Raw genomic sequence first — 141,890 nt, 5'->3', positions numbered from 1 at the left:
TCGGTTGTGTACCACACCACCACACTAAGAAGGTGGGTTGTGTTATACCCGACTACGCATCAGGATCCATCTTTATTTTAAAAGAATAGAAAACGCCAGAGTCACAGTTTTTGCTTGTGTGTGTGTGTGTGTGTGTGTGTGTGTGTGTGTGTGTGTGTACAGGTTGGAACAATGCGGGTGATTTGTGGGTTAGCACAGTCCATTACTAGGGTCCTGCTATGTAGCTAGGCTTGTGTTACAGTTCTCCTTCTTCTTGCCTCAGCTTTCTAATGTTGGCTCAACTATCATTCCTGCCTACAGGCAATAAATAGTTATTTACAGCCTTGTCAACCACAGAACAAAACAACAACAACAACAACAACAACAACAACAGCCCAGAAAATGGAAGGAATCAAAACCAAACCAACCAACCACTCTTAAGTAAAAGGCGACCTTGTATATTAAGGAAGAAGAAAGACGTCAAGCTGGCTATTGGTCTTTCCACTCAAGGTCTTACTTGTTTCTGATGTAAAGACAGGGGGAAAAGCCTTCCTACAAATCCACTCCTTCATTTCGCGTGGATTTCGTCTTTTTTTTCCTGTGAAAATAAAGAGCTACTGTTTTAGAACTTGCCACAGGGCAGTCCTGTGATGGTGTCAGAAGCTGGACACTTAGTAGGGCTGATAAAGGGAAACAGGCTGTGCTTCATCAGCCCGCCGACCCCTGCCTCCCCGCTCGACCCTTTTTCCTATGTAGATGATGTGAAGAAGACGGACTGTTTCGGAAATCCCGCTGTGACCGGCAGACCCCACAGGTGGTTTGGACTCGGGTTAGGCACCAGCTTTTGCCTTTTTTTTTTTAAATCAGTTCATCCATTGAATCCATGTTTGACTCCATGAGAGGAGTGAGCAATCAACAGCATACAATCACATTAATGGCTGACATCCATTCAGCCACACAGACTTATTGAGCATCTTCTACATGCCAGGGAATGGCACTCACTCCACGGCAGCAGAGTTTAATTATCTCTATCAGACTGTTTCCCTAGAATAGCATTCTTGGGAGACAATGCTGGCACCGTGCTTTATGCACAGGAGACCTTCAGTAACCTTTAATAACTGGAGAAGACTGGAGACGAGAATGGCAGGGAGAGGGCGAGGCACAGTGCTGAGGAGCCTGGGGCGCTTCCAACACGCTGACAGTGTCTGACGGTGGTCTTTGCCCGTTGCTGGGATTGTCCCATGTGGCTAATTGATCGGCCATCGAAACCCACACACCTCCTCCCTGGAGATCACTGGCTGACTCAGATTCCTGGTCCAGGAAGAAAGCTTTCCCTGTGGAGGGCTGGGATGCAGCTCAGGCCCCACAGTGCCTTCCTGGGTTCCACAGTGCTCCTGGCCCCCATCTTTCTTAGTTTCCTGGTCCCGAGATGGAACCCAGAGCCCTGCGCAGGCATTTTGCCACTGAGCCATAGCCCCGGCCCTACGTTGATTAATGCTTGATTCTTTTTCTTTTCAGACGGGCAGAAGAGGAACATCATCACGGACGTCTCGTGGGTTCTTATTTGTTAGAATACGAGATGGCTGAGCAGAACACATTCTGCCTCGCACAAGGGTTGGGGGTGATGTGGGCTTCGAGCTTCTAGGTGCTGCCTTTGCATCCTGGTTGGGAGGAAGCCATTCCAGGTCACTTTCACAGTGTTGATGGTCACCTCATGCTACACCTACAGGGCTACAGCTGTGTCAGAGACCATATGACTCACAGGGCTGGAAGTGATTCTCATCTGACCCTTTTTAGAGAGTGTGCTATTCTTGGAGAGTAGGAGCCACATCTTAGAGAGTAGGAGCCACACTGCCCGCAGCAGAGGTCAGACATAGGCGTGAGAGGAGCTGGTCGGCTACAATGGGCATGGGAGTTCCCAGACAGAACCCTTGCTTTGACAGAAGGTCACAGTAATCAGTGAAGAGGGGAGACACCTACAGGCAAAGTCAGGTTCTTCTATGAGAAGTTCTTGAGTCTGTCAGTGTCTTAACAAGTGCTCAGACATTTAAATTTCTTACCCACTTTCAAGGCCTGTAAAGGGGATCAGGGATTGGGAGTGGGAAACATAACCAATAAGGAAAGTGGGGTGTCTCAGAAGTAAGGACTCTTGCTAAACTAGCGAGTCTCCATGGTAGGAGCTGGACACACCAAAAGACACGGGAAAGCTACAGCATCTTGCTTTACTGGGAATGAAGCAACCTACCTTGTTTTTGACTCTGCAAAGCTTTACAGTTTTAAAATTGTATTTTACATTACATTAAAATGAAGATCAGGGGTTGGGGATTTAGCTCAGTGGTAGAGCGCTTGCCTAGCAAGCGCAAGGCCCTGGGTTCGGTCCCCAGCTCCAAAAAAAAAAGAAAAAAAAAAAAAAGATCAATTTTGACACAATCTAAGTGGAAAAAAAAAAGTGGTGGCCTTTAATCCCAGCACTCGAGGGGCAGAAGCAGGCAGATCTCTTGAGTTTGAGGCTAGTGAGTTCCAGGACAGCCAGGGCTACACAGAGAAATCTTGCCTCAAACAAGAAAGAAAGAAAGAAAGAAAGAAAGAAAGAGAGAGAGAGAGAGAGAGAGAGAGAGAGAGAGAGAGAGAGAGAGAAAGAAAGAAAGAAAGAAAGAAAGAAAGAGAGAGGGGGGGAGGGAGGAAGAAAGAAAGAAAGGAAGGAAGGAAGGAAGGAGGAAAGGAGGGAGGGAGGAAAAAAAGAAACAAATAACTAAAGCCAGCCAGCCAGCTCCTGGGTCCAAGAGGTGGCCCAGCAGTGAAGAGCACTGGCAGCTCCGCAGAGGACCCAGGCTCAGTTCCCAGCACCCACGTGGAGGCTCACAACCATGTGAAACTCCAGTCCAAGGGGATCTGAAAAACTTCTGTGAACTCCATGGGTACTTAGCAATACACACACACACACACACACACACACACACACACACACGCATGCAGGGTAAACACCTGTGGACATTAAATTAAATGAGAATTACCTCATTAGTGCAGGTCTGCACCATTGTCATTGTCAATGCTATATTGTCATTCTCTAGCTACTTAACTTGTCACTCGAATTTAGATGCTTCACCTTGAGCCGTCTTTACTGTCCCACAGAATATCCAGACCTATCTCTCTCCATAGAAACCCAATGACACCCTCCTTGACTAAACCCTTCAGTAAATTTTCATTTTGAAAAAATAAACCCCAAACAAATCCAATACCCCTCCCTAAATCCCAGGCCTTAGGCATGACCCATCAGCATGCCCTGAGCCCTTCTCTCATGCTATTCCTGGACAACTGTCCCAGCCATACCAGCCCCCTACTCTCCTGTGACCTGACAAATGCTCCTTTGCCTGGGGACCTCTGCACTTGTTCTCTCTAACGTGAACCCTTTCCATCCAGGCCAAAGGTTACCCCAAGTGCTTCTGGCGTTATCCTGGCACTCAGATATGGTTCACAGGACTTTTCAGTAACAGAAGTGGCCTCCATGGGTCTTGTGGCCTCCCCTTCAGCTCCTACCCTGAACACTCTCTTTTCACTGTGTGTTTCAGACCTCGGAAGGTGCCTGGACTGGAGACACTCAAGGAATGCATTTGCCGACTCGCTCTGCCACGTTTCATGTACCTGTGTAATTAAGTACTGACGTTTCTACGGGCATTTACTATTTTAATAAAATATTTCTATTTTGGAAAGCTTTTTATCAACTGGATAGCTTCTAAAAATGTTTCCAACACAGACAAGTTTCTCTGGCAACAGGTATTGGTAAACAGAGCAAACGCTCCCACAAGTAAAAGGCAATGTATTGTTGGAAGTTTAAATCCAGTCTCTCCTTATCTTAAACTCATTTAGTTTTACTTCATGTGCATTGGTGTTTGCCTGCATGTATGTGTATAGAGGGTGTCGATTCTCCTAGAACTGGAGTTACAGATGACTATGAATGCCATGTGAGTGCTGGGAACTGAACGTGGGTGCTCTGGGAGAGCATGCACCATTCCACTCCAGCCCCAGAGGCAAATGCTGTGCTGGGTCTCTCCAACCTTCCCACGCCTCTCCCCTCTGTGCAAGAGCAGAGCCTCTCACAGCTGCCTCCTCATCCACTTACCTTCAGAGCCTGCTCCAACCCAACACCAGCTCTCAGCAGTCTCCCTCTAACACTGCTTTTATGACGCTCAGCAGGGACATCTGTGCTGCCAAATCCAGAGGCTGATTCCTGTCACCTCAGTCAAATCACAGAAGCTAACCCATGTGCTTTGTGATTTCCTCCCAGAAACATGTAATTTTTCAGAGCCCCTAAATCTGAGGCCAGCTCTTGTGTGGATCTCCACGTGGTAAGAATGTTAACAGGAGCTGAGTTCAGTTCCTCCCCTATCTTGTAATGCTCTTGGGGCAGAAACAGGGCAGTTCTGCCTATTTTAAACGAGAGCTGTCCTTTGTGACCCACTTATGCTTATTTCTTTGTAAAAACAATAAACCAAATCGGTATTAGTATCCAGGAAACCACAGCCCTGTGACCTTGATAATATAATGATTAACAAGGGATTTTCCCATCTTACATTGTAACATTTTTATCTGGGTCATGGCTGCCGAGAACAGACGTTTAGCTGAGCCACTAAGTTCTGACTAAGGACAGCAGTTGAAATACCATGTGATACCTTCCCCCAAGCCTGTCTCTATCCAGGTACCTGAAATGCAAATCCTACCATCTCTAGAAAGAGCTTGAAGCCAAGGGCAGTGTAGCAAGCAGTAAGACAGAAAGGTCCCTGACATTATGGGATACAGTAACAAGCTTATATCACACCAAACCCAGTCTTATGTGATCAAAGAAACAAATGTCCAGCTTGGTAAGCCAATGGGAGCTACGATTTTCTGCCATCCAGAACTGAATCCATTTCTAAACACTACCTACCTTCCGTGCTCCACTGTGGCAGGTATGTCACAGATGTTTAACAACCACATCAAAGCAGTGTACTTTCATGGGATGAACCACTGTCCAGACAGGCAGGCAGGCAGGCAGGCAGGCAGGCAGGCAGGCAGGCAGGCAGGCAGGCAGGCAGGCAGGCAGACAAGATCAAGTGGCTCCAGTGAGAGGAGAGTTACTAGCACTTAGGTTTTAAATGGTGCCATGTCACGGTATCTGGCCCCAGCCCTGGTTACCTTTTATTTTGAGTGCGGGAAGCTGAACCTGTGGTCTCAGGATGTGAGCCCACCTGTGCTCTCCCAGTGAGTTACATCTCCAGCCCACTCGTGGTTCACAATGACCAGGGAGATATGCTCCAGAAATGTGGTTGAAACCAAGCCTCTATTTCTAGTACACACTCCGCACCACCTTAGACTTCAACCCATCCCCTCTGTCTGGCACTGCCCCATCTTCCCTCTTTCCTTGTTTTGCGTTTGTTGTTTCTAACTAGGATATCATGCTCCATTGCCCAAGTTTGCTCCAACTTTCCCAGGCTGGCCTTGAACCCACGATTCAGCCCAGCAAGTGGTAGATTACACGCATGGGCCACCACAGCCAGTTCCTTCCTTCTTTTCATTTATACTGAGGTGGAATGGGGAGAGTACCCTTTATTTATGCTCCTGTTATGCAACACACACCTCTAGGACACCACGGCCATTATTTTAGCCTCAATACAAAATAACTAGTTTTTAATTAAAAATTCTTAGATTTAGGGTCAAGAGTTCAAACTGAGAAACCCTCCCTTTGGTGGTGGTGGTGGTGGTGGTGGTGGTGGTGGTGGTGGTGGTGGTGGTGGTGGTTGTTGTTTTGAGACAGGGTTTCTCTGTGTAGCCTTGGCCATCTGGAACTCACTCTGTAGAGGGGCTAGCCTTGAACTCAGAGATCGGCCTGCCTCTGCCTTCCAAGTGCTGGTACTAACGGTGTGTGCCACCACTGCCCAGCAAAACCTGTTCTTTTATTTATAGCTTAACAGGTTTTAGAGAAGGTTAAATTTTCTGAATCTCCATTTCCTCATTGCTAAGATAGGGATAAAGTAAGGCCAGAAGACCATCCCAGCCGCATGGTAACACTGTTTACCTTGTACACACTGCAGTGGTTCAGACAGCTATGAGCTCATCACCCAAGCCAAAGTTGTGAATTAGAACCATCCAGCTTTCTAGATTGAATTGTTTAATTAACTAATTATTATTGGATGCATGTGGGTGATGTGTGTGTTAGGGCATGCACATTCCCTGGCTTATATGTAGAGATCAGGGTAGAGTTCTGTGGGGTCAGTTCTCTCCTCTTTTATGTGAGTTCTAAGATTGAACTCAAGTTGCCACTCTTGAGCAGCAGGCTCTTTTACCCCTCTGGGATGGTTGAAAATTGCTCGGCCCAGGGAGTGGCATTTTTTAGGAGGTGTGGCCTTGTTGGAGTAGGTGTGGCCCTGTTGGAGTAGGTGTGGCCTTGTTGGAGTAGGTGTGTCACTGTGGGCATGGACTTTAAGACCCTCATCCTGGCTGCCTGGAAGCCAGTCTTCTCCTAAGTGCCTTTAGAACAAGAGGTAGAACTCTCAGCTCCTCCAGCCCCAAGTCTGCCTGGACACTGCCATGCTCCCACCTTGATGATAATGGACCGAACCTCTGAACCTGTAAGCCAGCCCCAATTAAATGTTGCCCTTTGTAAGACTTGCCTTGGTCATGGTGTCTGCTCACAGCAATGGAAACCCTAAGACACCCTCTCAGTCCTCTTGCTGGCCCAGCCTTCTAATTTCTTATTATATCAGACTGTTGGAATCCTTAAATAAATTCACACTGTTCTTAGTCATTTATTAAATCAGTGGACTTATAGCTCCCAGAACGTTCTTTGGGATGTAGGTAAATCTTTGCCATCTTCTTTTTTTTTTTTTTTTTTTTTCGGAGCTGGGGACCGAACCCAGGGCCTTGTGCTTGCTAGGCAAGCGCTCTGCCACTGAGCTAAATCCCCAGCCCCGTTTGCCATCTTCTAATAGAGTTAATTATAATGTTGATACTAGTAGGCTCTAAACAGACCGGGGAAAAACACTCCAAGACAAAAACCCCAAACCTCTATTTATCATATAGAGCTATTAAAGTATCAGCTCTTACATCACTCTGCCAAAGAATGAAAGGACTTCCTTTTATCTTGAAGAGTGTAGAGAAATACTAACAGAAAGACATTTCTGAGGAAAAAACTGATGAGCGCTATCGAGAGCCCAGTAGGACAGGAAGGATGACTAATCTCTCGGAAAGCAAGAGTGAGAAAATGTGAGGTTAGTCCCAGACCAGGCAAAGCAAACCAACCGGCAGAGATTACCAGCTCTGAGCAAACAAAAGGCCCCCGAAAATCACCATCATGTGCTACCATGTGTGTCTGCCATTCTAGCCGTTATAAATATTATTTAACAAACAAATACTCATTAAATGTTTCTCATGTTCTCAGCACTGGCACAAAAAAGAGGAAACTTTGTATGATGTCTATTATTACAAGGTAACAACACTAATTACAAAATGGACAGTAAGAGACTTATTTAAAACACACAACAGGGGTTGGGGATTTAGCTCAGTGGTAGAGCAACAAGGCCCTGGGTTCGGTCCCCAGCTCCAAAAAAAAAGAAAAGAAAAAAAAAAAAAACCCACAACAACACAAAGCATAACTTCAGACGCGTATTCAAGCGAAGGCTGTATAATTCATAAATTATGAGGAATGGAGAAGCGAGAGCTAATAAAATCATATAATTTATTTATCACCATCGTCACTGTTACTGTCCGCACTACTGCAGCGCTGGGGACCAATCCTGTGGCCTTGCGCTTGCCGGGGAGTGCTCTACCACTGAGCGATGGCTCCACACCAGGCTCAGGCTCTGAGGGTCTGGAAGGCAAAACATCCCTCAGAGAAGAAAGGAAGACAGGCCTGGTGGTGTAAGCCTGCAATCCCAGTAATGGGAGCTGTGGCAGGAGAATGTGAGGTCAACCTGGGCTACATAGCAAGGCCCTGTCTCGAAATACAGGAAAGGGATGCAGCGTAAGGACTAAGACCCAGGAGGCAGGACTGACTGAAAGAGCATGGCAGTAAACAGCACAAAAAAGATGGAAGGCACATGGCTAACAAAACAAACAGGTTAGAGCCGGGACGCAGTGAGGTGTGCTACAAAGCCTTTAGTCCCATAACTCAAGAGGCAGAGGCCAGCTGGTCTTTGTGTCCAGCCTGTTCTGCACATCGAGTTCCTGGCCAGCCACAGCTACATTGTGAGACCCTGTCTGTCAGACAACACCATGGCCTGCAGAGCGAAGGGGAGCACTGATGTAAGAACTAGGCACTGAGTGACAAAGACTTTGAGCATGGCTCCAGCTGTTGAGGAAGAAACACCTTGGGGAGCAGGGGATGGGGCAGTGGGCATCTAGACAAATGACCACAGTGTGCGGCTGTGAGGATGACCATGCAGCTATGAAGTCCGAGTGTGCTATGAATACATCCTGATATCCTTTCCCATTGCAAACAGGATGCTCTCTGGCCTCTAAATTCCAAGAGTTTCAATGAAACTCAAAGAACTGAGAAGGGAGGGGTTGGGGATTTAGCTCAGTGGTAGAGCGCTTGCCTAGGAAGCGCAAGGCCCTGGGTTCGGTCCCCAGCTCCGAAAAAAAAGAACCAAAAAAAAAAAAAAAAAAAGAACTGAGAAGGGAGAGCTATCAGCCCACGCCTGTAATCCCAGGCTTCAGGTGGCTGGGGCAGGAGGATCGGAGTCCATCTCAGGCCACACAGCAAGAGCTGTCTCAACAAACAAAAGTCACTCCATACTGGGAGCAAAGGAAGGTGCTGACTTTGAGGTATCATTTGAGTTCACATCTACAATCCCAGAACTGGAGAGGCTGAGTCGGAGGAGCAAGGGTTTAAGGCCACCCAGAGCTATAAGGCAGCACCTGTCTCAAAAACACCAAAGAAACTGAGAACTAATCTATTGTGTGTGTGTGTGTGTGTGTGTGTGTGTGTGTGTGTGTGAATGTGGGTACCGCAGCATACGTGTGCAGGTCACAGGGTGCTTTCAGGGGTTAGTGTTGCCTGTCCACTGTGGGTTCTAGGAACTGAACTCTGGTCAACAGGCTTGTGTGCCAAGTGCTTTTATCTATTGAGCCATCCCACTGACGCATATTAGTTCAATATGGACGTATTAGTTCAATAAATCAGGAGGAAAAAAAATGGTCTTATCCTTATGCATTTCCCCCCGTTTGCTGCCTGTTTTGTCCTTCGTGTCTGTCACTTGTGTACAGAGGTCAGAGGTCGAGTTAGATGTCTTCCTCTACTGTTCTCAACACCGTTTTCTGGCTAGCCACTGAGTTCTTAGGATCTTTCTGTCTTTGCTCCCAGTGTTGTGACTACAGGGTCATGCAGCCATATCCAGCTTTTCGTGGGTGCCAGGGACATGGACTCAGATCCTCATTCTCACACAGCAAGCACTTTAGCCACCGAGTCTTCTCCCCAGCTCCCAACTCATAGCTTTGAAAAATTATTGTTCGCTGATAATTACAGGAATCTGACCAGTGACACATCAGGAAACTAAGGCTTACCAGCACTAAGGCTGTCTGGAGTGACAAACACAGTAAGAGGAAAGACCAGAACTTAAACTATTCTTGGATCCTTTTTGTTTGACTGTGTCAGGGTCTGACAGGGTCTCTCTCTATACCACAGACCGGCCTAAAACTTGCTATGTAGACCAGGCTGGCTAGGAACTCCCAGAGATCCACCTGCCTCTGCTTCTTAAGTGCTGGTACTAAAAATGTATGTCACCATGCTGGGTCTGTATTTTTGAATCTTCAGTTTGTCCTATTTCTTTTATATCTAGAGGAAAGTGGATGGCAGAAGGTAGCAGAAAGTGTCCTGTCTCAAAGTTAGACAGATGTCGACCTGAATCTTCACATAGGATCAATAATGAAAGTACAAGTCCAGGCACTGGATCCAGAAAGTGGGCATGAACAGGGCTGTCTAGAACCACTGCTTAGCTTAATTAACACCTGATATACAAATCTGTAATAATAAGTTGGTCTTAAACAGGTAAGAAAGAACAGAAAGTTATGGTAGGCACAGAGAGGTAACAGGACAAAGGCTCTAAGTCAACATGTAGACTTTCTATCATAGCAGTTCTCAACCTGTGGGTCGCAGGGGCTGCCTAAGGCCATCAGAGAATGCAGACATTTGCATTATAACTTATAAGTAGCAAAATTAGTTATGAAGTAGGGATGTAAGTAATTTTATGGTTGGGGTCCCCACAACATGAGGAACTGTATTAAACATGAGGGTGGCAGCATTAGGAAGGTTGAGAACCACTGCCCTGTGATGACACACATACACTGCCGATCTACACCGCCTCTCACTGCTGGTCACATCTGGCTTCTGACTACTTGAAATGCGGCTAGTACAGCTGAGAAATGAGGGTCAAAGTAACACCAGGCCCTGGAGTAGCACAGGAATGGAGACGGCGCTGTGCACGCATCCAGCCCCGAGCTCTATCCTAGCCCTACACAGGAACAGGGCCTTCCTGTGAGGGCCAAGCTGGCCTAGAACTCATGGCCCGGCTGCCTCAGCCTTCTGAGTGCTGGGATTACAGGTGTGCACTGCCATTGGCACACAGGTGGAGGTCAGAGAACTTTTGGAAACCAGTTCTCTTCTCCACCCTGAGGGCACCAGAGACTGAGCTCAGGTCTTTAGGCTCTGTGGGGAGCACCTTCCCCCGCTGAGCAATCTCACAGGGTTAAACTTAAGCAGAGGAAACTAAATGTGAGAGAGTGAATTATGAACAATTCCGGATTAGAGGGTGAAGCTCAAGACTGCAATGGTTAGGGGGTTTGTGTTCCCCAAGTTCCTGGGTTGAATTCCTCACCGTTGACGGTACTGGGCCCGCATCAGGGGGGTGGCCCGCACAAGAGACTGGTTTGTCCTTTCTACCACAGGGTTTGGTAGCATCAGAAGCAGAAGAGGCCTCACAGGGCTCCAAATCTGCTGGTGTTTTTGTTTGTTTGTTTTTCTGACACAGGGTTTCTCTGAGAAGCAATGGCTACCCTGGAACTCAATCTGTAGACCAGGCTGGCCTGAAAGTCACAGAGACCCAGCTGCTTCTGCCTCCTGAGTGTAGGGGCTAAGGTATGTGCTACCCCTCCCCAGCTAAAATACATACTTTTGGGGTTTTTTTTAAAGAAATATTTCGGGGTGGGGTGAGCACTCTCTCAGAGGCAAAGGGGGTTGAGGGGGAAGAACTCTGGGAGGGGGCGCCGGGAAGGGGACAATGTTTGGAAGGTAAATAAAATAATTTAATAAAAAAAGAAAAGAAACTCTTTGGTTGCCAACAATAAAACGGATTTATATCTAGTGACTTAACAATACAGACATTTCCTATCTTTGATTAAATTCATGGTTCCTTTTAAATTCCTTTCAGGCACCTCGGAGCCTTTTAAACTCCTAGTTCTGAGAACATAAAGCCACAGCTGCGCGCGGGCCTGCCTAGCGCGTGGAAAGCTTGCGATCAATCTCTAACACTATTTTTAAAGCTCAAAGCTGATTTGTTCAGGTGATGTGTTTAGATTTAGTTACCGTGTTAGGAGCAGAGTAAACATCTTTTAACCCCAGCACTTAGTGCGGCAGAGGCAGGGGGAGCTCCATGAGGTTGAGCTCAGCCTGGTCTACAGAGCACGGTTCCAGGCCAGGCAGGGATTCACTGTAAGAGCCCATCTTCAAAAACTAAAATACACAGTGTAAGTTACACAGGTAACTATTACACTTCCTTTATTCTTATACTGAGAATGCCATGAAACAGATCAATCTTTCTGGCCAATACAGTTTTCTTTGAAGGCTAACTAGATAGGCACTGTACACTCATTTGGCGATGCTGTTTTCAGGAGCAAATCGACTTCAGTTGTAGTCTTCTTGGCATGCTATTAGCATCTTAACCCCAGCCTAAGTTGTAGTATTTTCAGAAGCCATGATATTTTCCTGACTCATGAAGGAGTGGAGGAGGCCTTAGTCTGTGGATGAGATGAACTCTGTAAGATCCCACCACATGGAAGAGTCTAGAACAAAGTCTGCGTCATCGGAGGTTGCCGGATGGCTGGAGAGGTGGCCAGAGCTTAAGAGCTTCTGCTGCTCTTGCAGAGGCCCAGGACTTAGTTGCTGGCATCACCATGGTGACTCGGGACCATCATACTGCATATGTACACATTTGCAGGCAAAAACTCATTCACACAGAATAAGTGAATCTTCAAATTGGGTCTCTTTCTTTTTTCAAAGTTGCCTAGTACTCAGATTTACCTTTTTTCCTAGACCAGAGAGATAGCTCAGTGTCTGCCACCGAGCCTGACAACTTGAGTTTGATTGCCAACTCCTGCAGGATGTCCACACACAAAATAATAAAAAATGCAATTCAAAACTGTTTCCTATCTTCAAATAATATTTACACACTAATCCAGGATACTGTTGGGGAAGACGAATAAGTGGACAATCTCAAATTCACCGGCGCTATTTCTCTTTAAAGAGTAAATCCCTGCAGATCACATTGTGTAAGATAAGAGTAAAAGCTCAAACCTTCACGAACACGGAGGAATCCATCGCATGCAGCATCTCGGGGAGAGACTGCCACCCCACAGAGTACTCGGTGTGGGTTAGTCGTTTTGAATGCACCAGACCAGGAAAAATGCCAAGTCTACATTTTTCTTACAGATGGATGTTCCTCTCATAGCAACCACGGGGACAGCCTTCTTTGGCTGGAAAGGCATTTAGGCCATTTCCCCAACAGCAGAGCTACAGAGCATCCCCAGGGGAAACCTGTGTTCCCGGGCACGTCCGCCACTCTGACTGCCACTTACTGTATACTGTGGACTACAGAGTCTGTTGTATTTTCCTCTGTGGTCCCAGTGCCCACCCCAGTGTCTGGCTGATAATACGGATGTTTGTTTGTTGGCTATGTTCAGCAAAAGTTGGGAGAAAACCGCTACTGTTTTCTTAGGAAGGTACTAACGGCTTTCTGGGAAGAAGGGTTCATGATGGAGCTAAATAGAACCAGAATGCCAAGAATTTTTGTGATTTTTTTTTTAAGTTCTGGTGCTGAATCAAACATCTATAGTAATTAGAAAGAGTGAAAAATCACTGCATTCTAAATATTTTCTTAGAAGTTGATCTACAGCACATTTTTATTTCTCATTTCAACTTGTACTAATTTTCTCAACTTTGCTTGACCTGAATTTTATTTAAATTGGTTTTATAGATAGGATACTATTTTCACATTTTTAGAACATTTAGAGGAAGTTTTTAGACCATATAATTCTAACCTAGTTGCAAGGAAACAAACCCAAATTATATTTAAAAGGGAGAAGAAGTATGCCCTTGTTCTTCTAAGAATAGCAGGACTGTGGAAGCCAGAGAGAGGCTGTGGACATAGTCTAGAGCATCTTAGGGAAATGAGCCCATACAGGAGCCTATGCTAGAAGAAGGAAGATTATCGGGTTTGCAGGCCAAGTCAGATAAGAAAAAGTGAAGGTTCAGTACTGAACACCGAGGTTGTCAACCATGGCGCACCCGAGAAGTTAGGGGTATGAGGGTATAATATATTGACTTATGCCCAGATGACTGAAGGTCTTACATATAGCCATATATTACAGGTATATATGCATGCACTGAAGGAACGAGCCTACTTGCTGCATAAGGCGACCAGCACAAAACCTGAATGATGTGGGGATCTGGGTAGACGGTGCATGGTGTGGTTTGCATGTTTTTCCTCAGTTTTTGAAATTTATTTGTATTTTATGTCCATTTCATTTTGCCTCCATGTGTGTCCATGTGAAGGTGTCAGATGTCCTGGAATTGGAGTTATAGACAGGTGTGAGCTCCCATGTAGGACCTGGGAATTGAACTCAGTTCCTCTGGAAAAGCAGCCAGTGCTCTTAACCACTGAACCATCTCTCCAGCAGCCCCTCAATATGATTTTTAGGAAATTTCTTTTTTTTTTTAAAGATTTATTTATTTATTTTGTATATGAGTACACTGTAGCTGTCTTCAGACACACCAGAAGGGGACATCAGATCCCATTACGGATGGTTGTGAGCCACCATGTGGTTGCTGGGAATTGAACTCAGGACCTCTGGAAGAGCAGTCGGTGCTCTTAACCACTGAGCCATCTCTCCAGCCCAGGAAATTTCTAAGTAAAACAAAAAATAAGCAAATAAAACTTGTCCAATACATCTGTTAAGATTCATAATAATTTTTGTTTCATTTACATACTTCAAATATTCAAATTTATTTTTAATGAAAGTCACTAAAACTTCTGAGTCTCCTGGTTCCTCTGCAGATGGTGCCTTAAACACAAAGTTGTCCTATGGCCTCTGTGTGTGTGCAGCCAAGCACACACCAGAACATGTCTTAGGCTGCTTGACCTATAGGAAGTCTTTTCACAGACGCTTACATAATTCCTTAAAAACACAAAAGTCAGCGCTTGCCTAGCAAGCGCAAGGCCCTGGGTTCAGTCCCCAGCTCTGAAAAAAAGAAAAGGAAAAAAACAAACAAACAAACAAACAAAAAAACCCCACAAAAGCCATTTGTAGCCCTGGGGACACGTGAACACAGACATTCCTCCACATCCAACTCTTGGACTCATGCTTAGAGTTTAATCAGCCTTCAGGCTCTTTCCTCAGCATTCCAATCCAAGGACCTCGCCTGGCAAGCTCCTAAAGGCCAGCAGTTACCTCCAGTCTGCAAGTTAGCAACTTTCCCAGGCTTCCTTTACACTCTTCCTCCAGAGGCACAGCAAATGAGCCCCTGCACTCCATGCTGCTCCTAGAACCTCTCTGATAGACACAGGCCTCTTCCCGTCTCAGGTGATTAACACCCAGACGTTTAAGTCATCTACTAGCAGGGTAAGTATAGAGAAAGGCCACAGCCAGAGACTGAAAGTTCTGAGGCAGGGCTGCAGGCCTAAAGGACCTCCTTTGTACAGCATTGTTGTGAGGTGTAAGGAGTAAACCTGGAATCACCATAGTGCAGTGGAATACAGCAGAACTGATGTTACGGACGGACAAGGCTCTGAGGCCTTGGAGCCTTTACCTTTGCCCTCTTAGAACATTCATTCCTGCTGCCATGTTTGAAAGCCCTGGGAGGGGCTGCAAATCTGGCTCAGAAATGGAATGTTTACCTAGAGCATGAGGCCTTAGGTTCAATTCCAAGCACCACAAACAACCCAAAATAAAACCCAACCCAATCCAGGAGAGCATGAACCATGGGTGCTGGGGAGAGGCAGCGTGGGAGAAACCTGCTGACTGACACCCTGTAGGTTCACACAGCCTCATCCGGTTCACTCTGGCTCAGGCAGAGAGCCCACTGAGATGGGTTTCACGAACAACTTGCCAGTCTCCCACAGGGCCATGACAAAGCATGTTTTTAGACACAGAAGTTTGGGGAGGTTTGTTGCACTACAGATGGCTACCACAGTTAGCTACAAGCCCATTCATACACAACCCCAAATTAAGAGCAAAGAATGAGGGAAAACACTTCCTGGTCCTTAGTAAGTTTTTTCTCCAAGGACCTCCAATTATGAAAACTATTTTTTCCTACAGCATAGAAACTGAAACAGCTTTAGGACATAACTGAGTACGCGTAGCTGGCAGCCTCATTTGTTTGGTATAACCAACAATTTAATAACCCCTAAGGGAGAATAGTTACTTAGCATAAAACAGACTAGCATAAGGGAGTCTTTAGTACTTTAGCACAGGTGACCAAGTGACTTCATGTGTTCTCTCTCTCTCTCTCTCTCTCTCTCTCTCTCTCTCTCTCTCTCTCTCCCAAATATTATTTTATGTGTATGACTGTTCTGTCTACATGTATGTATATATATCAAATGTGTGCCTAACCCACAGAGGCCAGAAGAGGGCATTGGATCTCCTGGAACTGGAGTTATAGGTGGTTGTGAGCCACCATGTAGGTCCTGGGAAAGGGACCCAAGCCCTCTGCAAGAGCCTGCAGTGTGCCAACTGCCGAGCCCCCTCCTCAGCCCTCTTAGGATTTCTTGCCTTAGAGAAACAACCAGCAGGCTCCCATGTTTTTAATTTCCGTATACTCTTCTCTCTTGGACCTGTGTAGCATATGGAGTCCCAGGGGTTCCTTTAAGTTCTGACACACAAAGTGTTCTCCTGCTTCTGCGTATTTAACGAGTATTCTCACATCTGCATTTACTGTCCATATGCCCAACCTCTCAGGGCTACTTGGCAGGAGACTTCCCCCCAGAAGGACTGGAGAGTCAGTTCCAAAGCAAATCTATTGCCCGTCTTCTCTTTGCTTGGTTAATACCCCTCCTCGCCTTCTGCACTCTCAGACTGATTGTGTGCAGGTAATCCTTCCCTCTGCGGACTCCTACAGAATGCAGGAGATGGGTGCTAAGCCTTTGACACAGTCCCAGGCTGGGCTAGGATCACTGCAGTCACTAGAAACTATCAGTACTTCTTGCTGTAGCCTGAGGCATCCTAATGTTTAAGGAGGAGACCAGGAGGACAAAAGGAGAAGCTGAGAAGAAGGGCGCTCACTGGAGAATGGTAAACCATGCTAATGCCGCTCAGAGGTCAAGCAAACTGAGGACTGGAAAATCACTACTTGCCCTAGCAACGGGGAAGCCAATGTTGATAAAGAAAATGGCTGTCCGGATTGAACTGGGTCCAAATCACCTGACAGCAGAAGGGGCCTCAGGGACTCTAAACAACGCTCGCTATATTATCTTAAAGCCTTTTCTTTATAGCTACAAAACAAGCTTTTTTTTTCTCCCCAAATTTTAATATATTCAATTTTACAGAAAAGCTGAAGGATGACATAACCACCCTTACAGAAGTCCAGTGCTTAGCTGAATGTCATGTTTATTGTTCCATGCATACTTAGGTGCATGTGTACACTGTTTGAAGGTAACTTTTCCTGGAAGCACACTTTGGATAGCCTAAATCTAGTCCACTATTACAAAACCATAACCGCCATTAATACATCTATAAAAATTAAAGTGTATTCTGTGTTGTAACTGAGGCATACTCAAGTTTTCCTACCATGTTTTACTTTGCCTTTTTTTTCTTTCTGGCTCTGAGACAGGGTTTCTCTATGGAGTTCTGTAGACCAGGTTGGCCTCAAACTCACAGAGATCCATCTGCCTCTGCCTCCCAAGTGCTGGGATTAAAGGTGTGTGCCACCGCCTCCCTGCTTCCTAATATGGTTTGCAAACCAGGGTGTAATCAAAGTCCCTACAGTGCATTTACCTGTCAGGTCTTTTCCTTTGGTCTCTTAAAATGTTGAAAAGATTTTTCCTATAGAATGGAATCAGACCAATTCATTGTTACACAAACAACTGAACTTCCTCTACTCTGGACAGTTTTTGAAGGTAGTGAATAGATTTGCTGCTTTTGTTACAATATTCTAAAGTTGCAATTTCCCAACTTTTCTGTATCACTTCACCCTTTTGCTTTCAGAGAAACCTTAACTTATTCTGCTTGTTTTGTTTCATTTTGTTTCTTAAATGTAACCACTATCTAGTAGCTCAGAAGACTCCAGTGAGGAAACCCTAGGGCTCATAGGCTCTGGATTCACCTTGTACGTGCTACCACCTCTCATTAACCATAGAGATGTCATCTTAAATCCAATCAGCATGGAACCAAGCAACATTTTATTGATTAACCACAACAAATCACACTTAGAAAGTAAAATGAATTTCCTAAAAGTTCTTTCTTGATTAGCAAACTAGGCCTTCCTAATACGTGCAGGTGAAGCCGGGCTGTCAGAAGTGCCTGTGTGACTGGAAATTAGCATATCTAAGTGGGCTAAGTCAGCCGTCTACTCTGCATTCTACTGTGCAGTGAGCAGACTGCATGCAGATGCAAACACTCACTACAGTAAGTGAGTTTCTATTACTGCTCGTTCACAGTCTTGCCCTTGCCTTGCTCTAGGGATCCTCTTACCTCTGTCTACAGAGTGCTGGAGCACAGGCCTGCACTCGGCCTCTAGAAGCAATGCCAGTAGGATCAGCAATGCTTATTTATGGTCACAGGAACATTTTGTCACTGTTAGTTGTTCTTAGGCTACAAAAATGGAGGATAAATGAAGGCTTCAAGATTGTTCTCACATGGGTTGGGGATTTAGCTCAGTGGTAGAGCGCTTGCCTAGCAAGCGCAAGGCCCTGGGTTAGGTCCTCAGCTCCGGGGGGGGGGGGGGGGGGGGGGAAGAAAAGAAAAAAAGAAAGATTGTTCTCACATTATATGTTTTTTTTTTTTTTGCTATATTACAAAACTTAAAATTATTTAACGTGCTATATCAAAGTGAGTTATGTTCTTACCTATTTTATTTCACTAACTTGGACTTCTGTTTTTTGGTTTTTTTTTGGTTCTTTTTTTTCGGAGCTGGGGACTGAACCCAGGGCCTTGCGCTTCCTAGGCAAGCGCTCTACCACTGAGCTAAATCCCCAATCCCTAACTTGGACTTCTTTAATGGTCTTTTAATTTTAATCAAACCACAGACCCTGATGAGAGATCACTTTCAACTTCTTTTGGCCTAAGGACAATCTGAATAAGGTATAAGGACCTCTACTAGCCAGCTATACTCATACACCTCATTCTGATCACTATGGAAAAACACATAAAAAAACAACCAACAAAACAAAAGGTCCTTAACCTGAATAAATTGGAGCCCAGGACTCAAACTCTATGGGGAAACTTTTGGGAGACCACAATTATTAATTTGCACTAAAAATACTGTAGCTATCCTCACTTTATAACATAGATCACCTGAACTTCCACACCTGTCAAGAAGACCATGCAAACTGAGTAAGATACTGGTCGAACGTATGCTACAGATTTAGACACTCAGCTAGACAAGATGTCCTGTAGTCAGACACTGTCAACTTACTTCTCAACTACATTACCATATGTGATATATACAAAATACAATTATTTCAGGAAACTTCCATTAATATTTTAATAAGCTTCTAATGAGATATTGAATTACTTGCTCTTTCAAGTATAAAACATGCAGTATAATCGTGGCTGCCAGCCCACACTGAATGCTGCCTCCTGGTATTCGTACCTTAAGAGGTCCCTCCCACACTCTAGCAGGGGAGGGTGGTGTAATTGACAGAATACAGCAAGGGATGATGTACTACTTCTGAGGCAAGGTTTCAAAAGGAGCTATGGCTTCTGCCTGTCTCTCAGATCATTTGCTCTCTAGAGGGACTTCAGGTGCCTTGTTGGAAGGACACAAAGGTAGCCTTCTGATGTCTAGATCAACACAAGATTGAACCAGGACTATGCATTTCCAGATGCCTATCAGACACTGTGTAAAGTAATCAGTGGCTTTTTGTTTTAGGCTACTTGGAAGTCAACTGTTACCTGGCGTGGATATACTGGGATATGCTTCACTTAACTCAAGTTGTATAACTTTTTGAAAACCAGTAAGATATCTTTTTATTTTATGGCTCTGGGTGTTTTGTCTGCATGTGTGTCTGTGCATCATTGGCATGCTGTGTCTGCAGAGGCCTGGAAACGGGCGTCAGGTCTGCTGGAACTGGAGCTGCAGAGGGTTGTGAGAAACTAAGGGGGCCTTCTGCAAGACTGGCCAATGCTCTTGACTATTGAGCCATTTCTTCAGCCCCAGCTATCTAACTCTTAATGTAGGTGTTTTAAAAATTATAATATCCTTGATGTAAAACCCATTACCAGGAGTAGTGAAGAGAGAGGGATGATTTCTCATGCTATATAGCCTAGGATAACTGACTGACCACAAATAAAAACTTCCTAACAGCCAGCAGACAGGATGGTAGGAAACATGTATGAGGTAACAGTCACAGGTTACCTTGATCTGAACTATACATGCATTAGAATGTGCTGCTGTACTGTGTATGCAAAGGTCTGAGGGCAGGAAAAAGCCTTTCATACTGCACATGGTAACATCCATGCTGACATGAACTTTTTTCACCTGAACTTCCCTAGAGGACAAGGGTGAACTGTCTTAGGCAAGTTTGGTAGAAGAATTCAGTGGCTCAGCTCTTTATTCTGTTTTCTTAGATCTGGAAGACTGAAGGGAGTCATATTGAGGGCTGCTCTCTAGCATCCTGGAACTGTAGGAATAAGCCAGGTTCTTGGAGTCCCCTTGAGAATGACTGAAATCTGCCTGTTTCTGAAGTGTGGTGTCAATCAACTCATTGCTCTCGCAAACCTCAGCCACATTTTCAAAAAAAAAAAAAAGTTTTCGGGAGGGGGTGTGTGTGTGTGTCAACTTACATTTTATCTTAACTAATGTAATTGGATCCAAATGTATGCAGGGGAAGAAAAAGAAAAGTAGTCTTTTTTTTTTTCTTTTTTTTTTCTTTTTCAGAGCTGGGGACCAAACCAAGGGCCTTGCACTTGCTAGGCGAGCGTTCTACCACTGAGCTAAATCCCCAACCCCAAGAGAAGTAGTCTTAAGCAGCAGCTTCTTCAATGAGTATTTGTTGAGAGCTGCTCTCTGGCCATCCTGCAACTGTGGGGATAAGCCATGTTCTTGCCGCATGGAATTTATAGTATCTCTGGGGCAAAACTCAACCATTTGAAGGGACATACATGAGAGTCACACGACAAACAGTAAGAACACATGTTTATTAACAGACAGGTTAATAATCAGGACCTTTAGCAAGCGTTAGGAAACATGAAGGGGAAAACACACACAGATGCTCAGAACCCATTCAAACCCTGGGGTCGGGAGAAGACTATGAAATTACGATTTTAACAAGTCCCCAATAGAAAGCTGACCCACAATACTCTAAGGACCCATTCAGTGTACCTGGGCAAGTGAACCGTGGGCAGGAGACTGCAGACCTCGCCGAGGAAGGTTCAATGATAGAAGTAGAACAATCCTTAAAGGGCCTGTGGAGTGTGAGGGAAGAGGAAAGACTGCTATGTGTCCTGAGGGCTTCCCAACTGCCAGCCACTTTTTTGCATATTACCTTATTTAAGATAACTTTATTTCTTATATGGGAAACTTGGGCTCAGAGATGTGAAATAATTTTCCTGAGGTCAGAAAACTACTTAAATGTCAGAACTGGGATTAGCAGATATTTTCATTTTCTAGATGAAATTGAGCCACAGAAAAGTTTAATATTTGGTCTGGAGTAAGTGGCCCGGGCGGATGCATCCCTGCCTCTCTGCTATTCTAGGAGCAGTAGTAGTCACATTGCTTAGGAAAAGAGGTGGCACAGCATGATAAAGAGATTGGAGGACACCACTGAAAAGCAGACCAGGTTTGAAATTTAAGATTTTTTAAAGTCATCTTTCCAGCCCCCACAGTCCAGTTTCTGACTTGTGATACAGTTCAGGGACTCACACAGTAAAGACAGTAATGACTTAAATTTAATGATTTAAAATTACTTTCTATAAAAAAAAAAGAGATAATTTTTTCTATTTCATTTTTGTTTTAATTCATTTATTAAACAATTACTAGGCCACAAACCATAGTAAGTTAGAATCCAGTCATAAGAATAAACTGTGCTCTTGCTATTTGTCGACTACCAACCTAGTTAAAATAGTCAAATTGATTTTATGGTAAGTTTCAATTTTATTTGTTTGTTTGTTTATTTATTTACTGTTCCATATTTTTTCTTAGCGACTTCTTGTTTTAAATTTCCTGGCTAAACCAAATGACAGCATGAACTCTTGGAAAGTAAGGCTATTTATCTACTTCTAAATAGCCCTAAACTCAGACCAGTGCTTCTGATTGATAAATTCATCTTGAAGTGACAACTATGTCCCAATTAGGAAAGTGTTTCTCTATACGAGTTTATTTATTTTTAATGTAGAGAACTCTTGATTGCTAATCAGCAGGCTGCGTGATTACTTTCAGTAAGGATCTGTGAATGCTGTTTTCTCACTGGAAGTACACAGGCTCATTTCTGAAGCCCAGGCTGGACCAGTCTAAGCTTTTCAGTCCTCCTACAATGGAGGCTACATGCTCAGCTCTGCGGTGGGGGTGGGTAGTAGTCTGAATAAAGCTCCAGATTTGTAGTTAAGAGGATACAGTCTTTAGTCTCAGGTCTGACAGTTTAATATGCAAACTTAGGTAAACTGTCCTTCTGGCTTAGCTTTCTGTCTTAAAGGGGGAATACTCAGGAGAGGTGGCTCAGTGGTTAAGAACATGTACTGCTCTGGGCGAGGACAACAGTTCAGTTCCTAACACCCCTGTGAGCTGCTGTACAACTCCCTGTAACTCCCTGAAATGGCTCCAGCTCCAGGGAATCCAAACCTCTCCAATCCTCAGGCATCTGCATTCTCAGCTCTGCCCCTCCCCCCTGCACCAACACACGTAATTAAAATAATAAAAATAAATCAGTAATAAAGCGGCAAGATGAAGAAGTTGCATTCTAAATCCAACTACATGCATGGAGTAAAACTGTTAAGAGAAAAATTGAGTTTAAATAGCATTTGATGAGCACGATCTTGAAAGCCACAGTCCGTTGCTAACGCCTCCAACTGCCCATGCTCACTGTCTGTCCAGCTGGGCTGCATGACTGTAATGTTCAAAGATACGGAAGTGGTCTGGGTCAGGGTCCTAAACACAGCTCACCCTCTTTCTTCCTCTAGTTTCAAGTGAAGAAGCTACTTAGGTGAATGTGATGGATCAATTTTGTTAAGAGTTAAGTATATTAACACCACCACACAACTCCCACGACACAAGCACAGGGGATGTAGAAGCCATAGCACACAGAAGTAGCTGTGCTATTGTTTAGGACAGAGATTCACATGTGTGAGAAATGATGAACATATACTTTATTGTACAATGCTTTACATTTTGATTCCATTTTAATTTATCTACTTAGCTCTTTGCTTCTTGACTGTGTAGGCGGTGTGACCAGCAACTTCAAGCTCCTGCCACAGTGACTTCCCCACTTGATGTATTAAACCACAGTAAACCCTTTCTTCCTTACAGGGCTGTTACCAGGGTATTTTGTTACAGTAAAAAGGAAAGTAACCAAGACAGATTCTGAAAGAAACCTAAGCATCCCACATCGGAAGTGGACTGACAGAAAGCCACCTCTAAGACAAGTGAACACGTAAGGTAAACGGGGCATATTATGCAACACTCTCACTAAAAGAGGAGACACAAACCACATCCTAATAGTACTTTACTTGCTTATATGTGCATATACCGCCCCTCAGCTCTCATTGGTCCTAGGCAGGGAACTGTGTGACTGAGAGGCAGATACAGCATCAAGACTTTCATTGCGTGAAGTCTGAGCTATGTACTACTCAACTTAAGCAGTAAGTTTGGACCAACAAGATAGCAGTGAAAGGGGAGACGGACGATGCCCTTAGTGGTCTCAAGGGTCTCTGCAGGTGACGACTGACTTCAGAAAGTATACGAGACTTTCCTGGAGCTATTTATCTTCTCCAAACTTGTCACTGTATAGATGTTCCCAGGGTACCAAAATTAAACAACTTGTATAAAGTACACAGCAAAAGAGACAGAATTAGATCAGATACTCCACTATCTACCCCATGACTCTTTTTTTAATTTGCTCATTTGGGGAACAGGTTAAGTGTGGATGCATCATGAGATATCGTGTAAGTTTACTTAAAAGTTTTAAGAGTACAAAACAATACCTTGGAACGACTAATGCAATCTTTGGCCTACTCTACGGAGAAGCTTTGCATATCCCAATAATTGTACGTGAGTAGAATGCTCCCCACATTTAACTCACTTGAACTCACTGAACAAATAGTGCCTCAAATTAATTATTTAAACAAATGCCTTGCACAAGAGGACTTGCCAAATATAACTATAGGCTGATAATTCTTTTACTAAAGTCTAAGATTGACAAGTCTCAAATCTGTCCGGACTCATTTGTTACATAGCCCAAGCTGGCCTCCACTCAAGGTCCTCCTGAGTGCTGGGATTACAGAGGTGTCCCACCATACTTGGCTTAGAGGTAGCGTTTATATCCCAGAATGGTGCTAAAGGTTTGTTTTCAGTTAAGGAATACAACACAGAAAAGAACAAGAGCTCACAAAATGATTTGCAGAGCACTGTATTCTGATTGCAGCTTAATTATTAACTAAATACAAGCTTCCTTTTATTGAATGTGAATTTCTAAGTGGGAATAGATAAACCTACTTTAATCTACTGAGGGTAACTCTTCTCTCTTTGGGACTGGTGTATATAAAAACAGGCACTCTGAATACAGTGGAAGGAAGGAATACGCAGAAGTGCATGGTATCTTCTCAGCTGGGAACTATTAACCTTAAGTAAATAGGGAATTTTCTCCCCCCAACCCCCATAGTCTACTTTCATTTTGTTTCCCACTATTAAATTTTTCTGGTCAAAAATTAAATTTTCATTAAAGACAGCAATAATCAATTTTTATGTTAATTCTAGTCGTTTGTGAATGTTGCTTTACATCTCAAAAGTCTGGTTACATTTTAACTGAATTATTAGGTCATTCCATTTATGAGCTGACATCAGCAAGTGTTTATTGGGAGGGGAAGTGTACTCCATTCTAAAAATGGAAATAGCATGTTGAATAAGAAAACAATCCTATTAATCTTGGCTACTATTTCAGGAAAAAACACTTTCTCAAAACTTCATAATCTCAAAAAAAAAAAAAACAACAACTTCATAATCCATACAAAAAGGAATCTAGTTTGATCTTACAACAAATATACCAGTGCATTACGTAAATTTGTTTAAATGCAAAAACAAATTTAAAAAAGCAAAACCTAACCAGTCTATTTTCGTCTTGAGGAAAAAAACCCTAACAAAGTCTCAGTTGGACCACTCAGAGATTTCCACTCCTAAGTACCACAAACTGAAATTCTTTTATTGAATTTCTACCTACAAGCAGACTTGTTTCCCCCATAGCACGCTACCAAAATTATCAGTATCCTGCCAGAACATAGTCGTTTAAGACCACTAATGAAACCCCACAGAACCGCAATCCAAAATGCCAGTCATGATTCCTGTAAGGTCCAGAAAATTCCAAATTGTAGTCCCAGGCCACGGAAACAGTCTACCCAAAGGACTCCAAGAATAGGATGTCCTCATGAACGCGATCAGTCACGACCTCCGTGACACCACATGACCGTTCTACGAAGGCAGTTCTTAAAAGTTAGCAACTGAGATCGCCCCTCTCTCTCAAGTTAAAGGAGGCAGGGCTACTGAGATGCGCAGGTCGGCTGCTCCGTGCCACCCCGGGTCAAGTGCTTGTCTTTCGCTACTCCCCTTACCGTGAGCAGATCAGAGAGGGAAGAAAAGGAAAGTGGCCTCCAAGGATGGGTTTAGGGAAGAAGGGAGGGGCAGCTCCGTGTGTGGTGACCATTTGTGAACACGTACGGTGGCGCGAGGGCCCAAAGAACGAACTATGGGAGCCCATCGTGCCGGCCGCCATGATGGCCTGCCAGTGAGGCCCAACATTGGGCCTACGCGCCAGAGATCGGATCAGCTACCACTCCTTCCTCGGCAGCGTAATCCCTCCGCTGAAGGCCGCGCACTAATTTTAATCACGCCCCGCCCCCTAGCCTCTGGCGTCACCTCCGTCACTCCTGCGTTTTCCAGCAGCTTCCAGAAACGTCCCCTCCCCCGTCTTCCTCACTCACACTTTGCAGGCTCTGTAGCTATGGGCCCCGCCCTGCCGCAGTTCCCACTGCGCCTGCGCTTGGGCAAGCCACGCCTCTGCGGAGCCTGCCGGAAGTGCCCTCGTCTTCCCCTTCCCCTGCCCTGCCCGCGTGCTTTCAAGCAGGGCTCTCTGCAGGAAAGTGTTTGTAGGGTAGTTCTTTGGCGGCGGACTCCCAAGCGGAAGTTGCTTTCCTTGCTGAGACGGCTGTGGGGGAGGAGCCGTCCGAGGGAACGTGGGTTGAACGTTACGGGTAGATGGTGTGGATCTCAAGCTGGAACAGGAGTTCGGACTCATTGTATACAAAGAAGTGTGCTTCGGGCAGGTAAGGGAGCCAGAGTTATTTCCTCGGGAAGTAGAGATTGGGACGGCTGGAGTGCCCGGGGGTGGGTTGTTGGCACGCTGAAAGGATGGGGTAGGAACAAGGGTCTGGTGGGAAAGGTGGAGAATGGAGGTGCAGACTGGGTCTTTAGGGTCCGTTTAGGTTCAAAGAGGTAAACGCTGAACAGAAACCAGAGTTTATGCCCGTCCAACGAAGAGCGTGGAGAGGGACTGGGTAACGGAACACCGCGCTTCTGGAACTTACTTCCTTGGTTGGCTTTTGAAACTCACTTCGCGTGGCCCTATCCGTCTCAAATTCGGGAAGCTGGGTTGGGTACCAAGCAGAAAGAGGCTTAGAAAAGTCTACCCCTTGCCTGGTTTAAGTCTATTGGCCTTGGCCTTGACAGTTCATATGTAGAGCCAAGAGGTAAAGCGCCGACGGGTACCAGGCCCTTCTTCGAAAACCTGTAGTAAGTTTTTGCACATGCAATGAATTAAGTTTAAATCCCTCTCCTGATTGACTGCTAAATGGACCTATTCTTGGCTAATACCTTCCATTAGGATCTCTGGAATGTTAGTGACTTACCGACGTTGGTGAGGGGAAAGGGGGTTAGGTAAGAGGAAAAAAGTGCTGGAGATGAACACTGGAAAAACTTGGTTGTTCTCCTTCTGATATAAGCTCGTGTCATAATCTTTAGCATGTATTGAGCTGTTTGGGTAGACTTTTTTATAATCAAGTTTGAGCAAATAGGTGGTTTGAAGCAGAGATGTCATTGTGACAGTGCCATAATGGAAAGAGAAACAGGTTCGAAACATTTCCAAAGCATCGTCCACCAGTTTAGATAACGCCTACTGTGCAAACATGAGAGCGGTGAGAGTAGACGACACGAACTTTCTAGTCTGTATTTGGAAGCCCAAAGATGCCAAAATTTAGGTACTGTACAGATTACACTTGGAGAAAAGGTAATGAAGATAATTTATTCCTAGACAAATTGAAATTTGAGAATCATCCCGGGGTTTTGTATATAAACCAGTGCTTGGAAGACCTGGAGAGTCTACTTCTGGTATTTTAAACATAAGTATTTGGGGAGAGGGAATTTCTTAACATTTGTTTGGTGTTTCTCCTACTAGCTTACTGGGTTTACTCCCTTCCTATCTCTCCTTTCCTTCCTTCCATAGACAAGGTCTCATTCTATACCACTGCCTGGCTTGGCATTCACTGTGTAAAACAGGCTGGCTTGGAACTCACAGAAATCTGCAATAGGTCTACTCAAAGAGATCCATGCACTGGAATTAAAGGCTTAAAGGCAATGCACTACCATGCTTGAATGTGCCTTGACTTCTTTGTTGACACAGCAGACATGGGATCAGGAAAGCGGCCTTGAAGGATTCTCATTTTTACTCCCATATTGAGAAAGAACCATTCCAGGCAGTTTTCTAGATCCTCAGGTAGATAAAAAGTTTTATCAACACCTTTTTCAGGAGCCTGCAGGTTTCTCTTCTGAGAATGAATGCAGAATGACAGAAGGAACACATCTATTTCCCTCAGAGAGAAGTAGACCAGATGGTAACTAACTTAGGTGTTAGCATCTTGTCAGCCTGGCTTTATTTTCTTCTTAGAACAAATCCAGGTGCATAGCTTAGGGTTTTACCACCGAAGCACATTGACTTTCCTGGGTTCTGTAATTCTCTAGGTTATGAGTAGAACCAGCTAACAGTTGTGGGTTCTTCAGCTTCTGGAAATTGAAATTCACTAATACCTACCTCTCTTTGTCTGCTTCTGTTTCTCTGTCTTTCTGTCTGTCTGTCTCTGTGTGTATGTGTCTGCCCGTCTGCCCCCCCCCCCCCCCCCCCCGTAGACTTTGAGTTCATTTGTAGCTGAGGCTGGTCTTAAATTGTACCTGCTTCCTCTTCCCAATGGGATACAGATTTTTTTCAAGCTGCATGTATATTTTTTGGAATTATTTCTTCTCAAGAAAGGTGTTTCAGGGGCTGGGGATTTAGCTCAGTGGTAGAGCGCTTACCTAGGAAGCGCAAGGCCCTGGGTTCGGTCCCCAGCTCCGAAAAAAAAAAGAACCAAAAAAAAAAAAAAAAAAAAAAAAGAAAGGTGTTTCAGGCTTTTCAGCTCGGACAGAAAAGCATAACTAGTTTTTTGAGGCAGGATTCCTCTGTAGACTAGGCTGGCCTCAAACTCATGGAGATCTGTCTGCCTTTGCTCCTAGTGCCTGGGATTAAAGGCATGGGCCACAATCACCCAGTACATAACCAGTTTCTAAAAGTGAATCTGTGAGCCAGAGGTTCGAGAATTTAGCATCTCCTTAGCTAACTTACCTTTGCCTCACTCTTTTAGGCCTGCTTTTGTTGTATTTTAAGTCCATATTTTTCCCTTGTGTTAAGCTGTATCTCAGGTTTTTTGCTCTCTTGTCTTGGGATTGGGGTCTGCTCTGTGGAAATACATTCAAGGCATATGTGTTAAATTTGTCTTAACAGGAATACTTATCACTTAAAAAGAACATAATATTTTGTGGGTGACTTTTTTTTTTTTTTTTTTTTTTTGGTTCTTTTTTTCGGAGCTGGGGACCGAACCCAGGGCCTTGCGCTTCCTAGGCAAGCGCTCTACCACTGAGCTAAATCCCCAACCCCTGTGGGTGACTTTTTAAATGTAATATTCTACTGGTTTTGAGCCTTTAATCCCAGTGCTTGGGAGGCAAAGGTAAGCCGAGTTCAAGGTCAGACTTGTCTACATATGTAGCAAGTTTCAGGCCAGCCAGGGCTATTTAGTGAGACTCTGTCTTCAAACTAACAAAAAAGTATTTCCAACTGGTGAGCAGTTTTATGGTTGAAAACGGAAGGAAGATTGTGTAAAATGTGAGGTTCTTCTGTTCCTTTATTTCTTTTGGAGAGCAGTGGGTCTGAAGGGGTTAGGTAGTTCTCACTGTAACGCTGACTCCGTGGTCTCATACTGCACATACAAGAGACTGGAAAGCTGGGGGGTCTCCAACTTAGGACTGACCAGTAGCTACCTGTAGGGAAAGTTCTGTGTACTTCTCTGTTGGGAAGCTGCATCCTGGGGACACTCTCCTCATGCATTTACACATAGCTACATACATGGAGGTCTTCTGAAAACTACAGTTTAGAATATGCTTATTCAAGGACATTCAACTCACAAACACACTTAGTATCTCTTGTCTTATAAAATAGCAAACTCTCTTTTTAGAGTAAATAGGATTTTTATTTAATTGTCTGTTGACTTTTTTTTTCCAGGGTTCATTGAAAAATCCTTAGTGATTTTGACATGTTCCAAGTGACATAAATTAGCCAATGACTCGGAATGACGGATGACTCTCTGAAGATTGGAAATGGTTTGCCACTGGTTGGACCAGGGACTGATATAGGGATATCTTCACTCCCCATGCTGGGGTACTTGGGAAAAGTTAGTGAACTTATTTTTGGCCTCAGTGCAAAATTGGTTATTTTCCTCTTATATTTGAAATTAAATGAAATTTAAAATTTCATATTATGAATGAAGTCCTAAAAAAAATTGTCGTCCACGGAAATCTTACAGCAATGGCGAAAGATTATTATAATTTGTTTATCTCTCTGTTATTGATATGTGCAAGTAGGAGTTAATACTTAGATTTTATGGTTTGCTATTCTTTGAAACTCTGGACTATATACATTTTCCTTGGTAGTTGATATTTCCTTTTTCTTGTGAATGAAACTAAGTCAGATTTTAATATTTAAACTGTAAACGTCTTGTTCGGATAATAACTGTTTAAGCTAGTACATGTCTTCTTGTTTGCTGTGCTTAGTCTTGGCAGAATACTTCTAGTGGAAAGTTACACTTTTTTTTTTCTGGTCACCGTTCCATTTAGTTCTTGTAATAAACTTAATAGGAATGTCTCTTTGATTTGCTTCATTTCTCTTTTAGAATTATGCTTCAGCTAAAGTTCCAGCAGACGGGTATTGCCCTACTTGTAGAGCGAAAGGAAAGCTAAACACCTTAAAAACTTACCGCATCAGCTTCCAAGAATCTATCTTTTTGTGTGAGGATCTTCAGGTAAAGTACTACTACTGTTATTTAGTGCTTTCTCTTCATTGTTTAAATTTTAATGATTTTGTATTTTTTCAGAGAATGGACTTATGCATAGACAATGTGAGTTTTTAAATCTCTCTGCCAAATAATTTTCATTAAATACTTTACTATTTTCCAACTCCCAAGTTCTGCTATTTGCTGTTAACCTTGTTAAGCTTTTAGCACACAGTAAGATACTCTTTCCTCATCATCCAGGACAGGGTCTTGCTGTGTAGCCCTGGCTGTCCTAGAACTCACTGTATGGACCAGGCTGGCCTCAACTTACAAAAGTCTTCCTGCCTCTGTCTCCTGAGTGCTGGGATTAAAGTATACCTTATACCTGGACATATAGTAGTTATTAATCTTCATTTTTACCTGGAGAGTTTGATTATTTTGGTAATTGATTATATCAAAAACAGTGTATATAACTCGTATGTAATTCAAAGCTTTTAAGGCAGCCAGGCATAGTGTGCATGCACAGAATTCCATCCTTTGAAAGGCCGAGTGGAATTGCCGCAAATTTGAAACTAGCCTGGGCTATGTAATGGATCTTATCTCAAAAAAAGAAGCTCGTCACTTAGAATGAATCGTAGTTTGTATCCATCGACACAACTCTGTGTGGAATGAATTCTGTTTCATAATTTGTATCTTTAGTGCCCACAGTCTGCTGAGTGAAAGCAGCAGTAAGATCTCTCACAAACGTTCAGTTTACATTGTGTAAATTGAAGACGCTCTTCTTCATCAGACTTTTAGCACTAACAATAATCCTGTTTGTTTTTGTTTTACAATAAGAAGTTTGTGGTGTTAAAAAAAACACACAAATTGGGTATTTAAAAAATAACCACTTACGTGTCCGTTCCCTACCCCTCACCCCATCCCCCCAAAAAAAATTCAAGACAACACTCTCCAGATCCATTTTTTTGTTTCTTTCCCCTCCTCACACACAACTTTGCACATGCTTCTTGCCAACATAAAGCTGCCAGCCCTAAAATGTTGTCAAATAAACACAACAGTGAGGGCTGGAGAGGTAGCTCAATGATTAATTCTCTTGCTGAGGACCCAGATTCTGTTCCAGGCTCTCACGTGGCGGCTCACAGCAGTCCCCAATCTCAGTTCCTGGGTGCGTGTACATATGAGCAGGCAAAACACTGGGACATTAAATAAGATCCAAAAGTAGAAACAGTTGACCAGTGTGCATCCCGTAAGACATTTACAGAGTATAACACTAAGCTCCAGTCATTTGGCCACTAACCCACAGGAGTTGGACAAGGCCATCATTTTACATGCTTGTATCAGGGTCCCAGGTCCCTGTCTGATCATAAGAGGCATTAAGCAGTGTCTTTAGAGGACACTGAACTCCATGAGGCTACTCCAGTGCTATGGGCCACACCACCTTTTCCAGGGGGAGGCTCCTAAGTGTAGAATGGCTTTGCTTTGATGTTGGTTTTGGTTTGAGGTATTTGGGACTGAGCTTCCCATGCATGAACAGTTTTATAGTTTATGCCTGTTTAATTCTCAAAATAGTTATTATGCAAAATAGATAATCCCTTTTTAAAACTAACAAAACAGGGTCATAGGTTCGAGAAACAGAGATCTGTAAAGTGATCATGGGCTTCTAATTTCAGATAATGCTATTCCAGATGAGGGGATGAGGGTTAGGGCCAATTTATTACGGTACAGCTAGCAGTGCAGAGCGCATCTGTGTGCTAAAAAATGAAAGTGCTCGCATGGAGTTCAGTGCATGCCACATGGCTATAGCTGTGAGTGAGGTAAGTCTCCTGAGAACATGCTAGCTGCCTGGTAGAATGGCTCGGTTTAGTGTTGTGGTTCTTTGGGTTCTAGGCAAGCCTTCTGCTGTGTGTACAAGTGTCTCAGGACAGCTGAGCACCCTCCATTAGTGCTCACTGCTGCTCCAGAGCTCAGTACACACAGTGGGGATCTTAGTTCTTCCTGAAGCTGATTTGACTCCATTTTGACAAATTACTGAGAGGTGTGGCTCTTTATTTACCTGGAGGTCACCAGTCTACCATACTGATGTTGAAGCCATGTTTTAAATGAGACATTTAGTATGCAAGTCCTTGGTCTTTTTTCAGATGCAGGATATAGGGACTGGAGCAATGGCTCAGGTTAAGAGTGAGTACTGTTCTTGCGGAGGTCGTGAGTTCAATCCTAGCACCCAGTAGGTAGTTCCCGTTCGCCTGTCTGTGACCTTTGCCTCCTACGTATCTGACATCCTCTTTTGGCCTCTGGGTATCTGCATATACCACATTCACTCAGAGATACATACATATAAGTAAGGATAATAAAAATAGATTTTAGGGCATGTAGGATACATAGAGAGGACCTGGTAAAATCTATTTAAAAAGACTTTCCCACTTTTTTTTGCTACGTGTTACATCTCTCTCCCAAACTTTCTTCACATAAGGAAGTTTTTATTTGCTTGTTTGTTTGTTGCTTTGTTTATTTTTGTTTTGTTTTTCAAGACAGGGTTTTTCTGTGTAGCCTTGGCTGTCCTGGAACTGGCTCTGTAGATCAGGCTGGCCTCGAACTCAGAGACTTGCCTGCCTATGCCTCCTGAGTGCTGGGGTTAAAGATGTAAACTACCACTGCCCAGCAATATGCTTTTTTTTTTCTACTAAAGCAAAGCTAGTGTTTCCCTTTAGTTTGGTCTACTCTTCACTTAAAGCTTTTTCCCCACTTTTTTTGAGGTAGGGCTTTTTCTGTGTGGCTATGGCTGTCCTGGAACTCACTGTCTTAGAGGCCCATACAACTCAACTTCCCAAGTGCTGGCATTAAAGGCCTGTGCCTCTATGCCAGACTTAGGTGATTTGGAGTTATAACTTAACTAGGGGAGCTATTCTTTGGAGAGGGACACTCTCATTAGTTACCTCTGCTTCTCTCAAATTCAGGTTTATAGAGATACTCTTATGTCAAATTAATGCTAACATTTTTCCTGACACAGGAGTCTAAGGTAAAACTTGAACTGATTTGAATTATCAAGGTTGTTGTTGGCTTTTTGTTTTATTTATTTTTTGTAACAATTTTATTTTTTCTTTCTAGTGCATTTATCCTTTGGGCTCTGAGTCACTTACTAACTTAATTTCTCCTGATTCGGAAGATTGTCACACTCCAAATAAGCCTCAGAAAAGAAAGAGATTGGAAGACAACTGTAAGAATTCATCTCTTCCAGTACATTCTAAAAAGACTAGAGGTCACCTTGTCACTGACAGTGACCAGATTGTGAACGGTGAGTGTAATGGAGAAGTGTGTGGTGACTTCTCAGCCAGCTTCCCAGGTGACAGTGCTCACCAGGATCCCGCCAGGACAGCTGCTTCTGTGGGGCAGAATGGGACTTTGGAAGCCAATGATAACGTGGTCATGGCTACTACAGAAGATCCTGCTGCAGTTGGTGTCACACCGGAGCTGGAAATGCCGTCTGAGAGCAGATGTTTATCACTTTGCCAGCCTCTCTGTGTCCAGTGGAGAAACACTCAGGCGCTGTGCTGGTTAGACTGTATCCTCTCGGCCCTGGTGCACCTGGAGGTGTTGAGGGACGCCGTGCTGGAGGTGTGCTCCAGAGAGGAGTGTGTGTTTGGGAAGCTGTTCGAAACCTACCACCAAGCAGATAAGCTTCTGTACACCCATCACCTGCATGGCGTCACAGGTCTGTGCTGCTTACTCTTCTCAAGCTTGCTCTCACAGCATATGAAGAAAAGCCACGGGTAGTCATTGCTCTGTGTGGGGACCTAGGCAGGGAACCTAGAGATAGTGCCAGTTACAGCTAATGACTGTCCCTAGAGCTGCCAGTGAAGAACACAGGGGCAGTGGTACTTCCTAGGTCACCGGGCGACAATAGTCCTCACCCTGTGATGGTCCTCCCCCTGTGATGGTCCTCCCCCTGTGATGGTCCTCCCCCTGTGTGATGGTCCTCACCCTGTGTGATGGTCCTCACCCTGTGTGATGGTCCTCCCCCTGTGATGGTCCTCACCCTGTGATGGTCCTCACCCTGTGATGGTCCTCACCCTGTGATGGTCCTCCCCCTGTGATGGTCCTCACCCTGTGATGGTCCTCCCCCTGTGTGATGGTCCTCCCCCTGTGTGATGGTCCTCCCCCTGTGTGATGGTCCTCCCCCTGTGATGGTCCTCACCCTGTGATGGTCCTCACCCTGTGTGATGGTCCTCCCCCTGTGTGATGGTCCTCCCCCTGTGTGATGGTCCTCCCCCTGTGATGGTCCTCCCCCTGTGTGATGGTCCTCCCCCTGTGTGATGGTCCTCCCCCTGTGTGATGGTCCTCCCCCTGTGTGATGGTCCTCCCCCTGTGATGGTCCTCCCCCTGTGATGGTCCTCCCGCTGTGATGGTCCTCACCTATAGCTAGTCTAGAATCCACCGAAGTTAGAACTGAAGTCTGTAAAAGCGAAACTGCTAGAGTGAAGTTGTTGCGATATTTACTCAGTTGAGACACACAGCTTTATATTTATGATAAGCCTTTAAAGCATTGGAGCTGGGTGGGTATCAACCCTCTGTGCTACTGGAATCAATAACCCTGAGTTAGAACTCGCCATGTTCCATCTGGGCCTCTCTTTTTTTTTTTTTTTTTTTGGTTCTTTTTTTTCGGAGCTGGGGACTGAACCCAGGGCCTTGCGCTTCCTAGGTAAGCGCTCTACCACTGAGCTAAATCCCCAGCCCCATCTGGGCCTCTCTTAACTCCAATTGGCTGGCCCTCGTGGCCATGTTTTCATGACTCACTAACTCATGATGTCTTCTCCATCCCCCTTCTTTTTTCTCTCCCTTATGGTCCTCCCTAGACCCAAGCCTATGAACTGAAAGCCCCACCTACCTCTCCTGCTCAGCTATAGGCTGTTGGCATCAACCACTGGTTATCCAACCAGTAGTTTGAAATTAAGGCGCAAGGTGGCAGCATCCCTTGTGTATGTGAAGAGCCTCTGTCCGGAGCCACCGGGGTCAGTATTTAGCATACAGCGTACAGCAGCAGACCAAAGCTCCACAGAAGTAGTAAGAGTCACCTGCCATGACTAGGGAATGCAGATAACTTGGGCAGCCTTGGGTTCTGGTATCTGTGTATCTGTATATGTACACTCACATATATTTACATAAGTGGTCTGCTTGGTTTGCTTTGATTTTTGAGACAGTGTCTTTCCATGTTGCTCAAGCCAGCCTAGAAGTTGCATTCCTCTTGCCTTGGCCTCTGGCGAGCTGCAGTTATAGGGGTGTGCCCTTGCATCTATTTTAATTCTTCCAAACAGGATACCCAGGATCTTAACTTCCAACCCACGAAGAATTAAACATTCTCAGGCCAGTGAGATGGCCTAGTGGGTAAAAGTGCTTGCCCCCGAGCTTGATGATCGGGTGTCAGTTCCCCAGAACTCGTACAGTAGAAGCAGAACATCTCCTCTGATGAAAGCATGGAATCTGCCTCCAGCCCCCGCATCCCGCATCCGCACCGCAGCACATGTGAATGATGAGTAGTAGAAACACATCAGCACCCTTTTCTCTCCATGTCTATGGAAGCTTACCTCTAGGCCGTCCTGCAGATACCAGGGGGCTCTGAGAGGAGCAGCATAATGCTTGGAGAGTACCAGTGCACGTTGTACTTTATATGTTAATGAACTGACGGTTGATCTACTTAGGCCCCTGTCAAAATCACACCAACTTCCTCTACTGTGAGGCTGAGATCAGTTCCAGGACTTTGCATATGCTAAGCCAGAGCTCTACCCTAAGCCCAGGAATTTGAAGTCATCTCTGGAATACTTATTCCTAATGCAATGTAAATGAGGCCAATGCTGATGGTAGAATGTCGGCTGTGCTGATAGAGAGGCTGCGGGTAGTACAGGTGCTGGTTCTCTCTCTCGTCTGTGCAGTCTGTGGTTGGCGGGGAGCAGGGCGCTGGAACCTGCTGGTATGGAGGTCAGTTGTGTTTACTCACCTGGAAGTGGGCAGTGTCAGTACTGTCCCAGCAGTGTAGAAGATACCGTCCCAATCCATGTAGTCTCGGGGATGTTTCCACACCAAAAGTCTTGCTGTGCATAAAATTGACTTGCCTTGCGTCTCTCAGAATTGGAAGAGATTGATCTGTTGTCCGTGTACATGGTTTTATTTTCATTTCCTTCTTGTGAACTACCTGTTTGTCCTCTTGAGTACCACGCTCTCATTTGGGTGCATTCTCTTACATCCTCCTTGCTCTTCTATGTCTGATACACTCTGCTGGTTCTTCTCTGTTTGCAGTTTGTATCTTTAAGAATATTTTATTACATTTATTTATTGAATGTGTTAGTTATTTAGAGTGTGCGTGAGGTAGGGGCAGTCAAAGGTTAACTTGCAGGCTTCTGTTCTCTCCACTATGTGGGACCTAGGGTCAAACTTAGGTCATAAGTTTGGTTGGAAGTGCCTTTACACTCTGACCTATTGTGCTGACCCCTTTTTATTTAAAGGATGTCTTGATTTACAAGAAAGTATTTATCTTTCCTTTAGAAGCTAGTAATGTCTGTGGCTTTTTAAGAATACTTTTCCTGGGGTTGGGGATTTGGCTCAGTGGTAGAGCGCTTGAAGGCCCTGGGTTTGGTCCCCAGCTCTGAAAAAAAGAAAAAGAAAAAAAAAAAAAGGATACTTTTCCTTCTCGTCATGTAGAAAGCCCTTCACTGACTGTTCTTTGAGAAGTCATACTTTACTTTCTAGCATTGAAACCCTTTTTATACATTTTTAAAATGCCGTGTATGGAGGTCATTTGTGCATGCGCGCGTGCGTGCGCGCGCGCGTGCGCGCGTGCGTGCGTGCGTGCGTGCGTGCGTGCGTGCGTGCGTGCGTGCGTGCGTGTATAGACTGGAGAGCAACTTAGTAGTTGGTCTCCACTTTCCTCTTGTGATTCTAGGAACTGACCTCAGGCCTCAGCCTGCTTGTTGGGCCCTGATACTGAAACTGATAATTGTGTGTGGCATGAGGTCACACCCAGGCTCTCTTTGTTTTCAGACACTTTTCATTGCCACTTTGGTCAGCATTTGTGTCCATGCTCCTTTTCAGTTCTGTGTGGTCACTTGGTCTTCCTGCACCTAAGGTTAGGCTGTGGTTCGTGAAGTCTTGCATCTGTCAAGCCATGGCTCCTCCCCTTTTCTGACATTTCTCCAAAGTCTGTGCTGTGCCATTTACCTGATTTTGTTATGCACTTAGTTTGGTTTGGTTTTGTTTTGATTTTGCATTGTTGCAAGCTTTCTTTGCTGAGCATCGTAGGTCTTTCTCTCTTTCTTCCTTTCTTTCTTTCTTTCTTCCTTTCTTTCTTTCTTTCTTTAAAGATTTATTTATTTCATGTATATGAGTACACTGCTGTCCTTGACACACCAGACGAGGGCATCAGATCCCATTACAGATGGTTGTGAGCCACCATGTGATTGCTGGGAATTGAACCTTTGGAAGAGCAGCCAGTGCTCTTAACCATTGAGCCATCTCTCCAGCCCGGGGGTTTCTTTCTTAATGTACTAAATGGTGTAATGGGGGACTGGGAGGCCATTTGTGTGGCCGCCCTACATTGCTTCCCTGTTGTGTTTGCCATTATGGGTTCATATCATGACCATCACCACGAGCTTTTGAATGCCTTACAGATTAGTATCCTAGGAGGGGACTGAATGTACATGTTAAGGTTTTGGCTGAGTGGCTTTTTTCAAAAGAATTATTAAGACAGCTGCTTAGGGCTGGAGGGCTGCACGGTGGTGTGGAGCACTGGTCAATCCTTCAGGGTCAGTCTCCAACACTCACATGGCGGCTCTCCACTGTCATTCCACGCCATCACCTCTGGTCTCCAGTTACCCACACATGTGATGGACGTGTGTGCAATGAAGAACACATGTACAGATAAATCTTTAAGAATTAAAAAAAGATGCTGCTCTTTATTACATGAAGGAGTATATCTCAGATTCCTTAACCGCCTTTGGGTATGAATATTTATGACGGCTTAGGTTGTTCCCGTGAGTTTGAGGCGGAGGTCTTTTCGTGCCTCAGTCTTCTTCATAAGAACCGTGAGCAGACAGGGTGACGGCTCATTGATCTGAGAAGAGCGAAGTTTGATGTTGGAATTCTAATCGCTTAGTTTATATTAGTACCTACAGACTACTGGGAGCCTTTCTAATCGTGTTAACTGTGTGCGGGCTTCGTTATTCTGTGTGGTGTGTCTCCCTTCCTTCCTTCCTTCCCTCCTTCCTTCCTTCTTCCCTTCCTTCCTCCCTTCCTTCCCTCCTTCCTTCCTTCCTCCCTTCCTTCCTTCCTTCCCTCCTTCCTTCCTTCCTTCCTTCCCTCCCTCCTTCCTTCCTTCCTTCCTTCCTTCCTCCCTCTTTTCCCCCATACTTTCCAAGGGCAAATGGTACTCTGTCATATGACATGTCGCAGGAGAGGCAGAGTGAGAAATGTATTTTGCTTTTTGTCTCTGCAAACTGTACTGATAAATTTTCATTCTTAGTACTATCTCAGTATTTTTCTGGAAAGATGTATTAATGAGAAATGATTTTTTTTTTAGGTGAAGATTGTAAAAAAATGACGACAGAAATATTTACAGAGATAGATACCTCTTTGAATAAAATTAGAGATGAAATTTTTGCTAAACTTCAGCCTAAGCTTAGATGCACACTAGGTGAGTAGCTGTGCAGTTGACTGCTTTAGTGATGGGGGGGGGGTGGCGGGACTCTGGGTAACGGTTTTCTTAGGAATCTACCACTGGTTAAGTGACTGTTAGCCATAGTCTGTGTGTGTGTGTGTGTGTGCTGGTGTCTACTCAAATTCTCAAGGCCAAGTAAACATTTTGAACTTTGAAACCAAATAAATGTCCTGCATAACCCAAGACTAAATTGCTGTGCAGTTTTGACCAGGGGTATGTTAGGATATCGTGTGCACGTTACCAGATTTGTTAGAGCCCAAGCCTAGTCCTGGGGTTCCTGAGAGGCTGGGCTTAGCCACTGTGCTCAGTAAGCCATTCAGACAGGAAATAGTGAGAGCCAAGAAGAGATGTCTGTTCAGTGTGGGCCACGTTCAGAAGAGGAATAAGTAAGGTGACCCTAAGGCCAAGTCCACCTTTAGGGTCCTGTCACGAGTTTTACATTTTATTAGAAGGCAGGACCACCTCCCTCTGATCCATCCTTGTTTGGGCTTGAGTTTCACCCGAGGGTAGGCTAACAAGTGTTCATATGGTGAGAAATCTCTTCCTGGGACACCAGAGGGTCAGCCTTTCCCTTCCCTAGCACAAGATTCCTGAGGGATTCCAATGCCCTGGAAACCATGGTGTCAGTGTTCTGATAGCAGGAAGGGAGGGTGCATGCACCTCTTTAGGACGACTTCATTCTACCATCCAGGGTCTCTTTGTCCCTCAGGAAGGAGCACAGGGGTGGCTTTGCTATGTCCACTGAATTGATATCTGGCTCATGGGACCAGAGTGAGGCATGAACCAAAGTCTCTGTCCAGGTCTCCCAGGCTCACAGTGTCAGGAGCAGGGAAACTGTGCCATGCTTTGGTTTTGTTTATTGAGATGAGGTCCTGTTGATTGCCCAGGCTTTTCTTTAACTCAAGGATCTTTTGCCTGGGCCCCTGAAGTAGCTGGACTTAAAGTGTGCTACACGTAAACCTAGAGGACAGAGGTTAATATTTTTCCACATTTTTTTTTTTTTGGTTCTTTTTTTCGGAGCTGGGGACCGAACCCAGGGCCTTGCGCTTCCTAGGTAAGCGCTCTACCACTGAGCTAAATCCCCAGCCCCAATTTTTCCACATTTTAAAATAGCTATTAGAATCCAAGTGTAGGGACACATGCCTTTAATCCCAGCACTTGGGAGGCAGATGCAGGTGGATCTCAAATTTGAGGTCAGCCTGATCCACAGAGTGAGTTCAGGACAGTCATGGCAATACAGTAAGACCTTGCCTCAAAATAAAATGTGTGTGTGTGTGTGTGTGTGTGTGTGTGTGTGTGTGTGTGTATCCTGAAGATGTTATGCCATTACTGAATTATATATTGTTCGCCTTCTTAGTTACTCTTTTGTTACATTAGAGTTGGAATTTACAGTCTGGTGACTTAATCACAAGTGTTTATTCAATGTCCACAACTCATTTCTGGAGACTGATTTCTATCTTTCCTTGTAAGAGATGTTTTTCTGACTTCCAATAAAAATAGCAGTGGCTGGGTGTGGTGGTGCACATCTTTAATCCTAGAATTTGGGAAGCAGAGGCAGGGGGATCTCTGTGATTCCAGGCCAACCTAGTCTCCATAGTGAGTTCCAGGACAACTAGGGCTACTTAGTGAGACCCTGTCTATCCACCTCCCCATAAAAAAATATACATATGGGAGTAATCACAAACAACTACTAAAACGGCCTTTGTAATTGCAGGTGTTTGCAGCTTGGGTGAGGAAACCTGCTATCTATTTTCTGGTCCTGCCATTACAATAGGTGCTGGCCATGTTCTGGGCAACTGTAGTTCCAGGATAGGGACGAATAGCACCTGAGAGTGTGGTCTGGGGAGGAAGTGGGACACACACTGTCTCCTGGGCCTTGTAAGCTCCCCTGAGGGTGAGAAGGAAAGGAACCAGCTGGAGTGGACTATCAGGATGTGCCTGCCTATTAAACCACCTTCTTGAAAGGTCCCATTCATGGTTCCATCTACCATCTCTAGTTTTAAAGTGGCAGCAGTTCGAGGATTGGACTAATAGTTGAGATGAATGGGGAGGTTCAGAATTGATCCTTTATTCTTTTTTTTTTTTTTTTTAAAGATTTATTTTATTTATATGAGTACACTGTAGCTGTCTTCAGACACACCAGAAGAGGGCATCAGATCCCATTACAGATGGTTGTGAGCCACCACGTGGTTGCTGGGAATTGAACTCAGGACCTCTGGAAGAGCAGTCAGCGCTCCTAACCACTGAGCCATCTCTCCAGCCCTTTTTTTTTTTTTTTTTTTTTTTTTTTTTTTTTTTTTTTTGGTTCTTTTTTTTCGGAGCTGGGGACCGAACCCAGGGCCTTGCGCTTCCTAGGTAAGGGCTCTACCACTGAGCTAAATCCCCAGCCCCCCTTTATTCTTGTATATCAAACCTGTTCCACTGTAGAGTTGGTGGGTCCAACGAGAAGTGGTGTTTTAATGCTTATGACCTATCCTGACGTGATTCTCTAATATTTTTACTAACTTTTCATTTGTATTTGTAGCAAAGCATTTCCATGTTTTATGTTGTAATTTAACAGTGTTACAGTTCTGAGGACTTTGTCCTGAAGAGGAGGACGGGATGGGTCTCACATGCGGCATTCTTGCCTTATTTTCAGAACATGTCAGAAATAGGAGATGAGCATGGGAACTGAGTATGTGGTGCGTTTGCAGATGCAGTGACCTTCCTCCAGGTCCACCCTGACTGACTGACTGACTCTGCCGGGCTGTGTTCACACATAGGAAACGTGGAAGGAGACTGCAGACCATATGGATTTCCTTTTGTTCTTGTGGGTTCTGACTGCTAATCTTTCCTTCTCTCTTTTTTTCTTTTGCAGGTGACATGGAAAGTCCTGTGTTTGCACTTCCTGTACTGTTAAAGCTTGAACCCCATGTTGAAAACCTCTTTACATATTCTTTTTCTTGGAATTTTGAATGTTCCCATTGTGGGCACCAGTACCAAAACAGGTCAGTTTTGTTTGTTAGTGGATTCGTGGTGCTCTCCTGGTTTTCAGCAGTGTACTTCAAAGAACAGATTTTGCACACAGTGTTCCGTGTCCCAGCACCCCACCCTTGCTTACCCCACCCCCTTGGACACAGGTTGTAGCGTAGCCCAGGTTGGTGAAGACTAGGTTTTCTGCCTCAGGATCCAGAATGGTTGAGGTAGAAGCATCAGGTATCACTGTTTCTTGGACCCCAACACACATGTTTTTCTAAGGGACGGTCTAGTTGATTAGCTGGGGCTGATCTTCTTGCCTCAGCCTTCTGAGTTCTGAGTTCACAGCTACGTCCACGTCTTAAACTTTCTCACCAGTGAGGTTCAAGGAACAGTTTGCAACACTAGAGGCCAAACTCAACTTGTTGCTTTAAGTCAGCTTAAAAAAATGCATGGTTTGAAGAGTGGAGAGCAGCACCTTCACTCTCTGGAAGGTTCTCAGTGGGGCGTCCTTGTGAAGTCCTTGGCGGTGTTTGCTCGCCCTGTTAGAGATGAGGCTTTGGTTGTTTGCTGAAGGCCTCCATTGTGGAGCTGCTCTTAGTGTGAGGTGCATTCAGCAGTGCTACCTCTGCTTCCTGCTTCAGGGAGCATGGCTGCCTGCCTGGCATGCCTCTGCTGAGGCTGCCCAGGGAAGCTGCTGGCTGCAGTAAAGGATGGCCTGCCTTGCTGGTCACTGCTGTGGAGGCTGAGGCGACAAAGCTGCTCCACACTGCTGGGCATCAGTGGGGTTCACACCAGGCCTTAAAATCCTTGTACACACCAGTACGGATTCCCCCAGCCCCCAGATTCCCACTGACTTGTACAAGGGTCAGGTTTTCTGTTTATAGAAACGAGTCAGGAGAATGGGGACCGCTAGCATTGTTTCTTGCCTCTGTGGCTCCCTTGCTCCCTGTGCTAAACTTCCTAATCACTACGTGTGTTTTTAATAATATAAACAGGGCTGCTGGCTAGAATCAGCTTAATTACAGCTTTTCTAGAATTCACAGGCTACTGGTTTGACAGCTTTTCATTGAGTGTACTGTGCGTGCCAGGAGCCACCTAGCCCTGGAGTGACTTCTGTTGTCGCAGTGCAGTTCAGATGACTTAGAAGCTGCTTAGGAAAGTAGTTGTGAGCTCCCTGGCGAGGCCAGTGACTCAGCACTCTGTCTGTGTGTAAGCAGGTAAGTGGGCTCCAGCCCCGTTCGCTCAGAAAGAGCTCCAGGGGGAGCTGGCAGCCACTTTGGTTTGCAGCTTGTCTTTATTTCTTTAAACTTTCTTCACTCTTTCATTCTAAAAATAAAAGCAACTGCAGCATCACAGCTAAGATGCGATGGCCTCTAATCATTGTGCACTGGGGTCCCAACTACTGGCTTCTCTCTCCTCTAGCAGAAGCTGTTCAACTGCTCCTTTTTTTATTAGGCTCCGTAGTTACTTTTTGGAGAGGATAAAAAAGCCTGGCCTCCGGAGGCTGCTGGTCCTGGTTCAGACCCGGTTCGTCTGCTACTTGTCTGTACAAAGGCCAGAGCACTTGACACCTGACAGTCGGTTGGCAGGGGAGTGTAATAGGATATTTGCTTTAATTACAATATATATATATATATTTTTTTTTTTTTGGTTCTTTTTTTCGGAGCTGGGGATCGAACCCAGGGCCTTGCGCTTCCTAGGCAAGCGCTCTACCACTGAGCTAAATCCCCAACCCCTAATTACAATATTTTTATTAGAGTTGATGCAACTAAGATTCAGTGTATTTGGCCGAAGGTTGAAGATTGTCTTTAACTGTTGCCCTCCGGTATTCAGACTAAGGTGAATTCTTTACTTGTGAACCGCCTGAGGAAAACCAGAAGTGTTTTTTAAGTGATTTTTTTTTTCCTTAGCCCATGAAAAGTTTAAGTTTGTATCTATTTGAAAATAGCACCCTCTTTGCTGTCAGTGATGGTTTGCTACTTTGCACAACGCTGAGCTTTAAGTGGGACAGCCTTAGAGTTGCAGTGGCTCACTCAGGCCTCTGATGGCCCCTCACTGGGAGGCTGGGTACACTGGCTGCTGCAGCTGGGGACTGACACTGCACTGCTACGTAGAGACAGGAGTGACCCAGAGGTCCAGTGTGCACAGTAGGGCCTCAGACAGCATTCTCTGGAGCATTAATAGTGGGAAGCTCTATTGTTCACCCTTTTGTGCTTCTCAGTCCTGTTGAATCTCCCAGTCTCTCCAGCTTGGCTGGGGAGGGCATCGCTGTACTGATCTGTGACTGGGAGACAGGCAGGAATGCACAGTTGAATGTGTTAACTCAAGTGACTTTAGTTGATGGATTCAAATTGTGCTTGTTTTTAGGTGTGTGAAGAGTCTGGTCACCTTTACAAATGTTGTTCCTGAGTGGCATCCACTCAATGCTGCCCATTTCGGTCCGTGTAACAGTTGCAACAGTAAATCACAAATCAGAAAAATGGTGTTGGAAAGGTGAGTTTAAATTTACTTACACATTTTTAGGAGCCTGTGAAGATGCAGTGTACAGTTTCTCATGTGTTGGAAAGGGAAATAGTGAGCACAACTTACCTGTCAGATGTTTGAGGTGTACTTAGGGCCGCCAGTTACTTTCCAATCAGTGTGCATTTGTGTTTTACTTGCGTGTATATCTGTATGCGGTGTTGGAAGCCTGGAACTGGAGTTACAGACAGGTTGAGCTGCCATGTGGGTGCTGGGAACCGAACCCAGGACCTTAGCAAGAACAGTAAATGCCCTTACCCACTAAGCCGGCTCTCCAGCCCCGCCTGTAAGTCTTAATGTCTGTCTTCTCCCGGATATCAGCTTGCTGATACCTCATTGTTTCCAGGCTTCCTGCTGCTGGCCTCGGGTAGGCTCAGAGTTGCCATCCTTCCCTCTGTCTCCCGTGGCAAGTGCTGGTCTAGTCCAGCTCTCTGTCTGTCTGTCTGTCCGTATGCTCTAGGACTGGGCCCACTGAGTATGTACCTAGCCCCTCTGGTCAGGTGCTTTTATGTCCTTCCACTGTGAGGCTAGACGAGAGCTCGGTGTTGATCTCCCCTTGGCGTGTCCCTCTCCGGTCAGATAGTGTGCACAGTAATAGAAGGTTTTGCTTGTCCATTTGCTTTGTTTGTTCGCTGAATGGTTTAAATGCTTCAGGTCTGTGGGTCCACCTCACGCTGGCCTCTCTAAACTGAAAACTTTGCTGCTGATATCCATCCATCCTTCCCCCCAGTTTCCTTTCTGTAGCCCTTCTCTGGGCCTGCCACCTAGGCCTGTTCTCCAGACACAATCTCATCTCCGTTTCGGCCTCAGCCCCGCACTCCTCAGCATCTGTTGCATGTAAACACTGAGCTCTCCACACAGTATACCCGCTGTGTGGCACTCGGGTCACTGTTTCCTCCAATCTGCCATGCTAGGTAAAGCTCTCCCACCCGTCTGTCTTCTGTACTCTACTGCCTCCAGGTTTGTTCCTGTCCTCGTCCTTGTCAGCTCTTAGCTTGTTTTGTCCCTCACTACTCCGTGACTGCGCAAGTGAGTGAGGCGCTGCCTTACCCGCAAGTCCAGGGGGCTTGGCCTGGGCCCAGGGTTTGAGATCTGAGTGTCAGGGCTTCTCTTCCTCAGTACTGACAGGAAAAGGCAGCGCATGGCTGGCTGTTGTCCTGCACCCAGCTGTTCGATTGCCCGAGCATCTTGGTGTTGATAACAGAGCCGAGGACTCTGCCTTCTCTCAGGTTGGCGGTTGAAGATCTGCTGGAGTTTGTTGTGTTGTTTGATCTGCTAAGTGACAGCATTGTGACATAAACTTTTCAGTTATATAAAGTTGTTGCTTTTGCTTACATAAAAGATTCATGTTCTGATCAGCAAGTATTTTCATTAGATACAGCTGGTTTTGTTTTGTTTTGTTAATTTAAAATGTGTTTTAAATTTCAGTAGACTTGATAATAAGCCAATTTTACAATTTGGACATTTCCTATTTTCATCAAAAGTAAATCAAATTTATGTAAAATTACACTTCAAATTTAAATGATAAGGTATTTGTATAAGTTTTTACTCTGAATTATTACAATTTGACTTGCTGGTATTTAGTAGAACTTAGAAACAAATTTAGTATAGATTTTAGGGATAATTGTAAGAGAAAATTTATCAACTAGATGTGGTGGAGCATGCCTTTATCCCATACCGAGGAAGCAGAGGTGAGCAGAACTTGTGAATTAAGACTAGTTTGGTCGGGGTTGGGGATTTAGCTCAGCAGTAGAGCGCTTGCCTAGGGAGCTCAAGGCCCTGGGTTCCGTCCCCAGCTCCGAGGGAAAAAAAAAAAAAAGAAAAGACTAGTTTGGTCTACATAGTGAGTTCCAGACCAGCCAGTGTGGGTGGGTGGGTGGGTGGGTGGATGGATGGATGGATGGATGGATGGATGGATGGATGGATGGAGACAGATCTGTCATGAAACCCTAAACAAATAAATTCATCAGGAGGCTGTGAGTAATTCAACCATATATCGTTTTAAGATCTCACGTGTTCTGAGTTCCCCCAGGGCCGTGTCTCAGAGTATCACGTGCATAATGTGTACCCATTGGGAAAGTGTAGTGCTAAGTCTTTCCTCTTGCATCCACTGCCACCCTGTCTTTAAGGGAGTTAAGGAATTCTGCTCTGAGGTGATGTGGGCACTGACTGCCTAGTCAGCTTTGAGTTATTGAAGCAAGCCTACAGTGCTTGCCCCGATCTCAGGACGTCACGGTCCCGGCTGGCATTGAGGAGGTTGTTGATTTAACTTGAGTCTCAGCGGCTTTACTGCTCTGTGTGCATGTTCTGCTTTCCTGATTGTTTCCGTTGTGTTTCAAGATAGTCTCAGTTTATAGTCCAGGCTAGTCCTTGGCCTCAAACTCTGAGGGCTGAGATGATGGGTGAGCACCATTGTGTTAGGTACTGTCAGTCAGTGCCGCTGCTGCTGGTGGTGGTTGTTGGCTCTGTTTTGTTTCTGGTGGTTTGGTTTGGTTTGAGACGGGGTATGGGATCTCTGTGTAGTCCTGGCTGGCAAAACAGGGTTTTGTTTTGTAGCTTAGGCTGGCCTCAGTCTCAAGATCCACCCATCTTGGTCTCCAGAATTCTAGGACTAGAAGCCTCTTGTGGCCCAGGATTCTATTTCTCAATTGAAGTCTTTATGGCTTGGTAGAAAATGCTTTAAGGCTCCTTGAATTATCTCCAGAGAATTATCTCTTGAATTATCTCCAGCTGTACCCTTTGTGGGACAGTTGGGCTTCTTTAATGTACCTCATGATACTGTCAAATCATTTGACTTGCAGCTGACTTGATTGAGGCTTTTTAGTTCTTATTGGAAAGATTGGAAATGACACATGAAGACTATGACTTATAAATGTTTACAGACCTTCTTTTTTCATGAAATTAATTATTACTGTAGTAAAGTGTGAGGTCTGACAGGTGCTTTTACATGTATTGCATGACTTACTCTTGCTCGTGTGTATTTCCTAAACTTTTCATGTGCACTCACGTGAAGATAGGAAACAGATTTCCAGAATGGACTTGGTATGTAGATGGCACATGTGTGAGGCCCAGAGAGCTAAGTATTCAAATCGTATTAGTAAGGGAAAGGCCACAGCCTAAGGCCTGCCTGTGCTGTGAGAATCTATGCTTTACTGTGGGCCACTGAAAACAGATATGCCACATCCTAACAGTTGGAAGTGTGTATACTTTACTGGCACGCTTTATAAACAGTGACATCTTGGAATTGGTGAGTTAAGTCAGATTTTAAAAACCAGGACAAAGAATGTGGTGATATAAACAGTTTACAGAACTTTTGGGACTTAATTACTGTTAACAAGAAATTGACAGGGTGTAATTTGCAGATTGCTTCCTGTTAGCCTGAATAATCTTACCGTCTGAACAATTTTGATAAGCTCTGTAAGTTTTGACATCTGTTTAAATATTAGGAGAAAGGATAACCACCATTTCTTAAACCCCAAGAGCTTAGTTATTTAAGACCTATCTGTAGGTTTGTTTCTAGTTTGACATGTTACTGAATAGTGAAATGTATTTTTGAAATTGTCAGCATCTCAGTTTATAATAAATCCTCTAGTGTATTTCATTTATTAAGTTTTTCTTCAGTGCAAGTTTGAATTTAATGGGTCCTCCGATTTCTCGAGATGAGTTCAGTGTCTGAATGTCTGTAGGCATAAGGTTCGCTCTCACTCTTCCCACTTAACAGAAGCCATTGATGTGGACACCTGACACCAGGGGAGAGCCTCAAGGAGCGGGGCTTCTCCCTCCAGGGCTCTGAAGTACAGTTCTGTGGCAGGGCAGGTTTTGTTTAAGGGTCTTTGTCGGTCTTATTGCACAGTGGCTCCCAGCAGCTGGTCGCCCCTTTCAAAGGCTTTCGTGTCACATGCTCCTTAGAGCCACTTTTCCCTTTCTAATTAAGGCACACAGCTGGAGGTGTGAGCCGTGGCTTGAAATTGATTTGACTTCTGCCTCCTTTCCATAGAGCGTCGCCCATAATCATGCTGCACTTCGTGGAAGGTTTGCCCAGGAAGGACCTGCAACACTATGCCTTCCACTTTGAAGGCAGTCTTTACCAAGTCACCTCCGTCATACAGTACCGGGCAAAGAACCATTTTATAACGTGGACTGTAGATGCTGATGGTAAGTGTGTGCCTAAATGTTTTCTTTATGAGAAAGAGAGCCTGTGCATTTTGCTTTGGTTTAAAGACAGGTACACACACACACACACACACACCCCTGCCCTTCTTCTGTATTCTTACTTTTGCCTTTAATTCTTCTGCCCCCTTCTCTTCCTTTTAAAAATGTGCTGTCTCAGGTATCCTTCCTGACGCTGTACTGTGTGTCTGTAGGGTTTATGTATTTACTCCTTTGTTGTATTTCTTAGTATCGTTTGTTTTTGTAGACAGTTTCTCACTATGCTTCCCGGCCTGTTTTTTTTTTTTTTTTTTTTTCTAACTTACCCGTCAACAGAGCTCTTGAACCCATGGCGTCTGGTTCATCCACTGAATTTGTTTGTGTTGGCTATTTTCCTTCCTTATTACATATCTTCTGTGCCAGACTGGAGGATTCGTTAATTCAGCAAACCTATAATAGTTCACTATTACCCAGCATAGCTCATAACTCACAGAGCTATGCAATCTGTGTGCATTGATAAATGTGTGAAGGAGCCAACATCCTCCAGCATCGTAGCACCATACAGAGGAGCTTTGCTACCCTAAAAAATACACACACACACACACACACACACACACACACACACACACACACGCACGCACGCACGCACAGCAGCCTTTTCAATGCAAATGCCTTTTGCTTAGGAATGTGAACTTAGTATTCTTCCACATCTTTTCAAAGCTTAGCCCTGTGCTTTCCCTGTGACACTCCGATGTCACTCTACGTCTATGTGTGTTCACCACCAGAGGAGAAGATGTCTTGGGAGCTGGGAAATGGCAAATTGTTTGCCATGCTGTAGGGGTACCTAATTTCTTCCCAAAGCCTACATACAAAAAGTTGGGCATGGTGCGCAGTTGTAATCCCAGAGATCCCTGCAGCTTGCTGGCCACCCAGCCTCTCATAATTGGCAAATGAGAGATCTTTCTTCAAAATAAAGGTGGACGGTGGCTAAGGAATGCAGCCTAAGATTGCCTTCTGGTGTGTACTCTCCTGAACACACACACAAAACAAAGAGAAACCGTCTTGATTGTGTCCCTGTTTGGGTGGATAGGAGGACAATGCTCTGATTTACATAGAACCTTTGTGCCCCAGTTGTTATAAATACCAAGGAGCTTGCTTGCTAGATCAAATGGTAGGATTTTAGCTTTGTGACACAGTATTGTGCTGTCATCGAAAGGGGGAAGATCTGCCGTCTTATGTTCACACGGGGCTGGAGGAGACTTGCTGTTGTCCCCGTTATTGCTGACATTTGTTGGTAGTAGAGACTTGGGCTCTCCCACTAACTGTGTGTCTTTTTGTACCTGCATGCATGTGTGCCTGCACTACATTGATTATTCAGAACTAGTTTTCTTTGTGATATTTTTGCCTGTATACAGTGTGCTTTGACTACCCATGATCCCAGCACTTACCCCTCTTTCCATCTCTTGCTGGTCATGGTCCACTTCACTAGTAGTATTTTAATCTTGTTTTAATTTTTTGTCTTTAAGGGATTAAAAATAAAATCTGTTGGGCCTCAGACCTCTATTTGTCCTGAGTCACTAAACTGACTTTGATGTCCTAACATCAAAGTGATCTGAAGCCCAGCTGCAGAAAGGACTTCTCCTTTCCTAACCTCCCTAGTTCTCAGAATTCTCTCTAATGGAGTCTGTAAGTTTGAAGGGAAAGAGTTTGCTGTGGGTGCAGTTTTGCAGGTGTCTGTAAGAATACTGTAATCCTGTGAGAGTGCTGTGGGTGTGATATCCACTGCTTGCTGCACCCCTGATGTCTAAAATGGGGGCAGAAAATGTTTGTGCAGTGGGCATGAGAATACTGGGCACCATGCTTTCCCAGTCCACCGCATCTGACTCTGTAGATAGAGCTGTCTGTCTGCTCTGCCACAGGTCCCGGGGTAGTTACTAAGAAGCTATTGTTTATCTCAGCTTCTCATGTGGCATAAATAAAGTGTGAGTAAATATAAGGCTCCACCTTCTTCTAATCCCCGTGACTTTTCAGCATCAGGCCATTTTTTTTCCCAGCATGGTTTTTGTTTAATTTTTTTATTGTAACAAAATGGACATAGTATAATTTCTCCGTTTCAACATTTTTTTTTTCCTTTTTCTTTTTTTTTGGAGCTGGGGACCGAACCCAGGGCCTTGAGCTTCCTAGGCAAGCGCTCTACCACTGAGCTAAATCCCCAACCCCGAGCCTGCACCTTTTATAATCAGAAGGAAAGTCTTAGCCTGCGACTGAGGACAGCCTTGCCAGGGCTTCCTTTGTGGTGCTGAGTGACACAGCAGCTGGGAAGGAAGAATGGTGTCAAGAAGGTCTAACCTGTAGCTGTGTTTCTTGTTTCCCAGGGAGTTGGCTGGAGTGTGATGACCTGAAGGGTCCGTGTGCTAAAAGGCATGAGGCCTGTGAAGTGCCAGCATCAGAGACACATATCGTTATTTGGGAAAGAAAATCCCAGGTGCCAGTTGAAGGAGCTGCCTGCCTTCCACACATGAAGCTGCACGTGCAGTCCGTGTCAGGTGAGGAGCAGCCGAGTTCTCTGGCTGGGACCGCCACCTCAGAACCCTCAGTCGCCCATCCTACACCTATGGCAGTTGCTCCTCAGATTCTTCCAGCAACCCAAGCTGTAGCTCATGGAGATAGTGTCCTTTCAGGAACAGGAGGCTTGCTGGACAGCGTTTCACCCTCTGCACTTGAAGAGACTATCCAGGAAACTGCCTCTGTTTCTCAGATTGACTCCAAAGATTGCCTCTTAGAAGACAAACCTGTGGTAGGAAGTGCAGGACCTGTGAGAACACTGACTTTTCAGCCGCAGGACTCCCTGGGGTCTTCCTTGGTGTTGAACCTGTGTGAAGGAATGCTAGTTGCCCCTTGTGTGGATTCCAGGTTCCCATCCCAAGCTGTGAGCACAGGTCTGCAGGCAGTACCGTCTCAGGCAGGGGACACAGTGGTTCCTAAACCTGTGACTGATGCCCCTGTTCCTGTTCTTGTTCAGGAATTGAAGTCCATGGCAACTGAGGACTCTCAGACACAGTTGCTGCCACTGAAAACTGACAGGTTAAACCCTGGACAACCACCAGGTAAAACTCAGGCATCTAATTTGAGAAAAAGAGAAAATGCAGCGTCTTCTAAACCGGTAGCAGCCAGGTCAGCACAGAATCAGCCTCGGAAGGATGAGCAGAAGAAGGCCTTCGTGGGAAGTTGGGTGAAAGGGCTGCTGAGCAGGGGCGGTGCGTTTATGCCACCCTGTGTTTCAGCTCAGAGTAGAGCAGTAACTGACCTGCAGCCCTCCGTGAAAGGAGCCAATAATTTTGATGGCTTTAAAACGAAAAGTATAAACCGCAGGTCTAAAAGGATGTCCAGGAAAGCTAAGCATGTGGAGGAGGCATCTCCAGGTAGCAGCCCTCCACTGTCGGGTAGCACGGCTGCTCTGCCGCAGGCCGCTGGGAATGCCTCCTCAGCCCAGTTGAAGGAGCAGGAAGGCTCACGTTCAGCTCCCCTCAGCCACAGACCTCCCAGTGATGAAAGCGCCATGTCTCCAGCAGGCCGTGCAGAGGCAGCTGAAGATCAGGTTCATAAGCTTCGGCTCAGACTTCTTAAAAAGCTAAAGGCAAAAAAGAAGAAACTAGCGGCCCTCATGTCTTCCCCACGCCGTGAACCGTCTGTAAGCGACCATTCAGAGCCTGCGTCCCACTGTGGGTCTCCGAATGACTGTGACGCAGTAGAAGATCTGCTCAGAGAGCTACAGTACCAGATTGACCTTGCAGACAACAAGTCTGGGTGCACCTCTGCTCCCGACGGCACCTCATGCAACAGCCAGAGTCATGAGGAGATTTTAGCAGAGCTGTTGTCGCCTACAGCCCTGTCAGAGCCCTCAGAAAGTGGAGAGCCTGAGTTGAGGTACTTGGAAATGGGGGACAACAGCACCCCAACACCAGCACCTAGCGAATTCAGTGCTGTTTCCCAGAACACATGTCTGAACCAGGAGCATAATTACTGCAGCCCTGAGAAAAGCCAGTGTGAGGTTGATCTGCATTCAGTCATCGACAGTGCCTGTGTAAGAGCCTTGAACTTGGGGAGTCCCATGAAGACTGACATTTTTGATGATTTTTTTCCTACTTCAGCATTGAATTCGTTAACAAATGACACATTGGACATACCTCATTTCGATGACTCTCTGTTTGAGAATTGCTGAGTGCATGCTAGTGTCGTCGTTTAGTCCTGACCGCTGCTGCTAGGAGGCTGAGCTGTGGGTAGTGCTGGCTGAAGTGCACAGCCTTGTGCTCCAGCCATGGGGAAACTGTGAACTACTGGGGTCTTCCTCTGGTTCTGCCTGTGAGACATGAGATCTCTGCAAATTAAAGTCCTCAGACAAGTTTCTGTCGGTTTCATCTTGTGATTGTGGAAGAATGGTGGGTTCTGACGTTGGTGTATGGGGCCTGGGGAGATGGGTCAAGTGTAAGGATGCCCAGCAAACATGGCCACTGAGTTCCATTCCCAGAACCGTGTAAGATGTGGCAGTGCACACCGGGAGTGCCAGCAGCTTGCTGACCAGGACCAGCCGATCAGCTCCAGCTGCAGTGGAGACTGTCTCACCCAACACTGCCCTGGCCTCTAAACCATGCACATGTACACGCGCGCGCGCACACGCACACTCACAGTACCTTTCAGTATTTAAGACTCGGCCTTCTGTGAGTCAGGTGACAGTGAGTTTACAGATGGGCACATAGGGTGAAGTGTGAGTGATGCACAAGTTAGAAATATTGGGCTAGGCAGCCTCAGGCTCCAAGACAAAGCCACTTGTTCACAAAGGCATCTGCCTCTCTAGTGATAGTTAAACTTGAATTTTAACTATCCAAGTGGTCCGCCTGGTCAGCAACGGTGTATTTAATTATTTATCTCTCACTTACCCCTAAATCCCCCCTCTAATATATCCCCATTATTATGGAAATAATGCATGTTCTAAGGAAGATGTACCGTGTGTCTTGTGTGAGGGTGGGGTCCACCTGTGGGTAACATGCATGCATGTGTGGATCCTCAGAGCTGACTTCTGAGTCTTTCTCCATCACAGTCCACTTTAGTGAGTGAAGGTCTCCCCGACCTTGCTGCTTACTGGTCTGCCCAGCCAGCTTGGAGGTCATCTCCTCAGGTGCGGAAAAACTTCTTTCTTTGCTTTTTGAAATAAGGTCTCATGGAGCCCAGGCTGGCCCACACTGACCTAGAACTATCCCCCAATCCTTCTACAATCTTGAGTTCAGGGTTACAGATTGGAGCCCCCATACCCAGCTAGGTTAACTTTTTGATTAATTACCTATTACATTGCGCCCATAACTGCTGTACTAATCATAATAATCTTGATGGTTTTGCTGTGGTTAATTGCACTGCCACAGTTCTCCATGGCAAAGTTTGCACAGATCCAAGTTTTGTTTGGGGGAATTGTATGAAGACTGGTGTTCTGGGGTCAAAAGATAACCGACTCTGACAGCATGGTCAGCTTCTTTTAATTCTTGCTTGCACCAAGTAGTAAGTGCTTGGGTCATCATCAAGGAGGACCAGCCTGGGCCGGTTCTGTTTATGTTTCTGTGATTACTATCAAAGTGGACGTTTGCTCTGTCCGGGGGGTCAGCTGAGTTTCCGTGTGGAAATGGCTTGCTTAGCCTTTACTCCTTGTTTCCCATCCACAACTTTTGTTAGTACCGAGCACCGCGTGCGAGCCTGAGACACAGCGGGAAAATGAAGGCCTTGTGTTTCATGAGGAACTTCTACACGAGGTGATGATGTGTTTGGTGACCCTAGGAAATGCCTTCAGTTGATTGCTGATACAACCTTTCGACTCATTAGAAAAATACCTTATTACTGCTTTTAGAGAAAACCCAGGGTTGTGCTTTTTTTGAGCCTTATTTATTCTTTTTTTTGGTTTTTTTTTTTTTCGGAGCTGGGGACCGAACCCAGGGCCTTGCGCTTCCTAGGCAAGCGCTCTACCACTGAGCTAAATCCCCAACCCCAAGCCTTATTTATTCTTAATATTGAGTGTTTAGTAACATTAGACTCATGGCCAGTGGTACTGTAACTTAGGCCTGAGCAAAATCTGAGGCACTAATTTTTTTTTTAATGTGTTGCACTTCAAACTGCCTGTGTTTAGCAACACTGTAGAACTCAGCACTGCTCAGGGCCAGCACACTGACTATTGCCATGATAAAAACAGAAACTTGGTTACAGTGTGACGCTGAAATGGGAAAGGAGAGGGGATATGATTTCTGACCTCAGCTAAGAATGTGTGTCTTTAGCAGCTCGAGGTTTTTTTTTTTTTTTTACCATTACCTGGAGCACGTGACCGTGAATAGCTTCCAAGTGTTCATTTTCAGGGATACCTTTATGGACTCTGGTTTTGAGCACTTGGTCCCCAGCTGATGTAGCATCCGGGAAGTGGGTGGGGCCTCAGGAGGAAGTGGATCCCTTCGTGGGCCCTGGGCTTTTAGAGCCTGCCAGCATTTCCTGGCTACTCTGCTTCCTAACGGATACAGTGCACCCTGGCCTCAGGCTCCTGCTTCCAGGTTGTGCTGGGGCTGCACGCCTTCCAGCTGTGAGCCAACTGTGTCTTTAGAGTGCTTTTGGTCGGTTCTGGGTATGTGCATACAGTTACCCTCAGCTCTGCTTCACGGGCTCCAGCCTCCTGGCTTCTGGGCTCTACACTCACAAGCACACACCCATCCCCACCTGAAGGAGGGGGTGTGGATCCTGTGCTCACAGAAAGCACCAAGGAAACCAGGAATGTTAAACGCGGCTTAGAAAGGGATGTATAGACTGTTTGCAACCATTAGGACAGGAGGTGGTTAACCTCCATGCTGTGTGCATGGCCAGGCCACACTTGGCTCTCCCAGGCCTGTTTGTTACCGTCTGTCTGCAGCACTGTCAGGCCCGGACCCTTAGAGCATGGTTTCCAGTGACCTGCTTCCTTCCTTATCTGTGGAACCCATCTGTATGGGAGATTCCATGTGTACTTTACACGAGTTTGATGCAGACGCGTCTTAAGCCTTGTTGGGCACATGGGATTGGGTTCACTCTCACCAGGAAACATTTCCAAATTGTGCTGTGCTTAAATATGCCTAAAGTAAGCTCTCTGGTGTCAGTCTCTCGAACTAACACTGGCTACCGAGTCCCTTTTGAACCGGATTTCCTTCCTTTCCCTGGAACGACATGCCTGGCCGAGGTATTTGCAGAGACCCCCTACACTGTTTTTCCTTTTAAGCAAAACAAACAAAGCCTAACCAAACAGTAAAAACTGGCTCAGTTCCCATGAGTGCTGTCATTAAAGGAAGCCCGAAAGGAAGGGATGCAAATCTGCATTGCCATGTAAATCTCCACCGAAGTCACTGAAAGGGTCACTTGTCAAAGCCCTTCTGAGCCACTCACTCCACTGTGTAACAAGGACACATTGTGTTGAGACATCACGACAGCTGTTACTGTCCCAAATCTTGTTAACAGTTTTAGTTGAGAAAGGAGAGGGAGAGAGATCCAACTGGCTTTTTATTCTATTCTGATTTTTGTGTTACCTTGAAACCTTTCATATTAGTTACTTTCCACACCTAAATGAAGGACAATGACACTAAATCCCCTGGGGAGCAAGATGCCCCCACCCGGGGACCTGCCTCACCTTCCTACAGAGTCAGCAAATTCCAGTACTCCTTAAGGGAGCCAAAACTGCCTTCCCAGATCAGGTGGGCTTTCACGAAAGGCTCTCGGTGAGATGCTAAAGACACAAGGAACCGAGCCTGTTTGAGCTGGGATGTTTGCAACCTCGGGTGAGCTCTCCTCTCCGCCCCCCACCCCCACCCCCACACAAACCACTTACAGTCTCATTTACAGAAGGCAAGTCTTTAAGAACAATCAGTAAAGTAGCTCAGATTTTTTTTCTTAAGTTTTCATCTGAATCTCGACTGCTAGAAATGATGTCATCCTTGCGTCATCCGAGTGGTGTAGCAGCCACAGGAACATGCATAGTCATACAAATACTCGAGCAGCCCTCCAAGGCCCAGCTCAAGTCCGAAGGCGAATGAACTCCCCTGTCCTGGCTCTAAATAGGTGGTAAACTGACTCTACCTCACTGACTCACGCTGACCCTTCCTGCTGTGCACTCAAGGGTCCTGAGTGAGACCCCTCTTGGGGCTGTGGCAGTGTGGAGACATTCTACACTTAGAGATTTGTTTGATGTGCCTATGGCCTTTGTTGAAACTCTGACTACGAATTCAGTAAATAAACGCCAAGACTTCAAGCTGGGGAGGCTCAGAAGTATGTTTCAAAGGTCTGTGCTTCCCTTGGACATCCATCAGAATGTGTTTGGAGAAAATCTTTAGCCTCCCATTTGGAATTTTGGGGGGGGGGCTCCACAAAACCTTGGGGTAGTCTTTCAGAAAGTTTGACTTTAATAAATGAAATTTAAGTTTAAAAGGAAAATTAACTTTAAAAGGGGGCAGGGCTTGGAGTGTAGCTTAGCTGTTATACATATATATGTATATATGTACAGCATGCATTTCGTGTGTGCAGATGCTATGCATAAAGGCCTGGATAACAGGAGACACTCAGAACGAAGGATGAGGTGAGACTTTGATAAGTCCACACCATGCTCTCAGTATGTCTTATTCTTAAACCCTTGTGTTTAAAATGTCTTTTTCTAAAAAAAAAAAAAAAAAACTTTCTGGTGATAGGTTTTGAGTTTTAGTAGAACTTTATGAGTAGGTTTTATGGTGCACAGCAAATTCCCCAGCACTCAGAAGTGGAGGTAGGGGGGACGGGATCATCAATTACATAGTTCAAAGTTAGCCTGGGCTTTATAAAGAGCTCCAGGATGGGAAATCAGACACAGCTAAAGTGAACTTCGTCATATTTCTAGGTTTCTTGAAGATCCCCGTTCAGTGGCTCTGGCAGACCACTGTAGTCCAGGGTATGAGAACGACCACAGCAACATCTGGAAATGGAGGCTGAGGGAAATGAAGGTCCTCAACTCGGCTGCACTGTGTTCCAAATTCTGAATGTCCCCCACTAGTGTCTGTCACCTGCAAATGCCGGAATGCAGGCCCTACCTCATTCACTCCTGTTTCAGCCCTACTTATCTAATCTTCTGGAGTCTCATCCATTCTTCAAATACTCTTCTGGGCCCTGAACTGCCTCCGTTTGCCCTTAACATAATTGTCTCAGCCAGTCCCTGATCTCTTGTTTCTTGGCATTATTGCCAAACTAGTCTAGTGTCTTAGTTAGGGCTTCCATTGCTGTGAAGAGTCACCATGATCAATGCAACTCTTATAAAGGACAACATTTAATTGGGGCTGGCATACGGGTTCAGAGGTTCAGTCCATTATCATCAAGGCGGGAGCATGGCAGTGTCCAGGCAGGCATAGTGCAGGAGGAGCTGAGAATTCTGCGTCTTGAACTAAAGACATCCAGGAGAAGACTGACTTCCAGGCAGCTAGGAAGAGGGCCTCAAAGCCCACTCCCACAGTGACACACTTCCTCCAACAAGGCCACGCCTCCTAATAGTGCCACTTCCTGGGCCAAGCATATCCAAACCACCGCACTGAGTAACCTCACTTTTACCTCTTGTTCCTGAAGCAGAAACCTCTGGGAGTTAGTTCCTAACTTCACTTGAGATGTGGCCTCATCCTGGGATCTCCAGAGCCTGTGCTGCAAGCTGAGTGAAGGGCATTTGTCCCCTGTGCTTCTTGCATTCATCCCCTACCTGCTCTCTTGGCTTGAGTTTCCCAGCCTTAAATGTTCCTCCTCTTGTTTGGTCTTGAAGACTCATTCCCGTCCATCAGGAAGATAGATACAGGTTCAGCCCTGTAGATCGACTTCTTAACAACCTAGAAATTATTCTCCTGTGGTGACCACCCATCAAGTGTCATCATGTCTGTCTCATGACCCACCTTTGCTAGCAGGATTGCTCCTGTACTGATGGTGTGTCATGTGACAGGCCTGTATTCCATGGGTGGACGGTGGTGGTGCCAACTCTCTATGACTTTGTTTTCCAGGGCTAGTGACAAGCACTTGCTGGTTTCAGGGTGGTATGGCGGTTCACAGAAGGAGACTGCTCAGCTGGCCATCTCTCTGCCACTCTGGCAAATGGCGGACATATTTGGGAAAGGACCCTGGAAGCAGCCTATAGTCAGTGGGGAATTTTCACAGAGGAACACAGGACAAGGCTGGGTGCGCTCAGCTCAGGCATTAGAACAAAGTTTAATCCTAAAAATCGTGGAGCTTGTAGCCTCTGGTAACTATGTTCAGTTTCAAGATGGACGAGCTTCTGATTCTAGTGATAACAGATATGGTAAATCAGATTTACAGTGTAAACTAGGTGTGGTGGCACAGGCCTTTAATCCCAGCACCCCGGAGGCAGAGGCAGGCAGATCTCTGTGAGTGCAAGGCCAGCCTGGTCTACAAATTCCAGGACAGCCAAGTCTGTATTACACAGAGAAACCCTGTCGCAAAACAAACACCCTACAGTGTAGACATGATCATGTGACCCAACACTCTCTCTATATATATATATATATGTGTGTATATATATAGAGAGATAATATATAGTAATATAGTAATATATGTATATATATATATTACTTCTTCCGTGAGGCATATACTATTTTTTTTCTTTTTCTTTTTCTTTTTTTTTTTTTTTTTTCGGAGATGGGGACCGAATCCAGGGCCTTGCGCTCGCTAGGCAAGCGCTCTACCGCTGAGCTAAATCCCCAACGTGAGGTATATACTAATGTACAGTAAGAACATTCTGGGGAATTCCCTTACTCAGCCTAGCATTCCAACCTCCTTTAGGATTTTTCAGTCAGTAGTTACTTAGTAGAAGCTTGCAAGTTCAAGGGTAGCCTGGTGAGTTCCCAGATAGCCAGGGCCACACAGAGAAACCCTGTGTCAGAAAAACAAACAAATAAAAACACCAGCAGATTTGGAGCCCTGTGAGGTCTCATCTGCTTCTGATGCTACCAAACCCTATGGTAGAAAGGACAAACCAGTTTTCCCAGTCTCTTGTGCAGGACACCCCCCTGATGAGGGCCCAGTACCATCAACGGTGAGGAATTCAACCCAGGAACTTGGGGAACACAAACCCCCTAACCATTGCAGTCTTGAGCTTCACCCTCTAATCCGGAATTGTTCATAATTCACTCTCTCACATTTAGTTTCTTCTGCTTAAATTTAACCCTGTGAGATTGCTCAGCGGGGGAAGGTGCTCCCCGCAGAGCCTAAAGACCTGAGCTCAGTCTCTGGTGCCCTCAGGGTGGGGAAGAGAACTGGTTTCCAAAAGTTCTCTGACCTCCACCTGTGTGCCAATGGCAGTGCACACCTGTAATCCCAGCACTCAGAAGGCTGAGGCAGCCGGGCCATGAGTTCTAGGCCAGCTTGGCCCTCACAGGAAGGCCCTGTTCCTGTGTAGGGCTAGGATAGAGCTCGGGGCTGGATGGGTGCACAGCGCCGTCTCCATTCCTATGCTACTCCAGGGCCTGGTGTTACTTTGACCCTCATCTCTCAGTTGTAATAGCCACATTTCAAGTAGTCAGAAGCCAGATGTGACCAGCAGTGAGAGGCGGTGTAGATCGGCAGTGTATGTGTGTCATCACAGGGCAGTGGTTCTCAACCTTCCTAATGCTGCCACCCTTTAATACAGTTCAAGTTGTGGGGACCCCAACCTAAAACTGTTTTGTTCATAACTGTAATTTTGCTACTGTTATGAGTCATATGAATATCTTTAATACAGAATTCCTAATATGCGACCCCAAAGTGGTCTCGACCCAGACATTGAGAACCACGGCTGTAGACTCCAGTTCTCTTTATGAGTGTGGATGTAGATCCCAAAAGACAAAGCTCTCACTTCACAACTTCAGTCTTGGAAGAAAAGGTTGTTATAGTAGCAGATTACCTGTCTTTATGGAAAGCCGTGAGAAAACATAAAACGTCCTCTGTGACAAGGACTCCCTATGTAGCCCTGGCTGTCCTGGAGCTCACCACGGTTAGCCTTAAACTCACAGAGCTCCTTCTGTTTCTGCCTTCTGAGTTCTGGTATTAAAGGCATGCATGGCCACTCCTGGCTCTCTTTTAAAACTTTTAAACATGGACACATACACTTTCTGATTAAGTTAAATTTGAGGGGGGAAAAAAAAAAAAAACAAAACCTGCCAGCAGTCTAAGGTTAAATAGTTAGATTCAAACCCATTGCCCAAATCTGGGAGCTGCTTAGCTAAACTCAGTGTGGCCTGCTGTCCCCAAACTCACTCTGCTCACGGTGTCATCTCTTGCTCCTTGGTTTGGAAATAGACACCGACTGTAATAGTAACTTCCGTGGTTGTTTGTGAGCCACACGAATAATGCTGTTTCTGGGTGGTCTGGATTGCTGGTTTCCAGTGTAAACGCATGTTCCTGATCAGACTTGGACCAAGCTCTAGAAATACATTTACATGTATCCTCTTGAATAATGGTGGAGGAAGGGGTGTTTTAGCTTGAGCTGTAGAAAGCAAGCAAGCAAGCAGGCAAGCCGATTGAGCGTCTCTAAGCGCTGAAAGCATTTCTAAAAATGTTTTGCGAAAATGAAAGCTGCCGTCCCTGGGTGGGCTCGAACCACCAACCTTTCGGTTAACAGCCGAACGCGCTAACCGATTGCGCCACAGAGACCCAGCTGCCACAGCGGCCGCGCGCTTTGTACACATTGCCGCGGCCAGCATGGGCGTCGCCGCCCTGGACTCCCGGGAGGCGCCGGGTCCTGCTGCGCCCTGCGGGCTGAGACTGCGCGAGGGCGGGGAGGGGCGGAGCCGCCGAACCCAGCAAATCCTCCGCAGAGCAGGGCGGCGCCGGCTTAGGCTCCCAGAATCCGCGTGGGCTCCGAACAGTGGCGCCCTGCCCTTGTTCAAGGTTGTTTAACGAGGTTGATAAACTGTGGCTCTTTGTGTGGGCCATAGGTATCTAATACTTTATAGGTTTAAAAAGCTACCGCGCCGCCCCTCCCCGTCACCTCCTGGGAATAAATTTACACCCCTTAGAGGGCTAGAGCTTCCTTTGAGCACTCATGGCTTAGGAGACAGCCATTAAAACGCTCGTTTAAATAGCTAGTGACGACTAGGCCTTCCCCTGACTTCTGAATTTAACCCACCCACCTCGGGCTGCCTCGGGAGGGTTGGGGTAGGTAGCATTGTACCCACTCGGAGGAGTGGGGGAAGGGGGGGAGGAGGAGGAGGGAGAGGAGGAGGAGGAGGGAGAGGAAGAAGAGGAGGAGAAAGAGGAGGAGGGAGATGAGAGGGAGGAGGGAAAGGAGAGGAAGGGTAAGTCTTTGGATAGATCTGCCAGAGCCCCCCTGTCAGACCTCTCCTTCCCCCATCACCCCACAGACGGGGGTGGGGCGGGGGACAACTCCACCAATCCCAGGTCACACTCTTCAAGTTTGCCTACCCTTCCTCTTTCTTTTTTAAATTAATTATTTTATTTATTTACATCCCCAACGTTGCCCCCCTCCCGGTCCACCCTCCCCTTCCTCTTTCTCTCGCTAATGCTATTCTTTTGGTATAATTGGAGCCATATTTCAAAGACTTATTTTAATCATGTATCTGGGTGGTGCTGATGTGTGTACTGAGCTCAGTGCCCTCAGAGGTCAAATGGGGTGTCTACATCCTCCTGGAGCCGGAGTTGGCAACATGGGTGCTGGGAACTAGAGCTCTTAACCACCTCGCCAGCTCCATTTTAACCACTTTAGAGCGTACGGTTCAAACAGAATTAAGTACATTTATATGAGACCAACACTCCCGTCTACTAAACAATTCCCTCCTCTCCCTTCTTTTTCTAATAAGTCCCCTTCTGTCTTCTATCTTTACTAATTGAGTTATTCTTTTTTTTTCTTTCTTTCTTTTTTTTTTTTCTTTCGGAGCTGGGGACCGAACCCAGGGCCTTGCGTTTGCTAGGCAAGCGCTCTACCACTGAGCTAAATCCCCAACCCCTAATTGAGTTATTCTTAAGTAACTCCCCTAGGTGGAATTATCCAGTCCTTGTCCATTTGTGACTGGCTGGTCTCAGTGTGATGTCCTAATGACTTATCCATACAGGAGCACTAATCATGATTTCCGTCTCTTCTACTCGGAGTACTAGTTCACTGCGTGTCTACACTACACTTTTCCTTCAGTTCTCCGTGGCTGACTTCTAGGAACATGGCCGTACTGACAACTGTCGAGTCTCTTAGTTTTGTTGAATCCAGAAGTTGAGTTTCTGTGTCTGCCACATTTTATATTCTCACAAGCTTCCAGCTTCTTCACATTTTAAAAACTGACAACTGCCCTAATGAATTCGCTTTCCATTACCCTACGTCTTTTTGGACCCTTCTTTTGAAGTCATTTTTTTAAAGATTTATTTATTTATTATATATAAGTACACTGTAGCTGTCTTCAGATACACCAGAAGGCATTGGATCTCCTTACAGATGTTTGTGAGCCACCATGTGGTTGCTGGGAATTGAACTCAGGACCTCTGGAAGAGCAGTCAGTGCTCTTAACCACTGAGCCACCTCTCCAGCCCTGGACCCTTCTTTTGAATTTTGGATTCTCTTATTTTTCTTCTGTGTGCTCCACCCAGTGAGAGCCCAGCTTTGCTGTAGTGGGAAGGTGGCTGGGCTGCTGGAAGTTAGCACTCGATATAAAAAGAGACCAGGGGGCTGGAGAGATGGCTCAGTAGTTAAGAGCACTGACTGCTCTTCCAGAGGTCCTGAGTTCAAATCCCCGCAACCACATGGTGGCTCACAACCATCTATAATGAGATCTGATGCCCTCTTCTGGTGTGCCTGAAGACAGCTACAGTGTACATATATATAATAAATAAATAAATCTTTAAAAAAGAGACCAGAGGCTGGAGTCCCGAAGCCTGTGTTCTACCAAATACCCCAAAGGCTGCCCTCCTTGGCTCTCTGCCCAGGCTTGGCACAAGGGAACTAGCATAGCCTTCGAGTCTCTGCTGTTAATAATGACACGTGGTTCTGGTAAGAAAGTGGCTGCTGGCTGCTGACTTTCGGGTCTGTCCTGGAGATTCTGACCTTATACCTCATGGGGGAGCGTGTGTTTGAGCAAGAGCAGAGATTACAGGGTGCCACTTGGGGAACAGACTTCCCAAGTCTAGAATAAGGAATGTAAGTTAAACCTTTTTCTATTATTTAAACTTTTTAAAAATTATGTGTGTGTCTGTGTGCCTGTGTGGGTACCCATGGAGGCCAGAAGAAAGATGCAGTTGGAAGCTGTTGTGAGCTGCCTGCTATGGGTGCTGGGAACCAAACTCAGGCCCTCTGGAAGAGCAGCAAGAGCTCTTACCCTCAGAACCGTTGCCACTCCAGTCCTGCAAGTTAGTCTTTCTTGCCAACTTGATAAAATTAGAATCACCCCCAAAGAACATTTCTGACATATATGTGAACGTGTTTCTAGAAAAGGTTAACTGAGCAGAGCCACCCTGAACATGAGAGCCGCCATCCCACGGGTACCAGACTGAATGAAGGGGAAAATGCAGGCTGAACACCAGCATTTCTCTCTCTCTCTCTGCTTCCTGACTGCGGAGGCCATGTGACCTGCCAGTCAGTACTCCTGGGGACTGGACACCTTCAAACTGTGAGCCAAAGTTAACCTTCCTCTGTTAAGACGCTTACAGAAATTTGGGCTGGTTCTACTTCCCAGCCCTATGCTTCCAGAAATAAGACTCCGACTCAAATTATATTTACAAATACCTTGGCCATATAGCTAGACTCTTCTCTGACTAGCATCATAACTAAAATAACTCACTCGTTTTTGCCATGTGGCTGGTTATTTATGCTCAGGTACCATGTGATCGTCTCATCACATCTTCCCAGGCAACTCTTTGTGCGCCTGGCTGTATCCCAGAATCCTTTCTGCCTCCCGGATGTAATATCTCCTATTTCCTGCCTAAGCCATAGGCTTTTCGGAGCTGGGGACCGAACCCAGGGCCTTGCGCTTCCTAGGCAAGCGCTCTACCACTGAGCTAAATCCCCAACCCCGCCATAGGCTTTTTAATTGACAGGTGATGCATCCGTACAATACACAAGATATCTTCTCTACAGATGCTTCTGTCAGGTAAAAAGTAACCGGCACAGGGCAAGGGTTCTTGCGCAGAGGGAGGTGAGGAAGGGCAATGATGGTGAGCCCCATCCACGTTGGGAAGGGAGGCTGTGGGAGCTGCCGGAGAAGCTGGAGAGTGGGCGTGGAGAGGGCGTGGCTGTCAGGACACCTGGGTGCCAAGTACAACACCCACATCCCAGAGCCTGTCTTATTGTGTGTCCCTGGATGGTGCCCCAAAAGGCAGCCATATCCAACATAAGGATCGACCATGATTACAGAAATAAGAACCAAGACTGCAGTATGAACTCCAGTAGAGGTCGTAATCGGGAGCGAAGAGGGCCGATGCGAAGATGCGAATACAGGAGAGATTCGGGCTAGCCAGTCACAGAGACAGCTAGCCGGGGGACGGAATGTTCTGAGGTCTGTCATCTCGAGGGCGATGCACACGTCACACCTCCCTCGCAGTGTAAGGAGCGGGATGTTTTCGTGTAAGATACAGATCGGTGGTTGGTTTGCCATCGGCGTTATCCTGTCCTTGGTGGGTAACAAGATGAGGGGACAAAGGACAGACACATTTTATAGACTTTTAACAGGGGGAGACAGGAAGCTCTCGGCGGACAGCACGTTTTAGGGATTAACGACAGGAAAGCCTCCCTCTCGGTCTCATTCTCACCGAAGTCTCTATTTCAGCTTCCCCCACCACGCTGGATAAGCAGACTGCTTCTCCTAGAATTCTCTGGAATTGCATTTTATCATTTTTATTGATTTTTCTTAATTTAATACACCCATAAGTGTGTCTTCCATTTGGAAAAAAAAAAAGACAATTTTGTTTCTTTAATTGGTTTGGGGGCAGTGTTTTCTATCTGCTGATTTACTCTCTCAATAAACACGCAGTCCTATGGTGAGAGCCCGTTTTACTTGTATAATCGACTGACATTTTTTTAATGAAAGGAACCCACTGCAGGCGGGAGAGATGGCTGGAGTTCAGACGACTTCAAAGCAGGGCCTTGAGATGGGAAGCAGACGACTAGGGGAGACTGTGGCAAGGGCCAGGGAATGAGACCACTGTGTACCACTGGGTCCCCGGGTCTTTGAGGCAGAGTTGTCTGAGCTTTTTTTTTTTTTTTAATATTTATCTGCCTTTATTTTATGTTTATGTGTGTCTGTGCACCTTGTGAATGGTTGGTCCCTATGGAGGCCATTAGGCAATTAGGAGTCACCATGCTGGGATTCGAACCCAGGTCCTCTGCATGAACCACTCGTGCTCTTGACTGTGGAGCCAGCTCTTCCAAGCACAGCTTTTTTTTTTTTTCTTTTTTCTTTTTTTGGGAGCTGGGGACCGAACCCAGGGCCTTGCGCTTGCTAGGCAAGCGCTCTACCACTGAGCTAAATCCCCAACCCCCAAGCACAGCTTTAAGAGGTCAGTTTTAGCTGAGGAAGCAGCTCAGTGGTAGAACAGCACCTGTACGGCATAGACAAGCTCATAGCTTTGATTCCCAGCAGCGCAAACAAACCATAACAGAACACGATTCTCAGGTGATGGCTCTACAGAAGCCTGGAGAACATGCTTCCCTGAAGATGCCTTAATTCTCTATTTCACCAGAATGCAGCCGTAGACACTCTTAGGGGAGCCTGCAGAAGTCGGAAGAGGGCATCGGATCCCCTCAAACTGACGTTACCCCACGCGGGTGCTGGGCGGGGTCCTCTGCAAGAGTAGTCAGTGTTCCTAACCACTGAGGCATCTGGCCAGTCCCCTGTAGTTTGACTTCCCTTTTTAACCACAGGATTAGAGTATTTAAGATCTCGTTCCTTGTTCGTCAGGCTCCCTCAGGGCTACCTTGCAGTGTGGATGGCTGTTCTATCTGTAAGCGAACACTCTGGATGCGGCAGTAAGGGTTCAGAAAGGAGAAACTTATGGCCAAGAGAACAGAATCTCTGGCCTGGGTGGATATCTAACAAGTGAGGAGGTGGTCCCTCAGTGACCTGGTTGAGGGACCACCCCCAGGAAGGCAGGTTCACCTCAAGCCATGCTAAAATACACACACACACACACACACACACACGCATACACACGCATACACACATACACACGCATAACCATACACACATGCGCACAGGCATACACGCATACACAGGCACACACCATACACACATGCACACACACCACTCACATACACACACACACACCATACACACATGCATACACCACACACACACACACACACAGACACACACATACACACACATGCATACACAGGCACACACACACCATACACACATGCACACACACCACACGTATACACACACACACACACAGGCACACACCATACACACAGAGTGTGTAGTAAACACACACACACACACACACACACACACACACACACTGTTCAGTTCTTATGAATTGAGCAACCGTGAGGTTCAGCTTGGTCTGCCCACCTTGAGCCAGAAAGGAGTAAGTTTTTCTTTTTCCTTTTTATGTCTCTTTCAGATGCTGGCCAGGATCTAAATGCGCCTTTTCTGGTACCTTGTGCTTGGTTGCTCTTCCTCGAAAGCCCCCTCCCTACCCGCCTTTCTGTTAGTCAGATGATGCTAAGAGTAGCTAACTCACAAGGGTGTTGGGAAGACCTGGCAGATATTATATGTAAAATACTGGCAGCAGGGGCCAGCACATCATAAATACCTAGGAATTAGTAGGTGCTCGTTATTAATAATAAAGTGATATACACGTCTCAAGCAGGCGGTAAATACTCGGGTGTTCTTTTGATTAAGTTTTCAAATGCACATAGATCTTAGGAACTCTTTTTATGTGCATGATGTAGATCACGCCCACGGAAGCACGTTAAAAATTAATGAGCATGTGTGAGGATACTTCAGAAATCCGAGATAGAAAGTAAAACATCCCATCCCGTTATTGACCCTCTGCGTCGAGTAATGGCGAAGTCTGCTGTTGAGTCAATGTAACAGGGTGTGTTTTCTTGCTTCCTCTTCCTGGTGCTGGGGGTTGAACAGACGGCCTGGTACCTGCTAGGCAAGTGCTCTCTGGTTAAGCTATCTCACCAGTCCTGTCTTGTGGTTTTCCTGAGGCTGCCCCTGGAAGTTTCTGTATAGCTCAGGTTACCCTCAACTCACAATCTTCCTGTTCCCACCCCCTAGGTGCTGGGATTGCAGGAATATGCTATCGTGTTTGGTTTTTCTTAGGTCCTCAGGTTGTAGACTTGATGGCATCACAAGGATTCACCCACCCGTGTTCCTGTGCTGTGCAGGATGGCTGCCCAGTACAGAAGGAAGGGCAGCTATGGGGCACTTTCAGAGGGGAACTGGTTCATTTTGCTTCAACTCATATGCTATATGCCAAGGACTCCCTCCACTAGCAAATGCTGAAACATCACCTTTTGTTTTGTTCCACCCCTGACTGCCAGCTCCCTCCTTTGGTTTTCCGAGACAGGGTTTTTCTGTGTAACCCTGGCTGTCTTGGAACTCGCTCTGTAGACCAGGCTGGCCTCAAACTCGGAGATTTGCATGCCTCTGTCTCCTAAGTGCTGGGACTAAAGGCGTGTGCCACCACACTAGGTCGTCACCTTTTCCATTTTTTTTTAATTGTCTTCGTTTAATTTCCCAATAGGGAAAGCAAGTGATGTTGGTGTGGTTGTTTAATCTGGGGGTTCAGAAGATGGTCCAGCCACTTTCCTGCAGCGGGAGCACAATGCCTAGAGTTACTGTAAAAGACCAGCAGGGGTTCGTCAGAGCTCTGGCAGCCTTCCTCAAACAGTCTGGGAAGCTCAAAGTCCCCGAATGGATGGACACAGTCCAGTTGGCCAAACCTAAAGAACTTACCCCATATGGTGAGAACTGGTACGGGGGTTGGTTCTATGACCAAGATTTACGGAGGGCAGCAGAGAAACGGGTGTCAGGCCCAGCTACTTCAGCAGAGGCTACTTCTGAGGGTGTGGCCTGTCGGGTCCTCCAAGCCCTGGAGGGACTGAAAATGGTGGAAAAGGGCCGAAATCTCAGGGACAGAGAGATCTGTACAGGATGGCTGGATAGATGGCAGCTACTAACATGAAGCGTTAAAACAAAGGATCTTGGGTTAATACATTGCCTCATTCATAAAAATTTAAAAATTAAAAAAAAAATAAGACAGTCCAGGTGAGATGGACACACCACATCCGGTTTCTTTGGCATTCTTGGCTGGGTTGCTGCTGCTCTCACAGTCTGTTGCAACGGAGTTAAGTCCCTGGCCGGAAGACACCTCTTTTGAATCATCACCGAGTCTGTGGTGTTATCCTGGCCCCTTCCAAATGCCAGCTGCCGCCTAGCATTCATTTGTGAACCTGTTCACATCCTCCAGCCGTTGCGAGTGTCTTCTTCTTTTTTTAAAATATCTATTTATTTATCATGTATACATCATGCAGCTTTCTGCCTGCATGTGCACCTACAGGCCAGAAGAGGGCATCAGATCCCATTACAGATGGTTGTGAGCCACCATGTGGTTGCTGGGAATTGAACTCAGGACCTCTGGAAGAGCAGTCAGTGCTCTTAACCGCTGAGCCATCTCTCCAGCCCTGGGAGTGTCTTCTTGCTCATCTTTGAAACACCGTGACCGACTCGGCAACTGAATGTGGCTGGGAGGATGGGCTAGCTCTTCCAGGACCAGGTTGAGGAGTGTACGGCCACTTCCTTCCTGTCTGCTTTGTGGGAAGCCAGGTGCCCTTTCATGGGGATGCAGAAGGTCTAAGGAGAAACTCACACGGAGAGGAAATAAAGTCTCCTGCCAACAGCCAGCTACAGCGTGTTCTACGTGACCACACTGAGTCACGTGAGTGAGCCGTCTAGCTACAGCGTGGTCTACGTGAGTGAGCCGTCTTAGCGGTGATTCTTGACCCCAGAGAGACCCTGAGTCAGAAAGCTCAGCTAAGATACCCCTGGAGTTCTGATCACGGGAAAAATGAGATAATACAGGGTTCTTTTTGTCTTCTGTTTTAATCTTTAGATTTAGTTATTTATTTGTGAGTGCATGAATAGTGGCCTGCGTTCATGTCTGCGCAACACATTTGATGCTCACAGAGACAGAAAAAGGTTGTAAGCTGCCATGTATGTGCTGGGAACCGAACCCTGATTCTCTGTAATGGGATCTGATGCCCTCTTCTGGTGTGACTGATGGGCGCTCTTAACTGCTGAGCCAATCCCTCTAGTTGGAAAGGTAATATTTTATTGTTAGAATAAGTCACTAGTTTTTGGAAGGAATTTGTCACACAGCAATGAATAGATAATAGAGACGTGGAGGTGTTGCATTCTGTTTTGTGAACTACGGGGCAACGTTTTCCAGGAGATGCAAAACCAAGGCTAGTGTGAATTCTGTGCATGTCTGGGTTGCCAAGAGGGAGCACTAGAGGCAGAGACACGGCTTGAGAGTTCCCTGTATTAATGTGGGCAAAGACCACGGAAAGTCTGTTTAGTGAAAACGGGTGACGTCAAGGGCTGAGGCAATCTGAAAGGACAGTGAAAGGCACCGGTTAGGTTCAAGTCCTAGAAACTCAGCTTTATCTGAGCTTGGTCGATAAAACTCCAATAGTGTCTGGGTATGGAGAGTTAGGATGTTACAGATCCGAGGCTAAGAAGACCTCAGGCTATCACAGCCTTTTAAAAAGTCATTCTATTGGGAGCTGGAGAGATGGCTCAGTGGTTAGCTGCATTGACTGTTCTCCCAGAGGTCCTGAGTTCAGTTCCCACAACCGTCTGTAATGGGATCTGATGCCCTCTTCTGGTGTGTCTGGAGAGTGACAGTGTACTCACATACATGAAATAAATCTTTAAAAAAATTAAAAGTCGGGGCTGGGGATTTAGCTCAGTGGTAGAGCGCTTACCTAGGAAGCGCAAGGTCCTGGGTTCGGTCCCCAGCTCCGAAAAAAAGAACAAAAAAAAAAAAAAATTAAAAGTCAATCTATTACCTTTCTGTGACAACATTCTTTTTTTTTTTTCATTTTATATAAGTGAGTACCCTGTCACTCTCTTCAGACACACCAGAAGAGGGAATCAGATTGTGTTGCAGATGGTTGTGAGCCACCATGTGGTTGCTGGGACTTGAACTCAGGACCTCTGGAAGAGCAGTCGGTGCTCCTAACTGCTGAGCCATCTCTCCAGCCCCCTGTGACAAAATTCTTGTCCAAGAAATCAAGTCCTGACTACCTACTCGACACAGAAGACCCCTCCCTGACCCTGCAACACCCCATATTCAGCTCAGAAGAAGCTAGACTTGAGAGGACAACCATTACCCCTTGGTTCTTCCTCTACCTTCCTTTTCTAAAATAACTATCCCCCCGTTTCATTTTTTTTTTCGGAGCTGGGGACCGAACCCAGGGCCTTGTGCTTGCTAGGCAAGCGCTCTACCACTGTGCTAAATCTCCAACCCCCGCCCCCTCCGTTTCATTTTTAAATAAAAAGACTGCAAATGTAAGAACCCAAGACCCAAGCTGCTCCAGTCGCACCATCTGGAGCCCTCCTCCTTCATAGTTGATTCTGGTGTCGCTACTGCCACAGGCGATGCCACAGGATGATGCTACCAATAGCCTGTCCGTTAATTATCCCCCCCCCCTTTTTTTTGAGGCAAGGTGTCTCAGTTAGGGTTTTACTGCTGTGAACAGACACCATGACCAAGGCAACTCTTATCAGGACAACATTTAATTGGGGCTGGCTTACAGGTTCAGAGGTTCAGTCAGTTATCATCAAGGTGGGAACATGGCAGCATCCAGACAGGCATGGTGCAGGAGGAGCTGAGAGTTCTACATCTCCATCTGAAGGCTGCTAGCAGAATACTGGCTTCCAGGCAGCTAGGGTGAGGGTCTTAAGCCCACACCCACAGTGACACACCTACTCCAACAAGGCCACATCCACTCCAACAGAGCCTCACACACCTCCTAATAGTGCTACTTTCTGGGCCAAGCATATACCAACCATCACACAGGGTTTCTTTGTGTGTCCCTGGTTGTCCTGGAACTTTCTCTGCACACCAGGCTGGCTTGCCTCTGTCTCCCGAGTGCTGGAATTAAAGGTGCACACTCTTACTGTCCAGCTCCTGTCTGTGAATTCTTAAATACACTGTCTGGCCATCAAATGGCTACTAGTGCTGTCGCAACACCATCCCACAACACGGGCACACCTCAACTAGAGCTTTACCAACTCAGGCAACAAAATTCAGCTAAAACTACGTCCTGACTTCATATCCTCTGGGCCGTACATTCCCTTCTCTGGAATTCCCGCTTCTCTCCCTGCTCCTGGGGAGTTAGAGATAGTGTGGCTGCAGGCTAGGGCTCTGAGGCAGTCTTCCCTCCTTCATAGCTGTTAAAAAGACCGGAGACAGCTCAGCAATCAAGAGTGTGGATCTCACCCAAGTTTTGTTTCCAGCACCCATGTGGTCAGGTGGCTGACAACCGCCTGATAACCCCAGCCCTGGGGGATGTGACACCCTCATCTAGGCTCTGTGAGCACTACACTCATACAAGAACACACCCATGTACATATGCATGCAATTAAAAAAATAGACCTTTGTTTTGTTTTTGAGACAGGAGTTCTCTGTGTAACAGCCCTGGCTATCCCAGAACTCTCTTTGTAGATCATTCAGGCCTCAAACTCACATAGATCTGCCTGCCTCTGCCTCCCAAGTGCTGGGATTAGATGCGTGCACCGCTTCACCTGGGAAATATAAATAAGTCTTCAAAATAAAAACATCCTCATGGGCCAGAATTCTAAGAGTCCAGTTATGATGCTATCTGCATGCCTGTGATGTTGATAACTCGTTTAATAAATTTATTTTTAAGACATTACTTTTCGTTTTCTGTGTACGTGTGTGTGTCCGTCCGAGAGCACTTGAGCGTGCTCTCAAAGGTCAAAAGAGTTACATCTCATAGAGCTGGAGTGATATACAAATCTGTACTAGAGTGAGCTGCCTAATGCAGGTGCTGGGAATCGAACTCTGGTCCTCTGGAAGAGGCTCTTCCCTGCTGAGTTGTCTCTTCAGACGCCCACGGTAAACTTCTTACCTAAGGGGGTGGTGATCTGCCCATTTATCCTCCTTGAGTCTCACACTTGGGACCTTTCAGTTTTCTGTCACTAAAGAGGTCACCTGAGTCCCCAATCACTTGTTTGTTTGTTTGTTTGTTTGTTTTTATTTGATTGTTCTGGAACCTGAGAAGTCCAAGATTGGGCAGCCATGTCTGGTTGGCAAAGGCTGTGTGTTGCTTCAGAAGAGGCTGCCTCTCTTTCTCACAACTTGACTGTCCAGGAACTAATCCGGCACTATGGGAGTGAGAACTCACTCATTCTCCCGAGAACTACCCAAAACACACAAGAAAGACATTAATCCATTCATTGAAACCTCCACGTGTTTGTTTCAACACGTTGCTGTGCGGGGATACTCAACCCACAACTATGGGGTATCGAGATCTCCTTTACCCAAAGAGGACGCTTAGACCAGGAAGCAGAGGGTGTAAGGCTAGAAAGAGGAGGGATTCCCAGTCATCCCGAGTGAGAAGCCGCTCCCTGTTCTCAGAGCTCCCTGAGGGCGGGGCAGTGTGTTTGTTTACACTGGGCAGCGGGGAGATCCTTCTCTGAAGGAAAGGCTCCACTTCACAGCACAGTATCCTCACTGCCAAGAGCTCTTCGGGTGTCAGTCTCTGCCAGCAATATTTTTAGCATATGGCCTTTGGAGCCCGAGGAACAACATCCACCTCCCAGAGCCGGTCCTCCGGCTGACAGATAGGACCGCATCAGAGAGGGCGCTTCAGGTAGGTCTGACAGGGGGGCGCCTGTTTTGCTGCCGATCTGTTGGCAGAGATGAAGCCAGACTGCCAGTGTTGTAGAAAGCCTGTCTCTTGCCTCTCTCTTAGGCAGCAGAGGCCAACCGACTCGGTGCAAATCAGATGCTAACAGCAACCCCTCCGCCCGGAAATCCCAAGTGGAAGGAAGCCTCTCGTGAAATTGCCTTCCGTGACAGATACAGACAGCCTGAGGGGAATACCTGTCCAGGTGATACGGGAAGAGAAAAGCACCAGGATGTAAACATCGTTTTTTACAGATTTCACAACAGGCCCCAAGCCAAGCCCGTTGGGATTCATGTCATGCTTTGTCGCACCCGATGAAGTCTGATTTGGGACCGAGCCAGAAAACACGGAAGGAGAAGACGAGCCAGGGTGAAGAGCTTCCAAATTCTATTCTGCTGGGGCTGGGAAAAACGGACAGGGCTGCAGTAGCCGAGGTCAATGCAAGCATTTTAAAATTGTGTCTTCCTTTTAAAGACAATCAAACATTGGCGCATCCTCTGCTCTCTGGAAGATCCTGTCTGACAGGAGGACGCGACATTTTGCTAACTCAGTCCTGACACAGTACAGGTCTGCGCAGCCTTGACTACCTCCTGCCCTTCCAAGGGGAGGTGATGGATCCTCTAGCGGGTGGGGCTTAGCGGAGGAAGTTAGATCTGTAGGGACAGGCTTTTGAAGGAGATAGTGGGATCACGTCCTCCCTCCTTTGCTTCCTGGCTGCTGTGACTCCATTTAACAAGCAGCATTTGGCTCTAAGCATAAAAATAGAGGTAGAGTGACTGGTTTGTAGCCATATAGACTTGATCTGTTCAGTACCGTCCAGGAAGCACAGGTTGACACATAACTCATTCCTATAAGTAAAATGTCCCCTGTCCAGTCTAGCAGGGATTAAGGTAGTAAAAAGAGATACTTGCTGTCCCTCATTTTGCCTCTCAGAGCATTGAAACAATAGACCCGCCAAAAGTTACAACCCTCCCCCCACAACCTAATGCTGGGAGAACAGAAAGCCTAAAGCCTGGGCCAGTCGGGGAAATTTTTCTCATGAAAGAGATATACACATTGTCACATCACTCTAAAGGAGAGACAGTGTAGGGCTAGAAAGATGGCTCCGAGGTTAAGAGCATTGACTGCTCTTCCAGAGGTCCTGAGTTCAAATCCCAGCATCCACATGGTGGCTCACAACCATCTGTAATGAGATCTGATGCCTTCTTCTGGTGTGTCTGAAGGGTCCTAGATCTCTCTGTGTCCTTCTTCTCAGTGTGGCCACATTGAATGCATCTCCCTTTTCTGCCTTTTGGTCTCCATTTGGCTCTTTTCATTGACTTACTAATTAAATTTGGCTTTTGGGGTACAGGCTAAGGACGGTAACTATGGCTATCTATGAACGTACCCAAATATATTTGGATCATAGGACTGTACAGACACATTAAAACCATGTCATAAAATCTAGGTTGGAAGGGGTTGGGGATTTAGCTCAGTGGTAGAATGCTTGCCTAGCAAGTGCAAGGCCCTGGGTTCGGTCCCTAGCTCCGAAAAAAAAAATCTAGGTTGGAGAACTTGAAGCCACCAGATGGTCATAGGGTGCAGCACCCTGGCCTGAATGCCATGGGGAGGAGGGTATTTAACACTGTAAGGCCTCCTGGTATTTTATCTGACCATACATACAGTGTGCCATCAAGGGACACACAGGTAGGGAATGCTCGGCTGTTCCGAGGGCTTCACCTGAGCTCAGTGACCATTGCATTGGTTGAATTGCATCTATCCACCCATCCAGCTACCTTCTCACCTACCCATCCACCCACCCAGCCACCCAGCCACCCACTCACTCATCCACTCATCCATCAATCCATCATCCATCCACTCATCCACCCGTCCATCATCTATCCATTCATCCATCCATCCATCCATCCATCCATCCATCCAAACCCAGTCTTTCTTCTCACCTCTAGCTTCACCCAAGCTGGAAACCTGGCCAAACACCCAAAAGATTCCAGCCTGTTTCTAACTGTCACAATGTAGCCCTGGCTGGCCTGGAATTCATAGAGATCCACCCCACTCTTTCTCCAGAGTGCTAGGATTAAGGAAGCATACTACCCGGAAAGGCCTGAATTTGCTGATATCTTATCTAACACCTGTATTTGCCCAGGTTAAATGTATGGAAATGTAATGTCAGCATCCAGTTGTGCTTCTGCCTCCAGGGAGACCTCTTTGAACTTTGCAACCGCTGTTGTGGCCTCCTCAACATTGACAGGTTTTACATCTACTCCATACACTGGAACAGCATATATAGAAACACTTCCTGTGTGATGTGTGATGTGTGATGTGAGAGTCAATACTGAACATCAGAAATAAAAGAACTCACGTTTGCCAACAGCCAGCTCTCAAGGGAAACAGGGACTACTTGGCAAACCGATACGGCTTGTGAACTTATTGTTATTCAATACGTTCTGACATCAGGGAGAGATACAAGCATGTTCGCCGGTTTTCTGCCTAGCAGACTCACAGCAGGGGCAGGGTATTCTGCAGGGCCAGTGTACCCTGGGGGTCTCCACTACAGTCATGATGGCAGGTGGTAATACCATTCCTGGAGGAAACGACTTCATCAGAAGGAAGGGCATAGCAGCCAGGCAGCTCAGACAGGAATGCCAGGGGTCATCAACGGTCCCTGTGTGGTTTGTGGGGGATCGGAGTGCAGCACAGTAGCGTCCATCACTCTGAAATGATGTGGTTGCCTGAAAGCTTTGCATGCCGTTTTGCATCTTGCCACCTGCAGGAAAAGCCTGGTGAGATGGACAGTTAGGAATAAGTCAGCCTGAGTCAGCTTGCCTTGGGGCTGGGAAGGGGGCGGGGCTGCACACCTGCAGGGGTGTGTGTGTGTGGTGTGTGTGTGTGTGTGTCTGTGTGTGTGTGTGTGTGTGTCTCCCACAGTTCCAGATTGGGTAAGTCAAGTTATCTTCCATAGGCTGGTGAGTGGGGAAAAGCAGAGCCTCCACTGGCCACTTCTGCTGGGAGATGAATGTTTCTCTGCTCTTACCTCAGGAGCCCATGTTAAGAGTAGACGGATGTGATATTAGCATCCAGCTGCCCCACTACCTGCCTTGGCCCTTCTCCTTTCACCGGAACCAGCTGACGCCTGCTGAGACATTGACTGTGAATCTCAAGCTAACAGACTCCCAGGTGCCAGGGAGTGACATCCAAGTGTGTACTGATGGCCGCAAACCCTGCTTCACACCAGCCTGCCTGCTTTCTGTGTGGGAATCAGAGAGCCTGGCTGCGGAGCTTACAGAGCTTACTCTGCGAAGCCACTCCCATCCTCAGAAAAAGAGAAGAATTTCCCACTTCCTGCTGGGATCCCTCACTTCCTCTCTTCAGAGCCTCACCCCTCACCCCCACCCCTGCCATGCCATCATCTGCCTGTGGCGGTGATAACTCTTCTAATAAATTCACCACCCTCTGTACTGGCTATGTCTCAGTTGCTGTGATAGTACCTCATAGCCAAGGCAACTTAGAGAAGAAAGGGTTTATTCTGGTTTACAGTACCAGAGGGGGAGAGTCCATGATGTCAGGTGGGAGCAGACAGGGCGGCATGATACAGAACTTACATCTCAAGCCACAAGCATGAAGAAGTAGGTGAGGGTTCACGTTCTCAAAATCCACCTCCAGTGACATATTTCCTCCAGCAGGGCTGCACCTTCTAAGTGTCCCCAAACAGTGCCACCAACTGGAAAGGAACATTCAAAATATCTGAGACTACAGGGAAATTTTCTCATTTAAACCACCACACCTCCCTCAACAACCCCTCTCTGTCGAACTCGCATCTGAATACTTTCAAAGAGGTACTTCATAGCCAGAGCTGTGCAGTCCTCCCTGTCCCTGGACACAGCGGCAGGATGAGCCTAGTCGCCTTTCCAGATTAGCGACTCTTCCCCTCCCCCCTCCCACAAAAAGACAATTCAGCTCCTACTGTACCTATCACCGTGGGAAGTGTTTATTTCTCTGGTTGGTTCTGTTTTTTAATCGAAGTTAGTTATCTTAACACGGGCCCACATTCCCTGACCCTTCTCCTTCCTCTTCCGGGGGGGGGGGTTGTGAAGTTGGTCTCCCACCAGTGGGATCAGATACAGTCCCCCACATGCGTCAGGGATAAAAGAGGGAGGCCATCTTGGCTGTGTAAGCTTTGATGGTACCAATTTGGGTAACCGCTTCATGACAGAAAGGAATTGCCCTGCTGAGTTATTCCGTTTGGTTCACGTGTTCCTTCGTGTGGCTCCAAGAGTGTTATCTTTGTATATTGCCATTAGTAATTATCGCAAGCACTGCCATTACGGCCAGCAGCAGCAGCAGCAGCAGCAGCAGCAGCAGCATTTGCTGGTGTCTTCCCAGCAAATGGGAGGAGCAGGGATTAGGAATAGAATCCCTACACCCTGAGGAGGTTTGAATATGCTTGAATACCCAGCGAATGCCACTATTAGGAGGTGTAGGCTTGGCCTTGTTAAAGGAAGTGAGTCACTGTGGGGGTGGGCTTGCCACCCTCCTCCTGGCTACATGGGAGACAATCTTCTCCTGGTTCCCTTTGGAATAATCCAGAACTTTCAGCTCCTCCAGCACCATGCCTGTCTGGATGCTGCCATGCTCCCACCTTGATGATAATGGTCTGAACCTCTGAACCTGTAAGCCAGCCCCAGTTAAATGTTGTCATTGTAAGAGTTGCCTTGGTCATGGTGTCTCTTCACAACAATGGAAACCCTATCTTAGACACCCTTCCCCCATCCCCAACTTGGTTTCCATAAGGAATCCGGAGGATACCTTAGGATTTGTACTTGATAGCTTGACATGCGCATTCCCCAGAAGGCATGCGGTTTAGACAGACGGACAGCTTCAGGTTTCTGTTCTGAGAGTCTCCACTGGGGCTGGCTGAGTGGGAGTATTATAAGGAGCTTGGGGGTGACCCCTCATATGAATTCCAATATGGTGGCTTCCTCTGAGGCAATCGGCAGGAATGGCGTCAGCAGCAACTAAGTAAAAAGGAAGGGGCAAAGTTTAAAAGGCTAGTTTATAAAACATAATGAAAAAACCCGCATGTTGCTTTTAGCTCACCTTTAATCACTGGTCTTCCATTGCTATGTTAAAAATTAGCGGGGCTGGGGATTTAGCTCAGTGGTAGAGCGCTTGCCTAGGAAGCGCAAGGCCCTGGGTTCGGTCCCCAGCTCCGGAAAAAAGAACCAAAAAAAAAAAAAAAAAAAAAAAAAAAATTAGCTGGCGCTGGCCTTCCATAGGCGATAAAGATCCACAAGACGCTTGAAAGAGCTGCCGCGTTAAAGAGGAACCAAGGACATGGGCCTTAAAGTGACTCGATGCTAACAAAACTTGAAGGGAAGCCATTGGCGGATCACTGCTTCTAGTCACTCTCTCCTGGTCCAACGGATCTCCAGCAGAGTGGACAAGAGTGAAGTGACCGGCAGTGAGACGCCTTCCTTCTTAGACCTGTCCTGAGTCTGAGGCTACCTGGAGCAGGGTCTTAGCTGGCTATGAAACTATCCTAAATAACACTAAGGTTAAGTACTTCCTCCTCTGTTGACCTGAAAGGAGGAGCTGCTGGTTTTGTGTCCAAGGTCCACATTACCCAGAGAAGAAAGCGGTCTTGTGTTCCTTCACACACTGGAGGAACAAGGGCTCTGGGCACCAGCTCTTTCTCTCCTGGTTTTACCACAGCGTCCTCCGTAGACTGTCTTTTCGTTGTACTCTACGAGGACTTTGAGTTTCTATTTCTCTGTTTTTTCCTCTCCTCTCGGCAGCTGCTGGCGTCTCCCTGTTGCTCGGCGTCTCCCTGTTGCTCTGTAGCTCGCTGACTCCAATAAATTGTCCTCCAGTTCCCTTCCGAGGCTATTTTTAAAATTCTCTTACCAGCAAGGCTAGGAGCCTGCAGAGCAGACTCTCCCCCCTGTGGACAATGGATTTGGGTAGATTGAAAGGCGAAGGGAGGGCTCTTCCACCGGAGGGTCCTGTGCGGAGGGTCCTGTGCGGCTGCAAAAGCTGCTTTGAGCTAAAATCACTCCAAATTCATCCAGAGAGGAGCCATGGGCAAAGGCAGGGGCAGAGACACCAACCGGCAGCTGCTGGGAACCAAAGCATGAGGTATAACATCTCTTTTCTCCTCCCCAATCTAACCCAAATGTCATTTGGCATCCAGTACAGCTCCCCCACACCCCCGTCCCTCAAGACTTGAGCCTAGCAGGCTGATAATCCCAGATTCCACGTGCTTTCCGTTCTCCGCTCTTTTTTTAATCTTTTAATTAGTCAGGGCTCACGGTCAGCCACTTTCACAGAAACCCGACCTTCCAAGCTTAAGCAAATAGGGCATTTATTTTTAGAGATGTTGTTCGCCTGTTGTAAATTCTGCACATTTTAAAATGCACAGTCCAGTGAGTTGTGACAAATATAATGTGGCTTTTTAAAACTGTCCCAGGTACAGGACAGGTGGCCCACTGGTTAAAGAACACTTACTGCTCTTGCCGAGGACCGGGATTCAGTTCCCAGCACCTATGTGATGCCTCACAACTGACTGTAGCTCCAGTTCCAGGAGACCTGATGCCCCCTTCTGGCCTCTGAGGGTACTGCATTTATGTGGTGTGGCATATGATCAGGCACATGTACAATATCTAATATAATATATATACATATATCTATATACATACAATATATACATATTTATCACTACATGTGTATGTTCAGGTACACTCACAGTACACACACACACACACACACACACACACACACAACATGAAAGTAGGAGCTGATCTTGTTCAGAAGAAGAAAGATTCAGGGTGGTGGCTACAATCAAAATACATCACAAGCCCATGTGAAACTGTCAAAGGATTAACAAAGGATATTTAAACCCCTCAAACCCACAAAAGCACGCGCCATATTTGAGATGCTTTCATGCCAGAACACTATTCAGTGTGCAAAATTAAAATTTAATCGAGTCTCCTATATTTTACTGGACAGCTCTACTTACAACATTGAGAGCAGCTCCCTCTTCGGAATACTGATAACATCTGAAAAACTTGAATCTTTGAGTGGTACCCATCTCCTTAAAACCTCCCATAAATCAATGTCAAAGCCAGAGACGACATGTTGTCAGATATTGGGTCCCAGTGATGATACCAGCCGACAGCTCTGGGCCTGGCCTTTTGTTGCTTAGTGACAGGGTAAAGGACGCACTGGTTTGGGGACCTTACTGTGTGACTTCCAGCAAGTGTTTGCCCAAGTTTCTAGAAGGGCAATTATGTCATTTCTTGCGTGCAGCATTTGTCAACCCAAGTACGCTGTATACTGTGGTCACTTATCTTCCTTCAGCCAAATCTTGTCTCTGTTTCTGGGAGCTATTGTGATATGTGACAGTAAGCAGGTTAGGGCACGACTGGCTTCAGCCAAAAAACAGCTTTTCATTTCAGTGGGATGGATTGAAGCACACGCACCTTCTACAGGGAGGGGTGCGGGGGCGCCATAAGGAGGCACTCTGAGCTGGGACCACTCTCGTGGATGGATTATCTGAGCTCTTATCGTTCTCACAGTGACGTACAACAAACAAAAGATTCACACAGAGAGTGGAAGTCCAGTGTCAGGGGGTCGGCAGGGCTATGCTCTCTGAGAGCTCTGAGAGGAATCCTTCATGCTCTCAGTTTCTGGTGTTGCTAGCAAACGTCATCATTCCTGAATTTGTAGTTAGATAACTCCTGTCTTTGACTCTATCATTATGTGCCGTTTCTCCCCAGTGTGTCTTTTGCAGGGTCTTATGGGAGCATTGTTCATACCAGATGAAGGCCCTCTGTATTCCAATTTATTTTATTTTTTTAGTATATGGATGTTTCGCCATGCTTTATCATGCCTGGGTATCATCATGGGTGTGCCTGGTGCCCATAGAGGTCAGCAAGGCACTAGGTCTCACAGAGCCGGAATTGTGGATGCTGGGAACCAAACCCAGGTACCCCACAAGAGCAGACAGAGCCCTTACCTGCTGTCATCTTCTGAGTCCCAGTAGGATGAATCGTATCAGCAATGACCTTGACTACAAGTAAGGTGTATTTTGAAGTTCCAAGTCAAATTTTGGGGACAAAACTGAACTGATATCGGCCCATGTGTTAGGCTCGTGTTACAGTTGTAAGGAGCTAGGACCCACAGGATAACAGGACATGCGTTAGGTTTGTAAGGAGCCAGGACCAAGACACCAGGAATTTTTTTGAAACATCTTTCAACACCATTATGAGAAAAGATGAGTTCCTTGTCATTCTGCCACCAGTTTCCCTCCAGCTGTGGTTACATCAGCCCACAGAACTTCCTCTCATTCTGTTTCTCCAGCAGATGTCTGATAGCAGGAGGCTACGTGTGCCTTTGAGCAGAGCCTGAGAGGATTTCCCAAGATGCAGGAAGGGACATCTTCTGGAGATGGGGCATTAATGGTGGTGGAGGGGGTTTGTTTCCTAAAGAGAGGGAAGGGACTAGGATCGTAAGCCCCAGGGACTTGAGGGAGGAGACTGTGGTAGGACAGGCTGATCAAGTGACATTGGCATTGAGAAAGAGGAAGTGTCAACATAACACACTGTCCTACAGACCTGACAACAGGGCTTCCTCTGCATGGTACACGGAAGTGAGGCAATGTTGCAACTCCTGGTCCTGATACACTGTGACAACCCTGACTGCACAGGTAGATAAGTTTACTTACCTCCACCCTGGGTAGCAGGGAGGGGAAGGCTGGGGGTAGACAGTGCCCTCAGGAATGGGCAGGCAATGGTGCTCTCACGTGGACACAGAACAGGCAGGTGGTGCAGCTCTGGCACAGATCAGGGTGTGGGAACAAGGGTTCCAGGTGCAGAGTAGTTATGTAGCCCCTCCCTTCAACCTCACCACTACACCACCATCACCACCACCACCACAACCACCACCACTATCACCATCACCAACACCACCATCAGCACCACCACCACCACCACCATCACCACCATTACCATCACCACCACCACCACCATAACAACCATCACCACCATCACAACCATCAGCACCAGCAGCACCACCGCCACCATACTTGTTGCTGTTTTTTTTCTTTCTCTTCCTCCTTGTCTCACTCTCCCTTCTCTCCCTGCTCCTCTCGGTCCTCCTCCTTTCGCTCCTGCCTTTTCATTAGTTCTCTGTGAATTCTACTCACTGCACTTCAACCATATCCACCCCTCCCAAACTCTCCCCAGACCCACCCCTTGCCCTCCTCACTCAACTTTGTCCCCTTCACCCATCAAGATCAATCTGTGATGCCCAAAATTTCTTGGTGTAGCTCCATGGAGCATGGTTGACTTGTCCTAGGTTACGTCTCCTTTCTATTTGAGACAGAGCCTTGCTGCAGTCCGAGCTTCCAAGTCATGATTGTCCTACCTGCCTTGGCATGGTGGAATTATAAGCTAGTGCCACCACGCCCAAGTGGAAACTTCTGAACCAAGGAAACCTTACACTGAGGAGCCTTGAGGATGCATGAGCCATCGGTGCTGTGATGAGTGGATGTGTGTGTGTATAGATGTGTGTGTGTGTGTGTGTGTGTATAGATGTGTGTGTGTGTATAGATGTGTGTGTATAGATGTGTGTGTGTGTATAAATGTGTGTGTATAGATGTGTGTGTGTATATAGATGTGTGTGTATAGATGTGTGTGTGTATAGATGTGTGTGTGTATATACATGTGTGTGTATAGATGTGTGTGTGTAGATGTGTGTGTGTATAGATGTGTGTGTGTGTATAAATGTGTGTGTATAGATGTGTGTGTGTGTATATAGATGTGTGTGTATAGATGTGTGTGTGTATAGATGTGTGTGTGTATATACATGTGTGTGTATAGATGTGTGTGTAGATGTGTGTGTGTATAGATGTGTGTGTGTGTATAAATGTGTGTGTGTGTATAGATGTGTGTGTATATAGATGTGTGTGTATAGATGTGTGTGTGTATAGATGTGTGTGTGTATATACATGTGTGTGTATAGATGTGTGTGTGTGTAGATGTGTGTGTGTATAGATGTGTGTGTGTATATAGATGTGTGTGTATAGATGTGTGTGTGTATAGATGTGTGTGTATATAGATGTGTGTGTATAGATGTGTGTGTGTATATAGATGTGTGTGTATAGATGTGTGTGTGTATATAGATGTGTGTGTGTATAGATGTGTGTGTGTATAGATGTGTGTGTGTGTATAGATGTGTGTGTGTAGATGTGTGTGTATATAGATGTGTGTGTGTAGATGTGTGTGTGTATAGATGTGTGTGTGTAGATGTGTGTGTGTATAGATGTGTGTGTGTGTAGATGTGTGTGTGTGTAGATGTGTGTGTGTATAGATGTGTGTGTGTGTGTAGATGTGTGTGTGTAAATCTGTGTGTGTATAGATGTGTGCGTGTATATAGATGTGTGTGTGTAGATGTGTGTGTGTGTAGATGTGTGTGTGTATAGATGTGTGCGTGTGTACAGATGTGTGTGTGTGTATAGATGTGTGTGTGTGTGTGTGTGACATGTGGAAACTGTGTGTGCTTATGCATATACATATTCTACCGTGCCTCCTACACTGTCCAGTTCCAAGGCCTCACACAATGGCTCTGAGGGCACACTCTCCCCGAGGCAGCTTTTGGCAGCCGGAATGCTAACAGATCCGTTTCCAACTCAATCTACTTCTGAGCCAGGTTTCTGAATTCTGGGGTCAGACTTCTAGTAAGCAGCCAACCGATTCCTCTCTGTCTTGAAGAAAGTGACAGATCTCACTGAATGCCCCCTGTGGTGTTAGCCCCCTTCTCTGCAGAGCACACAGGCTGAGTAACCTTGAGATGGGGTGACAGGGTGACGGACATGCTAACTTGCGGGCCAAAGCCCTTTGGCAGGACGTTCAGAATCCCAGCCAGCTTTGGACACCTCTCTGTTTAGTGGGAAAAGCTGGCCAATGTTTTCTGCTCCCTTTTGAAAATGGCACACGGTCGGGGGAGGGCAGCCTTCAGTCTCCTCATAGTGGGGCTTCCGCAAGAAAGCGGATGTAGAGCAGTGTTTACCGATGACACTGAGTCCCTACCGGTGTGAGCAGCACTCACGGTGTTGGTTTTCAGCCCACTGATGGCTCTCACAAGGCTTCCAGTGGGAGAAGTGTGAGGACCAGAAAATGTTGACAAGTGCTTCTTGTCTTTTTTACAAAGATGGCTGCTTCTTGCCTCCAAACTTGCCACCAGGCCCTGGGTTTTTGGTGCGATATCTTTACTGTTCGCTTCCTGTTAAGAGACTCACTTGACTTATTGGGGAACCCCATTCATGGCCACTTGTTGGCCACGCATTGAAGTTCTGGGCTTTCACTTCCAGTGGGACTCCTGTCACAGTCAAAAGGGGTCTTCCGTTGCGGGGGGGAGGGGATAACACCGGGCAGATTCCTTTGTGATTGGCTCTGGTGGGCTCCTGGGCTCCTCCCCACATTGCTCTTTCTCCAGGTTGCGTAGCATTGGATCAGTCGCTTAAGCCCCACTCAGGTCTGACAGGTGAGGTGTTGAGGGCCATGCTTTGTAAAGTTGACTGTGACTGTTCCCTAAAGTGACTGTATGAAGAAGAGGGTAAGTAAGAGCACCCACCCTACTGAGACTCTGAACTGTGACACTCTGGCTATAAAGTACTAGGTCCTGGCACATTCACCGTGCTTGGTAGATGTTACCTTTATTATTATTCTAAAGGATGCTCCAGGACCCTGAGAACACAATTCAGTCATATTGCATGGCCAGAAGATAGTGGGCATCTTCAGGGACGTTGGGAGCCAAGATCTCCTTGCCATTCTTGCATGTTCCTGAGCTTAGGTAACTGTCAGTTCACTCAGTGTGGGAAGGCGGTACAAACCCAAGATCCACAGGTAGGCTGGAGTGTGTGGGATGTGGTCTAGGACACTAAGTATGGTCCTGCACAGAGGTTCCATTCATACTGAAGCCCCGCAGAAGGCACTGTCTGGTTAGGAAGGGTCCTCCAAATTACAATGTGTTCAGATGTCTAGAACCTTCTGAAAAATCCTCTGTCCGATGTCCTCACGTGCCTTGGGATCTTAGGGTCTTTTTCAAGGGTTTCCATTTAAGCAAGTGCCCTTCTGAAACCCAGGGTGATTGGTCCCTCGATGGCCATGAAACTCAGCTTTCAAAGTGAAAAGAAAAGAAATATATTCATAGTCAGATAAGAGCATCTGTCCTCAAGAGCCTGCTAAGACGTTACTGCAGGCCTGAGTTCGGGATGACTTCTGTCTACTTCTCCTGCCACAGGCAAATCAACTGACTTTGTCATTCCTCCCTTCACAGTCTTCTTAGGCATGTACAAACCTGTCAAGCCAACCTGTTGTTGGCTTGGATTTTTATTCGAAAATATAATTTCATGTTGGTCATTGAAACCTGCCCATTCCCAAGCCTTGGTTTACTAAACCCATCAAAGAAACACTAAACCCCAAGCCGCTAGGGCCAAGTCTTTCTTCCTGGTCTATTAGCCTCGGGTGTCTACAGTCAGTATTTCTCAAAGTCGTCCACCCATCAGAATCGCCTGAGCAATATTAAACAAGAAGGATGCCTGTGTCCTACGCTTAGATACTCTGATTTGCTACATCCATGCAGCTGGGCGTGAGGGTTTTTTTTTTTTAAAGCCCTCTGGGTGACTTTAACACCCACTGACATGTGAAAACCATCACCGAGAGTCCTTCCCAGCACACGGGCCCTGCAGAGCAGTGACATCAGTTTATCAGAACCCGCTTTCTGTCAGATCCCATATGGCCACACCACACGCCTCACCCCCAACAACCGTCAAATTTAGACAGCGGTGTCTGTTCGCGTACATCTCCAGTGCATCGGGGCCCAAAGAATGGAAGAAGGCAGAGCCATTTTGGATGTAAGTTAAAATGGTGTCTTCAAGTGGGTGTCTTTAAGGAGAGTTTCCTGTCTACCCATTGACGCCTATGCACAAGTAAGCATACCTATGATTAAAACTGGACGTGTTGCGGGAATAGACATGAGTGAAAAAAAAATGACCATATTGAGAAAAATGTCCAATCGAGACAAAGAGCCACCCTCGCTAAGCCCCTTAGTTGCTGCCCCACCCCCACTTCCCTTGAATCCCACAGTAGAAAGCTCCAAGCAATAATTGGGGCCCTTGAGCGTCCAGTCTTGTGGCCTGTTGCCCTCTGGCAGTGTTTTCTGATCTTGCTTTATTTTGAATATAGTTTTCCCTGTTACTTTCACTAATCTGGGTGTGTTTTTGTTTCATTCTTGAGGAAAGTGCAAGTAGCCTAGAAACATGCAAACCTGACCCCCACCGTCAGCAACAAGTTCTTTTTGTTCGTTTGCTTGTTTTGTTTGTGTGTTTTGAGGCAGAGTTTCTCTGTGTAGCCTTGGCTGTCCTGGAACTAGTTGTGTAGATCAGGCTGGCCTCGAACTCACAGACATCTGCCTCCCGATTACTGGGATCAAAGGCGCGCTCCACCGCACCTTTAAAAGGTGGCTGCGGGTTGGGGATTTAGCTCAGCGGTAGAGCACTTGCCTAGCAAGCACAAGGCCCTGGATTCGGTCCCCAGCTCCGAAAAAAAGGAAAAAAAAAAAAAAAACAAAAAACAAAAAAAGTGGCTGCAACTTCTTAACCCCGTTGTTTCTTCTTCTAGCTGTGTCCCCCTCCTCCCTACCCTACCCTCTGGGCAGTGCAGGCTTAGAAACGGAGTCCAAGTTCTCTCTCCCTAGTTAGTTATAGAAAGGTACCTAAGGTTTCCGAGCCTTGTGGTACTTGTCTGTGGTGTGGTGCCATCAGTGGAGCTTGGCTTGAAGACCTATGTAAAAATCAAGGGTTAAAATGGATGTAAGGTGCTCCGTGTATGGCAGGCGCAGAAAACATTCCGTGTATGTTAGCGATGGCTGCCACCGCAGTGACGTCACTCTAGGATGTTGGCTTTACCACATGCTTTGTGTGTTCTCGGCATCCTCCTTTATAAAGTAGGGTCAACCATGGCCTCACACAGGGCTGTTGTCAACAGCGAAGCAAAATATGTAAGATCAACTACACTCGGTTGGATTCCGTGTACGTTCCCAGTGCTTAAAGCTTTCTGCTTTGTTTCACCTAAGCTTTTCAAGAACCCATGCTGGCCCCTCACTATTCGTCTTAAGGTCCATATCTCAGTGTGATGGTCCACTTGCATTTGAATTTTATTTTTACTCATGTCTATGCATGTGTGGTGTGTGCACAGGAATGCCGGTGCTCTTGGAGGCTAGGGACAGCTGATCTCCCTGGGGCTAGGTGGTTGGGAACCATCCGATATGGGTGCTGGGAACTGAGCTCAGGTCCTCCGGGAGAGCTTTAGGCACTCTTTACTGCCAGGCCACCTCTCCAGCCACCGCATGCTTTTCTTATTTCTCCCACTTTCCAGCTTATCATCGGCTGCAGGTATGGAACTTCTGTTTGCTACAGGCCTTTACCCAGTGCTGAGGCTCTCTAGGGCACTTCCAGGAGTCAAATGCTGTTAAGCGTGTTGCGGTAAAAATATAAAAGATGGCGGAACCAGTTCCCGCTTGTACCCTGGCGGTTGTGCTCTCTTGCTAGTTCTGGCTCCAGCGGGCCATTGGAAGTAGGGCTAATTCATCTCGGATTAGAATCTCTCCCGGCAGCCCTCTGGTTCCAGCCACCCGGTAAAATGAAGACTCGACAAACCCTAAGGCAATTTACATGTTAATTTCTCAACCCACAATACATCCACACAATAAACTTACAGCCAATTGGTAAGGATATAAACCTCCCACCTAGATAAGATACAATTTGCCCATCTAGGCACCACAAAATCCTGTACACATCCATCCCTTAAGAATAGTCATAGCAACCTGTAACATGTGCAGAGAGGAATCTTTTCTTTTTTTTTCCAGAGCTGGGGACCGAACCCAGGGCCTTGCGCTTGCCAGGCAAGCGCTCTGCCACTGAGCCAAATCCCCAACCCTCAGAGAGGAATCTTTTTTTTTTTTTTTTTTTTAAGATTTATTTATTATATATAAGTACACCGTAGCTGTCTTCAGATACACCAGAAGAGGGCATCGGATCTCCTTACAGATGGTTGTGAACCACCATGTGGTTGCTGGGAGTTGAACTCAGGACCTCTGGAAGAGCAGTCAGTGCTCCTAGCTGCTGAGCCATCTCTCCAGCCTCAGAGAGGAATCTTAACATGCGCCACCATGTTCTCTTGGCTGCCTCCTGCTCGCTCCAGCTTCCTCTGCTGCTCTGAAACTTTTCTCCCGCCCATCCTTCCTTCTCATCCAATGACAGGCCTCCATCTGCATAATGACATCATCCTACATTAGTGAATTCTATCTTGAAATAGATTTTGAAAGCACATCTCGATTCCCAGCACTGAAATGTTGCTTCACAACCATCGGTGGCTCTGCTCCAGGCGATCTGATGCCATCTTTTGAACCTCACAGGCATCAAGCACGCGTGTGGTTACAGAAGGCTGTGAGCTGCCATGTGGGTGCTGGGAATTAAACCCGGGTCTCTGGAGGAACAGGTATAGGTTCAGGCAAAACATTCGCACACAAAATAAGATAAATACATATAATTTAAAACTCACACACACACACAAAGGAAGCTCAGGGCTGTCTTTTGTACAGTTCATCTTGAATGACATAGCTCATTCACTTGTTCTGGATCAGAGCTTCTCAGTCTCTGAGTCTTGACCTCTTTGGGGGCGGGGTCAAGTGATCCTTTCACAGGGCCATATCAGATATCCTGTGTATCATATGTTTACATTGTGATTTCATAACAGTAGGGATATTACAGTTACGAAGTAGCAACAGAAATAATGTTATGGTTGGGGGGTCACCACAACACAAGGAACTGTATTAAAGGGGTGCAGCATCGGGCCATGAGGCAGGTTGACAACCACTGCTCTAGATGGATGTGTTCAATAGAAGTGATGGATAAGCTTGGGGCAGCCGAGGTGACTGCTAGCGGTCTCTGCTGTAGACAGCCTCTTGGTATAAAAGTCTGGCTGCTATTCATGATGTAGGCCAGACTGGCCTCAAACTTGCAGCAGCAATTTTCTTGCCTCTGCCTCCCAAGTGTTAAGTATATCACTTCTTGTGGAGTTTGAAAATACTTTTGGGAGTTGGGGATTTAGCTCAGTGGTAGAGCGCTTGCATAGCAAGCGCAAGGCCCTGGGTTCGGTCCCCAGCTCTGAAAAAAAAAAAAAGAAAAGAAAAAAAGAAAATACTTTTGGCGTATATGGTGGCCTTTGGGATTGGGACTGTCACTTCTTTTCAATTCTACGGTGTCATGCACTGCAGGGCTCTGTAGTTCACACCCCCCACCCTCCCTGATACCTAGCATAGACCTCAGTGGTTCTTTTTTTTTTTTCTTTTTTTTTTCTTTTTTCTTTTCTTTGGAGCTGGGGACCAAACCCAGGACTTTGCGCTTGCTAGGCAAGTGCTCTACCGCTGAGCTAAACCCCCAACCCCGACCTCAGTGGTTCTTAACAAGCTTCAGGTACAATAAAACCGTATTATCTCTCCAGATATGCGAGAACATCTTCTTTTCTAATGCAGTAAACATATGAGGCCCTCAGGAGACACACTTTAAATAGACCGCACACCATCGAGGAATAACCAACAAAATATAATTACAGGCGTAAAACAATGTGAATTTTGCAGAGTAAAAGCATGGAGACCTCATGTTTAATGCAGTGTCAGAAGTTGACAATTAAGCATGGAGGAACCAGGAAGTTCAAATAAATTATTTCAGTGCTATGAATTTAGCCACATCCTGAATTAGTTATGAAATCCATTAGCACCACAAATGGTGACATCTTCAGCTTATTCAGGAAGAAACTGGGAACAAGAAATGCTTGAATGCTGAATGTATTCTATTCATGTGGTCAGCTTTTTTTTTTTAAAGATTATTTTTATAATCTGTATCTGAGTGTTTTGTTTGTATGTATGTGCGCCATGTGTGTGCAGTTCCTGAGGAAGCCAGAAGAGGGCGTAATGTTCCCAGTAACTGAAGTTACAGAGAATTGTGAGCTGCCATACAGGTGCTGGGAATTAAACCTTGGGTCCTCTGGAAGAACAGCAGTGCTCTTAATGGCTGAGCCATCTTTCCAGCCCGATCAAGTTAATTTGTTGTATAAGTACCTTGCTAACATCTCTCCTCGTTTTCTATGTGCACACAGCCTCCACAGGAGCTGTCGCCTGGTCTGCAGATGAGTCGAGCACGTTGAATCTGTCATTGATAGCTGAGAACTTTTTCCCCCTTTGAGACAGGGTTATTCTGTGTAGCCCTGGCTGTCACCCCATTTGGGGAGAGGGGGGCACTTCAAACCTAACAGTTTTAAATGCAGATTAAATATAATATAGCTGCTAAGAGAAGTTATTAGAATGGGTGTGGGCTTCTTTTTTTTTTATTTTTAAGATTTATTTATTTAATGTCTGTCACTGTCTTCAGACATACCAGAAGAGGCCACCAGAATAGGGCATTGGATCCCCGTTACAGGTGGTTGTGAACCACCATGCGGTTGCTGGGAATTGAGCTCAGGACCTCTGGAAGAGCAGTCAGTGCTCCTAACCGCTGAGCCATCTCTCCAGCCTGGTGTGAATAAGTTGTATTCAAATGTGTCCACAGCAGCTAATATATGATTTTCATGTAATCCAAAGCTTGCTCCCCCCACCCCCCGTGTGTGTCTATTCTCAATAACTGCCGAGCCTTCCAATGTCTGTCCAGCCACCTAACAATTCTTTATTCCCCATCCTTCACTAAGCTTTGCAGGTACTGTTAGTAAACAAACCTCAAATCCACAAACATCTCCCCAATGACTCTATGTCAATAGACACAGTTTATAGAACTCTAGGAACTCGCTCTCCCACCACCCACCCACCTGGTGTCCGTGCTGCGTCCTTCAATTCTCATTCAGCACCACAGTCCGAGTAATAGACGCCAAGCCACCTGTGAGACACCTTCTCCCAGGTCCTCGGGCTCCTGCTCTTTGCCCCCAAGGGCATTTAGAAACCCCTGCTGGGGTTCTCCAGCTTCTTCTCATACCATACTCTTTGGTTTCCAGCTACGTGGACATTTTTTTAATGCTCTCCAACAGTATCATGATGTTCTTTTACTGAGGATATTTGAATATGTCATTTCCTCATTTCTGACACCCCACTCTCTCCCACTCCCATCCCCCCAGGAAGACTTTCCTTTATCTCCTCTGCAGAAAAGTTGGGGACAATTGTTTACCCATTACCCATCGCCATGCACTGCAAACATTACTTGGGTATACTGTGCCTGCCCCGTGGTGAGGCCATAGAGTTCTCTCTGCAGCTAGGGACAACCATGCAACAACATTCTGGACACTAAGAGAGGAATCACAATAAGAAAGCCTGTGGGTGGTGCTCCCCACGGGTGGAGCTTCTCATGGGCTTCCTGTGGATGGGGCTTCCAGGGGAGCTCTTTGGAGGGGCAAGTTCCTCTTCTATCTTTTTCTATTTCCTAAAAATGCAACAGAGGGTGAACACTCCAGAACCACCTAAGTCCATGGGGGTGAAGCTAACACGGAAGGGTCATTTGTGAGGAAGAACAGGAAGAGGAAAAGCCCGTGGGCCATCGATGACCTTGGAATGGCTGTACTATTGGGATGAAGAGCAGTGCCATACAGTCTAGGGCTGCAGTCCAAGAAGTGCCCTTAGTCTTTTAGGGGCCTCCGTTCAGATTAAAACAACAAATCCTGATCCTTGGATTCACCTCAGAAAAGAATTTCAGGATGTGCCGGTCATTTTAAATATAGATTTTTGTAGGGAATCAATCGTATTGGATTTGGGCCTGGCCACTTTGTGACTGTATGGCCACAGTTAAGAGTACTGCCATAAAGTCATGAGATTGTGACTCATAACAAAAGCCTCTCCCATGAATTTACGGCACAGGAAGAAAAGACCAAGTAGTAAACACCCCGTGTCTCCACTGCATGACCCCTGCTGAGCCCGGCTGATGCATGTGGAACCGACACACCTGGACCACACCTGGGTGGTGGACAATTTACTTCTGCCTTTTGCTTCCTCAGCCTTTATCCTTGAGATTTAGGCTGGTCTTCTCGGATTTCTCCCTAATTAATTCAGGTCTCCTAATCGGTCTTTTGTCACCGAAGTCACGAAGCCAGGTAGTCATGAGCCAGGGTTTCCCACTGTGCTTCCCAGATATTTTCTACCTGGAGAACTTGTGTATATAAGTGGTAAATAAAGCTACAGGAGACTCTTCCGCTCTTCCTCTTCCTCTCTCTCTCTCTCTCTCTCTCTCTCTCTCTCTCTCTCTCTCTCTTTTCCTCTCCTGGCTTGACACGATAACCTGTGTGTGTGTGTGTGCGTGTTTCTTTAATCCCACAGGCTTTCGCCCGATTCTCGGTACTGTGTCGGTGCAGGCACCGACAGATTTTTAATCTCGAGTGTTAAGACCAGGGGAGGCACGGGTGACAGGTTAAGACACACCTGAGATTGGGGGTGTGGGCTTCTCTAAGGTACACTTGTCAGGTGAACCTGACTGGATCTCAATGGACAAGATGGAGTCAGGGGAGCTCCACTATAAACAAAGTTTATAGTCTGCAGTGTGAGACGCTCAACAAATACCTAGGAGGAGTCTTGACTCAAAAGCATATATATATATATATATACATATATATATATATGTATATATATACATATATGTTCAGGGCTTGAGTCTGTTCTAGCTTGTTTTTCTGTTGCTGTGACAAATACCTTGGCCAAAAAGCCTTGGGAAAGGTGTCAACACAAATGTACACATGCGCTTATATCATGCATGCATGCATACCTGCGCTTGCACCATGTGCACACATACGCACACATGCACGCACGCATGTGCGCTGGCACGTACACATACACTTGCACCATGCACACACCCACGCATGCATCCTCCCCATGCACGCACACATGCGCCTGCACCATGAAAGCACTCAGGTACCCACCCACCCAACCCACCCGTGCACGCATGCACCCATGCATATGTGCCTGCACCATGCGTGCACCCACGCACACACACAGGCACATGCACACGCACCCATGTGCACACCCACACAAGCACCAAGCCTTTATTTCAAATGGAGTAAGAGCATATTTTTGAGCCAAATCTGAGTGACCATGGCCTTGGAACCTATACTCAGCTTTCCCGAAATACAACATTTCAATGTGGAAGCAGCTTCATGGAGTTCTTATAGGAACTGAACACAGGAAGCTATAAATCAAGGCATTTTAGACATGTGTGGGTGGGAATGTTAGGACAGACAGAGGAATCTCAGCTCTTGGCCTCAGATGCAGCCAATAGCATTCTTAGCCCTTCTGTTGGTGGAGAAGAGGGTTTTGTTACTAATATATTCTAAAGGTTTTTTTTAAATCTGTTTATCTTTATATTAGATCTGATACAGATGCGGGCCAGGAATAGCTTTTGGAAAAAAAAAAAGTATTTAGGCAATTAGGCTCTCAGGTCAGCAAGATCCCAAGCTCTCCAAGCTCACCGAAGTTTTTATCGGCCAATCGGACCAACATGCGCCTCAAATTCCAGTCTCCAGAGGAAAAGGTTTATTTCTGCTTACGCTTCTAGGTGACCGTCCATCACCGAGGGCAGTCAGGGCAGGGCAGGAACTCAGGAAACCCGATCTGAGGGGCGTAACACGCCGTATTTCAACAAATGTGTACGTTCGTAGTCATCACCAAAGTAACGACGTCGAACATTCCTGTTTTAAAACATTCGGCGCCGCCACGCCCAGTGACATCACCCCCAGCCCCACCACCCGAGAGCCACAGAGCTTCCTGCCTCTGCGGACCGCTTTTCAGCTTCGGGGCGTCTAGCACTAGGAACCATACGGCTGGGTCTTCTTCGAACCGGCACAATGGTTTTGTGGTTTGATTCCTCTACACTGTGACAGCTTCTGGTCTTCTCTGTTTTATTAGTGAACAGCCTCGCTGTAAGAACACACCGCAGTCTGTTTACTTATTTGTTTGCTCACGGATATTCGAGTTGTTCCCACTTTGGGTTATTTTGAATAAAGCTGCTACGAACACAGTGTGGGTCTTTGTATGGACGCGGGGTGGATTTGTATCACATTAAAAACTCCGAGGGCTGCTTGTTTTATGAAAATTTTCAGGAATCCAGCAGTCCCGAGAGCCATTGCAAATGATCCCTGCCAAGGTAAAGAACGAGCTCCTGCATCTAGCTCCTCTTACCACAGAGGAAAAGAAGTAATTCCTAGGCTTGAGGGGCAGCACATACTTTATTTGGCCATGACACAGCAATCCGGTTAGTGAGTTACCTAAAAAGGAGCCGGGTTTTTATTGAGAGCCAAAACAATGAGGGCTTCGCACACAAGGTCAGATGCTACGTAGCAGTTGCTACACTCCTTGGGCCTTCTGGACCTAATAGAAACGACCGGACTTGAAGTGTGGTGCATAGCGGGTCTTGGGGTCTTTGGAGGATGACTGTGGAGAAGCTCAGCCTGGCCCCTAAGGATTTTATGACTGAGGCCTCTGAAGAAAGCCGACCTGTGACCCATGGTGAACATCTGCTGCTTCACCACGGGCCACTGTCAGCTCCCAAACCTGAGTTTTCTGTGACAGACGCCATCTGACAAAAGCCAGAGATGTGGGTCCACACAGCAACATTTTAAAATTTTCTTGAGAATTTCATACACAAATGCTATGAAATATGATCTTATCCCCCTGCTCGCCCCTCCTCTAACTCCCCCCATGTTCTAACTCACCACCAACATGCCCTCTCACAACTTCATGCTCTTTTTCTTTTTTAAACTAACGCAGTGGTTCTCAACCTTCCTAACGCCGTAACTCTATAAGACAGTTCCTCACGTGGTGGTGACCCCTAACCACAAAGTTATTTCCTTGCTATCTCATAACTGTGACTTTGGGGCTGTCGTGAATCATAACGTGTGTAAATCTCTGTGTTTTCTGATGGTCTTAGGCGACCAGGTGACCCAAGTTGGTCGAGACTCACACAGGTTGAGAATCACCGAAGAGAAGCCAAACTGTAGTGCCCATGTGTGCATGAGTGGGCGGCCATCCACTGGAGCGTGGGCTCTGGCACACCCTCAATAGTGAATGAGTCTCCTTCTCCAGCAACTTTGCACAGCCAATAGCTCAGTACAGGGCTTGGCTTGGGACCATCTCCCACAGGATTCTGTCCGGCTTGATCTCATGTGGGTCTTCTGCAGGTAACCACCACTGCAGTGTAAACTGACAATTGGGTTGGTTGTTGGTTGGTTGGTTTTAATGAGACAGGGTTTCTTGGTGTAGCTCTGGCTGTCCTGGAACTTGCTCTGTAGACCAGGCCGACCTCGAACTCACAGAGATCCATCTGCCTCTGCCTCTGCCTCTGCCTCTCTGCCTCTCTGCTTCTCTGCCTCTCTGCCTCTCTGCCTCTCTGCCTCTCTGCCTCTCTGCCTCTCTGCCTCTCTGCCTCTCTGCCTCTCTGCCTCTCTGCCTCTCTGCCTCTCTGCCTCTCTGCCTCTCTGCCTCTCTGCCTCTCTGCCTCTCTCTCTGCCTCTGCCTCTGCCTCTGCCTCTGCCTCTGCCTCTGCCTCTGCCTCTGCCTCTGCCTCTGCCTCTGCCTCTGCCTCTGCCTCTGCCTCTGCCTCTGCCTCTGCCTCTGCCTCTGCCTCCTGAGTGCTGGGATCAGAGGCATGTGCCATTACTATCCAGCTGGGTTGTTTGTTTGCTTTTTAAAACAACGGGCATGGACTATTTAGAACAAAACGTGTCTGGTCTCTTTTATCTTGTCTCTTTTTTCTCCTAGATTAGTATTGGTCTGAATATTGAGCAGCTAAAAATGGAAACAAATTATTTCATAACCATATCTAATTTGTACCTATAGATTGAGCCTGTACCTCTCTCCCTACCCTGGGACTGACCCTATCTCCTGTGCCCTGTCCCTCAGGCACACGTGTGTCCCTGTCCATTGTATGCTGGCTGGTGCTTCTTTTAATGAGTGTGGAGGCAGCCTTGCAAGAGAAGTGAAGGGCAGAGATGCCGGAAGATGGCAGCTTGCACCCTGAGGTGTTTGTGGAGGACACATGAACGCTGTTCCCCCGGCAGCCCGGCAGAGCAGGCCCCACGTTGCCATGGCGATGGAAGTGCATCGATGCTAAATGTCTGAACAACCCCCACATTTTTAAATAGCAGCTGGTCAGCGCCACCGCCATCCTTGAATTGCTCTCTCTCAAGTCACCGCTTGGCCCCAGCTGTCTTGCTCTCTGTTGACAAATGGTCGTCCTTCACAGTCAAACCGCTAACAGCACTCTAATTAATGAATGTGCTAATTACCCTACCCAACTCTCAGGACATTTGTCTAAGTGACCTGTCACACGGAGTGACGCAGCTTAGCGCTGAGTCCCGAGGGTCTGGGGGTAGGGGCTGGGCATGAGGTGGTGGCTTCATAACCTTGGAGCTGTGGGGTACTTCTGGTGAAGTTGTCTGAACCAGAAGGCAGGTGTCTTGGGGACATGATATTTCCTTCAGTGAATGTCTGTTTTCCTTTGAAAAAGAATTTCTCTTCAGAGGCAGAAAGGCATGGCTCAATTGGCGAGCCTCTGAGGAATGCTAAAGCATGGATTCAGAAAGACCAGGAACTCCCATGGTTCCCAAGTGATTCCGCAGCAGTCCTTGGAATTGTTGGACCAAGCATGGTGTTTGTGTGTGTGTGTGTGTGTGTGTGTGTGTGTGTGTGTGTGTGTGTGTGTGTGTATGGTGTGTCCTTGGTAAAAGTAGGGATTTATTTCTTTTTAATTATGTGTACATCTGGGTGGAGGCGGGTGCATGCGAGGGCTGGAGCTCAGATATCAGATGTGGATGCTGGAGATCAAACTCAGGTCTTCTGCAAAAGCCATCTTTCCAGCCCCTGGCGATAATTTGTTCCCTGGAGGTCTGCACAGAAGGTCAGCCGTGGAAGCTTTTGGTAGAGCTAGGCCCAAACCAGGTCCGGGGACACAGCGGTCCAGTGCCTTGCGCTGCTAGCGCTTCAGTACAGACAGCGCGCACGCAGCAGCGGTGTGGCCTGCTGCAGGTCACCCTGCCCTACCGGGAATCCAGGACCCGCTCGCTCTCCCTCCTCCCACCACACCCCTGCCTTTTTGTTCCGTCTCAGCAGCCCTATATTGAGATAAATGGCATTTCCAGAGGCTTCACCTCTGGTAAGTGCTCCTCTGTCGCCCGCAGCCAGAATCTTAATGTGCGCTCTGTGATTTAATGGCTATGTAGGCTGGCTATTAACACACTCTTCTTGGTTGGAGTGGACTTATGTCTCTACCACGGGCTCTTCACGCTCATTTGGTGACTCTGGGGAGCTCAGAGGAGGGCGTTTCTGAGCCACTTACCAAAGGTCTTCTCAGCCTGTTTTAATGTAAGCGGCTTCACGCTCTGTTCCCTGTGTAGGGGTCTGGAAGGTTTAGGAAGCAAGCGCGATCCTCCCTTTCCTGTCTCCCACAGAGCTGGGAAGAGCACCAGCGAATACTATCCTTTCTGTGGGCACACTGAACACCCCTTCAAACACAGCGAACGCAACCACCAGAGCAGCGGAGAGATGAAGGTGAACTTTAAGACAAGTATGGGATATAGAAACATTTAAAATCAGGAAAGCTGGCGGGCTGGAGAGATTGCTCAGCATTTAGGAACGTGTACTGTTCTCACAGAGGACACAGGTTCAGTTGGCAGAACCCACATCTTTCGCTCACAACTCCCTGTAATTGAACGGTACACACACACACACACACACACACACACACACACACATATACACACACATACACACACATACACACACATACACACATACACACACACATACACACACATACACACACGGAGGGAAGGAGGGAGAGTGATAGTGGGGGGGAGGGAAGGAGAGAGAGAGAGAGAGAGAGAGAGAGAGAGAGAGAGAGCACCCTCAAATCTGCAGGGACGGAACAGATGGGTCAATGGTTAAGAGCACTGGATGAAAAAAAAAAAAAAAAAGAGCACTGGATGCTCTTGAGGAAGACCTGGGTTCTATTCCCATCACCCACATGGCAGCTCACAACCATCTTTAACTCCATTTCCAGGGCATCTGATGCCCTTCTTCTGTTCTCGGTGGGCACTAGTCATGCCGGTGGTACACAGACACGCACCTACGTATAGTCAAAAAACCTATATATATATATAATTTTAAAAAATTAATAATAACTCTCCTGGAAATTTGTGGGTTTGGATGTTTCAGTGGGTTCTGTTCTAGTCACATAAAAACCAGGACCCCAATTTGACCCCCATAACAGAAAATCCAGTGTGTTTGATTACTGGCCAGCCAGCTTACTCTAATCATTAAATTCTGGGTCAGTGTGAGGTCATGTCACAAAATAAAAAAACAAAATAAGACTTGTGGGATAGGACTGGTGTACACCATGGTCTCCCAGAGGATCCGGGTTTGATTCCCAGTACCAATGTCAGGCAGCTTACGGTTGCTCAGGACTTCAGCTCTAGGGGATCCAACAACTCTGGTCCCAGCAGGCATAAAGTTAGACACATGTGATCAAAACAAATCTAAAACAAAACCTCAAAGTGGACTGTGTCTGAGGAATGACACCCTAGGTTCTCTTCTGGCTTCTACACGGACACTTCCTCTTCCCCAGTTCCCAAATCTGGAAACTTTTACTTTTTGATTATAAGAGGCTGGCAGTCACAGCCCTAACGTGTGTCACAGCCCTAATGTGTGTCTGCCAACTTCCTATTGCCTTAGTCTCTAGGGTACGTTGCTCTACCTGGATTGTTCCTCTGCTTGGATTTGCTTAACTTCCTGGGAAGAGACATCCAACCAATTTGGAGCATCAAGATTGCCCTAAGAGCACAGAATAGCAGCGTCTGCCCTTGATAGGTGGCAGGTCCTATAAGCTGCTAAAAGTCCCATGTTGAGCCAGGCGTGGGGGTGCTCACCTTTTATCCTAGGATTAGGGAGGTGTAGGCAGGTGGATCTCTGTGAATTTGAGGCCAGCCTGGTCTACATAGTGAGTTCCAGGAGATCCAGAGCTACACAGTGAGACCCTGTCTCTGGTCTTCCCCACCCCCACTCCAAAACAAACCCAAGAAGTAGGCAGGAATATCTTCCACTGTGTGGAGAAAGATGCTCTACACAGAGAGAGAAGAGTGCAGCGTGCATGGGATGCTGAGGAGACAGTGAGTGGAGGAGGGACAGGGTTCCAGGTGAGAAAGCACGATTTCAGAACGAGCGAGAACCCGGCCAAGGTCCAACCCCATTTCCGTTCTTTTCTAAATCAGTTCTTCAGTCTTTGAGCCTAAATTCTTCCCTTTCCACATAGTTCCTGCAGAGGCCAGCAGAGGGCGACAGATTCCCCGGAACTAGCGTTACAGATGATTTTGAGCTGCTATGTGGGTACTGGGAACTGAACTTGGGTCCTCTGGAAGAGCAACAAAGTGTTCTTAACCACTGAGCTATCTCTCCAGCCCGTGGCTAACACTTTATCTCTACGGGCTCTCAGGTTTGCCCTCTGGGGTCTTACGCACACACAAATCTTGCTGGCATTGAGCCCATAACCAAGTGTGTTGTAACTCTGTGATCATTTGTTTAGGTTCGAGCTCCCTGGCGTAGGGATACCCGGAGAGTTGACAAAACATTGTTTCTGGGTGAGTCTGTGAGGATGTTTCTAGAAGAGCCCACTGAATCATGGGATTAGGTGAAGAAGATCTGCCTTCACTGATTTAGTTGAGATCCAGTCTATTGAGGTCCAAGAAGGACACACAGCGAAAGAATGAATCCGTCCCCTCTAATCTCTGAGCCGCATCTTCTATCCCTGGAGATGGAGCAACTGGTTCTCTGGCTTTGGGACTCAGTCTTGGCCGTGGACCATTGGTATCCGCAATGTCGGGCCTCTGGGCTGTGACTGCAGAACACTACCAGCTTTCCTGGTTGGCATATGGCAGATATGGGGTTCTTGGGCCTCTGTGCACATTGATTCTCACATTTAATCTTCTCTTACTGAGCTGTACACCGCTGGCTCGCGTGCATCCAAGTTCTGAACTCACCTCTGTGAACACACCTCAGGGTTAACTGAGGACACTCCAGCTGACCTCTGCCACTGTGGGTCTAGGACAATGGCCTCCTCTCCATGCCCAATGACAATGACATTGGCCCGTGTCCCTGTTCACGGGAACAACTCTTGAATATTTGGGACGGGGACGAAAGTAGCGGGCAGTTTGAACTCTGCGCAGCTCCTGAAGGCTTGCTGCTTACACAGAACGCTGTCCTGTTGAGTGGCAAGACACCATGTATCGCTTACCACATACATACATAACTCGTTGCATGAGTACTGGGTTTACATCCTTCTTTCTCCTCCCTGTAACTCCTGCCGTGTAGCCCCTTCTCAAGTTCATAGCCTCCTTCTCTGTAATTACCTGTTACATGCATTTACACTTACACACATACATATAAATACATAAATATAACCCGATGAGTTCATTTAATGTTGTGTATATGTATGTGTTTGTGTATATATATGCTACATATTTGGTGTTGGATGACAGGTTGGGGGCTCATCCCCAGGGAGGACTAACCCTCCCACTCTCCGTAGCCATTTATTGCCTGTCTTCTTCTGGGGGTGGGGTCTAGTGAGATTCCCTCAGCCATGTTGGCATGTCAGCTAGTGTCATTGTTCAGTTCTCCTTTAGGTGACCACACATGGGTGTAGCTTCCGAGCCATAGAGGATACAATCTCCCCATACTTCCTGTCACCAGGGGGACTATGCTTTTCTCATTGAGCTGGAGATAAATTCAGGGAAGCCAGCTGAGGTGTTTGAGAGTCCTCTCTGGGCATTCTCCTTGGGGGTTAATCTGGTAATGCTGTTTCTGGCTCTCTCTCTCTTTTTTACTTCTCTATTTTATTTCCTTTTTTAAAAATAATTTATTTTATGTGCATCTGTGTTTTGCACATTTGTTTGTGTGAGGGCGTCAGAGTCCCCGTGGAACTAGAATTACAGACAGGTGGCAGGTCCTCCTATAAGTGTGTTCTAGGAATTGAATTCAGGGCCTCAGAAGGAACAGCCAGTGCTCTTACTTCTGCGCCATCTCTGCAACCCCCTGTTTTGACTCTTGCTGCATTTTTTGATTTAGTTTTAACCTCTAGTTGATCTTTAAAATTTATTTCATGACCTTTTCTTGTGTGTGTGTGTGTGTGTGTGTGTGTGTGTGTGTGTTTGCACATGCACATGTCTGTAGAGGGCAGAGGCAAACCTTGGTTCTAGTTTCTTAAATGGCATCCACTCTATCTTTTGAAGCAGGGTCTTTCCCTGCCTGAGACTCTTTATTAAGCTAGGATAGCTGGCCAGTGAGCCCAAGGAGTCTCCGGCCCCTCCTCCCCTAGTATTGGGGCTATACACGTTCTCCACACTTGGGCTTGCATGGCAAACCTTTTCCAATGAAGCTGCCTCCCAAGTCCCATAGTTTTATTTTATTGCAGGAAAGGAGGTTGTCATTCACTCCTTCCTTCCTTCACCCATCCATCCATTCACCCATCCCTTCCTTCACCCATCCATCCATTCACCCCAGCCTATGTGGCTGCTATCCTGCACCCTGAAATATGTTGATGGACATCACCATTAGGAATTCAAAGAACAAAAGACATACTCAGGACACATGTCTTTTTGGTGCTGTATTTATCTTTTTTTTTTTTAAATCATTTCCTCTTTACTTTTTCCAGTGTAAGAAACGGCAGTGGCTCCTGGCTCCTCATGCTGGTCGGGATCTGGAATTCATGCTTAAAGCTTCCGGGGCGGCCGCCCATAGTGAGCAACATCAAAGAAAAGGCCACGCTTCCTTCTCCCCCGACTCTGCTCTTCCTGGAAGGTAACATGGAACTACAGGTCCAGTCACTTTGTTGAATAAAAATTAGAGAAGAGGGCTGGAGAGATGGCTCAGTGGTTAAGAGCACCCGACTGCTCTTCCAGAGGTCATGAGCTCAATTCCCAGCAACCACATGGTGGCTCACAACCATCTGTAAAGAGATCCGATTCTCTCTTCTGGTGTATCTGAAGACAGCTACAGTGTACTTATATATAATAAATGAATAAATAAAAAAAAGAAAAAATTAGAGAAGAAAGAATGAAAAATAAAAGCGGAAGGATGAGGAGGAGCAAGGGTGGGAATGGGAGGAGCAAGAGGTGGAGGAGCAAGGGAAGGAAGGGGGAGGGGGCGAAAGAGGAAGGGGAAGGAAAAGGAGGAGCAAGGGGAGGAGGTAAAGAAAGAGGAGGAGGGAAGGGGCAAGAGGAGGAGGAGCAGGAGGAGGAGGAGCAGGAGGAGGGAGAGCAGGAGGAGGAGGAGCAGGAGGAGGAGCAGGAGGAGGAGGAGCAGGAGGAGGAGGAGCAGGAGGAGGAGGAGCAGGAGGAGGAGGAGCAGGAGGAGAGGAGCAGGAGGAGAGGAGCAGGAGGAGGAGCAGGAGGAGGAGCAGGAGGAGGAGCAGGAGGAGGAGGAGCAGGAGGAGGGAGAGCAGGAGGAGGAGGGAAGGGGCAAGAGGAGGAGGAGCAGGAGGAGGAGGAGCAGGAGGAGGAGTAGGAGGAGGAGCAGGAGGAGGAGCAGGAGGAGGGAGAGGAGCAGGAGGAGGAGGAGGAAGAGGAGGAGGAGGAGGAGCAGGAGGAGGAAGAGCAGGAGGAGGGAGAGGAGCAAGAGGGGAGGGGAGCAAGGGGAGAAGGTAGTGCAAGAGGAAGAGGAATGGAAAGGGGGAGGGGAGGAGCAGGAACAAGGGGAGGGGGAGGAAGGGGAGGGGGAGGAGGGGAGGAGCAGGAGCATTGAGTGACTGTGCTGGGGACCTTTGGAAACCGATGGTAAAAGCCAGAGCGCAGCCTGGTACTTCCCCTTTCTGTGCAGTGAGGCCGAGGTGCTGGGGCCAGACTAGTTGTCTCTGGGGAGCCTGAGCAAGCATGGATCAAGAGGCTGTGGGCAATGTTGTGCTCCTGGCCATCGTCACCCTCATCAGCGTGGTCCAGAACGGTAAGGGAAGCCCTTCCTCAGGGAGAGCAGGGAGCTGGAAGTCAGGCACACACTGCTCTGTGCTCGTGCATACACGCATTCGTGTTTACTGCTCTGTCCTTGAGTGTGCCGGGGGGGGGGGGTGTCCCGTTCTGTGTGAGTTCGGGATTTCCTTCTCTCCCTTGAAAGGTGATGTCAGGTTGTGTTTGCAGAGGAAGGAGAGCAGCCTGAAGGGCTGGTGAGAAACTCGGCCCAAGTGTCTTGGTGGAGTGTGGGTGTGAAGGGTGGAAGGCCAGGGCCTGGAGAGAACGCATGGGTGTGCGTTCCCTTGGACGCTGGTCTGAATGCACCAGTCTGCAGCGCGACCGACCGAGGTCATTTGTCATCTGTGTTGGGGGACAGGAGGACCTAAGAGCTGTAAAGTAGAAAGTCCTTATCATCATTTTACTTCAGTACTTAAATAAGTTCCGAAGAAACAGCAAAAAAACAATGCATAAGGTTTTTGGCTTTTTTTTTGTGATACTGGAGATAGAACTCAGGGCCTCCCCTAGTCTCAGTACGTTCTCACCACTCGTCTACACCCCAGCCCTTTGGTATACAGCTTTAAACACACACACACACACACACACACACACACACACACACACACCTCTCTGTCTGTCTGTCACATCTGTCTACCTATCTCAACCTTCCTAATGCTGTAACCCTTTGACACAGTATCTCATGTTGTGGTAAGCACCAAACATAAATTACTTTTGTTGCTACTTCATAACTGTAATTTTGCTACTGTTAAAGATGGTAACATAAATATCCTGTGTTTTCTGAGGGACTTCGGTGAATCCTGTGAAGGGTCCTTTGACCCCCCCCCAAAAGGGTCCCAACCCACAGGTTGAGAACCATCTAGTTGTCTGACTATTTCTCATCTATTTGTATCTAAATCCTATCTATTATCTGTCTGTCTATGCATTATTATCTATCATCTGTCTATCTGGGGAAATGTTCCTGTTTCTTTTTTTTTTTTTTTTTTTTTTTTCCGGAGCTGGGGACCGAACCCAGGGCCTTGCGCTTGCTAGGCAAGCGCTCTACCACTGAGCCAAATCCCCAACCCAATGTTCCTGTTTCTTAGTATTGCCATTTATCACGCACACACACATGCACACACCCGTACATGCATGCACGCACACACACCTATCTTTCTGTTTATCTATCTGTTTGTCTATTATCTATCTATCTCTCTATCTCTCTCTCTCTCTATCTATCTATCTACCTACCTATAGCTTAAAATAAGTAAAGATCTAAGCAGGACACAGATCCGTGCCAGGCAGACTGTGTAGAGATATTTAAGTTCTGTTTGAGGTGTTTCAGACTGACTTTTGGGGGAGGGGGTAAGGACACCAGTGGCCTTGTGCTTTCCAGTTTAGTAGGGGAAAATCGGGAATCATTACAGCAGCAGCCATGGCTTCCTGGTAATTGCTCATGACTACATACTACCGCACTTGGGATTTGGAACACTGAGCCAGCCACCTTGGGATGCTGTGGTGATCTTGACCGTGAAGATGCTAGGATTTCTCTGGTTGGGCACAGAGCAAGGCTTCCCCTTGGGCCTCCCAAATCAGAGAGACCAGGCTTGGCACACCGTAAGCATGTTTTTCTGTGTGCAACAACAGTGTGGAGCGGTCAGACCCAACCGTCTTTGTGCTACCTCACAATCAGCTTGCAAGCCCTAGAGGGAACAAGTGGCTTCCCTAAGCCACCAGTTCCTCAAGTCGCCGCTGTCTCTCTCCTGCGTTGCTCTCTTGGTTCTGTGAGTTGACGGGGCAGAGTAAGCTGCACACACCTGCAGACACCTAGCTTGGCACCAGGTGGTGTCCAGAGGCCCTGATGGCGAGACACTAGGCAAGGCTGCCCTCCAGGAACGGTGGCAGAGGAACCCCCAGTCTCATGAGGACAGCTGTGAAGGGCAGGGACAGCCCTGGGTAGGAGCTCCCCTCTAATCCATTGCTTTGTACCCCGGACAGTACCTGATTGGCATTGGTGCTCAGTGCCCTCTCCTCTGCCGGTGCGGTTGGAACCGGCCGTAACAGGAAGTTCAATTCACTTCCACCATTCTTCTCTCAGTTCAGAAACGCATCAGGGGAAGCGGCAAGGCTCCTGGTTAGACTGGAGACCCTTTCTTACTAGGAACTCGAAGGACCAGGTTGTGTCAGCAAAGGCCCCCACACCAATGCTCCTCCTTCCCCAGCCCCCAGGAGCCGGGTAGAACAAGGTGGAGCCAAGTATCATGAGGTCAGTGATGGCACAGAGCCCTCCTACCTGTGATCAGGGCAGGAGCCACTGCTGCCCTGGAGGATGCTCCACACAGTGGCAATGGATCTACTCTGCTCTCCTGTCCTGGAGGAGCCTGAGCTCCCCGGTGAGACAGACCATCTCTGAGGGCCTTCTGTAACTGCTGAAGATGCCTGTTTGGGACAACAAGAATCATTTAAATAAGTTCAGACACAGCACCTGTGCTGACCTGTAAATATGACCTTAGGCCCAAACTAAGTCCTAGGTCCGGCCTCTCTTTCCATTTCTAACAAACCCTGGGTTTTGTCTGTAAACCAATGTGAGCAGAGTTTAAAAGACATGCCAAAAACAAACAAACAAACAAACCCAAAACAAACAAAAATACTCCTACATCTCCATCCCCAAAAGCACCATTCTGAAAACTTCCTGTTAGTCAAAAAAAAAAAAAAAGTTTTCACATTGTTACGAAGTATTGATTTATTTGTGTCCCAGACAATGTGGTGCAGTGGTGGCTTCACACTCGGGGACCCTGAGTTTTCTGAGGATGGGGAGGGCCCAGCCTGCCTGGCTTGACTTCCCCCTCTGCCTTCAAACCCTCTAGTCATCAAGATGACCGACTTACTGCCCTCTTGCAGTTTGAGGCAGCAGGATGCAGATTTGAGAGGACAGAGAAACCCAGAAACCCAGTCCTGAGTCATCATAGACCAGTTGCTTTCTCAGTACAGCTGTCAAGAAACCTCTGCTTTGCAAGGCCCTAGGTTCGGTCCCCAGCTCCGAAAAAAAGAAAAAGAAAAAAAAAAAGAAACCTCTGCTTTCTCCTGCCAAGGGATCATCAGCTTTGTCCTGAGGCAAACCTGAAAAAAAATGCAAATCTTCTCTAACTTACTGTCCTGGTTAGTTTTATGTCAACTAAACACAGGCTAGAGTCGTCAGAGAGGAGAGAACCTCAATGGAGAAAGTGCCTCCATAAAATCTGGCTGTCCATTTTCTTGTTAATGATTGATGGGGGCCCCGCCCACTGTGGGTGGAGCCATACCTGGGCTGGTGGTCCTGGGGTCTATAAGAAAGCAGGCTGAGGGGGCTGGGGATTTAGCTCAGTGGTAGAGCGCTTACCTAGGAAGCGCAAGGCCCTGGGTTCGGTCCCCAGCTCCAAAAAAAAAAAAGAACCAAAAAAAAAAAAAAAAAAAAAAAAAAAAAAAGAAAGCAGGCTGAGGAAGCCATGAAGAGCAAGCCAGTAAGCGGCACCTCTCCATAGCCTCTACATCAGATCCTGACTCCAGGTTCCAGCAGCCCTGTTTGAGTTCCTGTTCTGATTTCCTTTAATGATGAACAGTGATGTAGAATCGTAAGCCAAATAAACCCTTTCCTTCCTAACGCGTCTTTTGGCCATAGTGTTTCATCGCAGCAGTAGAAACCCTGACTATGGTTCCGCTATTGACTTTTTGGTTTTAAGGTGCAAGAAAGATACCTACAAAACCATCCGGCCATTCACTTTTAGTAGAATACACAGTGAATTATGCGAAAGCATTGCAAAATAGGCCTTGTGTGAGACGGCGTCGCCTAACCACAGACTGCAGGAAGTATTTCGAGCACACGGAAGGTGGTCCGGGCTAAGCTGCAGCACTGAGCAGGTTATTGGGTTGAGTGTACTTTTTGACTCAAAATATTTCCAATTTAGGATGGATTTATTGGTAAAGCAACTCCATCCAAGTTGAGGGGCATCTGTATGTGGGACGAATGACTTTTATGGGCGACCGTAGGAAGCCGGTAGCGCAGAGCTGTCCTGGATAAGGAGACAGCGGAGAAAGGCCACTTTGTGGCGGGAGTGCTGTTCCTACAGCCCGTCAAGGGATGGGAGAAACTGGATGAGTTAGCATCCTTCCCCATCCTCCACCATACAGGCACCTCCTCCGGTCCAGGGGCTCTTTCTGAAATGAAGACCACGGGCACTGGTTCTCAACCTATGGGTCGCGACCCCCACCTAAGCCCGTTGGGGAAACACGGGGGTTCACGTTACAATTCACAACAGTAGCAAAATTACAGGCATAAAGTAGCAACGAAGATAATTTTATGGTTGGGGGTCACCACAACAATAGGATCTGTATTAAAGGGGTACAGCATTAGGAGGTTGAAAACCACCTCCACAGACAAACAGCTTCTGAAAACACCACTGGCTTCTGTTGTATTAAAACGGCTTCATGGGCTGGGGATTTAGCTCAGTGGTAGAGCGCTTACCTAGGAAGCACAAGGCCCTGGGTTCGGTCCCCAGCTCCGAAAAAAAGAACCAAAAAAAAAAAGAAAAAAAAAAAAAAAACGGCTTCATTAAAAGCTATTTGCCTGGTTCTCTGCCGGCTCCCACTTCCTTAGTGATGAACTGAAATTCAGGGTCTTTTTTTATGTGACCCCGAGAAGCCTGTTTGATTTCTATGCCTCCTTCCCCCCACGCAGTAGGTGATAACCGTCGGGGCTTTGTAGATGACGGTCCAGGGGTTGTCAGGATCCCCTGTGTGGTGAATTCTGAGGAACTGTTTGTAGCCACCGGTGGGTATTTGCCTCTCATTTGCTTGCTGGTTTTGGTTTAATATTAACAACTAGGGGCGGGGGAGGTCTTTGCCTGTGTGGCTTTCGGAATTTACTGGAGGGTTATAAGGATTTAGGGAGATCAGTGAGGAATAAGGAAGGTAAAGGAGGAAGAGGTTGGCCTCCATAGATATTGGACTGAGGAAGACATGGCTGTTTGGGATTACAGGGAGGAAGGATTTGTAGGTGTCTTTAGGTGATCCGAGAAAGGGAGACCTTGAGAGTTAAAGGAGTCAGGACAGCAGAGAACAAACAGACTTGAGAGACGTGGGTGGGGGGGTTAGACCTACACAGCAGGGAGAGGCTTTCTCCCTGGAGGAAAAGAAAGGCTTTGCTAGGGGCTGGGGATTTAGCTCAGTGGTAGAGCGCTTGCCTAGGAAGGCCCTGGGTTCGGTCCCCAGCTCCGGGGGGGAAAAAAAAAAGGCTTTGCTATTTTAAGAACAAGGAGGTGGTCGAGGCTGACAGAGAGGTGTAGCTCAGTCCTGCTCCTCACTGATCACGAACCTTTGAGTTCCATGATGCCAGCCTCGTCTCTGTGTCTGGAGGCTAGAGAGGTCATCTTGGGTCCTGGGAAAAAGAGATGCCTAGAATTTTCGATGATGTTTTCTGTTAGTGGAGACATTTGGAACGGACAGGTATATGCTTAAATGACAGCAAGAGGACAGACAGATGGACTTAATGATAGCAAGAGGAGAGGCTCAGCTGGGTTGGAAGGCAGCAGCTCTGAGCCCGAGCTCCACAGCCCCCCATCTGATCCTTGTCTTCAGAGCAGAGCGAGACCCCCCTCTTGAGAGAGTTCATGAGGAGTCAGTGAGGGGCTGCCCCAGTGTGGTGAGCTCCGTTCTGTACAAGTAGCCCTTTGGATGTGCTCAGAATGGGCATGTTTCTACAAAAGAGTATTGGGGTGTGTATGTGTGTATGTGAGAGAGGGGGGGGAGGGGGCAGGGAGAGGAAGAGAGAGAGGGAGAGGGGGAGGGGGAGGGGGAAGGGGAGGGGGAGGGAGAGAGGTCAGTAGAGAGCTGCCCTAATCTGTCTGGGCAAAGCCCCTCCACACTGTCCCTTCTATTGACATACCCTCAGGATTCTATTTCATACATGACTACAGCCATGGCTCCATCAGTTCTTGAGTTCTTCCCGTGCCGAGTCTGCTTTCTCTAAGCACCAGATGCACCAGAGACGAGCATTTGTTCCCACAGATATTCTGCATAAGCCCATAAGTCACTCCTTTTGTTACATAGCTCCCACCAGGACCCTGCAATTTCTTTAAACAACAACAGGCATTTTCCAGATACTTAGTTTCTTTGGGTCCTGGCTCAGGCGCTGCCTTCTTCATGAGCCTCATTCTGAGCATCCTATGCTCTGCATGGGTGGGTTTTTTATTAGTCTCTCTCTCCCTCCCCCTCTCCCTCTCCCTCTCCCTACCTCTCCTCCCCTACCCCTCCTCCTCCCTTCCTCCCCTCCCCCGCCCTTCCCTCTCCCCTCCTCCTGTCCCCTCCCACTCCCTCTCTGAGTCTCACTTATCTCTGTCTGGCCTCAGACTCACTGTATAACTGAATATGACCCTGAACTCTCCTACTTTTACCTCCCGATGTGTCTGCAGGTATCAGTCGTCATTCTCCATCTTATGTGATGCCAGGGATCAAACCCAGGGCTTTGTACAGGTCAGGGGGAGTTTCGTGTGCTGGGCAAGTGCCCTACCACTGGGCCACACCCCAGCTCCCTCCATCTCCTTCGTCCACAGCTCAACGCACTGTAAGGCTGTGTCCTAGATGTTCCGCTCACCTGCTGTCTGTCTCCTCTTCCACTTTTGTCCGAGTCGGTTTTGTTTTCAGAGGCAAGCTAACCATCTGGGTCACGGTAACAGACAGCAGATATGCTGTTAAGATACTCACTCCCTGGGGCTTGCACAGGTGGTTCAGCTTTTAAGCTGCTCTGATAGAGGACAGGAGTTCAATTCCCAGCGCCCACATGGTGGCTCACACACACCAGCTGTATCACTAGTTCAGGGGAATCGATGCCTTCTTCTGGCCTCTATGGGTATTCCACCTTATGTGTGTATGGTACATATACTTATATGCAGGAAAAGCACCCACAGACATTAAAAAAAATTAGATTAATCTATATAATTGGGAAGTCATCTTTTAAAGATAACCACCCACCAACCATCTCTTTAGCTTCTCTTGTTGTTCTGCCCGGTCCTGGTTCCCATCTCAGTTCTTCTTCTACCCTGAGCTGGACCTGCTGAGCTACAAACACATGATTCTTGCCTCTGGCCTTTGCATATGCTTCTCTGCTGGAGCGCAGTCGACTCCCCTCTCACCCCCTGCTCCCTAACAGCCAAGTGGCAAATCTCTACCTAGTCCTAGTCTTCAGGTTTTATCCAGGTATCATTTCCTCTGGACACTGTGACATGACCAATGAATTAAGCTACTGGCCTCGAACCTTCGAAGCCCTGTGTATTCTATCCATCCCCTGGACACAGAGCATTCTGCAGAGCCATTTCTACTTTTCTTGGTTGTCAATATTCCTTCCCCTCCCCCCCCCCCCCCCCTTCTGAGACAGGGTTTCTCTGTGTAGTCCTGGCTGTCCTGGAACTCATTCTGAAGACTTTTAAGGTGGACACCACTACCGTGGTTGCCAATATCTTTCAACTGTGAGTTTCTTAAGGCAAGGTGGTGCCGCCCCCCCCCCCCACGTATTAGTGAGGGGGCAGAGATATATTCTTGGTGAGTGACATTTCTGGTTGGGAGGATGTGGAAGCCGGTTTGGACAGCAAATCCAGGAAGTATTATAATGTTTTAGGACAACAAAGAACTGACTCTCTCTCTCTCTCTCTCTCTCTCTCTCTCTCTCTCTCTCTCTCTCTCTCAGCATTCTTCGCCCACAAGGTGGAGCTTGAAAGCAAGGCGCAAAGCGGGAGAAGCTTCCAGAGGACGGGGACTCTTGCCTTCGAGCGGGTCTACACTGCCAAGTGAGTTCAATCTCCGATGCTTCTAAATAATGGTGGGGACATGGGCACGAAGGAATGAGACTATGCCCCATGGCACATCTGCCTCTGTCAACCTTCAGAGTGTCCAGGAAACAGGCTTGGGGATGCCCTTCCTCATCTTGGCGAGCCTCAGTCTTAGAGGAAGGAAGTGGGATGGGGGAGGGGAGGTGTGGTCTCTATGATCCAACAACACCCTGGCAGCCCTTAGTTCCAGCACTGACCAGTTTCCTGTGGGTGTGGAAGCCCTTCAGTTCAAGCCAGCTGTTCACACAGCAGCTCAAGAAGTGTCTTCCACACATTGCACTGGCCTTGCCCAGGGGCAGATTGGATGACGTCACTAAGTTTGTAAGGGGGGGGCGGGCTTGAGTAATCAAAATGGGGACAGTAAGGCGGAGGCTATGAACAAGTCCCCTGCCCTCTTGTCTTGACTTTGGAATAGAAAAGCTGTTGGGAGACACACGAGTGGCCCTGGAAAAGAGGTTTGTGGAGTTCTACTTGGCTTGCAAACCTGAAAAGACATTTCTCAAACCTGATTCTCCTTTAAGTAATCTTGGGGTCAGTTAGGCTCGTCTGCCAGTAGTCAGAAGGGCAGGCTCCCCGCTTTGATAGAGGGCTAACTTGAGAGCAGGTATCAGTCCCAACCCCAGGAGTGAATTTGATTCTTCCCAAGATACTTCCAAGGGAAAGTCATGGCCACCCAACAATTGGATTGAACTCAGGGAGTTTCTCTAGGAACATCAGGACGCTCTGTAAGAAGAGGTCCCTTCCGGATGTGCGAGCAGCTTGGTGGGGTGGGGGGTCCCACTCAGTTATCTTTGTGGACTGAACTGACTGCAGGAATGAGCACACCTTCTCTCGCATAGAGACCATTCACTCTCTCTGTGAGGTGTGTATTCAATCCCAGGTAGGGTCTTCTCCATCGACATTCCCCAGCCTGGGCTCCTTTTGTCCCTAAGCATCTAGGTTGATGCACACCTTGTCTGGAGCACTCACAGTCACCTTAGGAGCCTCTACAGGACTCCTGGATGCTCAGTCTCCATCCCGACCACCCGCTCTTCCTTAGCAGCTTAAGGGCAACTTTTGCTGCAGCGTCCACAGGGAGATTCTTTGTTACCATCCAGACCTTGGCTTCGTTAATTGTCAGTGTCAATTTAAGGCATGAAAGGACTTTAAAAGGCATTATAGACCCATTTGAAGAAGAACAGGGAGACTATGTAGGTTGTCACCAATGTCACTGCACCATCCTTCCGTGGAGATAACACAAAAGGCTCGGTCCCTCGGAAATGTCATGAGCGGGAGATGTGAAGATATCTCTGATCAGGGGTGAGGACAAAATGGCTCAAAGAAAACCACCACAGTCTCCAGCAGTGGGGGTGAGCAGTGTCCCTCTGTGCAGATAATTGCTTTCTCATAGCGACACTGGGGTTTTATGGATTCCACAGTCCTCCACTGAGAAGCCACAGTGGACCGGCCCCCACACATTCTTAGAAGCTGAGTTTCGACCATGCTGGCATGCACAGGGAGTGGGGCAGCTTGGACAAACCTCTTTCTTTCTTTCTTTTTTTCTTTTTCTTTTTTGGATGCATAGTCTCTTGGTGTAGCCCAGGCTGACCACAAATGTGTGGTCCTCTTGCCTACGCCTTGCCCAACCCTGGGATTCCAGATGTGTACCACCATGCCAGGTCATAGCCATTTCATGTCTGTCCCTTGCCCCCAGGAGACAAAGAGCTTTGTTTCTGAGTCTGGGGTATTTACACGTGGCTCCTCTGACTGCTGGCCTCCAAGTTGCAGAAGTATCCTAAGGCTGGTGTTGAGTTGCATGGCCAGAGGGAGTGGTTTAGAAATTCTATGATGGTGTGGGGGTTCCAAAGATAGGAATATGTGTTGGGTGAGTGCTGAGTGATTGTTGTGTTTGGGGGAGCCAACCATGAGGACACTGCAACCCAGCCGCTCCCCCCTCCTCCTCCTCCTTCTCCTCTTCCTCCTTCTCCTCCTCCTCCTCCTCCTCCTCCTCCTCCTCCTCCTCCTCCTCCTCCTCCTCCTTTGGAAACGAGGTTTCTCTGTGTAGCCCTGTCTGTCTTGGAACTCACTTTGCAGACCAGGCTGGCCTCAAACTCACAGAGATCCACCTGCCTCTGCCTCCCAAACGTTGGGATTAAAGGCGTGGTCCACCACTGCCTGGCTTGCAGCCCAGTTTTCAAAATCCATGAGTCTTTACCACTCAGCCCTGAGAGGTGATGGAGACTAGGCAGACAGGGAAGTCGTGTGTGAGAGGTAGGAAGTAATGACTCGGGGAAGAGAGCTTTCTATCAGATAGCGACTGCTCAGACACTGCTGTGGTTCCATTACTGGGACTGCTTCCTCCTTCTGTCAACTAGCACTTGGTCATGCCCACGTAGGCTGCATAAGGGGCTGGAGATCTGCATAGCAGGATACTGGCAAACCAGGGGTACTCTGGTTATCTGCCTATGCCTGGAGCACACCAGGAAGGTGATGATGATATTCTAACAGAAAGGCACACCAACAGTCTTTTCTCAGGCCCCTCTAAAAGCATCCAGAAGAGGTGGAGAAACAAACAAACAAAAAGAATTATTGTTTTTTTTTTTTTTTGGTTCTTTTTTTTGGAGCTGGGGACCGAACCCAGGGCCTTGCGCTTCCTAGGCAAGCGCTCTACCACTGAGCTAGACCCCCAACCCCAAAAAAGAATTATTTAAAGAGTCACCCATTTTTATTTTATGAGCTTGAGTGTCTTGCCTGTATGCATGTATGTGCAACATGTGTGTGCAGTGCCTATGCAGACCAGAAGAGGGCGTCAGATCACTGAGCCTGGACTTACAGAGGCTTGTGAGCCTCACATGGGTGCTGGGAACCAAACCTAGGTCCTCTTCAAGAGCAGCTAGTGCTCTTGGCCCCCAAGAGGTCCTTACCCGGACAGCATGCATTTAATCTTGCTATTTAAAACTTCAGATGTGGGGTTGGGAATTTAGCTCAGTGGTAGAGTGCTTGCCTAGCAAGCACAAGGTCCTGGGTTCGGTCCCCAGCTCCGGGAAAAAGAAAAAAGAAACTTCAGACTTGAAGTTGTACCTGTTGTTATAGAATGACAGTTCTGCACACGACTTATTCACGGACATATCTGTCATAAGCTGTAAAACCCAGATTTTGGTAGGATCCTGAATATTTTGAAATCTTGGCTACGAAGGAAAAATAACATGAAGGTCAAGTGATATCTAGTGACAAGCACAAAAACCCCAGACATGTTATCTTAGCATGAGCTATGACTGTCAAGGGATAGAGCTAGCTTGAGGATCTGGGGCCATGGATTAACAGACACCTCAAACGACATGAGTGTAATTCAGCAGGTCAGGCGCCCTTGACTAACAGCCTGTCTGACTACCTGTCGTGCTCGAGGCTGTGTTGGAACATTTGAGATAAAATGAGCTGGACCTTGACTCTGTCGAGTGCACAGACCATAGTTCAGTGCTCTGGTCTTGGAGAATAAGCACGGCTAGTGCATCTGCGTCGAAGTTTGGCTTTGGTAGGAAAATGTTGGTTGACTGTCACAGGTTCGTCCTTTTGAGTACGGATCAGCGTAGCAGTGAGCTGAGGCAGGTGTCTGGAGATGTGTAGTTAAAGTGCACTCTGTGATTCCAAGTTCATGATTCATTCACATACATTACGGCAGAGAGCAAGTGCTTCCTTGTGGTACCCAAGAGACTCCAACAGGCTAGAGACGATCTACCTCACCAAGACCGGGTGCCATAATTAACCACAGGGCCTCTTCCTTTCTGCTCACTCTTTTTGTCAGAACACATGTCACCCCAATGTTGCAATGCTCCAGCATCTCTTGGCGTCTGCTGTAGGCTCATGTTTTAAGCAGTGTATCGTAAGGGTGTAGCAATTTAAGTCTGCAAGGACCCTACTGGCTGGTGTCGATAGTATGATTAGCTTTTATTCATGGTATCTCCTTATCTTAATCCAAACAAACCAACAGAATTTTAAAGGGTTTCTCTATTGATATATTTCCAAAGGTGGGGAAAATAGGAAAGAAAAGGTAGCCCAGGGTCTCTCCACAAAACAGTCGGATCTTGGGGGTTCAGCTTGAATTCTTGGAGATTTATCATAAGACCAGCTGAGCAGATCCTGTTTAAACCCCAAAGCGAGAGTCAGGATGGGTTTGCCAGCTTTGTTTTGAAAAAGAAAATGAAAGATACAAATATCTCTTCAAAAGGAAAATAAACACAATAGTAATATTTGGGGGGAAAGTTTCGTTCAAACGTACCAACTCAATACAGAAGCGGTTTCACTGGGTGATTGTGATACACACAGGAACAGTGGCGAGCCTGCTCTAGTCACTGGGCGTTTCTCTCTAAGGTACAGATTCCTAGGCAACCAGGGATCCCTTTCCTCTCATTTCCTGGCCCAAATGCTACTTCAAGGGCTGTGGAGATGGCTTAAGCTAGAAGCACTTGCTGGGGACCGGAGTTCAATCCTCAGCCATCGTGTGGAAGAGAAAAGAAAAGAAAAGAAAAGAAAAGGAAAGGAAAGGAAAGGAAAGGAAAGAAAAGAAAAGAAAAGAAAAGAAAAGAAAAGAAAAGAAAAGAAAAGAAAAGAAAAGAAAAGAAAAGAAAAGGGAAGGAAAGAAAGCCGGGTGTAGTGGTTAGAGCGTGTAACCCAGCGCTGGGGAGGCAGACCAGCCTAATCGACAAGCTCCAGATTCGATGAGAGACCCTGTTGCAAAAAATAAGGTGGGAGGAGACTGAGGAAGACCCAGGACCTCAACCTCTGTCCTCCACACATAGCGGCTCCCATGCATGTGTGATCACACGTGCCCATGAACACGCATGTCCTCCCCAAACCACTACTTCAAAACAGCATGAGAACCTGCGGAAGCAGGGAGAAATCCTTATCTCTAGTAGGGTTTTGAACTGCAGTTTTCAGTGGACCCACTTACTCGGGGAGGAACTGCAAGTGGACCCTGTGTAAGGACCTCCTGCCCTTCGGAATTCTGTCCTCAGTAGGCCTGTGGAACTTGTGTGGATCCAGACCACCCTACCCCATGAAGCCAGCAGGGCTCTGCTCTGTGCACTGATGGTCTTTAGCGCTGCATTCTGGGGGATCAATGTTTAACATATGCCAATATGCGATATAGTACTGTATGGGGGTACTGTACCCATACGCACGAGAGAAGAGCAGACTTCTTATTGGCTCTGAGGCCTGAGACCCTAGCAAGGAGCAGCTTGAACACTGCATTTTGGCTTTTACATGTGTAGCTTGAACTCTGTTTGCCAATGGCTCCTGGCTTGCGTCACACACAGAGCCACCCGAAAGGCTTGCTGAGGCCCAGGTTGCCAAGTTTCTTGCCCGGTTTCTAACGCCATGCATCTGCGGTGGCACGGGCATCTCTGATCCGGTAAGTCCTCAGATGCCGCGGGTGCTGCTGGGATGGGGCCCACACGAGAACCTGTGCCTTACACCACTGGCTTATCCTCCGAGGGGCACAGCTGCTGCCACGCCCTTTGTTTTGTGAGAGAGGAAACTGAACCCAAGGAGATAGCTGTTAGCACAGAAGCTGGTTAGAGTCCCGCCAAGGACGGAGCCGATCAGCTCTTCTTCACACAGTCTGACGTTGCTCCCCAAATACTTCCCATTGCTTTTGTTCTGTTGCTTTTACGTATTTACATATTTATGAATTTGCATATCTACATATTTGCATATTGATTTCATGCAGTGGAAGGACTGTAAGCTGTACCCAAGGACACTTACTGTTTACATAGGGAAAGAGCTTGTTCCTGGGTTTGGAGACAAGATGGGCAGGTGTGAATTCTGGCCTTCCTTAGTCCCCACCCTGTAAGCGGGGAGACCCTAGAGAGTTAGTTAGTCAGCTGCTGGAGGTCTTGGTGTCTCCTCCGAATAGGATTGTAATTGCAGTACGCAGAATAACGGCCCCTACCTAACCTCTTCCTAGAAGCCTGTCATCCCATTATATGAAAAAATTCAGGTTGGCTTTAAAAAAAAAAATCTCTTCTCATTTGACTCAGTCTTTTTTTTTTTTTTTTTTTTTTTCGGAGCTGGGGACCGAACCCAGGGCTTTGTGCTTCCTAGGCAAGCGCTCTACCACTGAGCTAAATCCCCAACCCCATTTGACTCAGTCTTATTTGTTTCTCTCTCTCACCCTCCCTCCTCTTCCCTCCCCCTTCCCCTTCTCCCTTCATCCCCCTCCCCCCTCTGTGTGTGTGTGTGTGTGTGTGTGTGTGTGTGTGTGTGTGTGTGTGTGTGAGATATGGATGTAGGTACCCAAAGATGCCAGAAGAGAGCGTTACATTCCCTGGAGCTGGAGTTGCAGTGGTTGTGAGCCAACAGACATGGGTACTAGGATCTAAAGCTGGGTCCCCTGGAAGAGCATCAAGTGTTCTTAACTACTGAGCCATCTCTCCAGCCCCACAAAGGACATCTTTTAAACAAGCAGAGAGGTTTCATGTCAGAAAGGCTCATTGGCTATCCTGGGCTTTGAGATCAGAAGCGGGCATGAGCCAAGGAATACTGGGGATCCCAAAGTCTGGGGAGTCAAGGCAATAGCCCCCTTGAGCTTCAGAGAGGATGCAGACCTGTCCACACCCGGAAGTTAGCTCAGGGTGATTCACTTCGGACTCTCCTGGCTTCTGGAATGGTGACCACTGAGCTAGTGGTTGCTTGTTAACAACAGCTAATGCAAACCCAGAGTCATCTAGCTCAGTTTCAGGAAATGGAGGACCCCTGTAAGGGATGTCAAACACCAGCACAGTGCCTGGTATACAGTGGCAGCTTCCCCTGGGGGATGGGGTCTGTCAGAAACCTTCTCCCATCTGCTTTTGTGAGTGAACCTAGGTTACTTTAACGCTTTGGGGATCCATACTTTCGACCTGCCCTGCCCTGCTGCTTTCTATGGGACACACATTCCCTTAGTTGGGCTTCTTTAATCCTGCCGCTCCCACTCAGACAGCCGCACCTTGTGTCAGCATTGCTCCCTCGTTATTTCAAGAAGTGTGAGGGCAACACCCACTGCCGGAGCCCTGCCGAAGTGAGTCCATCAACACACATAGCCTCAGATCTGCTTTACCTGACAGCCAAGTTAATGAATTCTGAGCATGCCTGCTTGTTACCACTCTTCGGGATGCGGCTGCTGTTGCTGCTAGCTGCTGTCTCTCTCCAGGTAGTCTTAAGAGAAGTAAGAGAGAGGCCTGTGACCCTCACACAATGGTAATTGCGAACTGGGGTCTCCAGGTAGTTTTCAAGCCACATTGTAGTCACGTGTTTTCTGATTTTTTTTCCTGCCCTGTTTGCCCCACAGCCAGAACTGCGTAGATGCGTACCCCACTTTCCTTGTGGTACTCTGGACTGCAGGACTACTTTGCAGCCAAGGTAACGGAGACTTCCCTTTGTGAGTTCTCTTGGTATAATGTGCAGCTCTCCGGGGTTCAAAGGGCAGGCATTTTGTTGAATAGCCTTGCCGATCTACAGCTCTTATCCAGGATGCCTTGGAGAGATGAGAGCCCTGGGGAGGTTGGGTTCCGGGCATGCTCAGTGAGGGCGCAGCCCCTGGTGTGGTAATGCATTGCTAATGCTTGCTCCCTGGTGGCTGGTTGAGAGCGCTGCTCTGACAAGGGTGGTTTAAGGCTAAATGTGACTCAGAATCCGCAAGCAGTGTTAGCTCAGATACAAGGGCATTGTGAATGAGAGAGCCTGAGGGATCTATTTCGGGACTGCCGCTGCTGGCTTTTCTGTTAATAAGCTCCCAGCATGGTGGCCCTTCTCCTGGCATGCGTTGTCATCATCTACGGAGCGCGGGCTGGGTTCCAACCGAACCTGGGTAATCAATCTGAAGAACAGAGTGATTCCCAGAGATCCTCTGCAATTAACCAGAAACCAGAATCATATGTTTTTGGCTGACTTTGGAGACTGAGCACCAGAAAGCCCTGGCTAAGACTGGTGTTTGCCTGGTAGTGGCTTGGTGTGATTGGAGCAGCTTTGTGACCAGCAGTATCCGTACAGAGAGTCCAGAAGCAATCTCGTGATAAACACTGGATTATTATAATTTTCTACACTGTAATATATGTCTAGTGGGTAATGAATTTCTCTGGGACCCTTAAGAACAATTTATCTTAGGGAAAAAAAAGGTAGTTTTTCAGGGTTATTCGGTTGATGAGTGCCCTGGGCGAGACCAGAGCCTGGGTCTTTCTAAGCATTCTTTTACTGTAGTAATTTATATTGTAAATACACTTTGAACATTTACTGTATGCCAACTCTGTCCTGAATGTATGAGGATTAATAATATACAAACAGGCTATTAAAAAGCCCTCAGGATGAGGGCTAGAGAGTTATCTCAGTGACTTTTTTTAAAGATTTATTTATTATATTTAAATAAGTAAACTGTCACTGTCTTCGGACGCACCAGAAGAGGGCATCGGATCCCATTACAGATGGTTGTGAGCCACCATGTGGTTGCTGGGATTTGAACTCAGGACCTCTGGAAGAGCAGTCAGTGCTCTTAACCATTGAGCCATCTCTCCAGCCCATGTCTCAGTGATTTAAGAGCATTTGCTGATCTTGTAAAGGACCAGAGTGCAGTTCGCGGCACCTTCTCTAGGGAGCCTACAACTGCCCGTGGCTCTAGCTCTAGGGGGATCTGACGCCCTCTTCTGACTTCCATGGCTACTGCATATACATATTCTCATATACACCCAGAATTAAAAAGTAATAAAAATGAATTCCTTACTGTCATACACCTTTAATCCCAGCTCTCTAGAGGCAGAGGCAGGCAGCTCTCTGAGTTCAAGGCCAGCCTGGTCCACTGAGCAAGTTCCAGGACAGCCAGGGGCTGAGTATAAAACCAAATCTGTTTGAAAAATGAAGTCAAAGAACATGACTGTGAGGAGTCATAAGTCTTGTTAGGTCTGAATGAAACGAGAGAAATCTGCTGCTGCCTCTCCAGCTATGTGAATACAGAGGGCCTCTGAGAACGTTTTGGAGCCTGGGAAATACAACCGTTGAAACAAACGTCCATGTTGCTGGGGCTCAAACGTCCCAGTCACTATAGTTCATCACCGCCATGTTTTATGAATACAGTAGATGATACCAACTGTTGGGATAAAGGGAGCCCCAGAGACGATTCTGCTCCAAAGTTCTCACTCTGAAGACTATCCCAAGATCCCGGTGGACAAAGAAGGCTTCTTTAATTTCATCAATTTTTAAAGCAGCGGTTCTTGACCTTCCCAATGCTCTGTCCCCGTTCCTCAGGTTGTAGTGGACCCCGCAAACATAAACTTGTTTATTTCTACTTCATAACCCATTTTCCCACGGTTATGAACCATAGTGTAAATATCTGCATCTTCTGATGGTCTCAGGTGACCCCCTCCAAGGGGTCGCAACCCACAGGTTGAGAACCAGTGCTTTAAAGCCTTCTTTTGCACGTGCTATGTAAACCCAGCAGCTCGAATCCCCCTTAGATTCTGAGGCCTAGAAGACCTCTGCTATTCCCTGCAGAAGGCAGGGGAGATGAGCCCTTTCCATATCTGTTGCCTATTAGCTTATGTCCAGTTGAATTCCAACTTAATGGGAAATGGGTCAACAAGACTCAGAACTGTTCAGCTGGGAAAACTTTATGCAAAACAAATCACTAATTGTGGCACAATTAATTGTGACAATCTTGTGCCTTTAGGAATTAGGACAAGCCTCAAGAGGTTTTTTTCCCTCCCCCTTCCTTATTTCTAGACTGTTTAAAACATAGTTAATTTTATTTTAAATTCTGGGTCTGTGTGTCTGTGTTTGTGACACGGGTTTGTGCATGTGAATGCAGTTGCCCCTGGAGGCCAGAAGAGGGCATCAGATCCTGGTTGAAAGCAGTGGGTTTGGGCTGGAGAGATGGCTCAGTGGTTAAGAGCACTGACTGTTCTTCCAGAGGTCCTGAGTTCAATCCCCAGCAACCACATGGTGGCTCACAACCATCTGTAAAGAGATCCGATGCCCTCTTCTGGTGTGTCTGAAGACAGCTATAGTGTACTTATATAATAAATGAATAAAATCTTTAAGAAAAGAGAGAAAAAAAAGAAAGCAGTGGGCTTGTGTGCTGGGAATCAAACCTTGATCCTCTGGAAGGACAGTAAGAGCTCTAAATGACCGAGCCATCTCTCCAGCCCCTCTTCTTTGGTTATTGATGTTTTCTAAGATGACATTGAGATCATGGTCTCTCCTTAGCTTTTCAAGTGCTGGGATTATGGGTTTGAGCCATCAAGACATCACTCCCTGTGTTTTTGGGAGGTGGGGTGGGAGACCTTTGTCCAGGTTTTCTCACTGGAAAATAGGACCACTTACTCATGTCAAAGTCCCTCTGCTGTGCAAGGGAGATGGTGTGCATGAAGCCCCCAACAGGGTCTTGGCACGTAACATTTGAGTTTTATTGAGAATGTCATGGTGGTGGTTTGAATATGGTTGGCCCAGAGAGAGGCACTATTAGACCTTGTTGGAGTGGGTGTGTCACTGTGGGCATGAGCTTTAAGACTATCACCCTAGCTGTCTGGAAGTCAGTATTCTGCTAGCAGCCTTCAGATGAAGATGTAGAACTCTCAGCTTCTCCTGCACCATGCCTGCCTGGATGCCACCACGCTCCCACCTTGATGATAATAGCCTGAACCTCTGAACCTGTAAGCCAGCCCCAATTAGATGTTGTCCTTTAAGAGTTGCCTTGGTCATGGTGTCTGTTCATAGCGGTAAAACCCTAACTAAGACAGTCACTGTTTCTGACCCCCTCCCTGACCAAAAAAAAAAAATTGTTACTTTCTATCTTTTTTCTTTTGAGAAAAGGTTTATTTCAGCCACACAATTCTAAGTTATACTCCATTACAGCAGAGAAGTTACAGAGCTTGAGGGAGTTGGTCACATGGCATCTGTAATCAGGAACAGAGAACAGCGATGAACGCATGCGAGGGTTCGGTGTGCTTCCTCTGCTTAGATCCAGCCAGGATTCCCCTGCCTAGGGAGTGTTTCTGCCTAAAATTAAGACAGATCCTCTCACTTCAATTAATGTGAAAGTGACCTCCCATAGGCTAGTCTAAAGTCCTAGAGGCTTACCTCCCAGGCAAGTCTAAAGGGAACAATACCTACCACAACAGAGAAAATTTGTATTCTGACAAGGTGCAAGATGGCATCTATCTGGAGAGGTGGCTCAAGCTGGTAAGAGCACTGGCTGCTCTAGCAGAGGACCCAGGTTCAAGTCCCATCATCCATATGGCCGTTCTGGCTCCCTCTTCTGACCTCTATAGGTATTGCATGCACATAGTGCACAGACAAACAAATGTTAAATAAAAAGTTTCTTCTGTATGGTCCAAGCTAACAATGGGAATACCATACGTATTATTGATGCTGCTGGTGGCAGCGATAAGGTTTCAAAATCAGAAAGAACTAGAAATGGAAATCAGGGCCACCTCTGTGGCACTTGCGGGCTTTACTAAACATTTATTTGATAAGGCTTTACTAAACATTTATTTGATAAGTATTAATGAAAGCCTGTATGTTCCAGGCACTATGCCAAGTACTGAGGTGACCTGGGAAAGGCAATTGCTCTCCTGGACCTTTGTTCTTTGCTTAGAGACTGGAAAGGTACCCCAGTCAGTGGAGCCAAGGGTGCCTGGCCTGTATGACGTTCTCACTAAGCTACTTTGGTATTTGAGTAAGGCTGGAGGCTTTCCAAGTGATTTTACTCACACAGTCATATTTTACTCCAACGCTCTTTCTTAAAAGATAGGAGAGGGGCTGGAGAGATGGCTTGGTCATTTAGAGTTCTTTATCCTCACATAGTAGGAGAGCTGCGACCAGCCTTTGCCCACACATAGTAGGGGGGCTGTGATCAGACTTTATTTATGCATAGTAGGAGAGCTGTGACAATCCTTTCTATACACATAGTAGGAGAGCTATGACAGGCTTTTATCCTCACGTAGTAGGAGAGTTTTGACCAACCTTTTCCCACATGTAATAGGAGAACCGTGACCAGCCTTTGTCTACAAATAGAAGAGCTGTAACTAGCCTTTGTCTATACATAGTAGGGCAGCCGTGGCCAGCCTTTATTTACACATAGTAGGAGAGCTGTGGCCAGTCTTTGCTAACACATAGTAGGAAAACTGTGACCAGCCTTTGTTTATAAATCTTAGAAGAGCTGTAACTAGCCTTTGTCTATATATAGTAGGGCAGGCATGGCCAGCCTTTCTACACACATAGTAGAAGAGCCGTGACCAGTTTTTGTTAACACATAGTAGGAGAGCTGTGTCACACCTTTGTCCACACACAGTACCAGCTAAGCACCTATTCTAAATCATACTACTTATAGGGTACTGGCGTTTTCAGCTCCCGATGCTAAATTTAGGGTTTTATAGGGGTGACCGGGGTGCTGTCTGTAGCTATTTACCCAGAGATTGGAATGCAAAGAAACCTTCTTCCTTACAAGCTGGAAAGTGTGCTCTGTGTACCAGAAACTCCAGGGGCACAGAGTATCATCTTGAGAAAACCAGACTCAAAACTGGGGCTGTGGTTCAGGGTGGGAACTCTCCCTGCACTCCCTCCCAGCTGACGCCCACGCAAGCCCCTCTGGCTGCCCGAGTCCAACTTCCCGTGTCTACAGATAGACACGTTAAAGGGTTCCCATCAGATGACACCTAAGCAAATGCCATGTAGGACGCCACAGAGCGGCTGAGGTAACCTATTCTTTAGGCTCTCTGCTTCCTCCCAGAAGCAGACGCTTTCTTGAACACTGATTGTTTTTACCAGCTCGACACAAACCTAGATGTATCTGGAAAGAGGGAATCCTGATTGAGAAAATGCCTCTGTAACACTGGCCCGTAGGCACTCCTGTGGAGTGCAGTCTTTACTAAGGATTGACGTCAGAGTGCCCCTCCCACATGGCTGGTGACATCCCTGGGCAGGCGGCCCTAGGTTCTGTAAGAAAGCAGGCTGAGCAAGCCAATAAGCATTGCTCCTCCGTGGCCTCTGTGTCAGCTCCTGCCTCAAGGTTCCTGCTTTGAGTTCCTGCCCCGACTTCCTACGATGATGGAGTGTGATGTGGAAGTGTAAGCCGAAGGAAAACCCTTTCTTTCCCAAGCAGCCTCTGGTTATAATGTTTTAGCATGGCAACAGAAACAGAATGGAGACGGCGTGCTAGCCTCCACTTTCAGAGCCCAAGGTCTCTGCTGGATTTTGCGGTCAAACGCTAATTGCTTAACCACTGTTACTGTTGTGTGAACAACTGTCTGGGAGACCGTGAACCTGACGTGTGCGTTTTCATTTCTCCACTTTAGTCCCCGCCGCCTTCGCTGGGCTGATGTATCTGTTCGTGAGGCAAAAGTACTTTGTCGGCTATCTGGGAGAGAGAACTCAGAGGTAGGTCTCAGGGTGCTATAGAACTTGACATGACGTGACGTGACGTGACGTTTGCCTTCCCAGTAGGAGGGTCCTGACTGCCACTGAGGGCTCAATGGGCTCTCCTTGGATGGAGGACAGGGTAGAGGCCCCACCTCCCTGAAGTTTAAGGATTCTGAACAGACAGCGGGAGAGCTGCCTCGTTTTCCCATGAAAGTTTTCCTTTGGGGCTGGGGATTTAGCTCAGTGGTAGAGCGCTTACCTAGGAAGCGCAAGGCCCTGGGTTCGGTCCCCAGCTCCGAAAAAAAGAACCAAAAAAAAAAAAAAAAAAAAGAAAGTTTTCCTTTGCGCAGCCTTGATTCCTGGCGCGGTTATAGCACGCTGGGCTGTACGCTGCTTGCAACCGCACACCAGCTGTTCTCCGTGGTGGAGTCTGGGGCAACGATAACCTTTTTGGTCTGACTTCCCAGGCCTCTTGTGAATTAAGCATCTCACTGTCGAGAGACCTAACGTTTGCCTCTTACCATGGGTTCTCTTGAACCTTAAGGAGTGCTGAGAATACAAGATGTAGTCATCTCCAAACCCTGGACTACAGATCAGCCCTTGCACTGTCTAGAGTTGAGCTGCACCCAGCCTTCCTCAGCACTTGCTTTCCTTTGGCTATGCCCCACCCCTCCACACCCCACCCCTTCCCCCTACTCCTGACTCCCCCATCCCATCCCTGCGATTCACATGGTGGGGAGAGTCAAAGTTGTCTTGACAGCACAGGTGCTGTGCCGCGTGCACACACACGTCACCAGACAACGTTAAATAATTTTAAGAGAGGGAGATCTGGTGACCTACATCCCCTGATCGTATCCCACTCCCTAAAAGCCCATTCAGCTATGATCTGATGAGGCCGGTGCCCTCGTGATCCCAATTATTTGTTAATAGTGCCACCCACTGGAGACCCTTCAACACATGGGCCTTTGGTGACATTTTCTACCCAAGCCATTAAGAGCCAGCTAGCAAGAGTTGGGCTTCTGGGCTTCCATTGTCTGTGTGTCACGCAGGGAGCTTGCTGGAATGCAGAGGCTGCATCCTGCTTTGAGAAGGACTTGGGGGATTGGGCTTCTGCCAGGCTCCCATCAGATGCTGACACTCCTAGTCTGTGGATGACAGAGTAGAGAGAAAGTTGGTACCCAACAGCAGAGCAACCTCCAAACACTTGTTACGAGAGTTGAGAGCCTCTGGGGTTCCTTTCAGCTAGGTACAATTTCTGGTAAGACACTTCCGGACTGCAGACGCTGAGTTTGGCACCCTCCACGCTCTGGGATAGTTTGAAACAGTCCATGGCAGCGGGAGCTCACCTGTCCCTAACACCTGACTCTAAGCTCCAAATCAGTGCTGATGGCCTCGTGCCATTGCTGGTTCATTACTGAAATCTTAATGGCCGTTTCAGACGTGTCAGCTCATGTCTTCTCATGAAGAATCTCCTCCTGTCTCCAACGGATGCTGTGCCTAAAATGTTTAGGATGGAAAAGTGAGGAGGGGAGGAGGGCAAGGGAGGGGGAGATTAAAGTTTCTTTCACTCCTCTGGGATGTGTTTCTACCACTGGGTGCTTGTCTCTCATTAGGGCAAACCTCACTTCTTCCCAGGCAGCCTCGGGAGGGAAGGTTGAACCCTCAGGGGCTGAAGTACCTTCACTGCATATTTAAACCATCTCCCCTAGCACAATGCTCACTACACCCCAGCCTCTAGTGCGAGCCTTATAGGCACTCCTGACAGGGACCACCGTGTAGAGGGCTTAATGAGTCCATGGTGCTCCCGAGACTCAGTAAGATTGTCTGAGCGCTGTTAGGACTTGCCAGTGGCCTGTCATCTGGAGTTAAGGGCGTTGAGAGAACTCAGGGAAGCCAGAGCCACTGATCCCCGAGGATGGCAGGTCTTCTGAGGAAGGCAGGCTCCTTCACCTGGCTCTGAAACATGTGCAGTGCTTAATTACAGCAGAGGCTCGCCCACCCTGGCTGTGAGGTAAGTGGGTGTCACGAGTAAATGCGGTATAATTTAACTGCCCTGTGTCTGGAAGCGGCCACCCCGTGTCTTTTGGGTGACACGGGGCGTGGTTTGTGCTGCACCTACCGCCTCCTCCCTTCCCTCGCAGCACCCCTGGCTACATATTCGGCAAGCGGATCATCCTATTCTTGTTCCTCATGTCCCTTGCCGGCATCCTCAACCATTACCTCATCTTCTTCTTCGGAAGCGACTTCGAGAACTACATTAGAACTATAACCACGACGATCTCCCCGCTGCTTCTCATCCCCTGATGGCTGGATACCGGAGTAGGACGATCGCCAGATCAATAGAGACGCATCCTAACCTACCCCCGCGAAGGCTTCTGCTCCTCCTCAGCTGTAGATGCTGTAAATCTAGCGGCCCTCGGGGCTCCGCCGCATCCGTTAACTTTGCTTTTCCGGGAAGAAAATAATCTTGCGCTAGCTCCACCCCTCGGATGGGGCAGTGGTCCAGGATTTACTGTCTAGATCCATCTTGTACTTCTCCGGGCTTATCCTGCTCTCTGAAGGTGTCTTGTGATCAGATATGTGTTTTCCTAAAATGAAGGGCATAGACAAAATTTTGGCCTATGGCTCTGTTTGGGGTGGTTTTTCTGTATTAGCTACTAGTGTTTCTTCAACTTACATGATGATAATTAAAATCACAATATCCATATTATGGACACTAACGTCTTCAAGAGTCTTTTGTTGACTGAGTTCCCTCCCTGATCTCATGTTTGGATTCGGTTGGCATCTTAATTCACCAGCATCATACCCAACATTGTTGCCTCATGCAGTTACAATGTGCTCTAAGAGTTGAAGACAATGCCAGGCCACCAATAAACAAATGAGTGCATGGATTCACAAGTCACTTGCTGGCTATAGTTAATGAAATATATTCTGTAGTCTGGACAGATGATACAACTGCTGTCACCTAGGTGCCTTTGGGACAAAGAGGGAATCTTGGAAGACACAGATACAGTCAAATGTCCAAGGAAGCTAACAGGAAAAGTGTTCTCTTTGGGGCCATGCAAGGCAAGCTCAGTTTGCTTTTTCCTTATATAACTTAAAATTGGTTTTTTGGTTCAGATATTAGAGTTCTCTTAAAGGGGCAGTATTGATAGGATATATGTATTATATTTAGTACTAAATATATATATCATATTTAAATTTATTATTTTATATATATTTTATTTCAATATACAAATATTGTATATAGATTATTATATGATATAATATTTATTCAGTACTATGTTATATATTTTATATATGTATTTATTTTATAAATTTATTTACATATATAAATAACACATTTATATGAATATATATTTATTGCTATATATTATATTTATATATATTATATATCTGATGTCTGATATGTGTATATATAAATATATATGTATGTATATATACATATATGTGTGTATATACATATGTGTGTATATATGTATATACATATATGTGTATATATGTATATACATATATGTGTATATGTGTGTGTGTATATATATATACATATATATATACATATATATATACATACATACATATATATATATATATATATATGGTGAGCTTACAGGATTGCATCCGTTGGCTGTCTCACATTGGAATCTGTAGTTGCTTAGTCCACAGGGCTGGATGTCTAAGCAGTCCCAAGCCAGTGCTGGAGTCCTGGAAGATTCCTGGAGAGCTGCTGGTCTTCAGTCTACATTAGAATTCCAAAGAAATCAGTTCTAATACTAAAAGGGATGGCACAGCCATGAGATAGATGAGCTTGCCAGCAAGAGTGAGAGCAAGCAGGTAAAAGACAAAGGCTTCCATATTCCATATCCTTGTATGTGGGTCTTCCCACCTCAAATGATCCAATCAGGAAAATCCCTCACAGAAGAGCTGGGCAGCTTGGCTGGTTCCAGAACCTGTTAACCACCAAATTAGCTTGTTTGCAAATGGATTTTGTAAGCCTTTCATACACATATGTCACCATGCTCAGCTTTCATCTGACCTCCAGTCTTTGCCATTGCTTAGTCCTTCTTACTGATTTTCTTTCTCCCAAAAGTCTCCCTTTGCATCCATGTCACATAGATCTCATTGTCCCTCCTGTCTATCCTTCCTTTCCACCTCCTCCCTCTCACAATCTCATACCTGTTTTCATGTTGTGCGCACATACACAGATGCACAGACACACAGACACACATATATCCACAGATACATACATGCACACACACACAAACACATACATGCACATATGCACATGTGTGTGCGCAGACACACAGACACACACATACATGCACATGTGCACATGTGTGTGCACAAACACATGCACAGACACACACAGGTATGCACACACAAGTGTACAGACACATGCACATACACAGACAGACACATACATGCACATGCACGTGCACAGACACACACAGACACACACACACAGACACACACACACAGACACACACATAACATGCACACATGCACACACACATGAACAGACACATACATGTGTGTGTGCATGTGCACACATGAACATGCAAATCCATATACACACATGCACAAACGCACAAGCAAGACATACACAGACACACATACGGACACACACAGAAACACTACACACAGACCCTCCACATGCACATGCATACACACAGAGACACATATGAACACACACAGACATGTACACACACAGACACATGCACGTGTGCACACATGCACACACACACAGACTCAGGCACACACACACACACACACACACACACACACACACATCTATAACCCGAGTACCAGAGAAAATGCATGTCTTCCCAAGTTGGTTTATGTTGCTCTAGTTGAATCCTTTGTTCCTGCAAATGTGACAGTTTCCTCCTTTAAATCATAACAAAATCTCAAGTGGACTGATTTCCTCTCTCCACTTCTCTGCTGGCTGTGTGTCTTAGCCATTGTGACTGTCACACCAATAAACATGGATCTGCAAGTATTCTGTGGTATGGCAACTCAGGGTCCTTTGGGCACAGACCCACTGGTATCAAATGTCACACACACACACACACACACACACACGACATTATATTACATATATATTACAAAGAAATATTGCATATGTACATATGTGAACACACATATATAATAAAATATAATATATACATATATACACATGACATTATATTACATATATATTACAGACAAATGTTACATATGTACATACCTGAACACACATAATATATACACTTATACACACATGACATTATATTACATATATTACACACAAATATTGCATATGTACATATGCATGTGCACACATAATATATATATATACTTTATTATAAATACAATATACACATGTATATAAATATATAATTCTATTTTTAGTTGAAGGAAACATTCATACCAGTTTCCACAGTACCCGCTCCAGTTTATGGACTCATCAGACAAGGGTTCCTCTTTTTTTCTAATCCCTGCCAGCATTTGTCCTGATTATTTTTCTCAATGATAGGTGTTCTGATGAGGATGAGCAGACATCTCAAAGCAGTCTTGCCTTTGTTTGTTTTTAAAGGGCACCCACTGCCACATCTGACTTTAAAGCAGTTTTAATTTGCATTTCCCTGATGTACAAGGATGTCGAACACAGTTTCAATTATTTACTGGTCATTTGTATTTGATCCTTTGAGAATGAACAACTGGAGCCTGTATTGATTGTTTTGCTGGTGTTTACTTTTTTACTCCATTATAAATTGCAGATGTTAGTATCATATTAGATATCCACACAGATTTTCCTCCCATTCTACAGGCTGTGAGTGTTTATTATTGTTGTGTGTGTGTGAGTGAGTGGGTGTGCCTGGGGTTGTGTGTGCTTGTGCTGTGGTGCCCTTGTGGAGGGCGGGGCAAATCTGGAGTGTGTTCTTTCTTTTCGTTTTTTCCGGAGCTGGGGACCGAACCCAGGGCCTTGCGCTCGATAGGCAAGCGCTCTACCACTGAGCTAAATCCCCAACCCCGAGCGTGTTCTTTCTTTCTACTTTTATGTGGGTTTTGAAGAGTGGCCTTAGGGAACATCCAGGGCTGACGAAGATTTTATAGTCAGTTCATCAACAAGTAGGGATGGGCTGGAGAGATGGCTCAGTGGTTAAGAGCACCGACTGCATTTCCAGAGGTCCCCCGAGTTCAAATCCCAGCACCCACATGGTGGCTCACAACCATCTGTAAAGAGATTCGATGCCCTCTTCTGGTGTGTCTGAAGACAGCGACAGTGTACTTATATATAATAAATAAGCAAATCTTTAAAAAAAGAACCCAAATATGGATAACTTCACTGTATTTTTTTCCCTGTTATTTTATTTCTTCCTCTTGTCTTAATGTTCTGTCAAGGACTCCTAATACTCTGTTACATAAAGATGAAGCCTTTTGTTATGGGAGGTTTGAATGAGAGTGGCCCCTCAGGCTTAATTATTTGCATGCTTGCTCCTCAGTGAAGGAGCTGTTTGGAAGAACTAGAAGGTACGTCCTTTTTGGAGGGGGATGTATTGCTGGGCGTGGGCTTTGAGATTTCAAAAAGCCCAGGTCAGGCTCAAGGTCTCTCTCTGGCCTCTGCCTGTGGATCAAGATGTAAGTAAAGCTCTTAGCTATTTTTCCAGCACCGTGCCTATCTGTTTGCTGTCGCTCCCCGTCATGATTGTAAGTGTTCCCAGCTTGGACATTAAGGTGTCCTGGCGGTCAGGAGCCAAGGAATACCACAAAATCACACTGCACGACAAACCTCACAGACTGGGAAGGAAAAACCCAGGCGGGTGGCTGCCTCTGCTCAGGTGAGAAACAAGCCAAAGACGCAGCATTTATATAGGGTTTGGGGGTGGGTGGGTGGAGCTTTCCAGCGCGGCCTGGGATTGGAGCGATTAAGCGCCGGATCTTGGAACAAGCTCAGGGATTGGTGAGATATTTTCATGTAGGGTGGGGCGTGGCCACTCACCCTCTTTGGAGCTAGGAACCGTCATTACAGCTGTTAGTGGTGTCCGGGGGTGGGGGGTGAGGTCCAAGCCTGGCTGGTGGAGCTCCTGGGACAGGGCCTGGCCGCTCCTGTGCCTCAAGGAGTCAGGCCCAGCTTCAAGAGATTCCAATGACCAGCGTAGTCTAGGATCCCGGTGGCCGGAGGTCTCCCGGGGCAGGGCTTACAAGTAGTCTGGCTGGGAAAGCCCTTGTGTCGAGTTGGCATGAAGAAGCAACAGTGTTGAAGAAACTTTAAGCGAGCCCTTGATTAAATGCTTTCTTTTATGAGTTGCCTTGGCCATGGGTTCTCTTCCCAGCGACAGAACAGTAACTATAGTCCCTGTTTTATAAGGAATGCTTTTCTTTCTTTCTCCATTCACTGTGGGGTGGGGCATACGTTTATCATATGTAGTCTCTCTCTCTCTTTTTTCTTTTTGAAGTATATTTCTCCAATCCCTTGTTTCTTTAAGTTTTTTTTTTTTTTTTTTTTTTGTCCACGAGAAGATGATGAATTTTGCCAAGGGCTTTTTCTACGTCTCTTGAGAAGATCATGTGATTTCTGTCTTTAAATCTATTTGTCTGTTGCATTAAATTGATTTATGGTGAACCAGCCTTACACTCCTGGGATGAAACCAATTTGGCTATCATGCGTGATCTTCTAAATGTGTTTCTGAGCTCAGTTTGCAAGGGTTTCCGGAGAACTTTTGAGTCTACGCTTCCCAATAGAATCGATCTACAATCTGTTTTTGCTTATTTGTTGCTGGTCGTGTTGTGTCCTTATTTGGTTTTGGTATTAGAGCAATACTACCTTCAAAGAATGTGTTTAGCAATGTGTGTCCCCTGCCTATTTTTTGGAACGTTTTAAGGAATGTTTGCAGTAAGCTCTTCTTTAAACGTTTGGTAGAATTTGCTAGTCACTCTAACCAGTTCCTGGTCTCTCTCCTGGGAGACAATTTTAATGATTCAATCTTATTGACCGCCATAGGTGTTTCTCTATTTGATTTTTGTTTAGCCACACTGCCCTTCATGGTGCCCCTCCTACAGAACCCCTGCACGATGTTCTGGTCCATCTAATTCAGGGCTCTTCTTGCCGATTCAGCATCTTTCAGCAGGTCTCTGCTCCGGTGGCCTCCCCTGAAGCTCCACGCAGCTAATGGAGCTGCACGGTCATCTCCGCAGGGCCTCTCACCTTTGCCTTCTTTTTCTCTTTAGGACTCTCCTCACTTGAAGTCCGGCCATGTGTTCACAGCCTATTATTTGTACTACAGTGTAAGCTTCATAATGGCCGTAGATGGGCTGGCACATAATCATAACCAACCATGGTTTCATTGGGTTTTTCCCCTCCCAGTTTAATTAAGAAAGGAGAGTCTGTCATGGCAGGGAAAGGATGGTGGCAGGAGTGTGAGGCGGCTGGTCACATATCACTTCTGCAGTCTGGAAGGGGGGAGGGAAAGGGAGGAAAGGGGGAGTGGAGGGTGAGGAGAGGTATGGGGAGGGAGAGTGGGAGGGGGAAGGGAGAGCGGGAGGGGGAAAGGGAGGGGAGGAAGGGGAGGGGAGGGGGGATGAGAGGAGGGAGGGGGAGGGAGAGGGAGGGAGGGAGGAGAAGAGGGAGGGGAGAGGGAGGGAGGAAGGGGGAAGGGGAAAGGGAGGGGGAGATAGGAGAAGGGGGAGGGGAGGGGGAGGGGGGAGAGAGAGAGAGAGAGAGAGAGAGAGAGACCCCAAGCGCCTCTCCTTCCCCAATTCCATTTGATTTGGTTCTTCCTAAACTTTCCACAGTCTCCAAAAGCACTTTCACCAGCTGGGGATCCAGTGTTCAGACACACGAGCCGATGGGGACATTTCACATTCAAACAACAGCAGATGGTTTCAGATATACCAAGCAAAACACCCGGCTATATTAAGTTGTTTAAAAAATGCAAATTTCCATGCCACTCCAGAGACAGGATTTGGTAGGTTGGGGACAGAGCTCCGGCAAATCTCGTTCTATATGAGGAGTCTTGGGTTTTCTTCGTGTGGAAGACTGCAGGATCCCTGGATCCCAGAAGAGCTTTGCTTTAGCGCTGCACTACCACACAACAACCACCCACTGAGTGTCTCTGGGCAGAGATGCACACATGTCGAAATGCACCCTGGATTTAGAAAACACGGAAAAAAACGTGTAATGTCCCAGAATGCTTTTGCATCCATCGTCTATTGAAATAGCAGTTCTGCAGACATTTTGTTTAAATAAAATAGATTGCTAGAATTAATTCCATGAGGTTTTTTTGGTGTTCTTTAACTTTTTTTGTTAGATTGTATATTTTAGTTTTTGAGCGTTTGCCTGCACCTATGTGTGTGAGCACCGTATTTGTGTGATGTGCTCAGGGGCCAGAAAGGACATGAGATCCCCTAGAATTAGAGTTACAGATGGTTGTGAGGCACCGTCTCTGTAGGAGCAGCCGGTTCTGTTAACCGCTGAGCCTTCGCTGGAGGCTGTCTGTAAGTTCTGTGGGAGCTGCCCAAGGCCTTGGGGCTGAGTACTAATTCTCAGGTATGATTTCTTACCCATCTGAACCCTGAAAAGCACTCTTTGCAGCTCGTCATCGTGTGATTATCTGAGCCTTTTTTCTGATCACAGTTGACACATTATTAAATTTTTTTTTTCTTACAGTCACCCAAGAGGCTGGGGTTATCTGCATGTGGAGAGAGACAGCTCGGCAGTAAACACAATTGATAGAAAGTAATGAACTTGACTGAGGGTTGGCTTGGCCGGGTGGGAGGCTATTCTTACTGAAATGTTTACAGAGGGCCTTCCTCCCCAGAGGAACTGCAGAACTGCTCTCCAAACTAAAATTTGCCTTGACACACCAATCCACCCAAATCCAAAGCAGGGTGTGGCCTCCTATTCTCACGGAGCCCCTTGGATGCTGGTAGGCACTATACGGTATCCAAATGAAGCCTGGGGGTTAAAATTGATTGCCGCTCTGCAACTGACGGTGCTTTTATTTCAGTGGAGGGAATTCAGGTTAGTGTCCTGTGACAAAACTTTTCCTGGGGAGATGCTATACACATAGAGGGCTCTGGACAGACCAAAGTATGGACCAACTTGGTAAACGATGCATTGTATTGGGGTTACTTACAGGAGCAGAAATGACACAAAGAAATGCATAACAAATTCCCTCCCCAGCATGCGTGACAGCTCACCAAGTTGGGAACTCAGAGCTCACACCAGCTTGTAGGTGGCTCAATAGGTTGGAGAATGTCCTATCCAGGCAGCTCGGTTGGTCTAAACCTCTTCCAGGCGGCTCATCAGCTGGCTCCTGCTTCTTCTAGGCAGTGGGTCTTGTGTTAAGAGTCTTCTGTGCAGCTCCACTTGTCTGAGAGTCTACTTTGCAGCTCTGTTTGACTGGCAGGGTCTTTTATTACTTACTTGAACTGGGGGGGGGGGTAGTGAATCTGGTCAGTTTCAGGGACTTCCTGAAGCTTTTTTGTGCATCTTACCTTTTTGCTTAAGGAGCTTCCGTGAAGGATGGAATGCTTCAATCCCAGGAGAAACTGTTACAGGACAGTTAGGCATCAAATAAATAAATAAATAAATAAATAAATAAATAAATAAATAAATGTGGTTCACTGCAAGGAAAATAGGTGTTTTTCTTTTAAACATTTTGGGGACAGAATTTGATTTTAAAAAAAAAGCTGAAGTAGCAAATACCAGCTTATTATGGATAGATAGTTGGCTCACAATTTAGAGTCCATCAGATCCTTACAGTAGGGGACCTGGCTGCTGGAGTGGCTGTAACCAGTTGGCTGTGGTAGTGGATATGGCTTAGTGGCTCTCACCCTTCCTAATGCTGTGTCCCTTTAATACAGCTCCTCATGTTGTGCTGACCCCCAACCATAAAGGTGGGGTTTTTTTTTGTCGCTACATCATAACTGTAATTTTGCTGCCATTATGAATCATAATGTAAATATCTGATATGTAGGATGTCTTAGTTTGGGTTTTATTGCTCTGAAAAGACACCATGAGCAAGGAAACTCTTATAGGGGGGCAATATTTAACTGGGGCTGGCTTACGAGTTCAGAGGTTCAGTCCATTACTGTCCCAGTGGGAAGCATGGCGGCATCCAGGCAGCTACTGAAGGAGCTGAGAGTTCTACATCTTGTTCCGAAGGTAACCAGGAGAAGACTGTCTTCCAAGCAGCTAGGAGGAGGGCTTCAAAGCCCACCCTCACAGTGACACACTTCCTCCAACAATGCCAGTCCCCGGGCCAAGCATATTCAAACACATGAGTCTATGGGGGCCAAACTTATTCAAACCACTGCACAGGATATCTGAGATGTGACTCCTGTGAAAGTGTCATTTGAACCCTCCCCAAAGGACTCTCAACCCACAGCCTGAGAAGTACTGTCTTAGCTGATTAGGAAGCAGACATCTTAGTCCAGAGCCAGAAGCAGGAATCCCTCTCAAGGTCCTCCCCAGGAACCCAGTTCTGCTAACTAACCCACAGTCTTAAGGATTCTAAAAAATTCCAAAAGCAACACAACTGAGTGGGGGGACCAAGATATCACAGGAGCCTACAAGGGACATTTCACATGCAAAGCATAACAGGAACGATACCGAATGCTCAGGACAATCTTCCCCTAGAGACAACCACTCTTTGTTGAAGGGTTAATGAGGAAATCAGATTGCCTTGTGGGATTTGACTTAATCATAGAGATAGGAGGGCCCAGTCCACCGTGGGTGGCACCATTCCCTAGGTAGGCAGTTTTCGGCTATGTAAGAAAGTGAGCTAAGCAGGAGTTGGTGAGGGAGCCACCAGTGTTTCTCCATGATTTCTGCTGCATTTCCTTGGCTGTGAGTTCTCTGGTTAGAGGTAAACATAACACTGCATGGGTTGGTATCAGGCCAGCCTTTGGATTCCTGCCTAGACTTCCTTCAGTGATAGACTGTAACTTGTAGGCTGAAAAAAAAAAAAACCCCTTTCCTCTCAGAAGCTGCTTTCAGTCGGTGTTTTATCATAGCAACAGAATAATCCCGATATGATTTTCATGCTCAGAAATCTTAAAATCCCAGAAGGATAACCAGTGACTTTAGAATGATCAGCCTTTGTTATAAGTGTTGTCAGGTGCATGGACATACCTAGTCCTTTTTTTTTTTTTTTTTCGGAGCTGGGGACCGAACCCAGGGCCTTGTGCTTCTTAGGCAAGCACTCTACCGCTGAGCTAAATCCCCAACCCCATACCTAGTCCTTAATCTTTAAAACAAACTCACCACCCAGTCCTTACTCATTTACTATAACAAAACACCTGAGCCTAGTGCTTTGCAAAGAAATAAAAAATAGAAAGGTTAATTTTGGCATACAGATCTGGATGTGACTACATTTGGAGAGGGCCTCAGGCTTGGCCACAGTGGTGGATGACATCATATGAGCGAAGACCATGACAGAAAAACCTTAACAGCTCCGGTTAAACATACAGAGTGGGGGCTGGAGAGATGGCTCAGTGGTTAAGAGCACTGACTGCTCTTCCTGAGATCCTGAGTTCAAATCCCAGCAACCACATGGTGGCTCACAACCATCTGTAATGGGATCTGATGCCCTCTTCTGAGTGCTACAGTGTACTCATATGAATAAAATAAATCTTTATAAATGTACAGAGTGGTTCCACTCGAAATAGCTAGCTTCTCCGGTAACTACCTGTTGGCTGCTTTCAACAGCCAGGCTCAACATGGTGTCCCTGTGAGGACCCTGTAGGTCCTGTCAACTCTCGCTTCTGCCGTGTCAGAGACCAAGCTTTCAGCCCATGAACTATGGACAAGCCATTTCCATGTGACTACAGCCAGACACTGTTATGACCAGGCTCATTCACAGAGGAGCAAAGTGACCCTTAGAGGAGGAAGATACTTTGCCCCGGGACTGACTCTCTCTGTCTCTGTCTCTGTCTCTCTGTCTCTCTGTCTCTCTGTCTCTCTGTCTCTCTGTCTCTCTCTCTCTCTCTCTCTCTCTCTCTCTGTGTGTGTGTGTGTGTGTGTGTGTGTGTGTGTGTGTGTGTGTGTGTAACCGGTCCATGCTGCTTCAGCCGGCGTGGCGTTGGCTCATGATTGACTTCTTCAGCTTCCACCAGACTCTTAAGGACTGGGAGAGTCTAAGCCTGTGGCATCCTCAGAATGCCAGACACTTTGTGTGACAGTTCCCTGTCATAATTCACCCTCCTAACTGGGGCCCAGAGCAGGATGACTTCTTCTGCTGCAAACAGACACATTGGCCCAGATCCGCTTTGGCCTAATTTATGGAAGATGGGTCAGGTAAGGAAAATCCTGTTTGGGAGCTGAAGAAATGGCTCAGCAGTTGAGAGCCCTTGCTGCCCTAGTAGAGAGGTTTGGCCCCAAGCACCATCGTCGTGGTTCATGATGGTCTGTCCGTGATTCCATTTACGAAACAAATTTTTTCACTAAAGAAAAAAAACCCGGTTGGGGATTTAGCTCAGTGGTAGAGCGCTTGCCTAGGAAGCGCAAGGCCCTGGGTTCGGTCCCCAGATCCGAAAAAAAAAAAGAACCAAAAAAAAAAAAAAAAAGTCAAAGAAAAAAAACCCTGCAAATAAAAACAGAACTCACCAATGTTAACTCTATCTCCAGTTCCTGGGGATCTGATGCCCTCTTCTGGCCTCTGTGGGCAGTGCATGTATGTGGTGCACATACATAAATGCAGGCAAAGCACTCCTAATTGTTGGCATTCCTTCTAGGCTTCACCCAACAACTACCTAGCAACAACCAGGTAGGCCTGGCCTGCTATGAAAGGAGCTGTTTGGCTTCTCCCTCTCTAACTGACTTTCTTCTCTCTCTGAACGCTAACTCTCTCTCTCTCTCTCTCTCTCTCTCTCTCTCTCTCTCTCTCTCTCCCTTCTCCCTCTCCACGTGTCCCTGACAGGCCTCTCATCCCGTCCCCTCCCCTCCCCCCTCCTCCCTTCCCCTCCCCTCCCCTCCCTTCTTCTCCCCTACCCTCTCCCTCCCTCCCCTCTCCCTCCCCTTCCCCCCCACCCGCCGTCCTTCTCTGTCCCCTCTCTTTCTCTGCCTCTACTCCCTTCTCAACACCCCTTCCCATGCCCCAAATAAACTATTCTATACTACACCCGTCATGGCTGGTACCTCAGGGCGGGTTGTCTCAGCATGGGCCCACTAAGGCAACCCCTCCCACTGCACCATACTTCGCTCTACAAAACATATCATTGGCTTTATAAAACCTATCAATAACAGGTTTGAAAAAAATTTTTAAAAACGAAAAAATAAAAATCACATTTGTAAGAAATGAATTGATCGTGTATATTTTTCACTCATTTTTTTTCCCATTTCCAGTTCATAACTGAGCCCCCAAGAGAGCAGGATGGCTCCCTGCTCTGACGGAGAAAAGCGTGTTCTCTTTCTTTTTCTTGTCCGTTAAACAAACAAGACTTTAAGGAATTTCCCAGATAACTTTCTTACAAGCCTCCAGGACTTGGCAGTAATTTCCAACTCTACGGTTCTTTCCTAACTGAAAAAGCAATCCAGCTCCATTTGATGTGTGCCAGAGCGAAATGTTAGCTTTGGCATGTGTCAACAGAAAGGGTAATTGAAATGTTCATTTTCTTAAAAGACTTTGTCTTTTACCCCTATGGTATCCTGAGTTGTAATTGTATTGTAGTGTAGTGTAGTGTGTGTGTGTGTGTGTGTGTGTGTGTGTGTGTATGTATATATGTGTGGGGTGTATGTGTTTGTGTATATGTGTGGTATGGTGTGTGTGTATGTGTGTTTGTGTCGCGTTATGGTGTGTGGGGTATGTGTGTATGTTATGGTGTGTATATTTGTGTGTGGTATATGTGGTGTTTGTGTGTATGGTGTGGTGTGTGTGTATGTCTGTGTGTTATGTGTGGTATGTGCTGTGGTCTCTGTGTGTGTGCTATATGTGGTATGTTTTGTGTGGTGTATATGTGTAGTATGTATTTATGAGGTGTGGTGTGTGTATGTGCGCTGTCGTCTGTGTGTGTGGATTATGTGTGGAGTAGGGAACGTGTGGTGTGTGCTATGGTCTCTGTGTGTGGTGTGGTGTGTGCCTGTTTGTCTGTATGTGCACCATGTACATACAGGTGCACTGGAGACCGGAAGAGGGCATTGTACTATCTGGAGTTGGAGTTAATAGATGCTTGTGAACCCTCTGATAGGTGCTGGGCTCTAAATCCAGGTCCTTTGGAAGAGTATCAAGTACTCTTTAATGAACCGTCTCTCCAGCCCTGTTAACAGCCTGCCTTTTACTAGTATTTTTAGAATTAGCACAGGGGGAAAAATCGTATGGTTTCTCTTATCTTCAATCATTTGCATCTATCTTAAGCATTGCCAGAGATTTCTGTAGAAAAGGTATATATGTATGCTTCCTCTAACTGCAACAAGTCGCAACATATTGCGCCCACACATACCCAGGAATTTGCTTGAAGTTCTGCCCAGCACATACTTTAGAAATTAGGTTAGAACAAGCGGCCGGTTGTGCTTTACTCATGGCCTTTTCGGGACAGAGTGCCTTTGAGCACCGAGGCTGTGCTCATGTGATGGTGTGGATGGTATGTGGAGACTTAGGAACTGCCCACCCCAAAGCTCCGGCAGGCAGGCGTACAGAGCTGAGAAGCCTTTCTGGTTACACAGCCGAGAAATTCCTGTGGAAGCTGTTTTCCCCAAAGCCTCGACATTTCAAATGCAAAACCCTATTTTATCTGGTTACTTCTCAGGAACCCACTCTCCCTGCTAATGAATGGGGAGAGATGGCGAGGTCTCTCCACGTTGTTCTCCGTTCACTCAGGCTCTGTTCCTTGTAGAAGTTTCGTCTCAAAACTCAGCATCGAAAGCCTTCTCTAAGGCCGGCAAGTTCCCAGCATGCCCTGCGGGCCAGCCTTCCTGGCACAGTCCCATGATCCATCTGCATACTTTTGTGGAGTCTCCAACGTCCTTGGAACACCCATGTTTCACACCTGCAGATCACAGCCCAAAGAGGCATTTCATCTAGACAGCAATAGGCACCTTGAACACGAGGGTTCCCCCCCTTTTTAAATGATCCCTACCCCCTTTTTGCCGCAGGGTCTCACTAGACAACTCTGGAGTTTGCCCTCCTCCCTCGATCCACCCTCCCACCCCGACCCCAAATCCTACCTCAGGGCTGGAGTTACAGGTGTGCACCATTACATCTGACAGTTTCCTGGTTTTTTTAAAAAAACACCCAGTGCATTTGCTCTGTACCAGGGCTACTTAAACTTTTTCCACTCTTTTTGCTCAAGACATTTTTATTAGATCCTTGGAGCATAGGTAATATTAAATAGGTATACACAACAAACATTTATGGATACCTCAGACTGAAATTTATTTTGAAAAGAATCCTTTGGTAGACGTATACTTTTACAAATTGTTAAAGACAAAACGAGTCCACGCCCTAGTGAGATGGATGTGCTTGTTTATTTTGACCTGGAGAATAACATCTTGGCAGGGTATTCGGTGCTGCAGCATGTGGGAGCATCTTCCACGTTTTGATTTTTATAATTGGTAACTTTGAGGATGACATTTTGCGCAAGTATTTGGTTCAAAATGGCAGACATGTGTTTAGGGCCATTTCTGACATTGTTGGAAATTCTGTCCTAACCTCAAGCCAAGATTCATTTACAGTAGTTTATGAGACTCAAGCCAGCCACTCAAAAGACAGTTTTTAAATTCTAACACAACACCATCCAAGGACATGCTAATTTTGTATTTACATGTAGAGGAATGACAGAGGAAAAGGCTACAGTCTTTGCTTTCTGTATTTAAACTGTCATGTGTGCCTAGGACTAGAAAGCATCCTATGTACGACAAAAATATAAAAATTCGTAATATCCAATAGTCTTGAATCTGAGCCGAGGTGTTTGGGGGCAGGTCTGTTGACATGTGTGATGTCACGATGGCATGCATGTTGCAAGGTGCTCATGCTGTGTATTCAGGATGGCTGCAGTGAAGTTTCTAGAATCCACGTGGGCACAGGTTGGAAAGCGTGTACCATGGAGACACAGACACAACTATAAGGACTGCGGCAGGAGTTGAGGAAGCAAGTGAGCGATGTTTGAATCCAGCTGCAGCCTCTGTGCATGGGAGGCAACACAGGCCAGCCAGGGTGGGGACGGGTGACCGATCAGACTGTCCTCTGCCCCTGGAAGTTGGATGTAACAGCTTAGCCCTTTTGCTAGTTTTTGCTCTGTGTAGATTCTAATGTTAACTTGCAATATGATTCATGTAGGAGGGCAGAGTGAGACAGAATTCCTTTCATTCTCCCTCCCCCTCCCCCACTCCCATGGTTCCTGGAGCTATCAAGAAAACAAACCAACATAGTTTGAATCTAAAGGAAAGGAGAGTCACGTACGCCTGAAGGTAGACACATCTTGAGGCAATGGCGCAT

At 46.7% G+C, this 141,890-nt stretch overlaps 3 protein-coding genes, 4 long non-coding RNA genes and 1 other non-coding gene across 17 annotated transcripts in view; 5 read left to right on the top strand and 3 right to left on the bottom strand.

Annotated features, from left to right (window-relative positions):
- The window catches only part of LOC108352413 (uncharacterized), a 17,304-nt gene extending 8,681 nt beyond the window's left edge, over positions 1-8,623 (top strand). For 2 of the 3 annotated variants that reach the window (XR_010056693.1, XR_010056692.1), the window contains one exon: positions 1-8,623. This exon is cut by the window's left edge. This is a non-coding gene — a long non-coding RNA (uncharacterized LOC108352413). The other variant, XR_010056694.1, reaches the window with a different exon arrangement.
- Positions 8,624-25,672: 17,049 nt separating this feature from the next.
- Uspl1 (ubiquitin specific peptidase like 1) lies at positions 25,673-52,670 on the top strand. 4 transcript variants are annotated; one of them, NM_001105906.2, is made up of 10 exons: positions 25,781-25,905; positions 29,166-29,334; positions 29,833-29,961; positions 33,037-33,640; positions 38,495-38,608; positions 41,490-41,619; positions 43,958-44,083; positions 48,108-48,265; positions 50,635-50,805; positions 51,282-52,670. In NM_001105906.2, the coding sequence occupies exons 2-10, from the start codon at positions 29,233-29,235 to the stop codon at positions 51,302-51,304; spliced, it is 1,557 nt and encodes a 518-aa protein (NP_001099376.1). In that variant the 5' UTR covers positions 25,781-25,905; positions 29,166-29,232; the 3' UTR covers positions 51,305-52,670. The 4 variants fall into 4 exon arrangements, with proteins under 4 accessions (XP_063127186.1, XP_006248872.1, NP_001099376.1 ...); XM_063271116.1 differs by having other exon boundaries at positions 25,673-26,965; positions 50,635-52,666; NM_001198555.1 differs by having other exon boundaries at positions 50,635-52,670.
- Positions 52,671-60,881: 8,211 nt separating this feature from the next.
- Trnan-guu11 (transfer RNA asparagine (anticodon GUU) 11) lies at positions 60,882-60,955 on the bottom strand. Its single transcript has one exon. It is a non-coding gene; the product is annotated as a tRNA-Asn (tRNA).
- Positions 60,956-68,080: 7,125 nt separating this feature from the next.
- Positions 68,081-68,440, top strand: ps19l2 (ribosomal protein S19 like 2). Its single transcript, XM_039090087.1, has one exon. The coding sequence runs from the start codon at positions 68,081-68,083 to the stop codon at positions 68,438-68,440; it is 360 nt and encodes a 119-aa protein (XP_038946015.1).
- A 1,959-nt stretch (positions 68,441-70,399) lies between these two features.
- LOC120095879 (uncharacterized) lies at positions 70,400-76,648 on the top strand. 3 transcript variants are annotated; one of them, XR_005491776.2, is made up of 3 exons: positions 71,002-73,157; positions 73,260-73,760; positions 76,230-76,648. It is a non-coding gene; the product is annotated as an uncharacterized LOC120095879 (long non-coding RNA). The 3 variants fall into 3 exon arrangements; XR_005491777.2 differs by having other exon boundaries at positions 71,006-73,157; positions 73,260-73,562; positions 73,668-76,648; XR_005491775.2 differs by having other exon boundaries at positions 70,400-73,157; positions 73,260-76,648.
- Positions 75,604-80,548, bottom strand: LOC102551736 (uncharacterized). Of its 3 annotated transcripts, XR_005491774.2 has the most exons (5): positions 80,206-80,548; positions 78,288-79,306; positions 77,997-78,205; positions 76,793-76,911; positions 75,604-75,957 (listed from the first exon to the last, which is right to left on the bottom strand). It is a non-coding gene; the product is annotated as an uncharacterized LOC102551736 (long non-coding RNA). The 3 variants fall into 3 exon arrangements; XR_005491773.2 differs by lacking the exon at positions 75,604-75,957 and having other exon boundaries at positions 76,030-76,911; positions 80,206-80,546; XR_595232.4 differs by lacking the exon at positions 75,604-75,957 and having other exon boundaries at positions 76,030-76,911; positions 78,288-79,303; positions 80,206-80,544.
- A 7,651-nt stretch (positions 80,549-88,199) lies between these two features.
- LOC134481325 (uncharacterized) lies at positions 88,200-94,060 on the bottom strand. The gene is made up of 2 exons (XR_010056821.1): positions 93,743-94,060; positions 88,200-88,517 (listed from the first exon to the last, which is right to left on the bottom strand). It is a non-coding gene; the product is annotated as an uncharacterized LOC134481325 (long non-coding RNA).
- Positions 94,061-103,138: 9,078 nt separating this feature from the next.
- Positions 103,139-127,180, top strand: Alox5ap (arachidonate 5-lipoxygenase activating protein). Its single transcript, NM_017260.2, has 5 exons — positions 103,139-103,256; positions 110,973-111,072; positions 118,418-118,488; positions 124,410-124,491; positions 126,615-127,180. The coding sequence occupies exons 1-5, from the start codon at positions 103,187-103,189 to the stop codon at positions 126,775-126,777; spliced, it is 486 nt and encodes a 161-aa protein (NP_058956.1). The 5' UTR covers positions 103,139-103,186; the 3' UTR covers positions 126,778-127,180.
- The last annotated feature ends 14,710 nt before the right edge of the window (positions 127,181-141,890 follow it).

This window comes from Rattus norvegicus, chromosome 12 (genome assembly GCF_036323735.1).
Source record: "Rattus norvegicus strain BN/NHsdMcwi chromosome 12, GRCr8, whole genome shotgun sequence".
NCBI lineage: Eukaryota > Metazoa > Chordata > Mammalia > Rodentia > Muridae > Rattus > Rattus norvegicus.
Note: the sequence above shows the minus strand (reverse complement) of the source record. Positions and strands in the feature narration are given on the sequence as shown.

Excerpts from the sequence above, each read along its gene's own strand:
- Uspl1 (NM_001198555.1), top strand. The coding sequence starts at position 29,233 with ATGACGGATGACTCTCTGAAGATTGGAAATGGTTTGCCACTGGTTGGA. Across the intron at positions 29,335-29,832 it reads TGCTGGGGTACTTGGGAAAA|AATTATGCTTCAGCTAAAGT; the intron begins GTTAGTGAACTT and ends TTTCTCTTTTAG. Across the intron at positions 33,641-38,494 it reads TCACCTGCATGGCGTCACAG|GTGAAGATTGTAAAAAAATG; the intron begins GTCTGTGCTGCT and ends TTTTTTTTTTAG.
- ps19l2 (XM_039090087.1), top strand. The coding sequence starts at position 68,081 with ATGCCTAGAGTTACTGTAAAAGACCAGCAGGGGTTCGTCAGAGCTCTG.
- Alox5ap (NM_017260.2), top strand. The coding sequence starts at position 103,187 with ATGGATCAAGAGGCTGTGGGCAATGTTGTGCTCCTGGCCATCGTCACC. Across the intron at positions 103,257-110,972 it reads CATCAGCGTGGTCCAGAACG|CATTCTTCGCCCACAAGGTG; the intron begins GTAAGGGAAGCC and ends TCTCTCTCTCAG. Across the intron at positions 124,492-126,614 it reads CTGGGAGAGAGAACTCAGAG|CACCCCTGGCTACATATTCG; the intron begins GTAGGTCTCAGG and ends CTTCCCTCGCAG.